This window comes from Mobula hypostoma, chromosome 2 (genome assembly GCF_963921235.1).
Source record: "Mobula hypostoma chromosome 2, sMobHyp1.1, whole genome shotgun sequence".
Taxonomy (NCBI): Eukaryota; Metazoa; Chordata; class Chondrichthyes; order Myliobatiformes; family Myliobatidae; genus Mobula; species Mobula hypostoma.
Genome location: NC_086098.1, coordinates 178267144 through 178411322, shown reverse-complemented (window position 1 = coordinate 178411322; position 144179 = coordinate 178267144). Strand labels below are relative to the sequence as shown.

At 42.6% G+C, this 144179-nt stretch overlaps 3 long non-coding RNA genes across 4 annotated transcripts in view; 1 reads left to right on the top strand and 2 right to left on the bottom strand.

Moving 5' to 3' along the window:
* The window catches only part of LOC134342714 (uncharacterized), a 61456-nt gene extending 47731 nt beyond the window's left edge, over positions 1–13725 (bottom strand). Inside the window, exon 1 of the long non-coding RNA XR_010017079.1 lies at positions 13587–13725. This is a non-coding gene — a long non-coding RNA (uncharacterized LOC134342714). The remainder of the gene's footprint in view (positions 1–13586) is intronic.
* LOC134342713 (uncharacterized) overlaps positions 1–15904 on the bottom strand; it is an 82631-nt gene extending 66727 nt beyond the window's left edge. Inside the window, exon 1 of the long non-coding RNA XR_010017078.1 lies at positions 15760–15904. This is a non-coding gene — a long non-coding RNA (uncharacterized LOC134342713). The remainder of the gene's footprint in view (positions 1–15759) is intronic.
* An 18349-nt stretch (positions 15905–34253) lies between these two features.
* LOC134342715 (uncharacterized) lies at positions 34254–124248 on the top strand. 2 transcript variants are annotated; one of them, XR_010017080.1, is made up of 5 exons: positions 34254–34350; positions 34819–34916; positions 66565–66839; positions 115610–115722; positions 123158–124248. It is a non-coding gene; the product is annotated as an uncharacterized LOC134342715 (long non-coding RNA). The 2 variants fall into 2 exon arrangements; XR_010017081.1 differs by lacking the exon at positions 123158–124248 and adding an exon at positions 117452–118291.
* The last annotated feature ends 19931 nt before the right edge of the window (positions 124249–144179 follow it).

Sequence of the window (144179 nt, the reverse complement as noted above, 5' to 3'; positions counted from 1 at the left end):
TCTAATCTCATAACTATGTGGCTAGGCATAACTCAGACTCCATCTATAAATTCGCCAATTGTTGGCAGAATCACAGATGGCAATGAGTAGGCACACAGGAGCGAAATAGATCGGTTGCTCAAGTTGGGTCACAACAACAACCTTGGACTCAATGTCAGCAAAACCAAGGAAATTATTGTGAACTTCTGGAAGGGGAAGTTGGAAGAACACATAAATATCATCACTGAGGGGTCAGCAATGGAAAAGGTGAGCCGTTTCAAGTTCCTGGGCTTCATTATCTCAGATAGACTATTCTGGGCTCAGTATAATCACTATGAAGGCATACTAGCAATTATACTTCATTAGGAGTTTAAGATTTGGTTAAGTCACCAAATCTTCCATATTTCTACAGATGTACCATAGAGAGAATTCTTTCTTTCTTTTTCAGTCTTTTATTAATTTCAACATGATACACATTACAAAAAAATAAGTACAGAGCGATTGGGATTGTATTAATTAATAATAATTATGTTATACAAGTATACAGTCAAGTAACACATAGTTAGTAAACCTCCCAAAATCTCACAATTTAGCAATAGAATATATAAAAAGTATACCTAAAAATACAAAAATATCATTAAAAAAACAGAAAAAGAAAAAAAATATATATCCCATTAAAAAAGAACTAATCTACCCAAACTAAAAGAAAACTAAGGAAAGGAAAAAGAAAAAGAAAGGGCTATTATGATACCTCAGATAGAACCAATAGTGTCGCCACTCCCTCTCCTCTCCCCATATATTGAAATCACAAAATAGATTTGGAAAGGGTCAAATTACATCATGTGGAAATATTGAATAAATGGTCCCCAAGTCTCATCAAGTTTAATAGATGGGTCATAAATGACACTTCTAATTTTTTCTAGATTTAAACAAGACATAGTTTGAGAACATAGAGAGCATTCTGACTGGTTGCATCATCGTCTGGTATGGTGGTGCCAATGCCTAGGAATCTAAGAGGTTTCAGAAGGTTGTCGACTCATCTCCATCACAGGCACAGCCTTCCCACCGCTGAGGAGGTCTTCATAAGATGTTGCCTCAAGAAGGAGGTATCTATCATTCAGGACCTTCAGTACCTGGGGGACATGTCCTTTTCTCATTACTACCATCAAGGAGGAGGGACAGGATCTGAAGACTCACAGTATTTTTAAGGAATGGCTTCTTCTTACCCTCTGCCATCAGATTTCTGAACAGTCTATCAACACTAACTTATTATTCCCTCTTTTGCACTATTTATTTATTTATGACCTGGCTGGTAGCGTAGTGGCATCAGCACTTGACTTTGGGTTGAAAGGTCCCGGGTTCGAATCCAGTCAGCCAGCTCCCCTGCACGCTTTCCATCTGTGCTGGGTTACGAGCTGGTGATCTCTTTGGAAACTCACCCGGTAGAAGGCAATGGCAAACCACTGCTGTAACTTGCCTCGTACGCGGTACCCACTATGTCAGAGAGGCGTAGAGGGAAATCGTCCGCTAACCGGAGAAACTTCAGATGCGATGTACCTTTCCTTTTTTAAATTTATATTGAAAATTATAATAATTTGTTATGTTTGCACTGTACTGCCACTGCAAAGTCAGTGCAGGCAGACCATAAGGTGCGAGGCTATAATGAGGTTGAGGTCCATTTTATCATACGAGAGGACCATTCAATAGTCCTATAAAAGCTGACCTTGGTCCAATAGCATGTTCTTTCAGGCTTTTGTATCTTCTGTGCAATAGGAAAGGAGAGAAGAGAGAATGTTTGGAGTGGGTAGGGTCTTTGATTATGCTTTAACAGGGCAGCAAGCAGCATTGACAGTATCCATGAAGAGGAGGCTGTTTCCTGTGATGTCTGAGCTGTGTGAGGTGCTAGTGCCAGCATTTATTTTACTCCAGTGAATATCTTATGAGCACTGTGGTCAAACACCTAGGCTTTAAATTTAATTCCATTATCTCCCGAGTCAATGGGAAGCCTGAATATCCATTCCAATATGCATAAATAGGGAAACAGTAAATGAAATTAAGATACAGAACATAAACAGTTCATTCTGATGCACCCACCCAATCACAGGCAAATACAATGACAAAATCCAGAAGATATTTGAGTAAGTACATGGGATAGGATGGGTTTAGAATAGTGGCTCCCAACTGTTTTTATGCCGTGGACCAATACCATTAAGCAAGGGGTTCATGCACCCCAGGTTGGGAACTCCTGGTTTAGAGGGATATGGGACAAATACAGACTAGTAGGACTAGCTTGATGGGCATGTATGAGTTTCCATGCTTTATTACTCTATGACTATTATAAGGTGAGAGAGTCATAGAACAATACAGAATAACTGGATCTTTGGCCCATCTAGTCTGTGCCAAACCATTAATCTGCCTAGCTCCATTGATATGCATGCAGGTCATAACCCTCCATACCCCTCTCATATATGTTCTTATCCAAATTTCTCTCAAGTGTTGAAATCAACCCCCCAAAGAGGATGCTGTCCAAGTTGCATGCCATCTTGGACAATGTCTCCCATCCACTACATAATGTATTGGTTGGGCACAGGAGTACATTCAGCCAGAGACTCATTCCACCGAGATGCAACACTGAGCGTCATAGGAAGTCATTCCTGCCTGTGGCTATGAAACTTTACAACTCCTCCCTTGGAGGGTCAGACACCCTGAGCCAATAGGCTGGTCCTGGACTTATTTCCTGGCGTAATTTACATATTATTATTTAATTATTTATGGTTTTATATTGCTATATTTATACTCTGTTCTTGGTTGGTGCAACTGTAATGAAACCAAACTTCCCTCGGGATCAATAAAGTATGACTATGACTATTTACCATTTCCACTGGCAACTTGTTCCACATTCTCACCCTCCTCTGAGTGAAGAAGTTGCCCCTCATGTTCCCCTTACCTTTCACCCTTAACCCATGACCTCTAGTTGTAGTGACTCATTCTAAAAACCTGCTTGCATTTAACTTATCTATACCCCTCATAATTTTGTATATCTCTATCAAATTTCCCCCTAATCTTCTACATTCTATGAAATAAAGTCTTAATCTATCCAACCATCCCCTATAACTCTGGTCCTCAAGTCTCGGCAACATTCTTGTTAATTTTCTCTGCCCTCTTTCAACTTTATTTACTCTTTCAGTCTTATTTGCATCTTACATCCTTTAAGTAGGTGATCAAAAGGTGATCAGTGTAAGTCCTGCCATGGTTGGTCCTCCCAAAGTGCTACACTTCACACATTAAATTGTCTATATTGAATTCCATCTGCCATTTTTCTGCCCATTTTTATAGCTGGTCCAAGTACCACTGCAAGCTTTGAACTTTGATAGTCTTCCTCGCTGTCCACTACATCATAAATCTTGGTGTCATCCGCAAACTTTCTGATCCAGTTTACCACATTAACATCCATATTGTTGACAAGGGTGACAATCAACAGACCCAGCTTCGATCCCTGTGGCACACCACTAATCACAGGCCTCCAGTCAGAGAAGCCACCATCTACAACCACTCTCTGGCTTCCTCCATGAAGCTAATGTCTAATCCAGTTTACTACCTCATCTTGTATGCCAAGTGACTGAATCTTCTTGACCAATCTCCCATATAGTACCTTGTCAAAGGCCTTACTAAAGTCCATGTAGACAATCCACTGCCTTGTCTTCATCAACTTTCCTAGTAACTTCCTCAAAAAGGGTTGGTTAGACATGAATTACAATATACAAAGCCATGTTGACTATCCCTAAAGAACCCCTGTCTATCCAAATATCTATTTATCCAGTCTCTTAGAATACCTTCCAATAACTTTCCCTCGACTGATGTCAAGTTCAGCAGCCTATAACTTCTTGGTTTATTCTTAGAGCCTTTCTTAACCAATGGAACATGATCAGCTATCCTCCAATCCTCTGTCACCTCACCAGTGGCTAAGCATGTTTTAAACATCTCTGCTTGGCCCCCTGTAATTTTTGCACCAGTCTCCAACAGGGTCTGAGGAAACACCTTGTCAGGCCCTGAGGATTTATCCACCCTAATTTGCCTCAATCCAGCAAACACCTCCTCCTCCGTAATCTGCATAGGGTCCCCTACCTCACTGCTGCATTTCCTCACATCTATAGATTGTGTGTATATCTCCCAAGTAAGTATAGATGCAAAAAATCCATTTAAGTTCTCTCTCATCTCTTTAAGTTTCACGTATAGATTATACTGGACTAAATCTTGCTTCCTCAGGAATGGTATGTGATTATAATAGACTACTAAAGCTAAATACAAATAAAAATTCAGACTGCTTATATCACGTATGGATTTGGAGAAACAAGAAATTAAATTTTATCAAAAATAATGCGTTTAATTGCATCATGGTGGTGATGCTTTGCAATAGTTCAACTAAGCTAAAAATGGATTGTTGATGATTTTTGTCTGTGCTTAGTGTCTGAGGCTTCTCGCTTCATTCATAGGCATCCGTTTGTCTCGTGAGACCATGGATTTGCACCTTGGAAGGTTTCCAGGGCGCAGGCCTGGGCAAGGTTGTATGGAAGACCGGCAGTTGCCTATGCTGCAAGTCTCCCCTCTCCACACCACCGATATTGTCCAAGGGAAGGGCACTAGGGCCGATACAGCTTGGAACCGGTGTTGTCGCAGGGCAATGTGTGGTTAAGTGCCTTGCTCGAGGACACAACACGCTGCCTCAGCCAAGGCTTGAACTAGCATCCTTCAGGTCACTAGACTGACACCTTAACCACTTGGCCATGCGCCAACACATCTTGCTTCTCGCTTAAGTGTCCAACAATAAATGGGGGAAGAGTATGGTGCAGTGGTTACCACAATGTTTTACAATAATGGCGACCAGAGTTCAATTCCCGCTGCAACCTGTAAGGAATTTGTACATTCTGCCCATGGCTGCGTGTGTTTCCTCTGGGTGCTCCAGTTTCCTCTCAGAGTCCAAGATGTACCAATTGGGAGGCTAATTGGTGATTGTAAATTGTCCCATGATTAGGTTCAGATTAAATCGGGGGATTGCTGGGCAGTGTGGATCAAAGGGCCTATGTTGTGCTGTAAATCAATAAATAAATAATCAGCCAGCATTGATGGATTCCAGTCGCCCTGATACAGTTTCTCCATGATTGCAATGTCTGAGTGAAACCTTTCACCGTGCTCATCACTGACAGCGCCAAGATCTGCAGGGAAGAAGTCCAAATGGGAATGCAGAAAGTGAATCTTCAGCGACGTGTTCCACTTCATGGTTTTGTATGCTGCAAGCATGTTGTCAACCAGCTGCACGTAGCTCTGTGCTTGCCAAGAAAAAAATGAAACAACAGTACTTGGTGTATCCGAGCTGCATTTCTGGTAACAGTACGACGACTTTCAGATCACCACAGATGTTCCTGTCGTAGTTGCTCTACTGTATGCGTTTCAACAAGACTTCCAAATTTCAGTAGTTTTCCTTCATGAGTATTACCCAGCCGATTGGTATTGAAGGGTGGACATTGCTGTTGTGTTGCAGCAGAGCCTTCCGGCTTAACACTGAAGAATCATTGAAAAGGTGCCATTGTTGTGGGTCACGTTGGCAACACAAATCATGCTCAGGCATGCCTGGACAAGATAGATAGTTTTCCAGCTTACATTGTGGGCAATATTTTAATTGACTTGAATTATGAATTGAAGTAACAAATACAGACGATTCAAAAAAATAAAGTCGGCCCCCCTTATCCGTAGGGGATTGGTTCCAGGACCCCCCGCAGATACCAAAATCCGCGGATGCTCAAGTCCCTTATATAAAATGGCACAGTGTTTGCATATAGCCTACGCATATCCTGCTGTATACTTTAAATCATCTCTAGATTACGTATAATACTTAATACAATGTAAATGCTAAGTAAATAGTTGTTATACTGTATTGTTTAGGGAATAATGACAAGAAAAAGAAGTTTGTACACAAGACGCGAGGCGAACAATGCTCAAACAACGAGTGCTGGAGAGAGAACTTCCAGGTTTTCCCGATCCGTGGTTGGTTGAATCCACGCATGTGGAACCAGTGGATAAGGAGGGCCAAATGTAGTGCACGATAATCAATTTTCATGGATATTTTCATTATCATGATTATTTCATAATTGAATAATTATTGCAAAAAGACAGCATAATTAAAAATAGTGAATTGTTGTACATGGATTCATTGTCTGGAAATCTGATGGCGGAGGGAAGTAGTTGTTCCTAAAGCATTCATATTTTTCATCCTTTTCCCGTTTACCCTTGGCACTTTACAGCAAATTAACTATTTTTGAAGAGTTTTAATACAGGAAACACATCAAAGTCCCACAAACTTAAAAATGAAAAAGATAAGATTTTCTGTTTCATCCACATTGATTGAGAGGCAAATATTAGGCAGGGCAACAGAAATAATAATACCCTTTGACCATGTGCCAAAGATATTTTACCACCACCTGAGGTGTGGACTAATCAAAGCACAGCAAATTTGGTGGACTGACCAGAGTCCAGTGAATATCGGGAACAAATTCATATCTGTATCTATGGGTGTTGGTGGAATTATCATAGATGACCCAGAAGGATATATTATTCATTCTTCCTCATGGAAAAATACCTAGAGAAAATGTGCAAATTGTTCTCCCAATATTAAACTAGCAGTAAATTATACTTCAGTGACAGAACTAATTACTGGCGATTTTCTACATTTGGGGTTAATGATTGTACGTTTTATCTATTGGGGTTAATAGCTGTATGCTCTTCATATAGTTTAGAATTAATGGCTCTGTTTTACATGCGCGAATGTGGGATTAATGGTTGCATATTTTATATATTTGAAATTTGGAGTTAATAGCCATTATATTGTTGCAAGAAGAGTAGGATTCTATATTGTTCCACTTGCATGTTCTATTTAGATATAGATTATATTGCATCACACAGCACAGTAGTGTAGCAGTTAGCACGGCATTATAACAGTTAGGAGTGTCGGAGTTCAGATTTCAATTCCAAATGCCATCTGCAAGATATTTGTACATCCCTCTCCATGACCGTATCGGTTTCCTCTGCATGCTCCGGTTTCCACCCACATTCCTGGTAAGCCCCAAGTGTGAGGCTAAAAATGTAGCAAAGAAGCAGAGCTACTGGAATATGTTGCAACAATGGCTTTCGACTCTTTTTGTTCTTTGGGAGAATCACTAAGCATTTTGCATAAATGTTTATACAAGTATTTATACAAAATGGTGGCATGGTACCTAGCAGTTCACAAATCACATTACAGTGCCAGCAATCATTGATTGAAGTTCAATTCCCACTGATGTGATTTGATGTTCGTCCATCGTCGATGTCAATGAGGACCTTGACACCGTTGTGATGGTATCGAGACCAGCGCGTGGTTTGGATTTAAGGAGGGAGAGTTGCACAGTGTCAGCCTCACTCTCTCTTCCCAATTCCCATCTGGATCCAGTGGCAAGACAGAGTCGAGACGGCTGAAGATGGGACGAGGTGCAGCGATAACCTGGACGTCTTCTGTGTCTTGTCCTGCTCTACACATTCCATGACGCTTGCAGAGACCGCCTTCTTGACTGTTGGACCTTCCATTGGTCTCGTCCGCTCAATCCGCCGGAGTCTATCTTCACATGCTGGGATAGACAACTCCCAATCTCACCAAGGGTTTGAGACCCGTCGGCTACCCTCACCTGGTTTAGCCGGCTTGTCGAAGCCACTGCCCGGGGTGTGGCCGCTGTCACATGCAAACAGCTACGGGCAGCCACAGGTGAGAGCTGAGTGCCAGGTGGGAATGAAAGGTGGACTAACCACCTAGAAAAGGACGCGACATGTTCCCCCACCAGCGGTGCTACCCCTCCCTGACACCCCATACACCCCACTCAATTCCCACTACTGTTTGTAAGGAGAATGTGGGTTTCCTCCAGGTGCTCTGGTTTCCTCACACATTCCAAAGTCTATGGTTAGGGTTAGTGAGTTGTGGGCATGGTATGTTGACAGCAGAAGCTCTCCAGTATAATCCTGACTGATCTGATTTGATGCAAATGACACATTTCACCGTATGTTTCAATGTTGTGATGTACGTGTGACTGATCAAGCGAATCTATAATCTTTATTTCTAGAACTAATCAATACTGATCTAATCTAATACTGATTAATGGAGAAGTAATGTTTATCAATGTTAACATTAACTTTTGTGGGGATTGTTACTTTTGTTAGAGGTATCAGCTTTCATCTGAGAGGTTCAACAGAGGCCCCGTCTGCCCCATTAATGTAAACTTAAATGTTCCTGAAGGACTGAGTGAGGACCAGGAAATGTTTTGGTTAATGTTTAGAAACATTGAAAACCTACAGCACAATACAGGCCCTTTGGTCCACAGAGCTGTGCCGAACATGTCCTTACCTGAGAAATTACCTAGGGTTACCCATAGCCTTCTATTTTTATGAGTTCCATATACCTGGCCAGGAGTCTCCTAAAAGACCCTATCATATCCGCCTCCACCACCGTCATCGGCAGCCCATTCCACGCACTCACCACTCTCTGCGTAAAAAACTTACCCCGATATCTCCTCTCTACCTACTTCCAAGCACCTTAAAACTGCGTCCTCTCGTGTTAGCCATTTCAGCCCTGGGAAAAAGCCGCTGACTATCCACACGATCAATGTCTCCCATCATTTTATACACTTCTCTCAGGTCACCTCTTATCCTCCGTTGCTCCAAGGAAAAAAGGCCAAGTTCACTCAACCTATTCTCATAAGGCATGCTCCCCAATACAGGCAACATCCTTGTAAATCTCCTCTGAACCACCTCACACACATCTGGGTTGAACTCCAACTGCCACTTCTCAGCCCTGTTTTGCATCCTATCAACATCCCACTGTAACCTATGACAGCACTACACACTATCCACAACACCTCCAACCTTTGTGTCATCAGAAAATTTACTAACCCATCCCTCCACTTCCTCATCCAGGTCATTTATAAATATCACGAAGAGTGGGGGTCCCAGAACAGAGCCCTGAGGCACTCCACTGGTCATCGACCTCCATGCAGAATATGACCCATCTACAACCACTCTTTGCCTTCTGTGGGCAAGCCAGCTCTGGATCCACAAAGCAATGTCCCCTTGGATCCCATGCCTCCTTACTTTCTCAATAAGCCTTGCATGGGGTACCTTATCAAATGCCTTGCTGAAATCCATATACACTACATCTACTGTTCTACCTTCATCAATGTGCTTAGTCACATTCCCAAAAAATTCAATCAGGCTCATAAGGCATAACCTGCCTTTGACAAAGCCATGCTGACTACTCCTAATCATATTATGCCTCTCCAAATGTTCATAAATCCTGCCTCTAAGGATCTTCTCCATCAACTTACCAACCACTGAAGTAAGATTCACTGGTCTACAATTTCCTGGGCTATCTCTACTCCCTTTCTTGAATAATGGAACAACATCCGTAACCCTCCAAACCTCCGGAACCTCTTCCATTCATTGATGATGCAAAGATTATCGCCAGAGGCTTAGCAATCTTCTCCCTCGCTTCCCACAGTAGCCTGGGGTACATCTCATCTGGTCCAAGGGACTTATGCAACTTGATGCTTTCCAAAAGCTCCTGCACATCCTCTTTCTTAATACCTACATGCTCAAGCTTTTCAGTCTGCTGTAAATCATCCCTACAATCGCCAAGATCCTTTTTCGAAGTGAATACTGAAGCAAAGTACTCATTAAATACGCAACCACGAGAAAATCTGCAAATGCTGGAAATTCAAGCAACACACACAAAATGCTGGTAGAACACAGCAGGCCAGGAGGCACCTATAGGAAGAGGGACAGTCAATGTTTCGGGTCGAGATCCTTCATCAGGACTAACTGAAAGAAGAAATAGTAAGAGATTTGAAAGGGGGAGGGGGAGGGATGAAGCAAAGAGCTGGGAAGTTGATTGGCTAAGTGGAAACAAAGCTGAAGACACGGGAGAAAGAAAGGGGAAGGGGAGCCCCAGAGGAAGATGGACAGCAGGCAAGGAGTGATTGTGAGAGGGAAAGACAGAGAGAAAAAAAGGGGGGGGAATAACAAATGAATAAATAAATAAAATAGGGGATGGGGTAAGAAGGGGAGGAGGGGCATTAGCAGAAATTAAAGAAATCAATGTCCATGCCATCGGGTTGGAGGCTACCCAGACCGAATATAAGGTGTTGTTCCTAGGGAGCGATCCCTGCGGAAAGCAGAAAGTGGAGGGGGGGGGAAGGAAAGATGTGCTTGGTGGTGGGATCCCGTTGGAGGTGGCGGAAGTTACAGAGAATTATATGTTGGACCTGGAGGCTGGTGGGGTGGTAGGTGAGGATAAGGGGAACCCTATCCCTAGTGAGGTGGTGAGAGGATGGGGTGAGAGCAGAGTACCTCTTTACCACATTAAGTACCTCTGCTATTTCCTCCAGTTCCATACACACTTTTCCACTGTCACACTTGATTGATCTTATTCTCTCAAATCTTATCCTCCTGCTCTTAACATAGTTGTAGAATGCCTTGGGGTTTTCCTTAATCCTGTCCGCCAAGGCCTTCTCATGGCCCCTTCTGACTCCCCTAATTTCTTTCTTAAGCTCCTTCCTGCTAGCCTTATAATCTTCTAGATCTCTGTCATTACCTAGCTTTTTGAACTTTTGCAAGTTCTTCTTTTCTTCTTGACTAGAATTACAATCACCTTTGTACACCACGGTTCCTGTACTCTACCATCCTTTCCTTGTCTCACTGGAACATACCTATGCAGAACTATATGCAAATATCCCCTGAACATTTGCCACATTTCAGCTATACATTTCCCTGATAACATCTGTTTCTAATTCATGTTCCAAGTTCCTGCCTGATAGCCTCATATTTCCCCTTACTCCAGTTAAAGGATTTCCTAACTTGTCCGTTCCTATCTCCTCTCGAATGCTATGGTAAAGGAGATAAAGTTGTTATCACTATCTCCAAAATGCTCTCCCACTGAGAGATCTGACACTCGACCAGGTTCATTTCCCAATGAACTGCTAAATAGCTGCTCTACCTGACTCTGCTTTGGACACTTTTAACTTGCACTGGACATTTATAACTTGATTTTAACTGACATGTGGCTGTTGTGTTTTACTATTTATTGTTATGTTTATTACTTAATGTTGCATTTGTTATGTTATGATTGCACTGCTCCTGAGAAATGCTGTCTCATTCTGCCCTGCAGAGCTGATGTACGGTTAGAATGACAATAAAGTTTTTTGAATCTTTGAATCTAATACCAGATCAAGTACAGCCTCTTCTTTTGTAGGCTTATCTACAAACCTTCTTGAACACACCTAACAAACTCCACCCCATCTAAACCCCTCGGTCTAGGAACATGCCAGTCGATATTTGGGAAATTAAAATCTCCCACCATGACAACCCTGTGATTATTACACCTTTCCAGAATCTGTCTCCCTATCTGTTCCTCAAAATCCCTGTAACTATTGGGTGTCTATAAAAACACCCAGTAGAGTTATTGACCCCTTCCTGTTCCACCCACAGGGATTCTGTAAACAATCTTTGTATGTCTTCCTCCTTTTTTGCAGCCATGACACTATCTCTGATCAACAGTCCCATGCCCCCACCTCTTTTGGCTCCCTTCCTGTCCTTTCTGAAACATCTAAAGCCTGGCACTCAAAGTAACTATTCCTGCCCCTGAGCCATCCAAGTCTCTGTAATGATCACAACATCTTAGCTCCAAGTACTGATCCACGCTCTAAGCTCATCCGCTTTGTTCATAATACTCCTTGCATTAAAATAGACACATCTCAAAACATTGGTCTGAGCGTATCCCTTCTCTATCACCTGCGTATCCTCCCTCTCACACTGACTCCAAGCTTTTTCTATTTGTGAGCCAACCACCTCTTCCTCCCTCTCTTCAGTTTGGTTCCCACCCCCCGGCAATCCTAGTTTAAACTCTCCCCAATAGCCTTAGCAAACCTCCCCGCCTGGACATTGGTCCCCCTGGATTCAAGTGCAACCCGTCCTTTTTGTACAGGTCACACCTGCCCCAAAAGAGGTCCCAATGATCCAGAAATCTGAATCCCTGCCCCCTGCTCCAATCCCTCAGCCACGCATTTATCCTACTTTAGCTCAGCAGTCAGCACAATCACTTTACAGCACCAGAGATCACCAACCGGGGTTCAATTCCTGCCACTATCAGTAAGAAGATTGTACATTCTCCTTGTCACCATGTAGGTTTCCTCCGAATACTCTGGTTTCCTCCCATACTCTAAAGACTTGCAGTTAGGGTAAGTTAGTTATGGGCACACTATGTTGGCATTGGAAGTATAGCGATACTTTATTGATTTATTGAGATACAACTTCTAGCCATTCTAGCTGTGCTGTCCATTAATCCCCGATATAATCCCAGCCTAATTATGGGACAATTTACAATGACCAATTAACCTATTAACTGGTGTGTCTTTGGACTCTAAGAGGAAACCAGAGCACCCAGAGGAAACCCATGTGGTCACGAGAAGAATTTACAAACTTCTTATACGCAGTGACGAGAATTGAACGCGGGTTGCTGGTACTGTAAAGTGTTGTGTTAACCACTACACTACCATGCGATGGGAAATGAACCCGTGTCGCTGGTACTGTAAAACATTGTGCTGGCCACTGCACTACCATGCTGCTTCCCAAACTTGTGGGTTGCCCCCAGCACATTGTAAACAGTGACGCAAATAATGCATTACACGGTACATTTTGATGCTTCAATGCACATGACAAATAAAGCTAATTTTTATCTTCTTTACCACTTTCTCATTTACTTCACTATACCCTATAGAGCCCAGTTACAGACAAATTGTCTATGGAAAGGAATCCAAAACAAATAGCTGGAGGAACTCATTGAGTCAAGCAGCATCTGTGGAGGGCACTGAAAATTTTGGATGTGACCTTCATCTGGACTATAGTTTGGGACGTGACATAATTGGCAAAGCCATTATTTAATACTCAGTCCCACTGAACCATTCTTACGACCTGCTGGGTTCTCCCACAATGCCCTTGTGACTACGAACTGTCAAGTAACAGGTCCTTCTGGCCCAATGAGCCCATGCTGCTCACTTACACCCATGTGACCAATTCAGCTACTAATATGAGTTTAGAAGAATGAAGTGGGGGGGGGGAATCTCATTTAAACCTATTGAATATTGAAAGGCCTAGATGGAGTGGATGTGGAGAGGATGTTTCCTATCGTGGGTGAGTCTTGGGCTAGAGGGTACAGCTTCAGAATAAAGGGACAACCATTTGAGACGTACAGACCATGTTTCAAATGATGAAGTATGAAGAACCCTCAACCAGCACACGAGACACTACAAAGATCTACCGTAGACAGTAAAAAGGAGGAAACGGAGATGGTATGGCCACATAGCAGGATCAAGTGTACTCTCAAAGACCATTCTTCAGGGACGGTGCAGGGGAAAAGAGAAAGGGGCAGTCAGAGGAAGATATGGGCAGACAACGTTGCAGAGTAGACCCGACAGAGCTTTGCTGCAACCCAGCTACTTGCCCATAAGCATGAGAAATGGCGGAACTGCTGCAGCACTTACCTATGACCAAGAGGGTTGCGGGATCCATTACAGAACCGTAACCGTAACCATTGAGAACAGGGCTGAGAAGTAATTTCTTTAGCCAGACGATGTTGAATCTGTGGAATTCATTGCCATGGATGGCTGTAGAGGCCAAGTCATCAATTATATTTAAAGCAGAGGTTGATAGGCTCTTGATTAGTCAGTGTTCAAAGGTCGCAAGGAGAAGACAGGAAATTGGGATTGAGAGGGATAATAAATCACCCATAATGGAATGGCCTAATTCTTCTCTTACGTTTTATGGTCTAATCTATATATTTTTGAGACGTGGGAGGAAACCAGAGCACCCAAGGGAAACATACACAGTCACGAGGAGAACATACAAACTCCATAAAGACTGCAGTGCAGTGGGAAATGAACCCGGACCGCTGACGCTGTAATGGTATTACACTACCGTACCACTATAAATTTAAATTCCTCAACTGTTATGATCAGACTTGAACTCAAGTCTCTTGATCAGTGTTCCAGAAATCTGACTGCCAATCCAGCATTTTAGCCACTACACTATCGCTCCGGATTTGCGTAGCCTGCAGAAGATTTCCAGCTGCAGGATGACTGCATACTTATTATCCTTCCACTTTTTAGGGGTAAGAGATCACGACTTTAGGAAGTGCCATTCAGATTTGCCAACTTGCTGTAGCATATGTTACCTATATACAATACTGCCGTGCTGCAGGAAATGAATGCTTAAGATGGTAGTTCAGGTCAGATGCTTTACTGCCATGGTGCCTAGGATGCACACGTGATCTAGGCCACACTTCAGTCTGCTGCTAAAGGAGAGGTGTTGGACTGAACCAAACTGCAATCTCCAACAAAGAACAATGATATTCTGGCCAATAGGAGCTTTCTGGAGCCAGTATTACAATGACAGATTATCTGTTCACTTATTTCTGCTTGTGCGGGCTGGCACAGTACAAATTGCCCATCAGGTTTCCTTTCATCAGTTGGCATGCGATGTACTGTGGAACAATGCAAAAGGCACTGGTCAATTCTCACCAGTCTATTATTGTAAGAAAGCAGGTTGCACAAAAATTTTCCCCTCCCGACCTTCCTCAGTCCCGCTTAATAATCAGCAAAGAAATTAAAGTTGATATTTAAATAGTATCTGGCTCTCCAATGCTCAGCTGATCAGACTGAAGTTTTGAAATTGGGCAATCTGTGGTTTCCTGTGAAGACTGCACACCCACAAGCTGCATTTAAACTCACAGGCCACGGGAATGCTCCTAACATCATACATACCCAAGTCCAATTATTCCTTGACAGACTATTGATCATTAACTAAATAGAAAGCTTTGGTCAGCAGCTCTTTAACAAGGACTAATAAGTAACTACAGAATTAACTCTTAAAGAGGGTTCTAATTGGGTATGAGTGAATGAAAGATGTGAGAAAGCCCTGTGTGTTAACAATCATATACCTGATGAAATATTTCAGAAGAACTGTCATTGTGGTATTGAGGGTAATCGAGCAGCCAGTTCCCACACAGCAAACTCTCACAAACAAACTAAGGACCAGATACGAGGAATTCTGCAGATGCTGGAAATTCAAGCAACACACATCAAAGTTGCTGGTGAACGCAGCAGGCCAGGCAGCATCTCTAGGAAGAGGTACAGTCGACGTTTCGGGCCGAGACCCTTCGTCAGGACTAACTGAAAGAAGAGCTAATAAGAGATTTGAGAGGGGGAGGGGGAGATCCAAAATGATAGGAGAAGACAGGAGGGGGAGGGATGGAGCCAAGAGCTGGACAGGTGATAGGCAAAGGGGATATGAGAGGATTATGGGACAGGAGGCCGAGGGAGGAAGAAAAGGGGGAGGGGGGGAACCCAGAGGATGGGCAAGGGGTATAGTGAGAGGGACAGAGGGAGAAAAACCAGATAACCCATTTTAGTTTGTTTAGTGGGGATAAATACTGGTCAGGACACTGAGGATGATTTTTTCTTCAAAAGAGTGCTATGGAATATTCTAATGATTTCAAAGAGCGAATATGTAACATACATTTAATGGCTCATGTAATCAACCACCTCTAGCACGATCATACTGGAACCTGCCTGAATTTTCAGATTCCGCTAACTTATCTATGTCAGCTAATCAGATTGAAGCTAATCATCTTTACTGGTGATTGATATCACTGCTTACCCTTCCCTCCGTATCTAGCGACCACCAGTCTTTGACGAAACATCTGTAGTGCAGAAGTTGTGGTGGAGAGGAGAAATCAATTTTTATTGGGAAGGTAGTCACCGTGACCTCTGGTTAGACGGAGCTAGTTGGTGGTGATGATACATCCGTAACTGTGTGTGCCAGCCCTCTATCCTCCTGCAGCAATGTTTTTCTAGTAATGACAAAACACACCATGGGAGGCAGCCAGAAAGCACCCATAGATGTTCTCTCCCCTCTCCGTGCCCTGTGGAACACCAGGCGGTATCCTTGCTGTTTCTTCAGCATCTGCCTGCTTTTTACCAGGCTGAGCTGCTAGCATGATGCTCAACTCAGCATGGATGGAAAGCGTGCAAGGAGCCGGCCAGATGCAAACCCAGGACTTCTCGCCTCAAACTCCAGTGTGGATGCCACTGCACCACTGGCTGGCACCATTACCCCTGGTTAAATTTAATTCCGAAGAATGGGGGGGGGATGATGTCATTGAAACCTACTGAATATTGAAAGGCCTAGGTAGAGTGGGCATGGAGAGGATGTTTCCAATAGTTGGCGGGGGGTGTCTCGCACCAGAGGGTACAGCCTCAGAATAGAAGGGCATCCCTTTAGAACACACATGAGGGGTAATTTCTTGAGCCAGAGGATAGTGAATCTGTGGAATTCATTGCTACAGACAGCTTTGGAGGCCAAGTCATTGGGTATATATAAAGCAGAGGTTGATAAGTCCTTGATTAGTTCGGGCATCAAAGATTGCAGGGAGAAGGCAGGAGAAAGGGGTTGATAGAGATAATAAATCAGCCATGATAGAATGGCAGAGCAGACTCGATGGGGCGAATGGCCTAATTTTGCACCAAAGCCTTATGGTCTTAATGTCAGGGGTGTGCTGATTTAATAGCCTAAAAATTTTCAGCAATTAATATGACCATTTAGAGACCAATATCAGCATTCTAATGGTAGGGATATTGATAACATCCCCAACAAACACATACAAAATGCTGAAGGAACTCAGCAGACCAGGCGGCATCTGTAGAAAAGAGTATAGTCGATATTTCTCCAGCATTTTGTGTGTGTTGTTTGGATTTCCAGCATCGGCAGATTTCCTCTTGTTGATAACATCCCTCCTCCTCCATTGATATACATATCATAGGGTAGTCTCTACCAAAGGAGGTGTAAGTCACTCCTTCCCTCCACTATCCTGCAGGCCACCCTTGGGCAAGGTGTAGCACCTACTTAGCCCCCCAATCAGGATCAGGATGTGAGCAGGTGGTGGATGGTCATATGAGCAGCTGGTGCATATCACAAGTCCTGGTTATGCGACCACTGACGTCAGGCAGACAATTGCTGAAGTGTATTGACAATGGCTGGGTCACCCGTCTTGTAAAGACACTGCCCAGAAGAAGGCAATGGCAAACCACTTCTGTAGAAAAAATTGCCAGGAACAATCATACAATACGGCACATAACAAATGGATGTCTTATGGTGTTCATGCCTGGGGTGTATTGATTTAATAGCCGAATATTTTTCAGCAATTAATATGACCAAAATCAGCATTCTAATGGTAGTGGTATTGATAACATGGTGTCAGGAAACTGGAGTACATCATATTAATGTTTCTGGGTGTTTTTACTACAATCAGGGGTAGCTTTTTGTGAAACAGCTCCAGGAAGCATTTTGATACCATCACGAATGTTATTGCATTTTATTCCTGTGTAAGGAAATAATCATGTTATGACAAAGCAGTAAAGTTTTTCTTATCTTTATTAATGCTTAATCCCTGGTTCAAAGCACAGATTTAAAACTGCATGAACTCCCTATGTGCACATTCTTGTTTATCTGACCCCTGTAACCTCCTTCCACTAATAAAAGGCAATGTTCAACTACAGTTACCTTATTGAAAAACAGCATAACAAGAGATAAGTAATGGAGTTTGAGATTTAAACTAGCTTCATAACAATTAACTTTAATTATAACTATTAGAGTTATAGTGGTTAGAGGACTGTGTATGTGGGTGTATGTTCCAAGGTTGTCAAGCCGAGGAGTGGTAGTGGGGACAAGCTCCCACTACCTAAAAGTGCTCCTCACAGCATGCGCCTCAAATAGCCTCTGACAACCAAGTCCAAGTCCTGGCCTTCTCATGTGGCTTAGCCTCTAAGCCCAGCGGAACTGTTTCTACTGACAGGAGAAGGGGCAAAGGCGGGTCCTGGTGCCTTAAAACCAGTGCTTCGGGTAGATGGAGCTCATCAGCCTGGGAAGGCAGTCCATCTAAGAGAGGGAAAACTCTGACTTCAAACCTCTGCTGCCTTGCGGCCATACCCACTCATGGGAAAGGTTTTGGGAGTAAACCCTGAGGACAAATCCAGAGCTGGAGTCCCTAAGGCAGTCCGACGTTGCCTTCAACCTCGTTCTGACAACTCCTGCGACGACACTGGTGCCAAGCTGTATCGGCCCTTGCCCTTCCCTTGGACGACATCAGTGTCGTGGAGAGGGGAGGCTTGTTGCATGGGCAACTGCCAGTCTTCCATACAATCTTGCCCAGGCCTGCACCCTAGAACTGTCCAGGTGCAGATCCATGGTCTCACAAGACTAACGGATGCCACCACCATGTGGGTGGGTGGGGGGAAACAGGGCTTGTTTTGAATGGTTGTGCTGCTTGTTGTGTTCTGTTTTCACAAACATGAAGAAATCTGCAGATGCTGGAAACCCAAAGCAACACACACAAAATGCTAGAGGAACTCAGCAGGCCAGGCAGCATCTGTGGAAAAGAGTAAACAGTCATTGTTTTGGGCTGAGACCCTTCATTAGGACTGAAAGGAAGTGGAGAAGTCAGAAAAAGAAGGAGGGGGAGAGGAGAAAGAAGTACAAGGTGGCAGGTGATAGGTGAAACTGGGAGAGAGGGAGGTGCTGAAGTAAAGAGCTGGGAAGTTGATTAATGGAAGAGGTAAAGGGCTGGAGAAGGGGGAATATGATAGGACAGGACAGAGAGCATGGAAGAAAGGCAAGGGGGAGGAGCACGAGGGGAAGGTGATAGGAAGGTAAAAAGAGAAGGAGTGAGATGAAGAAAGGAATGGGGAATGGTGGGGGGGGGGAAGGTGGCCAATTACCAGAGGTTTGAGAAGTCGATGTTTATGCCATCAAATTGGAGGCTACTCAGACGGAATGTAAACTGTTGCTCCTACAACCTGATAGTGTCCCCATGGTGGCGGTCGAGGAGGCCATGGACTGACATGTCAGAATGGAAATGGGAAGTAGAATTGAAATGGGTGGCCACCGGGACATCCTGTTCTTTGAGTTCCTCCAGCATTTTGTGTGAGTTGCCTTGTGTTCTGTGTTGTCCTGCTGAACACAGTGCTATGTCGGTGCTGGAATGTGCGTCAACACTTTTGCACTGTTCAGCACATTCTCGGGTGCGTTGGTTCTTAATGCAAACAACGCATTTTACCTTATGTTTTGATGTACAAGTGATAAATAACCATCAATCTTGAACTATTTCCCAAATGAAATATTTTTTATGATGAATGGCTGCAGATGTAGCGCAGATTCAGCCATTGTGTGCAAAGTAAGATCCCACAGGGGACAGAGACTTTGTTAATCTGATCCCCACAATGAATCACACTTACAATGCAATACTTCTTTAAGATGAAAGTGCTGTTGGAAAATTAAAAATACAGTTTTCAAATTTACATAAGCAATAAATCTACACATATTTAAACCCAGTTTAAAATATTGAAACCAGTTTACATAAATGATTTTCATCAATTGCTCATTTTTTTGCAGTAGACAATTTCTTCCATTCTTTTCAAGGGAGACTGTTGTGTTTACAGATTAGATTTGACAAGTAGATTAACTTTATTTGTCCCATATACATCAAAACATAAAAACATACAATGTAACACACACAAAATGCTGAAGGAACTCTTCAGGTCAGGCCGCATCTATAGAAAAGAATAAATAGTCTCCGTTTTGGGGTGAGTCCCTTCTTAGGACTGGTAAAGAAGAGGGAAGATGCCAGAATAAAAAGTCGGGGAGAGGGGAAGGAGGATATCTTGTAGGAGGTGAGTGAAGCCAGGTGGATAGGAAAGAATAAGGACTAGAGAGAAAGAGACGCTACAGGAGAGGAAAGTGGACCACAGGAGAAAGGGAAGGAGGAGGGGACCCTGGGCAAACCAGGAGGATGATGTGTTGGATGCAGAGGCTCATGGGCTGGGAGGTATGGACAAGAGGAACTTTATCACTGTTAAGGAGACAGGAAGATGGGGTGAGTGTGGATGTTCAGGAAATGGAGGAGATGCAGGTGAGGACAGCACCAATAGTGGAGGAAGGGAAACTCTGTCCTTTGAAGATGGCGGATATCACTGAAAGGAAAGCCATACCCTGGGAACAGAGAAAAGGCAATATCATTTTTACAGGTGATAGGGTGGGAAGAGGTACAGTCAAGATAACTGTAGGAGTGGGTAGGTTTATAAAAGGGTTGACAGTTTGTCTCCAGAGATAGGGGTAGAGAGATTGAGAAAGAGGAGGGAGGTACCAGAGATGGCCCAAGTGAATTTAAGGGCAGGGTAGAAGTTAGGGGCAAAGTTTATGAAAATTATGAGCTCAGCATGGGTGTGTGAAGCAGCACCATTGTAGTCGTCAATGTAGTGGAGGAAGAGTTGGGCAGCATTATCAGGGAAGGCTTCGAACATGCCAATTACGTAGCCAATGAAGAGGCAGGCATAGTTGGGACCTGTGCGGATTTCCATGCATACCCCTCAAGTCTAGAGAAAGTGGGAGGAGCTGAGGGAAAAATTGTTGAGAATGAAGAGCAGTTCTGCCAGATGGAGGAGGGTGTTGGTGGAGGGGAACTGGTTGTTTCTTTTATACAGTGTAAGGCATCGTTTACGTCAATGCCAACACAGTCTGGGATGTGCTGGGAGTAGACCGTAAATGTTGCCATGCTTCTGGCACCAACAGCATCCCTTAACGTACAAAACCTAACCCATAACTCTTTTTGGACTGTGGGAGGAAACCCGAACACCCAGAGGAAACCTACATGGTCATAGATAGATGTACAAACTCCTTCCAGAAAGCAGCATGAATTAAACTCTGAACTTACAGCTGGTGCTACCATGCCACACTACAATTCATTTATCCTAACACAGTAATACCTAGATCGCTGAAGGCCATGTACAGTTTTGGTTGCCTGATTTAAGAAAGGATATATTGAGATTGAAGCCAGCACAGTAGTAATCACTGAGCTAACCTCTGGATTGAGAGGCCTGACCTATCTTTAATGGCTATACAAATTGGATCAGTTTGGAAAAATGAGGTATAATCTCATTAATCTCATTTAGGTTTGTCATCTAATACACTCGAAAACTTCTACAGATGTGTCAAGGAGAGCATTCTGACAGGCTGCCTCACTGTCTGGTACGGGAGTGGTGGGGCAACTGCACAGGATCAAAGGAAGCTACAGAAAGTTGTAAAGTTAGTCAGTTCCATCTTCAAGTCAAATCAAGTGAAGTTTACTTTCATTTAACTACATACATGTATATAACGTATATAACCATATAATGTATATAGAAACGAGGTAACATCTCTTCGAACCAGGGTGTAAAGCACATGCATATAACATGTGATAACTTATGAAGGTAAGGATAAAATCTACAGATGAACCACACATAAATAACAAACTAAACTGCATTACTATTAAATACTTAAGGAACGGAACAGATTGATCAGTGACATTTGGAATACGATGTGGCCGGGAGTTCAGAAGCTTAATGGCCTCGGGGAAGAAATTGTTTCTCAACCTGATCATTCTTGTTTTTATGCACCCTGATGGTAGAAAGTCAAAGAGGATTGGTGGGATCGTTAACGATACTAAGGGCCCTGCGTGCGCAGTTCTCCCGATAAAAGTCCCCAACGGATGGTAGGGAGACCCCCATGATCCTCTCCACTGTTCTCACAGTCCTTTGTAGGGACTTCTGGTCCAATGCTCGAGTGCTCCCATAGCAGGTGAAGATGCAACTTGTCAAGACGCTCTCATTGGTGCTCCTGTAAAGATGGGAGTGTGAAACTTTGCTTGCGTCAATCTTCTTAGGAAGTGGAGGCTCTACTGTGCCTCCTTGTTCAGCGAGGTGATTTTAAGGGACCATGTGAGGTCATCTATGACGTGAACTCCCAGGAGCTTGGTGCACTTAACTTTCTCTATGGAGGAGCCATGTATTCACAGAGGGGGATGGTTTGTCTACAACTTCCTGAAATCCACAATGATTTCCTTTGTCTTCTCCATGTTCAGGCTTTAGGTTGTTCTTCTCTCACCAATCCACTAGCCACTCCACTTCCTCTCCATACTCCATTTCTTGATAAGGCCAATCACTGTTGTGTTGTCTGCAAACTTGATGTCACAGTTTGAGCTGAATCCTGCGACACCATCATGCATCAGCAGTGTGAATAGTAGTGGGCTGAGTACACAGTCTTGGGCAGCACCAGTGCTCAGTGTAGTGGGACGAGAGATGCTGCAGCCCACACGGACTGACTGCGACCGTGCTGTTAAAAAGTTCAGTATCCAATTGCAGGGGGAAATGCTGAGACCCAGCAAGGATAATTTCTGCACAGTTTCTGGGGTATGATGGTGTTGAACACCAAACTGAAGTCTGTAAACAGCAGTCTGGCGTATGAGACCCCATTTTTCAGGTGGGACAGAACAGAGTGGCCTACTACTATGTCGACTCAGGCCTAGGGGGCCAGCGTTGGGCATAATGACAGACTCTCCACTTCTCCCTCTCCCTCATCAGTGTGTTCAGTTCATCTACATTAGCCGTGCCGCTGTTTTCTAGGAGTGTGTTGACCATAGTCTTGGGAGGGTGCCCAGGGTTCATCCTCCCGTACTTGGGCTCCCATATGATGACTAGGCTGACAGGTAGCTCGGGGTGGCGTAGACAGTGCCCCGCTAGTTGCAGTATTCTTGCCTCGATTTTAGTGGACAGCATCAATAGGTTGTTATAGAGCTCGATGTTCATCATGTGCTGTTGCTAACTCACATCACGAGCTATCCGGAGCATTCATGTATAGCAACCACCTGGAGACTTTTGCATCATCTTGGTGAGTGTCCACGTCTTGCATCCATACATGAGAATGGACTCTATGACTACTATGAAAATCCTCTTTTTAAGCCCTCTGGTCAAGTTTGACTTCCAGATTTCCTTCATGTCATTCATAGCCCTCCATGCCAGTGCCTTCCGTATCTTTATGTCCATCTCCGAACTCATCATTCTTGACCCGAGGTACTTGTAGTCAAAGACTTTCTTAATGGTATCATTCTCTACGGTCTTGAGAGTGGAGGTCAGAGGCTATTGCATCATCACTGGATTGATTTGAACGATAGGTGAATGGAAAGGCTCCAATGTAGCTGGGAGAAAGGCTTTAATGTGCTCCATCAACAGCCGCTCAGACCATTTCATAATAGTGGATGTTAATGCCACTGGACGACAGTCATTTAGGGAGGTCACTGTTGCCTTCTTTGGTACAGAAATGATGGTTGCCACCTTGAAAACTGAGGGGACAGTGGATTGTTCCAGAGAGATGTTAAGTATATCCATCAGCTGGGCTGCACAGTCTTTCAGAACCCTAGCTGGTGTATTAACAGGCCCTGCAGCTTTGGGTGGGTTGACTCTGGCCAGGGTCTTCCTCACCTCAGCTTCAGCCAGACGGAGTGTCAGCTCCCCCGGGGGGGGGCAGGAGTGCCTTCTTTGCTAGCAGTTTGTTCTGCACATCAAACCAGGCATAGAAGACATTCAGCCCCTCAGAGTGTGAAGCATCCTGGTCACTGACACGCAGGGTAGACTCGTAGTCTGTAATCCTCTGCAATCCCTGCCACATGCACCCGTGTCTCTGGTATCGCAAAAGTGACTGTAAATTCTCTAAGAATGCTCCTATTTCGCCTTTCTGATGGAGTGGGAAAGCACAGTTCTTGCTTCCCTAAGAGCTGTCGCATCTCCCAATTTAAATGCAGCATCATGATCCCTCAGCCTAGCACGGACCTCTGCAGTAAGCCATAGTTTCTGACTTGCCCTCACCCAGATGCGTTTCATAATGGTAACATCCTCAGTACATTTCTTTATGTAGCTGGTCACAGAATCCACATATTCCTCAGTGTTAACATGGTTACTAGCCATGTTACTTGGCCTCCATTGTATCCAAGAAGCAGTGCCTTAGAAAGTCGACGTCCATTATTAAGGATCCCCATCACCCAGAATGTGCCTTCTTCTCATTGCTACCATCAGGTAGGAGGTACAGAAGCCTGAAGGCACACACTCAGTGATTCAGGAACAGCTTCTTCCCCTCTGCCATACGATTCCTAAATGGACATTGAACCGACGAAAACTACCTCCCTTTTATTATATCTGTTTTTGCACTATTTTTATTTTTGCTATTTAATGTACATGTACAAATGTATATATGGATATCTCTCTCTCTCTCTCTCTCTCTCTCTCTCTCTATATATATATATATATACTGTAATTGATTTCCTTTTTTCCCTATATTATCATGAATTGCATTGTACTGCTGCCAATAAGTTAACAAATTTCATGACATATGCCAGTGATATTAAACATGATTCTGAATCTGATCTTATAAGCAGAGACATATAGTGTATGTCGAAGTCAGAGGCAAGTTTATTGTCAAATGCACAAGCTCATGTATGCCCAGGTATATAGCATCCTGTTACACAACATCCACAGGTAAAGCATAACTTGTACATTCATCTTACAAAAATTAAACAAGTCTGTCCAGTAACTTTGTTACAACAGAAATGTATCCACCAGTCAAAGAATGTCAAATGAGGAGGCAAGATTATTAGAGATATGTATTTCAAGAAGAGGTAGATATATTTTTGACAGATCAGGGAATTAAGGTCTATATGGAACTGAAGTAGAAGAGCAGTGGAGCCCTGGGTTAGTTCAGCCACGTTCATTTTGAATGGTTCGGCAAACCTGTGAGGTCAGCTGGCCTACTCCTGCCTGTTTTCTTCTGTTATTATGATTCATAAGTGAATCAATAAATACACAAAAACTTGTTTTTAAATTGCACCTAGTTGTTATTCTCTGACACCTTGCTGTTCTGTTCTCTTTGCACAACATAACCAGTGCTCAAAGTTTTTAATGTTACTCACACACTCCCAAGCAATTTGTGGGGATGAACAGAAACAAGGATTTGCTGACACACGCAGTACATTTGAATTGGCTATAATAAACTGCCAAGGTATTTTCATTTGGTAAAAAGGAATGGGTCTATCACATTAGGTTCACAAAATGACAAGAGAGCGGTGAAAGCAGGAGAAATGATGACGCTGCTGGAGAGATTTCTCACAGCGTGCTCTCTATTAATAAAGGGAAATGACAACAAGTGTTTTATTCTCATTCAAAGTGAAACATGCATGCATGAAGTACTCATTGAGCAGGGAACGAACGGAAAGGCAACCAGAATACTGGTTTGTTGCTGATCCAAGTGGCATCTTCTGACAAGCCAGCACTTAGTAAATGTACTACAGCATCTATAGCAAATGAGTGAGGCTGGAACTCAAATCAACGACGTTGGCTGCACATGGAGACACAAGGGACTGCAGATAATAGAATCGGGAGCAACAATCTGCTGGGCAAACTCACTGGGCCAAGGAGCATCTGCAGGGGGGTGGGGTGGGTAGGGGGCGGTTGGAGAGGAAGTGTTGACATGTTGGGTTAACAGAAACACCGATTCTATTCAGGTCTACAAAAGTCTTCTCCCTCGACGCTGTCAGAGGATGGTGCCAACGTTCTGAGTCTGTAGTTTGTAGATTGGACTCTGTATTTCATGTTATGATGTGTTTCTGATTTCTTTTCGCTCCTTTTTCCGTTGCTATTTTAGTCTACTTTGAATCAGGACGGCTTGCCGATATGAACAATTAGCTGCACTGAATTATCCCTGGACTCTTTTGATTTTGTGTTTTATATAGTGTATTTTGCTCATTTTTTTGTTGCCATTTGCGTTTTTTTAAATTAATTTATTTTCTTCTATTTCAGCCAAAAATCCGAGAAGTGATCAACCACTTGTGTTTTTTATTTTGCGCGTGGAGGGGGGGGGGTGATGTTTTTTTTGAACTGGTTCCATGGAAGACGGATCTCAGGGTTGTATACTGCATGCATGCCTGCAAGAAAATTAATCTCATGGTAGTATATGGTGACATATATATATATATATATACACACACACATATATATATAGTACTTTGATAATAAATTTACCTTGACTTTGAAATTTACTTTGACTTTAAGCAGTTCAAAAAATGCCAACAATTCCCCTCCTCCCCCGTACGTGCTGGGCAACCCACTGAGTTCCTCCAGCAGTCTGATTTTTGCATGTTGTTGGCTATATCTGGAAAATAGCAGCCAGCATTTGCATAGCCCCTTTCACACAGCGATACATGACAAGATGTAAAAGCGATGGTCTCCAGGCAGGAGATAATTTGTTCTCAGTTGTCCACTTTGCTTATCCTACTTGATTCCAGCCTAGACTGAAAGCTGAGAGTGTAGGCTACTCACCTACTGCCCGTTGCACCTCTGGTATTTAGGGCAGCAATAAAGGTCCTCCATCTCTGGCGGTGTTCAGGGCTTCCTTCATTATGGCAGTTCCTCTCGGTTTTCACAACTGTCGGTCATCCAAGTCCCAGGCAGAGACTCAGGAATACCGTCACACTCCGATGTAGAAGGATTCTTCATTGCTGTTTCTGTAAAAATTGTGTTTTACCAGTCAGTGTTGTTAACCCCGAGCTAAACCCCCGAACCTGGAGGACTGGTGGACCTCTCTTAGTCTGTCCTTTATCCTTTGACCTTTTGGTATGGGTGAGCCCACCAGGAGCCAAAGCACAAAGCCCTGACTCCAGCCAGTAAAGCTCTCTGGGTCATTATGGCGAGCAGGTCTCCAAACCCTACGGCAGGGTTGTGGTCCTCTTGGAGGAGTGTTGACTACACATGCTCAAAATCTGCTGCATCAACAGGCTTCCATTCCCAGGGGTCTAATTTCCATAAGTATACTTTGGATAGAAATGAACACTGATCTATTGTAAAGGAAGGATAATTGCATGGAAACAATGGGCTGAAGAGTTACCTTGTGCATCCTAATCTTCTATTATTCTGTTGTGGAATTTAATATTGAGTTAATGGTGTTACGTACCCCGTAACTGGGTTGACAAACCAGCAGAAATGGACCACTAGTTGGAGTCTGGTTTACTAGAAACTAATAAAGTTTTATTAAAGAAATAAGTGACACAGTACTCTAATCGTAAGGATATAAATGCAACAGGTTAGCAATGATAAAACATACATGTACACAGAACTAGGGTAATAGGAATCAACCAAGCTCTATCGCAGTCTAGGGGTAAAATGATCAGTCTTAAGTGACGCAGAGTTCAGTTCAGCTTAGTGCAGTTCGCAGTAAATGCTGTTGTGCCGTTGGAGAGAGAGAGAGAGATGCAAATTTGATTCAAGCAGACCTTTGATGTTCTTTGCAGTTGGCTTTCAGGCAGACCCTTTTATGTCTTCTATCCACTTTCGGCCGGACCCGTTTATGTCTTCTATCCCGCTGTGGTCACCGACTGTGACCCCTCCGTTCTGGATACGACCGTTCTTCCGCGGTGAACCCAGCACCCAGGCAAGGGTGGACTCACACACCAGGTTCCCACTGATTGTACCTTTTCACCCTGTGAGTCTATGGTCAGTTCCCGCGAACCGGACCTCCAAACTCCCACCAACTTGTGGGGGCACACCGCTCTTCCAGGGCCTCGTTATCTCGTGATCTCGTGGTGTGTCGTGCCTTAGCGAACCTGTTCTTTTTATCCCCCTGATAGGGTATCGCCTGTCCATCAAACTTCAAACAGTTCAGGTTCAAAGCAATCGGTCTGTCAATATTCTGAATTGTGTTTCTTTTCCGTTATCTCTCTCTCCTCTCTCATTAATATTTTGAACCTTTCTCCATTGTCTCCCTTATCTCTCTCATTATCATCAATCGTCTGATAACTTGGTTTGTCGTCACAATGGAAACCAATCCAAATATTGCAAATAAACGTTAAGAACAAAGACAAACAAGTTTCTCTAAAGTTTTTCTTTACACATATAAAGTTGGATCGGTCAACAGTAGATGAATTGACAGAGGTTTTCAAAAGCATCGACTGCCTTGATGGAGTTTTCTATCTTCTCTCTGAGAAGTTAAACCATCTTGCCTAATTTTGACTTTAGTCCGGGTTGATCACACCACGTGTCATTTCTGGGTGAGGATGGAGAAAGGTGAAATTGAGCCATGATAATTCATACCAGTTCATTGGAAGTTTTCCTGGCATCAAGGGAACGCTAAATGATATTGTTGTACACAGAATGTTCATTTTCTCCTTGCAGCCAGAGAAACCAACACCTCACGCTCCACATTAGGACCACCAAGGAAAAGGTTGATTGAAACTTGGATCATGTCATGATCATTAGTTGCTGTTTTTGAAAGGGCATTCTGATAGAGAGACCTGCTGCTCAAACACCTTCCAATGTCAGTGGAATGTACCACAATTAACAAGAGCTTTTTCCAGCATTTAACTGCTGAGATACCAGTTTAAAATGCACTGAGGTGGTTGATAATGCACCAATATTAACAGATCGAAAGTAGAAATACGGGTGGTAGGGTCGAGATATGTTTCTACCAAAGGAGGTGTAAGGCACTTCTTCCATCTGCAAGCCTGCAGGTTACCCTTGGGCAAGGTGTAGCACCTCCTTAACCAACCTCCCTCCCAACGAGAGCCATGGGAGTAAGTGGTGGATGGTCATATGAGCAGCTGGTACATATCACAAGATCTGGTTATGTGATCACTGATGCCAGGCAGACAATCTCTAATAATGAAAACCCATCTTGTAAAGACACTGCCTAGAAGAAGGGAATGGCAAGCTACTTTTGTAAAAAAATTTATCAACAGCAATAATGGTCATGGAAAGACCATGATCACCCACATCATACAACATAGCACATAATGAATGAATGAATAGAAATAGCTTATCACTTGGAGTGTATCAAAGATTCAGGGGCAGGAAGATGACACATGCCCATCTCTGAAGGCTCTCATTCCATTGATAAATTTCAGACATATCAAACAGATTCATATTCATTTATTTATCAAATGTACTTCAAAACAGGCAGTGAAATGCACCATTGAATTATGTGGGGAAAAGAAGTAAATAAATTACAATTTATTTTCAACTTTCCTTTCTTGATGGAGGAACAGATGACACAGCTTCATATTGTGGAAGATACAGATTCATATTTACTTACCACATGTATGTCAAAACGTATAGTGAAATGCGTTGTTTGTGTTAACAACCAATACAACCTACAGAAGTGCTGGGGGGCGGTAAGTAAGTGTTGCCATACGTTCCGGCGCCAACATAGCATGCCCACAATGCTTGGCACAACAACACAGAACACAACAAGCAACAAACCAACAACAGCAAAAAATAGCCCCCGCCTCCCTCCCACCCACCAATACCTCACAGATAGTCCTCCAATCCCAGGACGGGCCTCTGTGCTATTAGTCTTCAGCCTCTTACTACAGTCATTGGGCTTCAACAACTGGACTTCTTCTCAACCTTGAACTTCGATCTTTGTATCAACCCCTTGACTAGCCATTGATAGGACTCCATACGCCAGGCTCACTAATTCACCAGCCCTGGTGCCTCCAGCTCCAGGACTTCACTGGCAAGCTGCATGCTCACTGGTAGAGCTATTCTGCGGCTCCCCCGCGGACATATGTCACTTTCTGCAGGAAGTCCTTCAGTCAAGTTCTCATGCTTGGACTGTTTCTTCTCTGTAGGCCAGTGTCACATGGACTCCTAACTTCCTTGAAGTAGAATCATTCCAAAGAGCTATGCTGGTTCTCTCTCCAGGACTACTCACTCTGTATCACTGAGGTCATACAGGCGCTGAACACGCATGATCCCATCTATTCTGAATTCAGGCAAGGGATCTTTCAGAATTCTTGGCTTTGTGCAAGTGCAGACAGCCATTAACTCCAACTACAAGATCTGCTATTGACAACTGAGAGTTTTGACTGCCTTAATATCCAGCTCATTATGATCTGAATAAATAATTTGTAAGCCAATCTTTCCACTGTATTTTGGTACTTGAGATGATAATAAGCTTGGCTTTATAAGGCAGACAGCACTTGGTGTAATGTAAGCAATTTTGGGCCCCTTATCTAAGAAAAGATGTGCTAACATTGGAGAGGGTCCAGAGGAGGTTCATAAGAATGATCCTGTGAATGAAAGGGATAATGTATGAGGAACAATTGATGGCTCTGGGCCTGAACTTCCTGATGTTTAAAAAAATGAGGGGGGGGATCTCATTGAAACCTATGGACTATTAAATTGACTAGATAGAGTGGACATGGAGAGGATGTTCCTTTTAGTGAAACATTCTAGGACCAAAGGCCACAGCCTCAGAATACAAGAACGTTCCTTTAGATTAGAGATGAGGAGGAATTTCTTTAGCTCGAGGGTTGTGAATCTGTGGAATTCAGTGCCACAGATGGCTGTGGAGGCTGTTAATTGGTATAGTTAAAGCAGAGGCTCTTGATTAGTCGGGCCGTCAAAATTTATGGGGAAAAATCAGAAGAATAGGATTGAAGGGATAATAAATCAGCTATGATGGAATGGCAGATAAACTCGACAGGCTGAATAGTCTAATTCTGTTCCTGTGTCTTATGGTCTTATCGTTTAAGCCGATAATAATACCAACACCAATACCAGATTAATTTGGGCCAGATAAGACCGTGAGATATAGGAGCAGAATTAAGACAGTGGGCCCAAAAATTCTGCTCTGCCATTTCACCATGGATGATACATTTCCCATTCAGCCCCAGTCCCCTTCTTCTACCTGTATTCCTTCATGCCCTGACAAATCAAAAATATATCAACCTCTGCCTTAAATATACCATTGACGTGGCATCCACAGCCACCTGTGGCAATGAATTCCACAGATTCACCACTCTCTAGTTCAAGAAATTCCTCCTCATCTCCTTTCTAAATGGAAAACCTTCTATTCTGAAGCTGTGCCTTCTGGTCTTTGACTCTCCCACCACAGGAGACATCCTCTCCACAATCACTCCATCGAGGCCTTTCAACATTCGATAGGTTTCAGTAAGACCCCCCCCTCCCCCCAAGTCTTCAAAATTCCAGTGAGTACAGGCCCAGAGCCATCAAACATGCCCCACATGAGAAGCCCTTCAATCCTGGAATCACTTTTGTGAATCTCCTTCGAAACCTCTCCAATGTCAGCACATCCTTTCTTAGATAAGGGGCCCAAAACTGCTCACAATACTCCAAGTGAGGCCACATTAGTGCCTTATAAAGCCTGAACATTACATTCTTGCTTTTCTATTCTGCAAGATATCTGCATCAACATGATACCTAATAATTTAAAAGAAGATATAAAAAGTTTTTTTTCCCAGATATATAAAGAGTAAAGGAGACGAGAATAGATATCGGACTGCTGGAGAGGTAGTAATGAGGGATAATGAAATGACAGATGAATTTAATAAGTATTTTGCGTCAGTCCTCATTGTGGAAGACTCTAGCAGAATGCCAGAAATGTGGGTGTCAGGGTGCAGAAGTGAGTGTCTTCGCTATTAATAAGGTGAAGGTGCATGGGAAGCTGAAAAGTCTGAGGGCAGGTAAGTCATCTGGACCTGAGGGAGCATACCCCAGGGTTTCTGAAAGAGGTGGCTGAAGAGAATGTGGAGGGATTAGTAATGATCTTTCTAGAATCACTATAATCTGGACTGGTTCTGGTGGATGGAAAAATTGCCAAGTGTTACTGCATTCTTCAAGAAGATAAGGAGGCAGAAAAAAGGAAATTATAGGCCAGTAAGCCTGATTTCAGAAGTTGGAAAAATGTTGGAATCTATTGTTAAGGATAAGGTTACTGGGTATTTGGATGCACATGATAAAATAGCCAAAGTCAGCATGGTTTTCTAAAAGGCAACTCTGTTGCAGTTCTTTGAGGATAAGAATCCTTGGTATTACAGGAAAGATACTAGCATGGATAGAAAATTGGCTGATTGGCAAGCGTCAAAGAGTGGGAATAAGGTGGCTTTTCTGGTTGGCTGCCTGTGACAAATGGTGTCCTGCAAGGGTTGGTGTTGGGACCACTTCACTTCTTTTCACATTATATATCAGTGATTTGAATGAAGTAATTAATGGCTTTGTGGCCAAGTTTGCAGATGATAAGAAAGTAAGTAGAAGGGCAGGTAGTATTGAGGAAGCAGGGTGTCTGCAGAAGGACTCAGACTGGGAAATGGAAAAAGTGGCAGATGGAATATAGTGTAGGGAAATGTATGGTCATGCACTTTGGTAGAAATAATAAAGATGTGGACTATTTTCTTTTCTTAAAAAAAAAATTTAAATTCAATTTTCATATTTAATTACATAGAATAATATCTACCTTCCCACCTCCCCTTAACCCTTCCCCCCGTAACATACCCCTACCTAAAAAGAAGAAAAAAAAACAGAAAAAGAAGGTCTCCACATGCTCCATGGGATTTGAAATAAATTTAATTTATGTATTTGTTTCTTTCCCCAAAGGACCAACATCTTTATCATCGGAGCATCTATATATATAATCCTATCTTTTGCAAATAGATGTGGACTATTTCTAACGGGAGAAAATTCAAAAATCAGAGGTGCAAAGGGACTTGGGAGTCCTCCTGCAGGATTCCCTAAAGGTTCACTTGCAGGCTGAGCTGGTCGTAAGGAAGGCAAGTGCAATGTTAGCATTTATTTTAAGAAGACTAGAATACAAGAACAAGAATGTAATGCTGAAGCTCTTATAAGACATTGGTCAGACCCTACCTAGAGTATTAGGTACAGTTTTTGGCCCCTTATCAAAGAAAGGTTGTGCTGGCATTGGAGAGGGTCCAGAGGAGATTCACAAGAATGATCCCAGGAATGAAATGTTAACATATGAGAAGCGTTTGATGGCTCTGGGCCTGTATTCACTGGAGTCTAGAAGAATGGGGAGGGGGTGCTCTCATTGAAACCTATCAATTACTGAAAGGCCTGGATAGAGTGGATGTGTAGAGAATGTTTCCTATTTACTGGGGTAGTCTAGGACCAGGGGGCACAGCATCAAAATGGAGGGACATCCTTTTAGAACAGATATGAGGGAAAAATGAATGTGCAGGCCAAGTCATCGGGTATATTGTCATGGTCTGGTCCGTGAAGTCCGCATTCCGGTTCACAGTCTGGTCCATCGACTCTTGCTCCAGGTTTTCCGGTCTACCCTGTTTCTGCTCCTCTTGAGCACTAATTGAGGCAGCTGATTCTCGTTGGGGCTGGCTGCATAAATATCTCCAGAGACCAGGACGTGAGTGCTGGATTGTTCTTGTCTTTACTCCTTGTATCCCTTCCCCTGCCTTCTGTTTCCTCGCCTGAAGCCCTGCCTTGTCTTGCCGGTAACTCTCACCTCGCCTGTAGTCTTGTCTTGGAGCCATCCTGTACCTAGCCCCCTTCCTGTCCCTTGCCTCCACCGGGTAAGTCAGGCCATCTTGCTGTTACCCTGCGGTTGGTTCTGTCCCTTTCTGTCCCTTGCCTCTGTTGGGTAAGCCAGGCCGTATTGCCATTACCCTGCGGTTGGTTCTGTCCCTTCCTGTCCTTTTCCTCTGTCAGGTGGAGTACAGTGCCCTGCCCAGGAGGAGCTTCAAGACCCCAAGCCTCAAGTCTCTGGCCTCCAGCCTTGTCCTGCCTGCCAGCCTAATCACATCCTTGCCTAGTTCTGGGGTCCAAGGCAGAGGCAAGACCCAGATTCAGGGTCCTTGTCCAGTCTCTGGCTTGGAGTCCAAGTCCGGGCTCCTAGCTCTCTTGCCCAGGCCTGTTCCGGGTTCCCAGTTTTCGTGTCTATGTCCTGGCCCTCAGCCTGTATCCTAGTCCTGTCTCTAGTACTTCAGTGTCTGTGTCTTGCACTTGGGTTCACCCCCAGCCACGCCCTTGCGACATATATTTATTGCAGAAGTTGATAGGTTATTGATTAATCAGGACATCAAATGTTACGGAGAGAAGATGGGAGAGAAGATGGGAGAAAAGGGTTGAGAGGGATAATAAATCAGCCATGATGGAATGATGGACCAGACTCAATTGGCCAAATGGCCTAACTCTGCTCCCATTTCTTATTGTCTATGGTCTTCTGGACATCAACTTGTTTGTTTCCATCATGGCTACATCTGAACCTACTTCAGATTATCACCCTCTGAACCACCATTGATACTCTGTAACCTAAAATCTTGCAGCAGAACCTGGACTTCTGCACTGGGCCAATAGCTGTGGGTCAGATTGGGTCAGGTTCTGCCGAAATACTTGGCATCGGATAAGGTCAGGTCAGGCAGCATACGCCAACCGGGCATTATTTACTGTAGGTCAGAATGATTTGCTTAGTGGTGTTGTCAGTGTGTTCTGTCTGTAATCAATAGCAGCATCGTTGCCCCACATGTCAGCTTTTCTGTTTTTCTGCAGGTATCTCCAGATCCATCTGGGTCAGGTATGGAAAATATTACTTGATTTTGGCTGAGACCTGATTTCAGAATGATCAGAGTTGTTTTAAGTTTCTATTTAATATCTGAGGAAATCTCTACAGGTTTATGAAATCTGGTTGGTTTTCCTATTCAGAAAACAGATGCGACAGACACAACCAAAGCGATGTTGATGCAGATATTTATGTCTCAAACTAATATTGGTATTGGTAGACTGCAAGCCAAATCTCCGCTTTATCAGGCACCCCTCTGCGTTCACTGGCTTCCAGTGAAGCAATGCCCCAATTTTAAGATTCATAATCATATTTCTAATTCCCTCCATGAATTGTGAGCATATAATGTTTGTGCCATAATATGTGGCATCAGTTGTGGGCTGCCCCTAGCACCTCTTTGGGTTGTGTTAGTTATTAATGCAAATGACATTTGTTATCGAAGTGCGTATACATTATGTAACCCTGAGATTCGTCTCCTTACAGTCATCCACGTAACAAAGAAACGCAAAAGAACCCATAAAAAAGAATACCATCGGACACCCAATGTGCAGAGAGAGAAAAAAAATGTACAAACAATAAAAGTAAGCAAATAGTATTCAGAACAAAAGTGAATGCATAGATATGAAGCCCGGAGCAGCCAAAGTAAGCCATAGCCTCAGAGCAGTTCACTGTTTGTTTCAATGTACATACTGTACAGTAAATAAATGAAGCTGAATTGGAATCTGATCCTGACCTCACCCCTCTTTATTCCAGTAATCCATTCCTACAATTCCCCAAGATACCTGCCCATCACCTACCTCTGGTGCCCCTCCCCCTTCCCTTTCTTCCATGGTTTTCTGTCCTCTCCTATCAGATTCCCCCTTCTCCAACACTTCATCTCTTTCACCAATCAAGTTTTCAGCTCTTCACTTCACCCCCTCCCCATCCTGGTTTCACTTCTCACCTGCCACCTCGGACCTCTTCCTCCTCTCCCCCACCTTCTTGTTCTGACTCCTTCCCCCTTCCTTTCCGGTCCTGATGAAGGGCTCTTGGCCTGAAACATCGACTGTTTATTCCCTCCCATTGATGCTGCCTGGCCTGCAGAACTCCTCCAGCACATCGTGCTTATTGCTCCAAGGTACCTGCCTGGTTCTAATTCAAGTATCTAGGTGATTCTAAAACTTAATTGCTCCTGAATTAATAATTTAGCCTTTGGCTGTCAAGGCTCTGAGGGCCTGGAGCTCTTATCATAGTAAACCTATTAACCAGCACTTGCCATAGGTTTCTTGCCTCAGCCATCCAAATCTTCAAGATATTTCTTAAATGTTGTGAGAGTACCTGCCTTCAGCAAGCACCCAGGCAGTGCATCCCAAATTCTAACTAGCTCATGGATGGAAAAGTTCTTCCTCAAATCCTCTCTAAACCTCCTACCCTCTTACCCTAAACCTATACCCTCAACTTTTAGGTACATCTGCTATGGGAAAGGTATACCTAATATCAGAGTATTTTAAGGTGCTTGGAAGTAAGTGTAGAGGAGATGTCAGGGGTAAGTTTTTTACGCAGAGAGTGGTGAGTGCATGGAATAGGCTGGTAGCAATAGTGGTGGAGGCAGATACGATAGGGTCTTTTAAGAGACTCCTGGATAGGTACATGAAGCTTAGAAAAATAGAGGGCTATGGGTAACTTTGGGTAATTTCTAAGTAAGTACATGTTCGGCACAGCATTGTGGGCCTGTATTGTGTTGTAGGTTTTCTATGTTTCTAAGATGTTGGTAGTTGATAGTTTCTCCTCTGATGACAACCTACCCATTTGAAATGTCACTACTTTACTCACACTTACCTATCCTCTCCCTCACCTGGTTTCCCCTATCATCTTGCAGCCTGCCCACCTTCTTATTCTGGCCTCTTCCTCCTTCCTTTCCACTCCTGATGAAGGGTCTCGGCCAAAGCATCAACTCTGTACTCCTTTCCATAAATGCTGTCTGGCCTGCGGAGTTTCCTCAGCATTTTATGTGTGCTCTCTCTCATCACATCCTGCTTAACTTGCTGAGTGTTGTGAGCATATTTACTGTTTTATTTCAAAATGTTTCTAGATGGAAAAGTAGAATGCCAATCTCTGGACGAGAGACTAGAATACCACCCAGTGTTTTTAAACCTTTAAGTTCTTTTTCTTTGACCAAAATTTAAAGCAGTATATTTCATAGGATTTTTACTTGATGGCATGGTACAAATTCCCTTGAAAAGATTCTTCATAAATTCAGTCTGTTATTTTAAATAAAAAGATTACCCTATCAGCCAAGAAGACTTGCAAATCAAGCAGGATCAGCACCCCCTCTCCCCCCCCCCCACCACCACCTCTGACCCTAAAACTGATGGAACCTTTGTATGAGTTTGAGATAGGTAAAGGAAGCTCTTTGTAAGTTATTTGTCAATGTTATCTTATTTCATCCACACTTTTCGAATAACAACCATGGGTAATTTAAGTTAATAGAAAATGGATGACAGTGAGACTGCAAATATAAAATCTTTATTGCCCAATTTTATCTTCATTCCATAATATTTGTAAATATGCAGTTCAATCTCTTGCACAGCAATCTTTAGGAAGGTCTCATATTCCAAAGTCATTTGTTCATAAATCACCCTTGCATATTTAGACAGATAATTCATCCACATCACTGGTCCTGACTGTTTCCCTGGGAGGCAGAATGGATTTGGCTGAAGAGGACAAAAGCAAGAAATAAAATAGCGAGGGGCGGTGGTACAGTAGCACAGGTAGAAGAGCTGCCGTCTCACAGCTCCAGAGCTCAAATTCAATCCTGATCCATGGTGTTGTCCATGTGGAGTCTGCACGTTCTCAGTGTTACCGCATGGTTTCCTCCTGCAACCCAGAGACAGGTAGGTTGGAGCAAAGCATATAATGATGGAGGTGAAGGCCAGGCTCCCTTCTTGCTGCTGCCATCAGGAAGGAGGTACAGGAGTTGCAAGTCACACGCCACCAGGTTCAGGAACAGTTATGATCCCTCAACCATCCAGCTCTTGAACCAGAGGGGATAACTTCATTCATTCCAACACTGAACTGATTTCACGCTTATGGACTCACTTTTAAGGACTCTACGATTCATGTTCTCAATATTTATTGCTTATTTATTTATTATTACTGTTTTCCTCTTTTTGTATTTACAAAGCTTGTTGTCCTATGCCCCTTGATTGTTTATCCATATTTGTTGTGTGCATTTTCTCTGTTTCTGTGTGTTTCTTTGTATTTACTGTGAATGCTTGCAAGAAAATGAACCTCAAGGTAGTATTTGGAGATCTATGTGTACATTTACTTTAAACTCTGAATTTTTGAACTTTGAATTTTCCTTTCACATCAGATCCCATCTTCTGCATCCCTTTATTGCCTCCATAGATCACCTCCCAGCTTCTGTTGTGATTTCCATTCTTCCTTCCTCCATCTGTCTATCGCCCATCCCTCACATAGATTCACCCATCACTTGCCAGATCTATCTCCACACCTTCCCTTCACCTCTTCATCTCAATTCTCCTGAACACAGGAGATTCTGTAGATGCTGCAAATCCACAGAAACACACCAAAAAATGCTGGAGGAACTCAGCAGGATCAGGCAGCATCTATGGAAAGGAATAAGCAGTCAACTTTTCAGGTTGATATCCTTCATCAGAAATGGAAAAGAAGGGGGAAGAAGCCAGAATCAGAAAGTGAGGGGAGGTTACGGAGTACAAGCTGGCAGGTGCTAGGTGAAACTAAGTGACGGGCAATGTGGTGTGTGTGGGGAAGGGGGGATGTAGTGACAGCTGTGAGGTGTGTATACAAGCTAATTCTCCTCGAGCTTTAAGCACAGATGGAGGGTCCCAACCCAGAATTTTGACTGCCCATTCCCTCCGAACAGATTTTGCTGATTCAATAAGTTCCTCCAGAATTTTGTTTGTTGAGCCAGATACCAGGATCTGCAATTTCATGTGCCTACACTTTTATATGCCTAAACAAAGTGTATGTTTCCACAGGATGTCCTTAAATTCCCTCAGAGTACATGGACGTCCGTTTAGAACAGAAAGGAATTCCTTTAGCCAGAGGGTGGTGAATCTGTGGAATTCTTTGTCAGAGACAGCTGTGCAGGCCAAGTCACTGGGTATATTAACAGTGTGGTTGATAGTTTCTTGATTAGTAAGGGTGTCAAATCATACGGGGAAAGGCAGGAGAATGGGATTGAGAGGCATAATAAATCAGACATGTTGGAAAGGCAGAGTGGACTTGATGGGCCTTATTATACTCCTGTGTCTTATGGTCTTATATCATGTATTTTGAGGTCCTCCGTTGGTTGAGGCCGACCATGGATATTGCATTCTAGCTGTCTACATGAGACACAAGCTAGTATGCACAGCAGGGCAGTATGATACGGACAGCAAGTTATTACCTTGCGGCAGGCTTCCGCTCCTCATGCAGCTGATTAATCCAAAGGAACCGCAGAGACCGATACAGTTTGGCTCCAGTGGTGTTGCAGGAGTTACCAGATAGCACTGAATTGAATGTACGACTGCCTTAGGGATTTATCCTTGGGGTTAGTGAGTTGTGGGCACACTATTTTGGCACCGGAAATGAGTCAACACTTGCAGGCCGCCCCCAGCACAAACCTCAGTCTATGCTTGTCATTGGCACAAACGACACATTTCACCATGTTCCGATGTAGTGTGACAAATAAAGTTAACCTTTTCTTTACCCTTTCAGCCTCGAAGTTCAGATTTTTTATTAACCCCGTGACTCCTAACAACCCAGTGACTACCACAAATGAAATCAAAATAACAGTATTTAACATTTGAAGGCACAGCATTATTATTTATTTGATTTTTTTCATTTTGAAGATGAACACAAAGCGAGCATATTTGTAATTGTTTCCATGGAGGCAACAATCTATAAACCTTGCTGGCATTCCCACTCAGTCAACTCATGCATTACCCCAGAATGATCCCACGCCCTCAAATCTCTGCAGTCTTCTAGTAGCAAACCTTACTCTCCTAATCTCTTATTTACTCATTCGCATAGAGCTGGGGGTTCCCAACCTATTTTGTGCCATAGACCCCTACCATTCACTGAGGGGTCTGTGGACTCCAGGTTGGGAACCCCTGATATAGAGGGTGGATACAACAGGTCATCTATCAATGTAAATCACTGTTTGTGGTGGCAAGGTAGCTTAGTGATTAGCACAACACTTTACAGTACAAGCAACCTGGGTTCAATTCCAGCCACTGACTGTAAGGTCTGTCTATTCACTGTGTGACTGTGTGAATTTCCTCTAGGTGCTCTGGTTACTTTCCAAAGCTGTCCCAGCTGGTAGGTTAATTAGTCATTATAAATTGTCCCGTGATTAGGCAAGGATCAAGGATTGCTGGGCAACACAGCTCGAAGTGCTGCAAAGGCCTGTTCCACACTGTACCTCAATAATAAATAAATACAGAAAGAATCAGGAAGTGCCCAGAAGATTGTTTGAAAGACCTACATTTATATGACAGCTCTCACAATGCTAGCCTGCCTCGACGCATTTTGCAGCAATTAAGTAATTTATGGAGTTGTCACTGTTGTGTTAAAGGAAGCACAGAGCCTTACTTTCAGAGGTGCAAGTTCAACCTGAATTGGTCAAAACTGTCCAACACATCACCTGCACCACCTGAGCCACCATCAAGGACATGTATACAGAAACATGCTGGAAAAAGGCCAGTAAATTATGAAGGATTCCACCCACCCTGCTCGTAGACTGTTTGTCCCATTTCCACCAGGGAGAAGGCTACCTAGGTAGCAGCAAGGGCAGGACCGCTAGACTCAAAAACAATTACTTTCCCCAAACAGTAAAACTGATCAACATCTCCACCCACTAACCCACAAACCCACCGTCATTTCCCGTCAGAGTCACCTTATGTACAGAAACTCCTGTGCCTAGCATCACTTTATGGACATTCATTCAATCAGTATATAAGCTATCTTATGTATTTATATTGAATGTGTTTTCATTATTGTGTTCATTATCATATTGTGTTTTCTCTCGTGCTGCATCAGATCTGAAATAAGAATCATTTTGTTCTCCTTCACACTTGTGTACTGGAAATGACATTAAACAATCTTGAATCCTGAATCTTAATTCAGAGATGTGAATCTTTTTCTTCCAAGAGATTTCAAAACATTTAGAATTCTCCAGAGAGCAGGGGCATTTAGTTTATTCAAGGGATGTGCAGATTGATGTGAAAACAAAAGGAAAGTCAAAGATTAAAGGAAGCCAAGATCAGATCTCATGGTGAACTGGCATAAACCTGCGATCTTTTTTAGTTTCATACCATGCACATACCAAAGCGTTAAAATAAGTTTGAGACAGGGAGCAGTTGATTTGTTTCATTGTCACTGGCCATAAGGTAAATTCTGGCTAGAACATCAAAATGATTTTTCCTGTTTTTCTTCAAAAATAAGGCCATGGGATATTTTATTCTGAGAGAGCAGATGTGGCCTCAGTTCAAAATTCCTCACGGAAGTTGGCACCTCCAACATTTCAAACGTTATAACACTCAAAATTCAGTTTATAAGTTATACCTTTGCTCAAAAAAAATGTGACCCACCCACAAAATGTCGAGAGAACTCAGCAGGTCAGGAAGTGTTTAAGGAGGGAAATAAACAGTCAACACTTCATGCTGAGACGTTCCATCAGGACACAAAAAGTGCTGGGGGATTTCAACTGGTCAGGCAACATCTAGGGAAAGGATTAAACAGTCGATATTTTGGGCTAGGACCCTTCATCAGGACACAAAATGCTGGTGGTACTCAGCAGGTGAGGCAGTATCTAAGGAGGGGAATAAACAGTCTATGTTTCAGCCTGAGAACTTTCATCAGGAAATAAGTGATTTAATTGCTTTAAGCTTTTTTTTTCACTTGCTGACTGACTTCTTCTATATTTCCAGCACTGAACTTTGACATTTTTTAATTTCTGGAACTTGTTTATTGTGCAATGTAGGAAAAATATTTGTAATACTGTCTTCACCCAATGTTGCCTTGTTGAGATAACAATATTATTATTGAATGCAAGTGACTGATTAAAAGAAAAAAACTTATTTTGCAATGCTAAAGCTTCTTTCTGATTGTATTGGATAGGTATTTAAATAAAATAGCTCAATAAACCATGGCAGTTCTATCCATAGAGAACGGAGGCCCGGAGGCATCCTGTCCTGGAGTTAGAGGACTGTCTCTATATATGGGTGTGAGGGGAGGTGGATGGGAGGGAGGAAAGGGAGTTTGTTTTGCTCTTGCTCTTTTGTTGCTGTTGTTTTGTTGTTTTTGCTTGTGTTGATCTGCTGAGCATTCTGGACATGTTCTGTTGGTACCACAATGTGTGGCAATACTTGCAGGCTGCCCTCAGATTATCCTCTGATTGTGCTGGTTGCTGATGCAAATTGCACACTTCACGATGTTTTCATGAACATGATTCTGAATCTGAATCTATACATCAGATTTGGGCCGCCACAGTAGCCTAGTAGTTTGCACAATGCTTTACAGTACAGGTGAACCAAGTTCAATACCCGCCACTGCATGTTCTCCCCGTGACTGCATGGGATTCCTCCAGGTGCTCCAGTTTCTTCCCAGAGTCCCAAGATGTACCAGTTGGTAGGTTAATTGGTGCTGATAAATTGTCTCTAAGTTAATTGGTGCTGATAAATTGTCTCATGATATTGGCCAGGGTTAAATCAAGGGATTGCTGGGTGGCATGGTTCAAAAAGCTGGAAGGGCCTTTTAATTTTTAAAAATTGTGACTGAGCGTTTCTTAAGCGTCTTGGAAATCACAAAAATACATTATTTTGAAGACCCCTGTTTGATGTGCCAAAGCTGTGCAGTTAGTTTCTATAATTAGAACAGAATAGGATTACTAAAAATATGCAGCAGGTCAAGCAACATCTGAAGAAGAGAAAATGGAGTTAATGCCTCAGTTGGATGGCCTTTCATCAGACATCTATAAAATTCTTAATGAGATTGACATCAATCATTACAGGCCCTCACCATCCAGGCCTTGTCCTTTCCTATCAGGCAGGAGGTACAGAAAACTGAAGATCTACACCTCCATGTTAAGCAATAGCTTCATCCCTATTGCCAACAGGTTGTGAACCAACCTGAAAAGACCTAATTCTACCTTAGATTACATTTACCTCAACTAGCAACATGTGGTTATGTTTATATTTGCTTATTTTTATCAAAAGGCCATAAGATATAGGAGCATCAAGTCTGTTCTGCCATTCCATTGTGGCTAATTTATTTTCCCTCTCAAACCCATTCCTCTGCCTTCTCTTCATAACTTTTGATGGCCTTACGAATCAAGAACCCTTCAACTGCCACTTTAAATGTAAGACTATAAGATGATAAGGCATAGGAGCAGGTCCACCATGGCTTATTTATTATCCCTCACAACCCCATTCTCCTGCTTTATTGGCAAAATCCATGACACCTTGACTAACCAAGAATCTTTCAACCTCTGTCTTAAATAACCTCATTGTCGGCCTCCATAGCTGTGCATGGCAATGAATTTTACAGATTCACCACCCTCTGGCTAAAGAAATTGCTTCTTAACTCTGTTCTGAATGGATGTCCTGTTCTGAGGCTATACCCTCTGGTCCCAGACACTCCCAGTATTGGAAATATTACTCCATGTCCACTCCAGCTAGGCTTTTCAATATTTTGTGGTTTCAATGAAACCCTCCCTCCCCACCCTCATTCTTCTATACTCCTGTGAGTACATGCCCAGAGCAATTAAAAGCTCCTTTATATTAAAACTTTCATTCCCAGGATCATTCTCGTGAATCTCCTCTGGACCCTCTCCAACTCCAGCACATCCTTCCTTAGACACATGGTCCAAAATTGCTCACAATATTTCAAATGTTGTCTGACCAATGCTTTATTACATCCTCGCTTTTATATTCTGGTCCTCTGGAAATGAATGCTAACATTGCAATTGCCTTCCTTACTGCTGACTCAACCTGCAAGTTAACCTTCAGGGAAACCTGCGCAAGGGCTCCCAAATCCCTTTGCAACTTTGATTTTGAAAATTTGCTCCTAGTTTAGAAAATAGTCTATTCCTTTTGCCAAAGTGTGTGACTATACACTTCCCCACATTATATTCCATCTTACAGTTGTTGGGCCATTCTACTAATCTGTCCAAGGCCTGATTCCTCAGCACACAATGACCCCTCCACCAATTTTTGTATCATCCATAAACTTGGCCATAATGCCATCAATTGTGTCATCCGGATTATTAATATATAACAAGAAAAGTAACAGAACCAACATAATTTTTGTTGTGTAAGTTATGTATAATTTATGTTAATTTAAGTTCATGTAATTTATATTTGTCATGTTTGTAATGTACTGTGCTGCTGTTGCGAAAAGTTAATTTTCATGGCATTTATAGCTGGTGTTTGTACGTCCATGACAATAAAGTTGAACTCAAACTTAGAAAACATTGACTTACAATTATTTTGCTTTCTTCTGCTGATTTGGTTAAATATATTATCAATTGTTTTTTTCAATTGATATTAAATTATCATGTGTTCCTTTAAGTGACTCACTTACAGAAAGGATAAGAGATTTAAAAGGATTATCTATAATGCATGATGACATGAAGTACGAAGCAGACGGGATGTACCACAGCAGGACACACTAAATGCTGGAGGAACTCAGCAGATCAGGCAACATCATGGAGAGGAATAAAGATTCGACATTTCAGCCTAATACCCTTCATCAGAACATAGAACAGTACAGCACAGGAACAGGCCATTTTGCCCACAATTTTGTGCCGAACCAGCTAAAAATCAAATCTAAAACACCCAGACACTATCCCTTACCATGTCCATATCCCTCCATCTTCTTTACATTCACGTGCCTATCCAAGTGTCTCTTGGCCTCTCATGTATTTGCCTCTACCCCCACACCAGGCAGTGCATACCAGGCATCCATGACTCTCTGAGTCAAAAACTTACCCCTCACATCCCCCTTGAACCTACCCCTTCTCACCTTCAATGCATGTTCTCAGGTATTAGGCATTTTAACTCTGGAAAACAGATATCCCCTGCTAACTCTATCTATGCCTTTCACAATCTTGCAAACTTCTGGAATCTTGAGAACTGGAAAGGAAGTGGAAAGAAGCCAGAATAAGGAAGTGGGGGAGGGGAAGGAGTACAAGCTGGCAAATGGTAGGTGAGACCAAGTGAAAGGGAAGGTCTGTGATTGGAGGAGGAGGGGAATGATGTGAGAAACTGAGAGGTGATAGGTAGAAGAGGTAATGGACTGGAGAAGAGGGAATCTGATAGGAAAGGGGAGTAAAGGGAAGAAGGTGGGGAACTAGAGGGAGGTGATAGACTGATTGTAAGGGTGATGGAGAAGATAAGGGGTGAAAAGGCCACCAGAATAGAAAAAAAAACAACATGGGGGAATAAAAGGAGCAGTTACCAAAAGATAGAGAAATTAATGTGCATTTGTGTGTGTTGCTCAGGATTTCCAGCATCTGTAGAATCTCCTGTGCCTCTGAGTACTTGTGAGTATAATACGTCATGTTACTGAAACTGCATCAATTACTCACCGCCCAAAAGGCATCTTGGAACTTTGATACTGGAAATCTAGAATAAAAACAGGTAGGATATGGTAGTGATAGAGAGAGTGAAGAAATTTACCTGTGTTGTTGGAAAAGGCTGCAGATGCTTGAGTCCCTTTGCAGGATCTCAACCCAGAGAGTTGTCTGAGACTTTTGTCTCCACAGATCTTACTTGACCAGCTGATTTTTCTGGCAATCTACCTTTTTTCCCACCGGGAATGAAGTTCTGTAATTAAAAAAGAGAAACATAGGCTGGGCTTTTTATTTCACTGGAACAAAGAAAAGTGAAAATGACCTTGTAGAGTTCAAAAGTTCAAAGTTCAAAGTAAAATTTATTATCAGGGTACATAAATGTCACCACATACGGCCCTGAGAATCTTTTTTTCTGGAGGCATACTCAGCAAATCTATAGAATAGTAACTGTAAACAGGATCAATGAAAGAGCAGGAGCACAGAAGACAACAAACTGTGCAAATGCATATATAAATAAATAGCAATAAATAATGAGAGCATGAAATAACAAGATAAAGTGTCCTTAAAGTGAGACAAGCAACACACACAAAATGCTGGTGGAATGCAGCAGGCCAGGCAGCGTCCATAGGAAGAAGTATAGTTGACATTTCGGGTCGAGACCCTTCATCATTTTTTAGAGGAGGAGGGTTGAAGACGGGAGAAGGGGTCATCGGTAAGGGTAAGTGAGACCACTGATTGTGGGGACATCTCAATAGATGAGTGTAGTTTCAAGAGTCTTTTGTTCAAGAGCCTGATGGTTGAGGGATAGTAACTGTTCTCGAACCTGGTGGTGCAGGTCTTGAGGCCCTTGTACCTTCGTCCTGATGGTAGCAGCGAGAAAAGAACATAGCCTGGGTGGTGAGGATCTTGGATGCTTTCCTACAACAGCATTTCATGTAGATATGCTCAATGGTTGGGAGGGCTTTACCCATGATATACTGGGCCGAATCCACTACCTTTTATAGAATTTTCTGCTCAAAGGCATTGGTGTTCCCATACCAGGCCATAATGCAGCCAGTCAATATATTCTCCACCACACATCTATGGAAGTTTGTCAAGGTTTTTGATGGCATGCCAAATCTCCACAGATTCCAAATGTACTGGAGCAGCTGTTATGCTTTCTTTGAAATTACATTTATATGATGTGTCTGGGACATGTCCTCTGCAATAGTACACCCAGGAATTTAAAGTTACTAATCCTCTCCACTGCTGATCCTCTGATGAGTATTGGCTCATGGACCTCTGGTTTCTCTCTTCTGAAGTCTACAATCAGTTCCTTGGTCTTGCTGACATTGAGCTAAATTTTCACCTCCCTCCTGTATACTGATTCATCACTACCTTTGATATGGCCCATAACAGTGGTGTCATCAGTACACTTGCATATGGTGTTGGAGCTGTACTCAGCCACACAGTCATAACTGTAAAGTGAGTAGAGCAGGGGGCTAAGCACACAGGCCTGAGGTGCGCCTATGCTAATAGTGATTATGGAGGGAATGTTTTTGCCAAGGGTCTGCAAGTGAGGAAATCGAGGATCCAATTGAGGTTTATAAAATAAAAGGGAGTAATTGGATAGACAGTCAGAATCTTTTTGCTGGGGCGGGGGATCCTAAGGGAGTCTAGAACTAGAGGGAATAGGATTAAGATGAGGGAGAACCTATCTGAGGGAGATTTGAGAGATAAGAGTTTCACACAGAGGATGCTGAATATCTCTAATGAGCTTCCAGACATTCTCGTTGAGGCAGTTTACTCAGGTACTTGAATAGGTAAGGCATAGATCGATACAGGCCTTATGCGGGCAAATAAAAACTACATAGATAGGCATCACAGTTTGGATAATCTGGAATGTTTGTGGGATCTCAAAGCCTTGAAATCCTGCAGGGGAACAGCAGCCAGTCCTTCTTCTGGACAATACATGGGGTAACCAGTGGATGTAACATATTTGGAATTTTGGAGGGCAGTTGATAAGGTCATGGAGAGACAGCATGGAAACAGGCCATCCAGCCCATCTAGTCTGTCCTGACAAATCAGCCACCTATTTACAGTAATCCTACATGAATTCCTATTTTTGTTTATATTTTCACATTCTCATCAGCTGCCGTCAGATTCCACCACCCACCTACACACTCGGGGAAATTTAAATAGCCAAGTAACCTACCAACCTGCACACCTTTGGTATGTGGGAGGAAGCCAGAAATTCGCATGATCACGGGCAAAACATGCAAACTCCGTGCAGGATTGAGTTTAGAACTCTGAGTTTAGTTCCGTCACCATGTCATCCTGTACTGGAGGTTGCTCAACAAAGTTTGAGGATGTGGGAATGGGAGCAATTCACTGATATGGATGGAGAACTGGTTATCAGATAGAAAGCCAATATTGAGAAAAAATGGATCATTGTCAGGTTAGCTGAACATGCCTCAAGAGAAATACACAGGAATCAGTCCTGGAATTTCAGATTTTCCTGATTTGGTTAGTGGACAAATGTCATATTTCCAAAATTTCTGCTGATATTAAACTAGGTGGGATTGCGAGTTCAGGGAATGAAGCATAAGAGCATGAATGTGAACATTTCAGGTGGAATATTGTGGAACATTCGTGGGGTCGTTAACTTTGTAAACATAGCAGAAGAGTAGATTATTTGTTAACTGGCGAGTGTTTGGGTAGTACTGATGTTCAAAGGGAACTAAGTGTGCTTGCATACAATCCACCGAAGGCTAACATGCTTGTACAGGAAAGCAAGTAAGAAGACATAAGATCATAAGAAGTGGGAACAAGAGAAGGGCATCTGTCTCTCAAGCTTGCTCCACCGTTCAATTGAATCATTACTGATCCAGCATTAAAGTCACAGTGTCATAGAGAAGTACAGCACAGAAACTGGCCCTTCACCCCACCTAGTCCATGCTGAACCATTTAAACTGCCTACTCCCATCGAGCTGCCCTGGGACCATAACCCTCCATACCCCCTACAATCCATGTACCTATCCATACTTCTCTAAAGTGTTGAAATTGAGCTCAAATGCATCACATACACTACAGTACATTCTTCAAGATCACTTACCTGCCCTAAACCCATAATGCTTGATTACTCTCTTAATGTTAACCTTTGTATGAAATGATGTGAATAAGGAAGCCTTATTGTAGTTATATGAAATCTTGATTAGATTATGTACAGCTGTTGTCTCTTTACCTAAGAAAAATATCTATTTGGCATTGTGGTTCTGATTTATTTATCATACATACATTGAAACATACAGTGAACTGCGTCATTTGATTAACAACCAGCACACCCAAGGATGTTCTAGGGGCAGGCTGCAAGTGTCCGCACATATTCTGGCAGCATCCATGGAGAGGAATAAAGATGTTTCGAGCTGAGATAATTCATCAGGTCTGGAAAGGAAGGGGGAAGAAAGGTGGTGGGGGGGGGGAGTGAAGGCATACAAGCTGGAAGTTGATAGGTAAAACTAGATGAGGGGGAAGGTAAATGGGCAGGGAGGGTTATTCTGGATTCTTTCCCCTTCGTTTCCAGTCCTGATGAAGGGTCTCAGTTTGACAACGTTTTATTTTTCTCCACAAGTACCGGTTGATCTGCTGAGTTCCTCCAGCATTTTGTGTGTGTTACTCCATACAGAAATGTCAACAATTCCTTTCCCTTCCACAGATGCTGCTGGACCATCAGGTTGTTTGCTGTTAAGGATATCGATGTTGCTACACTACAATGAAAAGTTGATGATTTAACTTGATTTGATTTGATATGTTTTAATGTTCTGATGTACTGTACATGTGACAAGTAAAGCTATTCTTTATCGTCTTTATGATTCTTCCTTTCTTTGGAAATCTTGGCGTTGAGTCCCAAATTTAAGTTGAGGAACCCTGCCATTGGATACTGGCAAAAAGGTCGAATGTGAACATCAAGCTGCTGCTCTGGAACTCAGAGTGGGTCAAACAGGATCTATGAGGGAAAATGTGTTGGGTTTTGACTCGAAAAATTGACAATTCTTTTCTGTAAATTATTAGAGAATGCAAATTCAGAGATCTCCATTCGGGTTTTAATGCACCAACCCAAATTTACTTCATATAATTTAGCTGGAAAATTACTTCATATTGAAAGCAGCGTACACAGAACTCAGCAGGTCAGGCAGCACCTGTGGAAATGAATAAGCAGTCGACATTTCAGGCTGAGACCATTCTTCAAGACTGAGAAGGAAGGTGGAAGATGTCTGAATAAAAAGGTGGGGGGAGGGAAAGAGGCCAGCTGGAAGGTAATAGGCGAAGCTGGGTGGGTGGGAATGGTCAAAAGCGAAGAAAGAATCTGATAGGAGAGGAAAGTGGACCATAGGAGAAAGGGAAGGAGGAGGGGATCCAGGGGGAAGTAATAGGTTGGTGAGAAGAAGTGCAAGGAAAGAAGTAAAAAGTCAGAGTGGGGAATAGAGGAAGGGGGGGAGGGGAGGGAATTTGTTCACTGGAAGGAGAAATCGATATTCATGCCATCAGGTTAAAGCAAACCCAGATGGAATATAAGGTGTTGTTCTCCACCCTGAATGTGGCCTCATCTTGGCACATAAGGAGGCTATGGATCGACACGTCAGAACAGGAATGGGAATGGGAATTAAAAAGTCACTACACTACATCGTTTGTGGCGGATGGTGAGGAGGACAGGGCTCACTAATGTAGAGGAGGCCATATTGGGAGCGCCTGACACAATAGACTATCCCAGCAGGTTTGCAGGTGAAGTGTTGTCTCATCTGGAAGGGCTGTTTGGGACCCTGAACGGAGGTGAGAGAGGAGGTGAATAGGCAGGTGTGGCACTTAGGCCTTGGCATTGCTTGCTATTACTCCTGCCCTGGCGCAGCCTTGCTGAAGGTGTGATGAAAATCTCATCAATGCACACACTTGGCTACAACTTGGAGGAAGAACACTGATATAGTGCTGTATCAAAGATACAGAATACTGTACCTTGACCATGAGGATCCTAAAATGTACAACAGCACAGTGTGACAGAATGGGACCCACCATTATTTCTGTTGTTTCTGAGGCAGGCAGTAAGAAGTACATCTATTAGTAAAGGCTTTTGTTTCAATTAATGGTAAATTATCCAGTGTTCCTTTAAGTGATCCACTAACTGTGGGGATAAGAGATTAGAAAGAAATATGTTTTATAGATGATGCCCAGAGGTAGTAAGTAGACTGCTACCCACAGTCAGTATGCACATATCACCGAAACTGCCTGAGTTACATATCTCCCAGCAGACACTTCAGAAGATATGAGGACATTATCCATACTTCGGAAAGCATGAGTGATAGCATATTGTACGCATTTCCACTCCAATGTTCCACTAATGAAGTTGGGGCAGCGGCGGGAATATCATGAGGGAAATGGGACTATTTTCTTGCTACATGCCAGCTATCTGCTTTGCCCTTTGAACAGCCCAGGGGATGGCAAAGGCATTAAAGGGGACACTGCCCTCATTGCTATGGGAGACAGGGGAGCTAGCACTTGACTGCACTACCAAAATTACTGCTGTACCTAGGTTACAGATTCAATTTATCACTTTCATTCTGCAAAAACCCATATGGCTGCGAACTCTTCCGTGGGCTATAGCTAATTGTAGACAGCTCTCCACTGTGAAACGTTTCTACTACACAGGCCCTTGTTAGAGGAGCAGCAATCCTAATGATTAATAATTAATTGAAATGTTAATTGATTCATGGCCCTAATAAATGAACAGATTCTCTCATATGCTCTTTTTCTTTTCTCTCGCAGAGTTTAACCACCAAAAATCTTGCTAATTTTTACGGTCCAAATTGCCAATTGCAATATGGCATGTGTTTTTTTTTGCATGCAGCTGGGGAAATGCACGCTGCTTGCAAACTTAACCCTTTCAGTCTAGGCCGCAAGGATGCTGCGTTCAATCTAAAGCAAATGGATGTAAGTCTCCAATGGCCCTGCAGCAACTTAATTAAATAATACTGGGATTTTCCTTGAGGCTAGGGATCGGGAAGAGATTAAATTATCATGAATTAAACTGGACATAACCAGGATGACTATATAGAGGAGGGGACTAAGTAATTAAGTAGGAGCAGGACCACTTACCTCACTCTGATGAATGGGGAATGGGGCAAGAGGTTATGCTTAAATTAGCAAAGGAAATTGAATGCCAGGACAGAGAACGTGTTTGTCCTCTGTGGTAAATTGTGATTCGGGATCAAATTCATGCTTGAGCTAGATGAAAAATAAAATGAAAGACAGGCCAAGGTGCAAGCTTAATCTCTTCGGCATAGGCAAAAGGCAGGTGCAGCAGACAGAGGCTGCTAAGAAGGAAAGATGCATGACAACCCAAAGAGCATTCTAGTTTTGGAGCGTAGACACTTCATATTTGAGAATAAGACCAAACGACGTAAGAGCAGAGTTAGGCCATTCGGCCCATTGAGTCTACTCTGCCATTCCATCTTGGCCAATTTATTATCCCTCTCAAACTCATTCTCCTGCCTTCTCCCAGTAACCTTTGGTGCCCTTACAGATCAAGAACCTATCAACCTCTGCTTTAAATATGTCCAATGATACGGCCTTAACAGCCATCTGTACAAATGAACCACAGATTCACCACCCTCTGGCTAAAGAAAAATGGAGGTCTATGCGGGAGGGAAGGATTAGATTGATCTTAGAGTAAATTAAAAGATTAGCACAGCATTGTGGGCTGTAGGGCCTGTACTGTGTTGTACTGTTCTATGTTCTATTCTTTTCAGTATGGCACAGTGTAATGGGGTGGCGGGGTGGAGATATGTCCCCTTGCTGGCCTGCAGGTCACCCTTGGGCAACATGTAGCACCTGCTTAGTGTCAGGCTCACATGAAGCCATGGGAGCAGGTGGTGGATGGTCACATAAGCAGTTGGCGTATATCACAAGTCCTGGTTATGCGACCACTAACACCAGGCAGATAATCTCTGAAGAGTATTGATAATGGCTGGGGTCACCCGTCTTGTCAAGACACTTTCCGGAAGAAGGCAATGGCAAACCAATTCTGCAGAAAAATTTGCTAAGAACAATGATGGTCATGGAAAGACCATGACTACCCGCGTCATACAACCCAGCACATAATGAACAAACAAAGTACAGAACCCACATGGAAGTTTGCCTATGCACAGAAATCTATCAGCACATAATGAACGAACTCAGGGTCAGCCTAGATTTCTGGAGTACTACACATGCCCTTACACTTCCTCCTTTACCACCATTCAGGGCCCCAGACAGTCCTTCCAGGTGAGGCAACACTTCACCTGTGAGTCAGTTGGGGTGATATACTGCGTCCGGTGCTCCCAATGTGGCCTTCTATATATTGGCAGACTAGAGATCATTTCGCTGAACACCTACGCCCTGTCCGCCAGAGGAAGCAGGATCTCCCAGTGGCCACACATTTTAATTCCACGTCCCATTCCCATTCTGATATGTCTATCCACGGCCTCCTCTACTGTAAAGATGAAGGCACACTCAGGTTGAAGGAACAACACCTTATATTCCGTCTGGGTAGCCTCCAACCTGATAGCATGAACATTGGCTTCTCAAACTTCCGCTAATGCCTCACCTCCCCCTTCTACCCCATCCATTATTTATTTATATACACACATTCTTTTTCTCTCTCTCCTTTTTCTCCCTCTGTCCCTCTCACTATATCCCTTGCCCATCCTCTGGGTTTTCCCCCCCTCCCGCTTTTCTTTCTCCCTGGGCCTCCTGTCCCATGATCCTCTCATATCCCTTTTGCCAATCAACTGTCCAGCTCTTGGCTCCATCCCTCCCTCTCCTGTCTTCTCCTATCATTTTGGATCTCCCCCTCCCCCTCCCACTTTCAAATCTCTTACTAGTTCTTCTTTCAGTTAGTCCTGACGAAGGGTCTAGGCCCAAAACGTCGACTGTACCTCTTCCTAGAAACATAGAAACATAGAAAATAGGTGCAGGAGTAGGCCATTCGGCCCTTCGAGCCTGCACCGCCATTTATTATGATCATGGCTGATCATCCAACTCAGAACCCCGCCCCAGCCTTCCCTCCATACCCCCTGATCCCCGTAGCCACAAGGGCCATATCTAACTCCCTCTTAAATATAGCCAATGAACTGGCCTCAACTGTTTCCTGTGGCAGAGAATTCCACAGATTCACCACTCTCTGTGTGAAGAAGTTTTTCCTAATCTCGGTCCTAAAAGTCTTTCCCTTTATCCTCAAACTGTGACCCCTTGTTCTGGACTTCCCCAACATCGGGAACAATCTTCCTGCATCTAGCCTGTCCAATCCCTTTAGGATCTTATACGTTTCAATCAGATCCCCCCTCAATCTTCTAAATTCCAACGAGTACAAGTTCAGTTCATCCAGTCTTTCTTCATATGAAAGTCTTGCCAACCCAGGAATCAATCTGGTGAACCTTCTTTGTACTCCCTCTATGGCAAGGATGTCTTTCCTCAGATTAGGGGACCAAAACTGCACACAATACTCCAGGTGTGGTTTCACCAAGGCCTTGTACAACTGCAGTAGTACCTCCCTGCTCCTGTACTCGACTCCTCTCGCTATAAATGCCAGCATACCATTCGCCTTTTTCACCACCTACTGTACCTGCATGCCCACTTTCAATGACTGGTGTATAATGACACCCAGGTCTCATTGCACCTCCCCTTTTCCTAATCGGCCACCATTCAGATAATAATCTGTTTTCCTATTTTTGCCACCAAAGTGGATAACTTCACATTTATCCACATTAAATTGCATCTGCCATGAGTTTGCCCACTCACCCAACCTATCCAAGTCACTCTGCATCCTCTTAGCATCCTCCTCACAGCTAACACTGCCACCCAGCTTCGTATCATCCGCAAACTTGGAGATGCTGCATTTAATTCCCTCATCCAAGTCATTAATATATATTGTAAACAACTGGGGTCCCAGTACTGAGCCTTGCGGTACCCCACTAGTCACCGCCTGCCATTCTGAAAAGGTCCCGTTTATTCCCACTCTTTGCTTCCTGTCTGCTAACCAATTCTCCATCCACATCAATACCCTACCCCCAATACCGTGTGCTTTAAGTTTGCACACTAATCTCCTGTGTGGGACCTTGTCAAAAGCCTTTTGAAAATCCAAATATACCACATCCACTGCTTCTCCCCTATCCACTCTACTAGTTACATCCTCAAAAAATTCTATGAGATTCGTCAGACATGATTTTCCTTTCACAAATCCATGCTGACTTTGTCCGATGATTTCACTGCTTTCCAAATGTGCTGTTATCACATCTTTGATAACTGACTCCAGCAGTTTCCCCACCACCGACGTTAGGCTAACCGGTCTATAATTCCCCGGTTTTTCTCTCCCTCCTTTTTTAAAAAGTGGGGTTACATTAGCCACCCTCCAATCCTTAGGAACTAGTCCAGAATCTAACGAGTTTTGAAAAATTATCACTAATGCATCCACCATTTCTTGGGCTACTTCCTTAAGCACTCTAGGATGCAGACCATCTGGCCCTAGGGATTTATCTGCCTTCAATCCCTTCAATTTACCTAACACCACTTCCCTACTAACATGTATTTCGCTCAGTTCCTCCATCTCACTGGACCCTCTGTCCCCTACTATTTCTGGAAGATTATTTATGTCCTCCTTAGTGAAGACAGAACCAAAGTAATTATTCAATTGGTCTGCCATGTCCTTGCTCCCCATAATCAATTCACCTGTTTCTGTTTGTAGGGGACCTACATTTGTCTTTACCAGTCTTTTCCTTTTTACATATCTATAAAAGCTTTTACAGTCTGTTTTTATGTTCCCTGCCAGTTTTCTCTCATAATCTTTTTTCCCCTTCCTAATTAAGCCCTTTGTCCTCCTCTGCTGAACTCTGAATTTCTCCCAGTCCTCAGGTGAGCCACTTTCTCTGGCTAATTTGTATGCTTCTTCTTTGAAATTGATACTATCCCTAATTTCTCTTGTCAGCCACGGGTGCACTACCTTCCTTGATTTATTCTTTTGCCAAACTGGGATGAACAATTGTTGTAGTTCATCCATGCAACCACTTAAAGTGTCAAGTAGAGATGCTGCCTGGCCTGCTGCGTTCACCAGCAACTTTGATGTGTGTTGCCCAGATTTCTGGACTTCAGTCTCTGCAATATTGGAACAATATTACACAGCTAATGTGATTAAAGATGTTTTAAATTGTTTATATAGAACACAGAACTGTACAGCCTTTGTCCAGAACCATCAGCCCATACTCTCTCTGCTGGCCATGACACCAATACAAATACCCCATCCCAGAGTAAGGGCGCTTTTCTTCTGCCATGTCAATACAATGGTCCAGAATTGAGACTGTAATGACGACAAAAATCTCCAAAATGGTGTTCTTATTCCGTGAAGCTGACAAAGCTCATCATGTCCAGATAAAGAAAGCATTTCACAAGTAGCTGTCAGTTTTGCAGTCACATAGTGTTGGAAAGTCACTTCCCTTCTCCAGTCCACACGGCGACCCTTTAGTTGCTGTGCGCCTGATAGTCAAAAAGTTCATCCCGCTAATACTTGAGCTGTAACAGACAGAAAAGGTACCTCTGAGAAATCAATCTCACAGAAGTATTCAATCTCAATATAGAAAGGATGTGGAAGCTTTAGAGAGGGTGCAGAGGATTCAAAGGATTTAATGTACATTTATTATCAAAGTATGTATATAAAATAGCACTTTGGGATTCATTCTCCCACAGGATGAATTACTAGACTGCTTGCCTGGATTAGAATGCATGTCTTATGAAGATCCTAATGAAGTGTCTCAGCCCAAAACCTTGACTCTTTATTCATTTCCATAGATGCTGCCTGACCTGCTGAGTTCCTCCAGCACTTTGTACAGTCTGTGTTGCTCTTATGAGGATAGGTTGAGAGGGCTAAGGTTTTTCTCTTTGGAAAGAAGGGGGAGAAGAGGTGACTCGATAGAGGTGTACAAGGCGATAAGAGGCATAAATAAAGTGGATAGCCAGGGACTTGTTCCCAGGGCAGAAATGGTTAACGCAGGGGGCATAACGTTAATGTGATTGGAGGAAAGAGTAAGGGGATACACAGAGAGTGGTGGGAACATGGAACGTCCTGCCAAGTGTGCTGGAAGAGGCAGCTACATTAGGGGCATTTCAGAGACTCTCAGATAGACACATGGGTGAAAGAAACATGGAGGGCTATGTGGCAGGGAAATGTTAGATTAATCTCAGAGTAGGTTAAGAGATCGGCACAACATTTTGGGCCAAAAGGCCTATACTGTGCTGTGCTCTTCTATGTTCTATGTTCTGTAAGAAACCTGTCCCTTGGCAGTTCGAATGTTTGAGGCTTTGTTTGTTCTCAGGCATTTGTCAGGATCCCAGAAGCAAGATTTCCTGCCAATATCCTGCCTAATATTTATCGCCCAAGTTACACCATACTATCTTCTTCTTGGGCCCCTAGCTGCCAGTAGAGTATAGGCCCTTGATGACCTCTTGTCTCCATCGTCCTCTGAGGTCAATGGTATGGTTGGAGTTCATCAATATTTCTGTAATCCATTGTATCCATTCTACAGGAATTAGCCTATACAGCTTCACCAGAGCCCTGTTGCCCAACCTTACCTGATTCCACCTCTCATAACAGGGACGTACGATCGGGCTTTGAGAGGCAACATCATCCTAAGGCAGGTCATAATTTACCAGGGTCTTGCCTGGGATGGATTGAATCAGGAATGAGGAGAGGCCGGATAGATCATTTATCTTTCTGGCCCAAGGTCATAAAGACTGGATGTGTGCAGCTTTGAGGGAAGTTGGGATATAATTTGAAATTTTAACCTCCGTCCTGTTTGGGATTTCAAATGATTACATCACTGGGAATGCTTAGCTCTCCTCAGCACTTCTGAGCTGGCTATGAAGTCACTCTGGTGCTATCACTATCAGTGTCGTCACGTGGCAGTCCAATGGACAAGTTTCATCCAACACGTTCTCGAAACCGTCCACCAGCAATATCCCAAACCTGCTACAGAGGTAAATTATTTTCTTCTTTCACCCCATCCATCTGTCTCACTGAGCACAATTATTTTCCCTCTTCAGTCATTTACTTGCATCACGCATCCAAAATATATTAGTTGATGCTTAAGCATTATTGCCTTGAGGGAGCAAGTTAGCTTTGTTTAGAAAGAAGCATTATCAAACCAGCAGCGAGTTTCAGAGCTTCCTCCAATTGCAATGTTGTGGAACTTAAGGCAGAGATATTTCAGTTGTGTGAGAGCATTTTTAGGCTTAGGAGGCATAGCAAATGACTTCAACAAGTAACTTCAGCCACCAATCTTCAGATCTGAATATGGACTGTAGATAAAATTTAAAATGCAACTCTGGGCAATGGGTTCCTAAAAGTTGTGATACACAGTTAGTTGGAAGACCTGACAATGCTGATTTAAAATTCATTTGTGTCTGTTGTGTGGGTGTGAAGAAGGAGGTGTGAAAGTTACATGTAATTCAAAGGGAAACATTATAGATGCTTATGAACATAGAATTGTCCTTTGATCTTTAGCATATAAAATGTCATGTAGTGATGGGTTGAGTAGACCTCTTCTTCTCAATATGACGCCTGCTGTGTCTCATTTTGTTAAATAAAAAGACTACTTCATTTCTACCTACTATTTCTCACCAGTAACTTTGTTATGTGACAACAGGTCCATAAGATCTTCCTCAGTTTTTTTTACTAAGTGCAATCGTGAACAATAGCCAGATCAGAAATGCTGATCAAGTCAACTAGTTCCCAGTGAGAACTCTGATAGGCCAATCAGATGGTTCACTGCTGCTCAGCGATAGAACACAAAAAAATCATATGTACAATTAAGAAACATTAAAAAATAGTAGAAATACTGGAGTCATGATGATCATGATGAAGTCTGCTGGAGAGAGACATTTATACACATGCTGTCCTCCATAATTCAAAAAGATTGAAGGTTGCAGGGTGACAAAATGTGGCAGGAGCACTTGGAACTAAAAACTAATCCCTACTGGGAGAAAACAGCACCTGTTCTTTCCGTACTGTTCTCCAGCAGTTTAAGGACTAAGTCCAGCTGGAACATAATTCACAAGTGCTCTTGAAAGTCAGGTATTAACCCTACCTACCAACAACCAGGCACTGCCATCCTGGTCCCCTTCATGATAGCTTATGGAGAAGCATGTGACTTCCCTCCCAGAGATGATAGGTGTTTGTGCACTCGACTCTTGAAGGCTTGGACCCCATCGTCACTGATGTTTCCAACCACAGCATCTGGAAGGCTGTTCCAAATTCTGATAGCACAGTGAAGGAAGCTTCTATCCAGTGTGTAGGTTCTCGCATCAGGCACAGAAACAGCATGAGCAGGCATAGATAAACTTGATCGTGTGGTGCGCCGTCTCTCATAAGATGAAGGCAGCATGGCGTGAAGGTTTGCAGGGCTGTGGCTGGTGTGCATTTTGTATAGGACAGTAGCTGCAGCAACCTGTCGTCTGTGGTGTAAGCTACTGATGGCTAGCTTCTCACGAGCTGTGGCTTCATCTACACCTATAATCCTGAGAGTCTTTCTTTGAATGGAATCAAGCTGGCTGAGGACACGCGGTGAGATATTCATCCATGATAAGCAGGCATACTCCATGATATTTCGTACCTGGGCTTTGTAAACCGTGGCTCTGCCCTCTTTGTCTCGTTAGGATGCTACTTTCCGCAGAGCTCCAAACCCTTGTCCGGCCTTGTTTGAAATAGTGGAAAGGTGTTTATCCAACACCAACTTGTCAAGTAGTTAAATAGGCTGACAGCACTTTGACAAGTACCCTCCAAGTCTGAGCTGATAGAGCTCCAAACCCTGAGCAAGAAAAGAGAGGATATAATTCTCACTTCAGGAATATGAGAACAATAATCTGAGATGCACTTTAGCACAGTGCTAAAGCAACTTGAATTGTTGAGAGATCTTAGGCTGGATGAAGGGATCCCAGGGAGTGTGCATATTTAACTTATATTTTGCAATTAAAATTGTCCAAATATGTTTACAGCACTTTGTTTTCCAAGCCTAGGACTGCTTTACAATGCCATCGAAACACATTATTCTTAGAGTGCTGTCTCGCCTTTTAAGGTGAAGGACAGGAGGACTGAAGAACTGGGCCGAAGGATCAGTGGTTTCCATAGAGATGGGTGAGACTCGTATAAAGCACCTGCTCAAAGGAAATGCAGAATATCTTGTGTATTTTGTCCCCCTTTTCATTCAAGCTAATAACTACACAACCATTCCAACTTTTTGTATCGGCCCCCAGCTGTCTAGCCTACTCCAGAAAGTTCAGATTACATAAAGTTTTTGTTGGACAGTATTTTTTGATAGACTCTTGGTCTCTGTGGCTTTGCTATTGCTTGCATAGTGGGTGGTGGGGGTTTTTGATGCCTCTACTAGAGTAATTGGAGAGGGGGGGAGGGGGAGAGTTGATGCTTTGCTGCTGGTTGTGCATGGGAATGGAAGGACAGTTTTAGGGTTCTAATATTTTCTGTCATTCATTTTTTGGATTTTTTTTCTCTCTGTTTAATGGATGTCCGTGAAGAGTAAGAATTTTGGGCTGTATGTTGTATACATTCTCTGATATTAAATTGAACTATTGAGCCATTAAACCATTAAAGTGTAGGAAGAAATATCAACATGCTGTATTTGGAAGTGTGTGGGATGGGGCTTGAAACTCTTCTAATCATTCTCTGAACTCAAAAGAGCTTTAATTTTCCACAAGGATCACTTCACCACGTGAGACTAACTTTGCTTTGATAATTCTTTCCATTACAGATGAAATTCAAGGGAAATAATTGGAAATTCTTACCCCTGCTAGCCTTTTTACTATTCAGGTCATCTGTGTGAACATTAAACTCAAATAATGAAAGAGGATTTAATTTATTTGTATCTAAACAAGTTCTTTTATCATGAAGCAATAAATTTGTCTTGTGCTAGCAATTTGTTGCTGGTGACAAAGCCCAATAAATTGATTAATCACTGAAATACGTGGTGAAATGAGAAAAGCAAGGAATTATTATAAATAGCATCCATCGGATACAGTGGAGATTCATTATTCACAGTGTTCACCAATGGTTAGTGTTTTGCTTGATGCAGGTTACATTCATTTGGAACCTCCTACATCACACTTACATAAATCAACAAAGACGCATTTATTAAGAGAGGCATGAAAGCTCTTAGGTGAAAAATAGCTTTCTTTCAAAGTGGCCCGCTGTCTGAAGCCTTTGGTTTTCCTTGAAAAGTAATTAAGTACTAAGTAAGATCCCGTGTTTAAGTGAATACAAGGAAAACCTAAGGCATCACCATCTGTCTCCAAACTACTCTTTTTAATCATCATTTCCTCGTCTGAAATTTGTGCCTTTGAAAGTGAGGAACATTATACCTTAATTTTAAAATACATTCTCATTTTTCGAGACTCTCCTTATCACTATGGTCTCCTGTGGTTCCACATTCCCTCGAGATCTTTTGCACTTCTCCAACTCTAGTTCCACTGATGATGATCAGCCTTCTGCATCTGGAAGGTTCAAGGCTCTGGAATTCTTTCCCTGAACACTCCTTCATTGACGTTCTCCCTTCAGATCTTCCTAGCTTTCAGAATGGTGGAGTCCATCATTTAGGACCCCCCACCACCCAGCGCATGCCCACTTCTCATTCCTACCATCAATGAGGAAGTATGGGAGCCTGAAAACACACACTCAACATTTTAGGAACAGCTTCTTCCCTTCCAGCATCAGATTTATCAATATATTTCTTAATGTAATTTACTGTGTATTTTATGGATTGCACTGTGCTGCTGCCATAAAACAATACATTTCAGGAGATCTGTCAGTGATAATAAAGCTGATTTTGATTCTGATTCTGAAACCCAAATTCTTTGAAGAAGCTGGTGGCTAACCCCCTAAATATCTCCCCTTGTCAGGGTCAGATTCGATTGATTGAGACCACAAGATATAGAAGCAAAATTAGGCCACTCACCCCATTGAATCTGCTCTGCCTTTCAATCATGGCTGATTTTTTTTAAACTAACCACAATCTCCTACCATCTCGACATAACCCTTAAGCCCTTTACCAATCAAGAATCTATCAACCTCTTAAGACCACGCAATGACTTGGCCTCCAAAGCCCTCTGTGACAACAATCTCCACAGGTTCACCACCCTCTGACTGAAGAAATTCCTTTTCAGTTTTACAGGGACTGAGGTGTGCCCTTTGATCCTCGGCTCAGTGCACTCACTCAGGCCATTGCGCTACACCTGAATCATGACTCTTTTCCACTTAACCATTTGAATAAGTAGCAAAGCGAGCATTTATTTTGGGATACAGCACAGTAATAGGCCCTTGGGACTCAATGAGCTTGCACTACCCAGTTACATCCATGTGACCAATTGACATACTAGCCCTTACATCTTTGGAATGTGGAGGGAAAGCAATACAGTCACGAGGAGAACGTACAGTACAAACTCCTTATAGACAGTGACGGGAATTGAACCTAGGTGACTGCCACTGTTACAACATTATGCTACCATGCCACCTTTTTGCTCCCCATCCCAAGTTTCCTGAGTGTCTTACTGGCTCATTTTAAAACGCAGTTAAGAATCAGCTTCACTGAAGGGATTGAAGCCACATACAAGCCAAGACATTGAAGGGTGCAGGGCCAACAGTACAAAACTAACTCCACCAATGGCATAGATAGCAACAAAGTGCACAGTCTTTTTCTCAGAGTTGGCAAATCAAACTCCAGAGGGCATAAGTTTAAGAGAGAGATTTAATACGAACCTGTAGGGCAATCTTTCCACCCAGAGAATGATCCATTAATAGAATAAACTGCTAGAGCAAGGAGTTGAGGCAGGAGCATTAACAACATTGATAGGTGAATGCACAGTTTTTTTTCCCAGGGCATAGGTTTAAGGTGAGAGGGAAATTTTAGAAGGCACCTGAGTAGTGGCATCTTTGTCCAGAGGGTGGTGGCTATAAAGATTGAGCTGCTAGAGGAGGACTTTGAGGCCGACACATTATTGTGTACGTACATCTACTGATGCTTCTGGACACATCTTCAGTGATGTTCCTGGAATCATCGGGTGTTTCGGGTCTTTCAACATCATACAACCTCCTCCAGGTGACCCAGCTGGGGCTGATCAGACCCCAGCTTGTGTCCAGATGGCTAGCTACTTATGACTCCATGGCTCCCCTCTTTTGAGCCACAGCCATCTTGAGGCCCTCTCTGCCGCATCAGTGGTACTGCGGATGGCTCTCCTCTTCCTCTCTCCCTCGATGCCCAGAATGCTGAAGGCTCTAACTAAGGAACGGGCTGCAAATCCCCTACAACCAACCTCCGCTGGGAGACACCTCGCTCTCCATCCAGCCTGCTGACCGGTCCTGCTAACCGTTCAGCTGCGATACTGACAATAATTGTTGTCATGGCTTGCAGCTTCCTAACAACCCCTCCCTTCGCCATTGCCTCCAGAATTTGGTTAACATCTTCATCAAACTGCTTCCACAGTGAAATCCTGTTAACTGCAGGCCAATTGATCCACCACCTGTTAGACTTGATGTTAGAGGGATTAGCTTGCAACACTTGGAGGTTCCGGGCACTATGGGGTGACTCCGGGCCTGGCCCCTCCTTCGTCTCACCAGGTTGGACACCTGCGCGTTGTGCTGCTCCTGCTCCTGCCAGACACTTCATCCTCGCTTGGTGGATCTTCAAGCCGCGATCGTTCTTGCAGATTTTGCCACATGCGCACTGCTTCCTCATCGTCGTTTGTTCATTGCCTGGATCTAATGCCATTATGTCCATCCGACTGGGGTGCTCTTCCTCCCCCCCTCTTTTGGGCACCCCTGGGGGTATCTTTCCCTTAGATTCATAATACTTAAGTCATTTGGACAGATGCATGGAAGTTTGAAGACTTGGAAGGATATGGGTCAAATGTTGACAAATGAGATCAACAGCAAAGGGAATCTTTGTTGGCATGGACTAGATGGGCTGAAGTGCCCAATTCTGTGCTGTATGACAGTATGACTCAAAACTAAACTGAACTAAATCTCTTCTGCCTGCATTTGATCCATCACCAGAACATTAAAAATGCCTAATACTTTGTTTTTTTTTTCAGAATCAGAATCAGAATCAGACTCATGTTTAATATCACTGGCATATATTGTGAAATGTGTTATTATGTGGCAGCAGTACATTTCAATACATAATAAAATGGTAAATTACTGTAAGAAATATATATATATATTTTTTAAGTTAAATTATATAAGTGGTACAAAAAGAGGTCATGTTCAGGATTCAACGTCCATTCAAAAATCTGATGGCAGAGGAGAAGCTGTTCCTGAATCAGTGAATGTGTGCCTTCGGGATTCTGTATTTCCTCCCTCATGGTAGCAACAAGAAGAGGGCATGTTCTTAATGATGGATGCCACCTTTTTGAGGTACCGCTTCTTGAAGATGTCCTGGATGCTGGGCAAGCTAGTGCCTGTGATGAAGCTTCTGAGTTTACGACTTTCTGCAGCTTATTTCATTCCTGTGCAGTGGCCCTCCCATACCAGACGGTGATGTAGCCAGTTAGAATGCTGTCCACAATACATCTGTCGAAATTTGCGAGTGTATTTGGTGACATATCAAATCTCCTCAAACTCCTAATGAAATATTGCCACTCTTGTGCTTTCTTTGTCGCTGCAGTGATATGTTGGACCAGGATAGATCCTCAGAGACGCTGACACCCAGGAACTTAAAATTGCTCACCCTTTCCACTTCTGATCCCTCCATGTGTGTTCCCTCATCTTACCCTTTCCGAAGTCCATGATCAATTCTTTGGTCTTACTGACATTGAGTGCAAGGTTGTTGCTGCGACAACGCTCAGTAACTATTTCAGGCACTTCTACCGTACTTTGGAAAAGTCTGACTGGAGGAAAAGTACACTTGGAGGAAACTTGCAAATATTCCGAGAAGGACCTCAAACAAGTGTTGACTCGGTACGAATGTGTACAAAGTGGCCTCACTCCTGTGCTATGAGTCTACCAGACGCAACTGTAATATGAGCTTAGATTTACTATATCAGGAAGCCAGAGGCAAAGAGCCAGAAGAGTTTAAGATATTTGGAGTGTCACCAAAAGCTCATGCAAATCTCATTAGATGTGCGGTGGAAATATTCTGACTGGTTGCATCACTATCTAGTATGGAGGCTCCGATGTGCATGACTAGGAGAGACTGCAGAGGGTTGCAAGCTCTGCCTCCTCTATCATGGGCACAACCCTTCCCACCATCAAAGATACCATCAGGAAGGCAGCATCCATTATTAGGGACCCTGACCACCCAAGTCCGCTTCTCATTACCATAATCAGGGAGGAGCTACAGGAGCCTGAAGACCCACACTCAGTGATTTAGAAACAGCTTCTTCCCCTCTGCCATTAGATTTCTGAATGGTCTATGAACCAATGAACATAACCTCACTATTCTTTTACTTTGACATGATTTATTTATGTTGTACCTTGTAGTAATTTTATGATTTTGCGCTGTACAACTTCCAGAAAATGAAAACAAATTTTACATCATGTAACACAGGGATAATGATTCTGATTCTGAATCCATTGGGCCTCACGCCTCCCAGTGTTTGTACAGAAGGCTTGATTTCTGTCCCTTGTGGGGGAACTCTCCCCCACCCCTGGGTAGGTAATACTAAACAGACAATAAATTCATGTCTCCATGTCACGCTTCACTTCTGAAATTTGAAATGTTGAACATAATACTTTGCCACTATTGTGTTGCACAGGTAAAATGCTAGTGATCTAGGAACAAATTTCCATGTTCCAAAACTAAGAGTTGGCTCTACAGAACCTGTTCTGCCTCTAGAGGTGCTTTTCATTTTGTATGCACTTTTGTACCACTTCCTACTTATAAGCTGATTTTTAAACCACTTCCTGCTTAGGCTAATTCAGATTTCGACTTGATAAGTATACATGCTAAGAAGACATCCAATTCCATGCACTCTTTATTTGCCCTTGAAACAGCAATGTCTGTGATTCTTCAGTTTTCTCAATATTGGCAAACATTTAGAAGATGTACTTTGAAGGGAGTATTATGTTTATCGTTTGTCACTATTAAGCCATCATTGTGACACAAGTTCATTCCAGTCCACGGCAGAGCTATAGAAAGTCACATTTATGTATTACCTTGTTTAATGCTGATCATGAGAATAATCAACAATATTGGTATGTTTAGGCGTGTGACAATTCTGTATTGAATTTTAATACATGTTTTATTTAACTTTCAGCAGTTTCACAAAGTTTTCTCATTAAAGACCTAGCAGATTTTTGAGAAGCTGTTTAACTCCCTGCCTAGCATTGTACACAACACACTGCAAGGACAGTAGAGAACCAGAAGAACAGCTTTCAATTCTTTACAACAGCCACTCCATAGACAGTTCATATTTATTTTCCTCATACAAGAATTGATGGTATTACAGATTTAATCTCTATTCCTTTCTGCCCTCAAGAAGATATGAGGGTCCACCTGATGGCATGAACATTGACTTCTCAAACTTCCGCTAATGCCCCACCTCCCCCTCGTACCCCATCGGTTATTTATTTATAGACACATATTCTTTTTCTCTCTCTCCCTTTTCCCCCTCTGTCCCCCTCACTATACCCATCCTCTGGTTTCCCCCCCTCCCCCTTTCTTTCTCCCTAGGCCTCCTGTCCCATGATCCTCTCATATCCCTTTTGCCAATCACCTGCCCAGCTCTTGGCTCCATCCCTCCCCCTCCTGTCTTCTCCTATCATTTCAGATCTCCCCCTCCCCCTCCCACTTTCAAATCTCTTATTAGCTCTTCTTTCAGTTAGTCGTGACGAAGGGTCTCGGCCTGAAACGTCGACTGTACCTGTCGAGATGCTGCCTGGCCTGCTGCGTTCACCAGCAACTTTTATGTGTGTTGCTTGAAATTTCAGCATCTGCAGATTTCCTTGTGTTTCCATCTGAAAGTTATTACTTCCTTGCACATTAAACTTCACCTTGGTTGTTCTTAAAATCTATAGACAAAATATTGGGCATTATATGAAATGCTTTTATTTACTTATTTATTTGTTTTAAATTTATTTAGAGATACAGCGCTGAACAGTCCGTTCTGGCCCAATGAGGCACACCATGCAGTGACCCACCTATTTAACTCTAACAATTTACAATGATCAATTAATCTACTAATCGTTACATCTTTTGGAATGTAGGATGAAATTGGAGCACATGGAGTTTACGGGGATGGCATATAACTCCTTACAGACAGCTTCAGAATTGAATTCTGAATTCTGACACCCCAAGCTGTAACAGTGTTGCATTAACCGCTACACTACCATGACACCCTATTATTCTGATTGCAAGAGGCTAGAGAAGGTTATAGACTCTGCCAGCCTCAGCAGAAAATGAGGAGAAGTCTCCACTCCATCAAGGGCCTCAAGAAAGCAGTATCCATCACTGGGGACCTTCACCATGAGGGACAAGCCTACTTCTCAATGGCGCCATCTACAGGGTACAGGAGTCTGAGGGTGATTTCCCCCAGCCTATTAGTGGAACAATTTAAATTATTTTTCTTCTAATGTCTCTATTTCCCTTTTCAAGGTGTCTGGGGTCCTGTCAGAGTTCGTGATCTACAGATACACTCAAATTGCGGTCCTGCACAGCAGCATGTTTCAGTTCCTGGAGCTCGCCATTCGGCTGCATTTTTGAAGTCCCCAGGAGCCACCTGGAAGACAAGCACCTTTGCGGTGTGGCCTAGTGCGGCCCCATGAGCCCTATATCTTGCCAGTGTCATGAACTGAAGTGTTGCGGGGAACCACAACATCGAGACAGTGAGTGCTGCTGTTGGAGGGCTCCGCACTCTGTCTCTCTCGATGGTGAGTGAGAGTTTGTCATCTATTGTCAAGTTGGGGGAGCTCAAAATAAAAGCGACACTACAGACTGTAACATCAAAACAGTTACTATTTGTTTCCCCCCTTCGCTGTGGAAGGAGTGATACCTCTCTCTCATAGAAACATAGAAACATAGAAAATAGGTGTAGGAGTAAGCCATTCGGCCCTTTGAGCTTGCACTCTCATTCGGTACGATCATGGCTGATCATCCAGCTCAGAACCCTGTACTTGCCTTCCCTCCATACCCCCTGATCCCTTTAGCCACAAGGGCCATATCTAACTCTCTCTTCAATATAGCCAATGAACTGGCCTCAACTGTTTCCTGTGGCAGAGAATTCCACAGATTCACCACTCTGCGTGAAGAAGTTTTTCCTTATCTCGGTCCTAAAATGGCTTCCCCTTTATCCTTAAACTGTGACCTCTTGTTTTGGACTTCCCCAACATCGGGAACAATCTTCCTGCGTCTAGCCTGTCCAATCCCTTTAGAATTTTATACATTTCAATAAGATCCCCGCTCAATCTTCTAAACTCCAGTGAGTATAAGCCTAGTCGATCCAGTCTTTCACCATATGAAGGTCTTGCCATCCCAGGGATCAATCTGGTGAACCTTCTTTGTACTCCCTTCCTTTGTTAAAGACAGAGAAAGAGAGAGAGAGTGAGCCTGAGGGATGTCAAACTGTTGGGATGAACTGTAGTTTTCAATGGGGTGTATACCATGGTCTCTCTCTGGGGCTTTGCTATTGCTTGCATGGTGCGTGGAGGGAATGCTGATGCCTTATGCTAGAATAAATGGGGGTAGGGGGAGGGGGAGGAGGGGGTTGATGCCTCTTGGGCATTGGATGGGGGCAGGGACTTTAGGGTTCTCATATTCTTTCTGTCATTCATTCTTTGGGATTTTGAGGGTATCTTTGGAGAGTAAGAATTTTGGGTTGTATATTGTCTATATTCTCTGATACTAAGTAGAACCACTGAACCATTCAACCATCGAAAACACACACTCAACCACTTAGAAACTCCCACTTCCCCTCCACCATCTGATTTCCGGATGGTCCATGAACTCAGGTACACTACTTCATTATTTCTTTTATTTGTACACTACTTATTTATTTTGTAATTTGTAGTGATTTTATGTCTTCGTACTGTACTGCAGTAACAAAAGTACAAGTTTTAAAGTTCAAAGTTCAAAGTAAATATATGTAACCATATACAGCTCTGAGATTCATCTTCCTGCAGACAGCCACAGCAGAGACAAGAAACACAATAGAATGAATGAAAGTCTGCACCCAACAGGACAGACTTTCACTGATTAATTGACAGACTTTGTGCAAAATTTCATATCATAAAATTCGGTGATAATAAATCTGCTGCTGATTCTGATTATGTTATATCTGAGAATTAAGGCTGACACAACCCAATTCATTTCACTTTGGAAACACAGGAGGTTACCATCTATATTTTACATGTATCTCCACAAGTAAACTATTGTTGTGAACAGGCGTGGTGATCTGCAATTCTCTACACATTCACAGCTTGTTGTGTTTGGTTGGTGTATTTTCCCTCTGAGACCGTTTCTGTATGCAGAGATGTGAATAATGTGAATGAGATTTACTGTGAGGAACCTAATTATGGATAAAGGCATGGGCGAGATTTAAAAATCAGGCAGTTCAACTAGGAATTGCTTCTGAATGTATTATATTGTTTGAGGTAAAATCCTCAAGGGCAATTGGGGATGAGCAATAAATGCTGGTATTGCAAGCAATGCTCACAATCCAAAACATGAGCAGGCAAAGAAAATATGCAGTGTTTGCTTCCATCGCAGAAACTTCTCAACACATTTTAAAACCTACCAAATCTAGCTGTCGATTTGACTGGAGCTCCATCCTTTGTGTTAGTACATTAATGGTAGCAAACAATAGCTATGTTGAGTGATACAGACCGGACAGTCTCTTCTAGGGTTGAACCCATTGAAAGCATTTCCTTGGCACCTGTAATGCAGCCTATAGATTTCAATACAAGAGTGGCAGCGAAGTAACCACAATATTGTGAACCTAGAACATAGAACAACACAGCACAATGCTGCTCCGAAGCAGCTAAAACACAAATCAAGAACACTCAAACACTAATCCCTCTTACCTACACCACATCCATATCCCTCCATCTTCCTTACAATCATGTGCCTATCCAAATGCCTCTTAAAAGCTGATGTATTTGCCTCTATCACCATACTAGGCAGCACATTCCAGGCATCTACGACTCTGAGTGAAAAACTTACCCCCCAACATTCCCCTTGAACCTACTACCCCTTCTCAACTTCAATGCATGCCCTCTGCCATTTCAAACCCGGGAAACAGATACTCTCTGTCCACTCGACCTATGATAATCTTGCAAACCTTTTTCAGATCTCCCCTCAGCCTCTGGAGAAAGCAGCCCAAGTTTATCCAGCCTCTCATGATTGCACACACCCTCTAAACCAGGCAGTATCATGGTAAACATCTCCTGCAGCCTCTCCAAAGCCTCAACGTCCTTCCGATAGTGGGCGACCAGAACTGTGTGTAATTAGTGCTCCTCTATCTCCCTAATTATACTACACCAAAGAACAATATTGGCCTTATTTTTACATGCCTGCCTTGCAAGGAACATCATTGGTTTTCAAGGACAATCAGCAACAGTGATATTTGAGGTAATCAGTTAAGTATCAATAGGTACATTTAATGTCAGAGAAATATATACAATATACATCCTGAAATTCTTTTCCTTCACTAACATCCTAAAATGTCCTGAAACATTGCCTAGGAGTATTACACCGGAAAACAAAGATTTTGCTTCCTGAATACTTTTGGGTCTAGCTTATGGATTTTGGACTGCTGTTCATGAATATCACTATGAAATTTCCCTATCATGCACCAATTTTTAAAAAATTGGCTATATTTGATATTTCAATTCATAATTCAATTCAGAATAATGAATGCTAAGATTAAGGAAGGCATTTTTGTGCTCTATAAACAACAACAGAAAAATTTGAAGAACTTTTGGGACCAGAGAAAATTGCATGGAAGGCATTCAAGGATATTTTTGAAAACTTTCTTGGCAACGACAGACAAACAAACACCTGCAGCTGGTTGACAACATGCTTCAAGCATACAAAACCATGAAGTGCAACATGTCACTAAAGATTTGCATACCCATTTGGACTTCGCTGCAAAACTTGGCACTGTCATTGACACTGAATAAACAAAAACTATCAACAAAACATCCTTAGGTTAGTTGAACTATTGCAAAGCATTAACACCGATATGCAACTAAACACATTATATTCAATAAAAGTTAAATTATTGTTTCTCCAAATTCATGTGATACAAGTAGTCTGAAATTATGAGTGTGCTCAGCTTCAAGCAGTCTATCATAGGAAGCAACACATTTGAAAAAAAATTGTCCAGTATCATCACCTAAAGCAGGGGCTCCTAACCCAAGGTCTACCGACACCTTGCTTGATGGTATTGGTCCATGGCATAAAAAAGGTTGGAAATCCCTGTGCAAAAATAGGGCATAAAACTGAACAAGAGCTGTGGTATAGAAATTTGTACTTGGTTGCCTGAACAATGTTTGATGAAGTAATGTATTCCCTTCACATTTAGTTCCATTTTGTTCTCTTTTCTTTCTTTCTTTCCTGCTTTATTTTAACTATTTATTCGTTTTCATAATTTTTAGACTTTGATGTCTTTGCATGATATTACATGCCACAAAACACCAAATTTTACATCATATGTCAGTGATGATAAATGTGATTCTGATTCAAAATTGCAGTTCCTTTGACTTGACTCGCAAAATATGTCACTGGGCTACCTACAATTTGTGGGACTATACTGTGTGCATGTTGTCAGCTGTATTACCCCACTAGGCAGATAATATTTCTGAAGTGTTTCATTGTCAATACAACTCTTTAGGATGACCTGAAATCCAGGAAAGTGTAACGTGATCAAAATCACCAGATAGACATTGAAGCTAGTGGATACAGAAGTGTTTTAGGCAATAAAAATGAGCAGCAGATACTCCATGAGGAAGAGGCCTCCCAACCCAATATTGCAGGATAATTTTATATATTGAAGATCAACGGTAACAGCAGGAAGACTCTATTGTTACAATGTATCTACAATGCTTCCTTTGAATTACATATAGATTTCACACACCTCCTTTGCAGCCACATTCCAGACACCCAAAATAAATGTTAATCAGCATTGTCTGGTTCACGATCAACTCCAGTACACAGCTGCAGGAAAACTATTGTTCACGACTGCATTTTAAATTCATTCTACAATCCAACATCGTGTGAAATGTGCTGGAACAGCTTTTGGACATCTTCAAACAAGGGTCTTTCATGATCCTGACATCCGAACAGACACCAAAATGTTAGTGTACAAAGCAGTGTTAATCCTAACGCTCCTGTAGGCATCATAAACCTGGACAACATACCGACAACATCTGAAGGCACTTGAAAAGTTCCTTCAACGCTATCTTGAAACATCCTACATATCAGTTGGGAAGATAGAAGAACCAATGTCAGCATGCTAAATGAAGCGAAAACAACAAGCATTGAAGCCTATGTCATCAAGAACCAACTAAGATGGAGCGGTCATGTTGTTCAGATAAAAGACGAACATTTGCCGAAACAAATCTTCTACTCCCAGCTTAAAGAAGGCAAACGTAAAAGAGGCGGACAACAGCAGAGATTTGAAGACGTCTTAAAAGCCAACATGAAGAAATGTAGCATTGACATCAACAATTGGGAAACTAATGCCAAGGACAAGAAACTCTGGCAAGCCATCATCCGAGAAGGAACAGCAACTTTCAGTGACCGATGTGCAGAATTAGAAGAAAAGAGAAGAAAATGGAAAGAGAGGCAGCAACAACCAAAGCCCGATCTGCCATCTGGAACTACCTGTCCTGAATGCAGAAGGACTTTCAAAGCCAAGATTGGACTCATAAGCCACTTGAGAGCCCATAAATAGATCAACAAAATGAAGACCACCATCCTTGACCTCGAGGGATAGCCACAACGATGACAACAATCCACATTCATGTCTGATGATTGGTTGTTAGTGAAGTTAATATTTGCCATATACCTTAACTCCAAAATACACCCTGACAAAAGAAAATGCACAGTTTTACTGTCTCAGCATACATTTCTTTGTAGTTCTGATTGTTGTGATTCTATTTTACAGAGAATATATTAACCTACAAACCTAACATGAAAATTGGGAACTCCAGATGAGCTCCTTGAATAAGTCAATGGTCAGAAAATATCATTTCTCTTTCTGGATAAATGTTCATTAATTTCCTTAGATTGCCCCAGTTAGCGTATTGCATGCAAACTGATGTAAGTAAGTAAAAACAAGGGATTCTACAGATGCTAGAAATCCAGAGTAACACACTCTCAAAATGCTGGAGGAAAACAGCAGGTCAAGCAGCACCTATGGAGGAGAATAAACTGTCGAGGTTTCAAACCAAGATCCTTCATCAAGACTGGAAAGGAAGGGGGAAGAAACCAGAATAAGAACATGTGGATAGGGGAAGGAGGACAAGTTGTAAGGTGATAAGTGACGCCAGATGAGGAGGAAGGCAGGTGGGTGGGGAAGAAGAATGACGTAAGAAGCTGAGAGCTGATAGATAGGAAAGGTGAAGGGAGGAAGAAGAAGGAATCTGATGGGAGTGGAGAGTCGACCAGGGAAGAAAGGGAAGGAGGAGGGGTACCAGAGGGAGGTGTTATGCAGGTAAAGAGAGAGAGAAGGTGTGAAAGGAGAGCCAGAATGGGGAATGGAAAAAGAAAGATGGGAGGAAAAAGTTACCATAAGTCAGAAAAGGCGATGATCATGCTGTCATGTTGGAGGCTAGCCAGACAGAATATGACATGTTGAGCCTCCAATCTGAGAGTGGCCTCATCATGACAGTAGAGGACGACATGGACCAACATGTTGGAATCGGAAAAGTTAATGTGTGGCTTGAGTGGAAACCACATCAAAGGCACAGATGTGACCTCACCAGGATGTGTCAACTGGGTGGATGTGAAATGAGGGATAATGGGTGGAACTGAGAAATAAGAAAAGTATGACTACATTAATGCAGTCATATTACAGACCACTCAATAGTCCTAGGGATTTAGAGGAACAAATTTGTAGAGATCGCAGACTGTTACAAGAAACATAAGGTTGTTATAGTAGGTGATTTTAGCTTTCCACATATTGACTGGGAATCCCATACTGTAAAAGAACTAGATGGGATAGAATTTGACAAATGTGTTCAGGAAAATTTCCTTACAAATATGTAGAAGTCCCAGCAAGCTAGTGTGCGATATTGGATTTACTATAAGGGAATGAGACAGGATAGGTGACAGATGTTTATTCAGTGGAACACTTTGCATCCACTGACTACAATACCATTAGTTTCAAAGTAAATATGCAAAGATATAGGTCTAGTACATGGGCTGGGATTCTAAATTGAAAAAAGACCAATTTTGATGGTGTCAGAAATGATCTGACAAGTGGGCAGTGGGACAGGCTGTTTTCCAGCAAAGGTGTATTTGGAAAGTTTGAGGCCTTCAAAAATGAAATTTTGAGAGTACAAAGCTTATATGTGCCTGTCATAATAAAAGATAATGATAACAAACATGGGGAACTTTGGTCTTCAAGAGATATTGAGGCCCTGATTAAGAGGGGACAAAAGGAAGTACAAAGCAGGTAGTAGCAAGCAGGAACAAATGAGGTGCTTATAGAGTACAAGAAATGCAACAGAACACTTCAGAAAGAAATCAGGAAGGCTAAAAGAAGGCATGAAGTTGCTCCAGCAGATGAGGTGAAGTAGATTCTACGTGTTAAGAGCAAAAGGATTGCAAGGGACAAAATTGGTGCTTTGGAAGACCATTATGGTAATCCATGTGTGAGCTAAAACAGATGGGGAAGATCTTAAAAGCATTCTTTGCATCTGTATTTACTCAGGAGATGGATACAGAGTCTATAGAAGTGAGACAAAGTGCCATCAACTTGATGGACTCTGTACAAATTACAGAGAAGGAGGTGTTAGCAACCCTGAGGCAAATCAGGGTGGATAAATCCCCAGGGCCTGACAAGGTGTTCCCTCGGATCCTACGAGAGGTAAGTGCAGAATTTGCTGGGGCCCTAGCAGAGATATTTAAAGCATCCTTGGCAACAGGAGAGATACCAGAGGATTGGAAGATAGCCAATGTTGCTCAGTTGTTTACAAAAGGCTTTAAATAGAATCAAGGAAATTATAGACCAGTGAGTCTGATGTCAGTTGTGGGAAAGTTATTGGAAGGTATTCTAAGGGACCAGATATATGAGTATTTGGATAGATATGTACTGATTAAGGATAGTCAGCATAGCTTTGTGTATAGTTGATCACGTCTAGCCAATCTAGTTTTTTGAGTTTTTTGAGGAAGTTATCAGGAAGGTAGATGAAGGCAAGGCAGTGGATGTTGCTTACATGGACTTTAGTAAGGCACTTGATAAGGTCCGCATGGGAGGTTGGCCAAGAAGGTTCAGTCGCTTGGTATTTAGGATGAGGTAGTAAATTGGATTAGAAATTGGCTTTGTGGGGAAGCCAGAGAGTGGTAGAAGAGGTTTCCCTCTCTGACTGGAACACTGTGACTAGTGGTGTGCTGTAGGGATTGATGTTGGGTCCTTTATTGTTTGCCATCTATATCAATGATCTGGATGATAATGCGGTTAACTGGATCAGCAAATTTGCACATGACACCAAGGCTGGGGGTGTAGTGGACAGTAAGGAAGCCTATCATGGTGTAAAGAGGAATCAGCATCAGCTGGAAAAATGGCAGATGGAATTTAGTGCAGATAAGTGCGAAGTTTTGCAATTCAGTAGGACCAACCAGGGTAGGTCTTACACAGTGAACTGTAGGGCACTGAGGAATGTGGTAGAGCAAAGGGACCTAGGAACAGAGGTACATAATTCTTTGAAAATGCCATCACAAGTAGATATAGTTGTAAAGAAAGCTTTGGGTACATTGGCCTTCATAAATCAATGTATTGAGTACAGAAGGTGGGATGTTATGTTGAAGTTTTATAAGACATTAGTGAGGCCTAATTTGGAGTATTGTGTGCAGCTTTGGTCACCAACCTACAGGAAAGATGTAAACAAGGTTGAAATAGTGCAGAGAAAATTTACAAGGATGATACAGGATCTAGAGGGCCTGAGTTACAAGGAAAAATTGAATAAGTTAGGACTGTATTCCTTAGCATGTAGAAGGTTGAGAGGAGATTTGATGGAGGTATACAAAATTATGAGGGTTATAGATAAGGTAAATGCAAGCAGGCTTTTTCCACTGAGGTTGGGTGGTACTACAATCAGAGGTCATGGGTTAAGAGTGAAAGGTGAAAAGTCTGAGGGGAACACGAGGGGAAACTTCTTCACTCGGAGGATCTTGAGAGTGTGGAATGAGCTGCCCACCTAAGTGGTCCATGTGAGCTTGATTTCAACATGTAAGAGAAGTTTGGATGGGTACATGGATAGTCGGGATAAGGAGGGCTATGGTCCTCGTGCAGGTCAATTGGAATAGACAGTTTAAATGGTTTGGCATGGACTAAAGGGAGCAAAGTATAGTATCTGTGCTATACTTCTCTATGACTCTACGACCCTATGACGTGAAAATGGACAATTCGGTGTTTCACTCCATGGAAAAAACAGACTTTAAAAAAAAATTGAAGGTTTGGAAATCTGAAGTAAGCAAAGAGAAATTTCTGAAAACTCTCAGTAGATCAGGCAGTGTCCATGGAAAGAGAAAGAGTTGAAATTTCAGGTCAAAATCCCTTCACCAGAACTGTGCTGCTAACCCTGCCGATTACACTGCTACAGTCTGCAGATGCTAATCAGGTCCTCCAAAAGCTCACTACTGCTGGAGTCGAGTGCAAATATTAAACTGTCCCTAAGACCGTAAGATATAGCCTCATAAGATGAGGTCTCATAAGATATACTCCTGTATCTTATGGAGGTATACAGTATAGGAGCAGAATTAGACCATCCAGCCCATTAAGTCTGTTGTACCATTCAGTCATGGTTGATTTGTTTTTCTCTCTCAGCCTCATTCTCCTGCCTTCCCCAATAGTCCCGATGTCCTTACTAGTCAAGAACCTACCAACCTCTGCTTTAAATATTCCCAATGACTTCCCTCCATAGCCATCTGTGGCAAAGAATTCCACAGATTCACCACCCTCTGATAAATAAATTTCTCTGCATCCCTGTTCTAAAGGGATGTCCTTCTATTCTGTGCCTGTGACCTCTGGTCCTAGACTCTCCCACTATTGGAAAAATCCTCTCCATCTCCACTCTATCTTTCAACCCCTGCCTCCTCTGGAGTAGTCTTCTGCATGATCCCAGGACCTGCTCAATCTGTCCAACTGAAATAATGTCTAAACAATCATGCTTCAAATAATTGGTTCTCTTGGAACTGCCCTCAAATGTTATAAATGTTCACTACAGTCATTATTTGTAGATTGGGAGTGTGACTGAATGCTTTTGTGATGTCAGGCAGCCTTTCAAATAGCTATCCTTTATAAAGTCTGCTTCACATGATGTCTGGTGCAGTCTCAGAACAGTCTGTCACTAAATGGGTGCAGTCCGCTATAATGTGGCTGCAGTCTGTTGCAGTCAGTCAGTAAAGTCTATCACAGTTCAGGTGCAGTGTGAACACCATGAGTTGAAACTGGGCTGCATTGAATTCCATGGTTAGCTCTCATGGATTTTGTAGATTGCTAACTGATATTGCTTGGTATGCCAGCCAATTTGCCCATGACCACAAACAACTGCAGAGAGTTGTAGACACAGCTCAGTACAACACAGAAACCAGCCTACCCCCATGGAGTCTGCCTATTCTTTTTGCTGCCTCAGTGAAACAGTGAGCAGAATCCAACTCACACATCCTCTCTTCGCCCCTCTCCCATTGGGTAGAAGATATAAAAGCCTGAAAGCACATACAACAGGCTGAAGGACAGCTTCTGTCCCACTGTTAGAAGACAATTGAATGGTACCCTTGTTCAATATGATTGACTTTTGATCTCACAATCTACCTTGTTATGAACTTGCACCTTATTGACTCCCTGCACCATACCTTATCTGTAATTGCAACACTTTATTCTGCATTCTGTTATTGTTTTACTTTTTACTACCCCAGTGCATCGTATGATGAGTTGATCTGTATGAACAGGTACGTAAGAACAGTTTTCCGCGGTGTTATGAACTGTAACGTTTTAGAAACAAACCAGCAGCAAGAGATTTTACACTGAATCTGGTTTTGATGTTAAAACCACTATCTTTATTAGTAACTACTTATAATATAGTAACTTAACCAAGATAAACAAAAGTTAACAGTTTTATCTGTATATATCTGTGTAAATATAACTCCCAAACCATTGAGCTTGGGGGAACAAGGTTTTGAGTCTTGAGATGGTACAGTAGGAAAGTTCAGTAATCCACGAGATAAATGATGGGAGAGAGACATTTATAATCCAAGGTGAAACGTAGAGAAAAAGTAAGAACGAAGTATTCCACAGATTCCACGATGGTAAATGAGATAACAGTTGCCGTAGATCTTGTCCATCATGCCATTCCAAATCTACATTCAAATTATCACCGAATGTGACCTGTCATGGGAATATCATCTTCCAGTGGCTACCACACAACATTCCCAGGCAAGGGCTACATAAGTGGTCCCACAAGATACCTCAAAAATTCACTCCTATGGATTGTATGAAGTGACAGTCACACATTCGTTATCCACTTCGTGCCAATGTTTAACCCACCCTTGTGGGCATAAAAGAGTTCCAAGCACCAGCTGTGACAAGCTGAAGCTATCAGCTTCCCCAGTCTCTCTCTCTCTCTCTCTGTGTCTCTCTCTCTCGACTGAAGGTCACTCTCTGTATATGTGTTTAAGGTCGCAGCAGCCTGTGACTGATGTCATAGTCCCCCCTCACTCAGGTGCTCTTAAAGTGACAGTCCACAGTAAGCGGAACCAGTGGGTTCCTAACAGTGGTACCTCGGGACATCTGACAATAATCAACTAATTCCAATTCCAATTTGTCATTTGTCTTCCTTGAGCCGAAAGCATTTTTGAAAATCTGAATAACTTTAAGACCATAAAACATAGGACCAGGATTAGGCCATTTGCCCCATTGAGTCTGCTCTGCCAATCAATTACAGGTAATTTATTATCTCGGTCCAACCTGTTCTCCTGCCTTCTCCCCAATACCATTTACATCTTTACTAATCAAGAACCTATCAACCTCCACTTTAAATATACCCAGATGACGTGGCCTCAACAGCCATCTGTGGAAATGAATTCCACAGATTCTCCACCCTCTGGCTAAAGAAATTCCTCCTCATCTCTGTTCTAAAAGAATGTCCCTCCATTCTGAAGCTATGCCCTCTGGTGCTAGGCTCTCCCACTATAGGAAACATCCTCTCTATGTTCACTCTATCTAGGCCTTCCAATATTCAATAGGTTTCAATGACATCCTTCCTCGTTCCTCTGAATTCCAGCAAAAACAGGCCCAGAGCCATCAAACACTCCTCATACATTAACCCTGGAATCATTCTTGTGAAACTCCTCTGGACTCTCTCCAACGTCAGCACATCTTTTCTTAGAGAAGGAGACCAAAACTGCTCTCAGTTCTCCAAATATGGTCTGACCAATGCTTTATAAAAGCCTCAGCATTACGTCTTTGCTTTTATATTCTAGTCCTTTTGAAATGAAAGAATAGAATAATCCTTTTAGCTTTGTTTTGCCTGCAAGTATAATATTGTTACTTGAGAAGTGTTCTCATTGACAAAAACATTGTAGAATGAAATATATTTGTGAAAGTTGCTGAAAACAAATTTTCTTTTTGAACTTCCTCTTGCTCTAAATCAGGAGGGAATTATTCATAAAATATAGGAATTTTAATAACCCTTGATACAATCTGTTAGTTTTTGTCTGATGGAGGTGTTGGGGGGTTTGGGGTTTGCAAGTTTTTGCTTCTTTTTCTTTTTTGTGGTGTGTGTGTGTTGGGGGGGGAGTTGATATCTTTTTCTTTCAACAAATTCCATATTTTTTCTATATTTCATGGCTATCTGGAGAAGACAAATCTCAGAGTTGTATTCTGCATACATACATTCTTTGATAATAAAATACACCTTTGAACCTCTTGAAAGTGAGATGAAAAGATCTTGACCTTGACTGAGATTGGAGCCATCACGATCTTTTGCTGAAAAAGGCTTTGTGTCTGACAAAGGCTTAAACTTAACCAACTCACAGAAAATGCTGGAAGAACTCAGCAGGTGAGGAAGCATCTATGGAATACGACTGAAATACTCTGAAGCCAAGCAGAACAAATACCAGTTACTTCATACAGCTGACGTAAATGTAGAACAGCAAATATCCTTCTGCATTTAGCTCAATAATTACATCAGGAATAGTACAGTGAATTGTCATCCCTCTCTGACTTCTTTGATTTACTTATGATGTACATCCAACATCTGTTACACATCCAAATTGCCCTACAGACTTACTTACTTACTATCCATTACACCACTGGCATTTAGGGCACCAATGCAGGTCCTCTATCTCTGTCTGTCCATACTATCGCACACAGATACAAAAGGATTTTTTTGTTGCTGGTTCCATACTATTCTTCCTTTGACCAGACAGGGTTGTTAGCCCTGAGCTGAACCCACAAACCTGGAGGACCGGTGCACCACTCTTAGTCTGGCCTTTGCCCTTCGACCTGTTTGGCATGGGTGACCCTACCAAGGGCCAAAGCACAAGGCCCTGACTCTCGCCAACATAGCTCTCTGGGTCATTGAGGCACACAAGCCCCCAAACCCTATGACAAGGTTGTGGTCCTCTTGGAGGAAACGTCTTAGAGAAGGAGATAGGAATCAGGGATTGCTCTGATCCTCTTCCCAGCTCTGAAAGTGGCAACTTAATGTTTACATTCTCTGCCAGAGGAAGTAGTTGAGACTGATCCAATAATGACATTTAAAATACATTCGGATACGTTTTAGAGCAGAGGTCCCTAACCTGGGGTCCATAGACCCCTCAGTTAGTGGTAGGGGTCCATGGCATAAAAAAGGTTGGGAACCCCTGGTTTAGAGGGACAGGAACCAAATACCGACAAATGGAGCAAGTTGGTTCTCAAAATTATCACTATAGATTTAAAGAAATTCAACAGAATCTTTAATAAAGACATTAATGGCCACTAGCCAAAAGAAACATCATAGCAGCCAAAACACTATTCTTAAGTCCCAAACTTTAATAACTGGAGACAAGTCCATCATTTACATTGCCTAACCACATTTCTAATTTAAAATGAAAAATATACTGTCAATGGACAGCTTCCTTATGTTCAAAATATGTGTCCAAGTATTCAGCCTGTCTCTCACACCACTTATGAATATTAAGCCTTCTATTTTCCGTTCTAATGAAGAAGAAATTTTTATTCTGATTCTGATATTGGAATGGTTGAACTCTTCCACTCCAGCCTCAGTACTTACTCCTGTTCCACTAATGAAGCAACACTGGGCAGTGGAATTGAAACCATGTCCTTGGATCAAAACAGCATGAGAGGAAGACAAGTGACATCTTAAGGTCACGTACAGTGACATTGTAATAGATTTTTGGATCGCAAGGTCTGAGATTGTGAAGCTGTCATCTTACTGTAAAAGGCCTGATTCAGACCGTACACAATTCACAGAATAGTACAAAACCAGAAACGTTAATAAAGACATTAATGGCCACTAGCCATTGTTATTTTTACTTATTGACTGTGTACATACATCTATTGATGCTTCTGGACACATCTTCAGTGATGTTCCTGGAATCATCGGGTGTTTCGGGTCTTTCAACATCATACAGCCTCCTCCAGGTGACCCAGCTGGGGCTGATCAGACCCCAGCTTGTGTCCAGATGGCTAGCTACTTATGACTCCATGGCTCCCCTCTTTTAAGCCACAGCCATCTTGAGGCCCTCTCTGCCGCATCGGTGGTACTGCGGATGGCTCTCCTCTTCCTCTCTCCCTCGATGCCCAAAATGCTGAAGGCTCTAACTAAAGAACGGGCTATGAATCCCCTACAACCAACCTCCGCTGGGTGTCATGGCTTGCAGCTTCCTATCAACCTCTCCCTTCGCCGTTGCCTCCAGAATTTGGTTAACATCATCATCAAACTGCTTCCACAGTGAAGTCATGTTAGCTGCAGGCCATTTGATCCGCCTCCTCTCAGACTTCATGTTTGAGGGATTAGTTTGCAACACTTGGAGGTTCCGGGCACTATGAGGTGATTCCGGGCCTGGCCCCTCCTTCGTCTCACCAGGTTGGACACCATTGAGATACAGCACAGAGTAGGCCCCTCCCGCCATTCTAGGCACACTGCCCAGCAATTCCCCCGATTTAATCCTAGTCTAATCACAGGACAATACATTGGTTCTGAGTAGTTATTAAAGAGGATCTAAAAAGAGGAAAAAAGACTAGCTTTGGTTGTCATGTGTAGATCAAAACATCAAAACATATTGTGAAATGCTTTGTTTGCATCAAATCAAATCAGCAAATATTGTGCTGGGCAGCCTGCAAGTGTCAACGCAGCTTACTGTGCCTTTGGAATGTGGGAGGACGCCAGAGCAATATACAAAATATATCAATTTGCATATTAAGTCAGCTTCAATTAGCATTTTAAACTTTGGTACAACCACTTGTCACATAGTGGTGAAATTGCAGAAAACGCAACTGAACACTCCTCTGAAGGTGTGTTCACAATATGCTCTCTGTATTGGAGAAACCAAACACGGATTGAGCAATCGCTTTTCAGAATGCCAGTGCTCAGATTGCAGGAGTGTTCTGAACTTCCTGTTTCCTGTCTCTTTAACTCATTATCCTATCCCCACTCTGACATCTCTGTTGTCTCCAGCAATGCTACCATGAAGCCTAATGCAATCTGCAGAACAATGCCTCTCATCTTCTGTCTAGGCATGTCGCAGCCTATAGAATGAAGGGATTGAGGTAATTCTCTCTTTTGTTTCTTTCAGAACTGGTGGTTTGTTCTTGTCATCAATTGGGCCCAGTTTTTCTTTTTATCATTCTTTTCTTTTGTTATCCAGAATGTTCCCTGAATTAAAAGATATTAGCTATAAAGAAAGGGCGGAAAAACTTGAAGTGCTTTTCCTGAAGTGCCAGAAACTGAAGTGCGATCTGATCAAAGTTTATAAAAATATGAATCTGTATCAGATCAGGTTTATTATTACGGACGTATGTCATGATATTCGTTGCTGTGTGGCACAAGTACAGCGGTATATTATAGATTACAATAGTGCAAAATGGGAGCAAGGCAGTGAGGTAGTATTCATGGGCTCATGGACCCTTCAGAAAGCTGATGGTAGCGGAGAAGAAGCTGTTCCTGAGAGCCATAGCCAGGCGAAAAAGACATTTTATTCCCAGTGTGGAAATGTTAAATCTGAGAGGGCTTAGTTTTAAAGTGAGAGAGAGAAAATTTAAACGAAATCAACAACTTTTTTTTACACAATGTGGTAAATATCTGGAACATTCTGCCAGAGGATGTAGTAAAAGGTAATGCATTTACAATGTTTAAGAGGAATTTGGACAGGCGCATGAACAGGCAGAGACCGTAGAGATGTTGACTATGTGCAAAGGTTAGTTTAAATTAGAATCATGGTTGACACAGACACGATGGGCCAAAGGTCCTGTTCCTGTCCTGGTCTGATATATGCTCCATGTTTTCATTTTTAGACCATAAGACACAGGAGCCGAATTAAGCCATTTGGCCAATCAAGTCTGCTCCGCCATTCCATCATGGCTGATTTATTATCCCTGCTTTCTCCCTGTAACCTTTGATGCCCTGATTAATCAAGAATCTATCAACCTCTGCTTTAAATATACCTAACGACTTGGTTTCCATGGCCATCCGTGGCAATAAATTCCATAGATTCCCTACCAATTCACCGAAGAAATTCCTCCTCATCTCTGTTCCAAATGGACATCCTTCTATTCTGAGGCTGTGCCATCTGGTCCAAGGCTCTTCCGCTATTGGAAACATCTTCTCCAAACCGACTCTATCTAGTCCTTTCAATATTCAGTACTTTTCAATGAGATCTCCCCCTCATTCTTCGAAACACAGGACAAAAGCCATCAAACGTTCCTCATAAGTTAACCCTTTCATTCCTAGAAGCATTCTTGTGGCGCTCTTCAGGAGCATCTCCAATGCCAGCTCATCTCTTCTTAGATAAGGGGCCCAAAACTACTCACAGTTCTCCAAATGTACTCTGACAAATCCCTTATAAAGCCTCAGAATTACATCTTTGCTTTTATATACTAGTCCTCCTGGAACGAATGCTAACATTGCATTTGCTTTCCTTATTACTGACTCAACCTGCAAGTTAACTTTTATGGAATCCTACGCAAGGACTCCCAAGTCCTTGGCATCTCTGATTTGTGAATTTTCTTCCCATTTGGAAAATAGTCCATACCTTTATTCCTTCTGCCAAAGTTCATGGCCATGCACTTACATGCCACTTCTTTGTCCGTTCCCCCAATCTGTCTAAGCCCTTCTACTTCCTCAGCACTGCTTTTTCCTCGATCTATATTCGCATCTCCCACAAACTTGCCCATGAAACTATCATCCTGTCATCCAAATCACTGGCCTATAATGTGAAAAGAAGCGGTCCCAACACCAACCCCTCTAGAACACCACTAATCACCAGCAGCCAATCAGAAAAGGCCCCCTTTATTCTGCTCTTTGCCTCCTGCCAGTCAGCTGATCTTCTATCCTTGCTACAAGCATGATGCTGAAAATCCAAAGCAACACACACAAAATGCTGCAGGAACTCAGGAAAAGAGTAAACAGTCGACATTTTGGGCCAAGACCCTTCATCAGGACCGGAACGAAAGATGAAAAGTCAGAGCAAGAAGGTGGGAGGAAGGGAGGAAGAAGTACAAGGTGGTAGGTGATAGGTGAAACCAGGCGGATGGGAGGGGTGAAGTAAAAGAGCTGGGAAGTTGATTGATGAAAGAGATTAAAGAGTAGAGCAAGGGGAATCTGATTGGAGAGTGTAGACAACCCTGGAAGAAAGGGAAAGTGGAGGAGACTCAGAGGGAGGTGAGGGCAGGTAAGGGGGTAGGGCAAAAGAGGGAAAAGGGACAGGGGGTTGACTTCCTGTATATCAGTGAGACCCAATGTAGATTGGGAAATCGCTTTGCCAAGCACCTACGCTCCGTCCACCAGAAAAGGCAGGATCTCCATTTCTATTTCCCTTTCCCATTGTGACATGTCAGTCCATGATCTCCTCTACAGCCACGATGAGGCTACATTCATGTTGGAAGAGCAACGCCTTCTATTCCGTCTGGGTAGCCTCCAACCCGATTGATTTCTCAAACTTCCTGTAATTGCCCCCTCCTTCACCATTCCTCATTCCCATATCCCTCTCTCACTTCATCTCCTCACCTTCCCATTACTTCCCTCTGGTGCTCCTTCCTCTTCTCTTTTGCCCAAGTTCTTCTACCTCTTCTGTCAGATCCCCCCTTCTCCTGCCCTTTGTCTCTTTCACCAATTAACTTCCCATCTCTTTACTTCACCCCATCCTACCCCCTTCCAGATTTAACCTATACTTTATCAACTTTCTTTCATCCTCCCCTTTCCCACCTTTTTGTTCTGACTTCTTATTTTTTTTTCCCGTCCTGATGAAGGTTCTCGGCTCGAAACATCAATTGTTTAGTCCTTTCTATCGATGCTGCTTGGCCAGCTGCGTTTCTCCAGTGCTTCTATCCATGTTAGTACATTGCCTGTAATACCACAGGCTCTTAGCTTGTTAAGCAGCCTCATGTCAAAGGCCTTCTGAAAATTCAAGAAAACAACATCCACTGACTCTCCTTTGTCTATTTTGCCTGATATTTCCTCAAACAGTTCCAACAGGCTTGTCAGGCAAGATTTTCTCTTAAGGAAACTATGCTGACTTTGGCCTCCAAGTACCCTGAAACCTCATCCTTAATAATAGATTCCAATATCTTCCCAACCACTGAAGTCAGACTGACTGGCCTGTAATTTTTATTCCACCGCTTCCCTCTGTTCTTGAAGAGTGGAGTGGCATTTGAAATTTTCCATTACTCCATTCTGGAAGATCATTGCTAATGCCTCCACAATCTCTTCAGCTATCTTTTTCAGAACAATGGGGTGTACCTGGTCTAGGTGACTTATCTAACTTCAGACTTTTCAGCTTACCAAACAGCTTGTTCTTAGTAATTAGCAATGACTTTCACTTCTGCCCCCGACACTCTCAAGTTTCTGCCATAATACTAGTGTCTTCCACAGTGAAGACTGGCGCAAAATACTAATTAAGCTCATCTGCTATTTCTTTGTCCCCCATTACTACCTCTTCAGTGTCATTTTCCAATAGTCTGATATCCACTCTTGCTTTTCTTTTCCTCTTCATATAACTGAAAAAAAACCTTTAGTATACTCTTTAATATTATTGGCAAGCTTACCTTCATATTTCATCTTTTCTTACCTTATGACTTTTTAGTTGCCTTCTGTTGGATTTTAAACTCTCTCAATCCTCTAACTTACCATTATTTTTTGTTATATTATATGCTCTCTCTTTTGCTTTGACTTTCCTTGTCAGCCACTTTTGTGTCCTCCTTGCTTAAGAATACTTCTTCTCTGGGATGAATCTATCCTGCACCTTCTGAATTGTTTCCAGAAACTCAAGCCATTGCTGTTCTGCCCTGCTAATGTCTCTTAAACTGTTGGGTGAATGCTATCATATTATGATCACTGCCTCCCATGGGGCTCATTTACCTTAAGCTACCTAATCAAATCTGGTTAACTGCACGCATCCGATCCAGAATCGTCTTTCCCCAAGTAGGCTCCACAACAAGCCACTCTAAAAAGCTGTCTTATATGCATTCAGCAAATTTCCTCTCTTGAGATTCAACACCAACATAATTTTCTCAAATGACCTGCATTTTGAGATTCCCCATGACTATTGTAACATTGTCCTTTTGACATACATTTTCTATATCCCATTGTATTTGTAGCCCACATTGTGTCTACTGTTCGGAGGCCTGTATTTAACTCCCATCAGGGTCTTTCTTATCCTTGTACTTCCTTAATTCAATGCAACACTCACCATCCTGATGGACGGTCTTGCCCTGAAATGTTGACTTTTTACTCTTTTCCATAGGTGTTGCCTGGCCTGCTGAGTTCCTCTAGCATTTTGTGTGTTTAGCCTGGATTTCCAGCATCTGCAGATTTTCTCATGTTTGTGAACTTAACTCTACGCATAAGGATTCTACATCTTCCAATCCTATGACACCTCTTTCTAAGGATTTGTTTTCACTTTTTACAAACAGTTCCATGCCCCCCCACCCCGCCTACCTGCCTGTCCTTTAGATACAATGTGTATCTATGGATGTTAAGCTCCCAACTATGATCTTCTTTCAGACATGACTCAGACCACACCGTCAGACCTGCCAATCTCTAACTGCAAATCAAGATCATCCACATTATTCCATATGCTGTGTGCATACAAATATAACACCTTTTGTCCTGTATTCATCATCCTTTTTGACTTTGCCCCCATCTTACACTTCAACTGATCCCATTTATTGCAGTTTTGCCCTATCATTTGCTTCTCCTTCCTCACAGTCTCGTTACACACTGCACCTGCTTGTAAACCAACTGCCCCATCTTCAGCCCTATCACTATAGTTCCCATTCCCTGCCAATTTAAACCCTCCCCAAAAGTTCTCACAAACTTGCCCTCAAGGATATTAGTCCCTCTTGGTTCAGGTGTACAGGTCGTATCTTCCCCAGAGAGATCCCAATGATCCAGAAATCTGAAATCCTGCTACCTGCAGAAATTCATCAGCTATGCATTCATCTGCCAAATCATCCTATTCTTACCATCAATGGTGCATGGAATAGGCAAAAATTCAGAGACTACTACCCAAGAGGTTCTGCTTTTCAGCTTTCTACCTAACTCCCTATATTCTGCCTTCAGGATGGCTTCCCTTTTGCTACCTACCTCATTGATACCAGTATGTACCATGATTTCTGGGCTGTTCACTCTCCCCTTTGGAACATTGTGGACCCAGTATGAAACATCCCTGACTCTAGCACCTGCGAGGCAACATGCCATCCGGATGTCTCTATCACATCCACAGAATCTTGTGTCTGCTGTTATAACTATGGAATTCCCTGTAACTACTGCAGTCTTCTTCTCCCCCCTTCCCTTCTGAGCCACAGTGCCAGAGACACGATTGCTGCAGCTTCCCCCGGTGAGTTGTTCCCCCCCGCCCCCCAACAGTATCCAAAGCGGTATACTTATTGTTGAGGGGAATGGCCACAGGGATACTCGGCACTGGCTGCCTATTCCCTTTCACTCTCCTGACAGTCACCAAGTCACCTGACTCCTGTAACTTAGTGGTGTCTTCCTGCCTGTAGTTCCCATCTATCATCTCCTTCTTCTCCATGTATGAGCCAAAGATCATCTTGATTCATTTTGTGCAAATGTAGTTCACAGGGAGAATGGAGGCCTCCCAGAGTTCCCAGATCGCATACAAAGAACATACCATTACCCTGGACCCATTCTTACTGCACTAGCTATTTACTAACAGACACAAAAGAGAGGAGGTGAAACTAGAAGCAACACACATCAAAGTTGCTGGTGAACGCAGCAGGCCAAGCAGCATCTGTAGGAAGAGGTGCAGTCGACGTTTCAGGCCGAGACCCTTCGTCAGGACTAACTGAAGGAAGAGTGAGTAAGGGATTTGAAAGTTGGAGGGGGAGGGGGAGATCCAAAATGATAGGAGAAGACAGGAGGGGGTAGAAATAGAGCCAAGAGCTGGACAGGTGATAGGCAAAAGGGGATACGAGAGGATCATGGGACAGGAGGTCCGGGAAGAAAGACGGGCGGGGGGGGGGGACCCAGAGGATGGGCAACTGCACCTCTTCCTACAGATGCTTCTTGGCCTGCTGCGTTCACCAGCAACTTTGATGTGTGTTGCTTGAATTTCCAGCATCTGCAGAATTCCTGTTGTTTGAGGTGAAACTAGAAACTTACTTAGAGCCTCAGCCTGTTCTTGCCCAAGCCTGTTGGGCCAAAGCCTGGCCACTCTAACACTATCCACTCACATAATGGCCACTCTGAGTACACCTTCATAAGTTATAGTGTGTTATGTGGACTACCGTGCATTACACCCTGGTTCAGAGAAATGTTCTCTTGTTATCGCCTTTGTGTATACATTATATGGTCATATAGATGTAAATAGTTAAGTGACAATAGACTTGACTTGACTTGACCTTGCTTCTTTTTATTGGCCTTTACGAAGTGCCTAAGAGATCATTATGATTGCAGTCCACTGAAAATTCCCAAAAGGCCCCAAGCTCTTGCTAAACCTCACACTACCTCAGCCAAGCAACAGGTACTCATGATTATTGAAGATTGCCAAAAAGTTGTGGAAGGCCTCAAGCTCTAACCCAAGCCTTTGAGGCTGGGCACGGCTCAAATGCTATAAATTTGCTGATGACTCAACTATTGTTGGTAGAATTTCGGATGGTGATGAGAAGGCATAAAGGAATGAGATAGATCAGTGAGTTAAATGGTGTCACAGTAACAACCTTGCACTCATCGTCAGTAAGGCCAAAGAATTGATTGTGGACTTCAGTAAGGGAAAACCGAGGGAACACACCCCAATCCTCATTGAGGGATCTGTAGCGGAAAAGGTGAGCAATTTCAAGCTCCTGAGTGTCAGCAACTCTGAGGATCTATCCTGGGCCCAACATATCGATGCAGTTACAAAGAAGGCATGACAGTGGCTATATTTCATTTGGAGTTTGAGAAGATTTGGTATGGGATCAAAGACCCCTGCAAGTTTCTACATATGTGCCGTAGAGAGCATTCTAACTGGCTGCATCACTGTTTAGTATTGGTAGGGGGGTTGGCAGCCTCAGCACAGGATTGAAATAAGTTGTAGAAAGTTGTAAGCTCTGTCATCCCCTTCATGGGCACTAGCCTCTCCAGCATCCAGGACATCTTCAAAGAGGGATGACTCGAAAAGGTGGCATCCATCATTAAAGATCCCCATCACCCAGGACATGCCCGCTTCCCGTTGCTAGCATCAAGAAGGAGGTACAGGAGCTTTAAGGCATGCACTCAGTGACTCAGGAATAGCTTCATCTGCCATCAGATTTCTGTGATATTAAAGCTGATTTTGATTCTTTCTAAACCTCAGACAAACAGTGACTGCTCATGATGATTTCAGCCCGCTGATAAAGTCTTTCAGTAAAGATTGGCCTGCCAGGCATATCCTGCAGACTCACTATCAGCAACAGATTATGCAGATAAAAAAAATTAATCTGACCTTCACTGCCATAGTACTTCATCCAGTCTCACCCTATCAGAGATATTTTCCCTTTGTTCAACCCATTCCTACAGTCTCTTTGCTACCTAAAGCTAAATGAAGGAACATTTCCATTAAACAAAACTTCTCTTAGTGGGATTACCATCGACAATAATTGGCAAAACTTAATTGAGAAGAAAGGGAAAGAAAAATACAATTACACTGTGAGCTGTAGCGATCTTGAGTACAGTCCCGAAAAGGGTAGGAAGCATGGTGAAGTAGATTCAATGGAAGTTTACCAAATAAATTAGATGCATACTAAAGAAAAAAAATGCAATGATACTGAGTAAGGGCATGGCAATAGGATCAATTGGAGATCCCCTTCGAATATCAAGCTTGGACGCCATGGCTTGAATGCTCTCCTTCAAAGTCCTAAGATTAATAACTCAATCAACATTCTCAAAGGGACACACACTGTTCATAGTCAGCTCATATGAAGTGGAAAATAAGATACAAAATAATGGAAATACTCAGCAGGTCAGGAAGCATTGTGGAGAAGGTTAATGTTTAATGCCAATAGAGGGCATGAAGGTATTGCTAGTATAACCCCACTGCAGTGATCTTAATTTCCCTTTGACAAGATCATCCCTAATTTTGACATCAATTGTTTTTTGCTCAAATGAAGCAACACTGAATAAAATAAAGTTAAACAAAGCCAGCTGTTGCCTAGACCTCATTAAGAATGACTGATAGATAAAGTGAATGAGAAACCATATACACAAACCACAGTTATATATTCTGAAATGACATCACTGCAGAAACACAATATTAAGAAGTCCAATGAAGGATCTTCGTCTGAAACATCAACTGTTTATTCTCCTGCATGGAATCTGCCTGACCAGCTGAGTTCCTCCAGTGTTGCATTGGATTTCCAACATTTGCAGAATATTTTGTGTTTAAAGAAAGGGTCCATTTTATATTGGACAATAAAAAATGAAAAAAAAAATTGCATTCACGTGATTTCACATATTGCCAAAGAGCTAATGAGTTGACTGAAATGTTTTTAAAGCGTAGGCACTAGTGCAGCATCATCAATCTAGCAGCCAGTTGCTCACATGTGAAGAGCCAAGGTAGAATCATTTAGATTATTTTGTGGTAGGGATGACTATTGCACAAAGGAAAATTACTGAGTCAGAATCAGCTTAATGTTCCCGGCATATGTTGTGAAATTGGTTGTTATGTGGCAGCAGTACATTGCAAACGTAATAATAAAAACTGGGAATTACAGTCTATATATATAAATAAATTAGTGCAAAAAATGTATTAAGGTAGTGTTCATGGGTTCAATGTCTATTCGAAAATCTGAGGGCAGACAGGAAGAAGCTGGTCCTGATTCATTGAGTGTGTGCCTTCAGACTACTGTAGCTCCTTCCTCACGGTAGCAATGAGAAGAGGGCAAGTCTTGGGTGCTGGGAGTCCTCAATGATGGGCACCGCTCCTTGAAGATGTCCTGGATGACCTGGATACCTAGAGCGGGGGAAAAAATCCCACTGTTCTTCCTTGAAATAATTCTGTGGATTATGGCTGATTCATATTCATATGATAGGGTTAACCTTCAAAATATTGAGGTCGAGTTACAAGCAAGAGAGCCGCATTTGTAGAAAGGTCACAATGATGTTGCATTAATTATGGTCATTATTTTGAGTGATTACTTTCATATTTTGGTTGGCGGGGTGGAGATAAAGGAGGCGTAAGGCACTCCTTCTCTCTGTTAGCCTGCAGATCATCCTTGGGCAAAGTGCTTAGCCCCCTGATCAGGGTCACATGAAGCTATGATTGTGCGGCCATTGACTCCAGGCAGACAAACTCTGAATAGTACTGATAATGGCTGGGGTCACCCATATTGTAAAGACACTGTCCAGAAGAAGGTAATGGCAAACCATTTCTGTAGAAAATATTGCCCAGTACAATTGTAGTCATGGGGCCCTGATCGCCCATCTCATACAATGACACAGCACTTAATGATGACTTCCATATTTGGGAAATAAATTGCAAATACCTTGCTGGGAATAAGACAGTATGAAATTATGTAAGCATTTTGTGCTTTAGTAGTCATTTTCTAACATTTTACTTCCATGTTTTCCTTGGTGTTCATTGTTCCAGTTTCCAGGGTTAATTTCTTGAGGTTTGATGTTGGAACAGGAGTTTGGAGTTAGGTATATAGACCACAAGCCCTGGTCAAGGTTGAAAGGAAGGATATGGATCCCAGCCACAAACAAGAGGGAGGCCAGAAACAACGGGTATGGCCAAGAAAGGTGTGGGAATAGTTTGAGAGCAAGTAAAAGGTAGGCCAGTGATGCCAGGAGCAGTCAAGAGGGAAATCAGAGACCTCATGAGGGAAGTGCTGGTGATCCTCTGAAACAAGGAGTTAGTAGCTTACATGACTTGGCCTGCTAGAGTCTGGGACCTGCCATCTCCACACTATCACAGCATGAATAATACTCAAGCCGTGGGATTGCCTCTGACCATCTGGGAGATTGACATAGCCTTTGGTTCGGTTTCTCACCGGATCTTTGAATAGTGCAACCCCCTTGTCTTAAGTAAAAATAGAATCTAAAAACAAATTACATAACAAAAGAATTTGAATCAGGTTTATTATCGCTCACATATGTTGAGAACTGTGTTGTTTTTTGGCAGCAGTACAGTGCAATAGAAAACAGAATAGTTAAGGCACATTTTGGCCCACAATTTTGTGCCATCCTTTAAACCGATTGCTTAATCAATCTAACCCGTCCTTCTCACTCAGCCCATAACACCGCCATTTTCCCTCTTAGCCTTGTCCACTTCAAGGAGAATAGATTCAGGTTCTCGTGTCTCCTAAATTTTTCTATTCTAGGCAACTTCCCAGTGAGTGGTTTTGGAGTTTGTGAGTTTTATTTCTTCTTCTTTTCATGCTGGGGGTGGGGGAATGTTAACCATATAACCACATAACCATACATGTTGATGTCTTTTCTTTTACCAACTCCCATTTTTTCCCTGTTTTTTCTGTATTTCATGGCTATCTGGAGAAGACGAATATTAGAGTTGCATTGTACATGCATACTTTGACAATAAAACAGACCTTTGAACCTTCCCCACACCCTCCTCGGCACAGCCTCATCCCTCCAGCAGTGTGGTGACCAGAACTGCACATTGTACTTCAGCTGAGGACTGACCAATGTTTATAATGTTGTTGCACAACCCCACTCCTTCATAATATTAGTGCATGATCTCTGTCCTTCATTACAAAAATTTCAAAATGTAAATACATTTTGAAAATCCTATTTGTTAAATGACTGGAGGAACTCATTGTGCCGAGCAGCATGCAGGAGAAATAGAATTGTCAACTTTTCAAGTCGAAGTACTATTGTACAATTTCGACCTGAAATATAGACAATCCCATTTTTCCCTCAGATGCTGCCTGGCCTGTGGCATTCCTCTAGCATTTTGGACATATTGCTTTGGATTTCCAGTATCTGCGGAATCTCTTGTGCTTATGATAGACTGTTTCTTTGCTTCTGTGGGTTCCATCAGCCACAATCCCTTGTGCAGCCAATTAAACATGTCGTACCCATGTCAGGTGAAGAGATTGTGGGCGGATTTTCTTTCAGTGATAGCTGCCTTGACCATAAGCTGTAAACAGAGCTATTAACACCACGGAGACTGGTGTAAAATTACGTCATGCTCCTCAAGCCATTAGATTCCATTCTGCTGAAGGAATCATGAGCCTGAGATCTTCAAATAGAACTTTGACATCAGCCTTCACTTAGAAAACAAACTGGGAGGAGAGATGGAAAGCTGCCTTTGCTGCATTGGGAGCAAAGTCTTCCCAATTGCTTTAAATTATTCTTTAAGTGGTTCCCTGACAGCTCCACTGAGATACTTAATATCTTTGAAAATTGAAACCAAATGCCATATGAACTGCCATTTTAGGCGAATGATTTAAGAGGAGCACTTGCTGCAGTGTGGAAGGGTGTGTACAGGTTACATGCCAATACATTTTATTCCCTCCCACTCCTCCCCTCTGGGCTCTGCACATGTTTCATTTACAAGAAGTAAATCTCTTGCAATCATAAAATAATACAAAAGAATTGACTAATTTTGGCAGGTTTTCAGCAATAATTGTTTTCACTTGATCAGTATTGAATAACTTGTTCCTTTTCTTTAATAAAGTAAGTTTCATAACTGAAGGTCACCCGTATGTTTAACTTTTTTAGTTCATCGAAGCACTCTTTCAAAGTTCAAAGTGAATGTATTATCAGAGTTACTGTGTACAACCCTGAGATTCATTTTCTTGCAGGCATTCAAAGAAATATGATGGAATCAATGAAAAACTATACACCAAAAAGATGGAAAAACAATGAATGTTCAAAAAATGACAAATGTGCAAATACAAAAAGAAAATTAAAATAATATTATCGAAAAAATAAGTAATAAATAATATTGAAAGCATGAGTTGTAGTGTCCTTGACAGTGCGTCCTTAGGTTGTGGAATCAGTTCAGTGCTGGGGTGAGTGAAGTTATCCACGCTGGTTCAGGAGCCTGATGGTTGAAGGGTAATAACTGTGCCTGAACTGATGGTATAGGTCTCACTCTCAGATTCATTTCTGGTGAGCACGCTCAACAAATCTATAGAATGATAACAGAATTAGTGGAAGACTGTCCAACTTAGGGGTTCAACCAGAGTGCAGAAGACAGAAAACTACAAAAATAAATTAATAATAATAATAAATAAATAAGCAATAAATATCAAGAACGTAGATGAAGAATCCTTGAAAGTGAGTCCATTGATTGTGGGAACATTTCAATGATGGGGTAAGTGAAGTTCAGAGATGTTATCCCCTTTAGCTCAAGAGCCTGACGGTTGAGGGGCTGAGGGGGTAGTGAGGGGTAATCTTTTTTTGGTACATCACAGTGAGTCAGTCATAGGTCAAAGCCCATCGATATATTTAGACATGTAAAGATTTTGGGTGCACAGAAATAAATTCAAATGATCAAGAGATTATTCTCCTGCAGGACTGTTTATCCATTTATTCACAGTCCATATCTGGCACTGTCCTTCCCTTTCTTGACGTCCATTTCAGGGAATTGGTTAGCGACCAATGCCAAGAACAAACCCACGAACTGCTACTGTATAATTGCTTTAGGTATAACTTGTCCCACTCTGTTTCCTGTAAGGATTCTATTTCATTCACCCAGTTTACCCATCTCCCTTGTCTCTGTTCTATTGATGGGACTTTCCACACCAGATGTCTTTGAGATGTTTTCATTCCTCCTTAAGTGTGGATTTTTTCTCATGTCATAGTTCACAGGATTCTCAAATGCATCTCCTCTGTTTACCACACTTTTGATCTTAGCCCTTACACTCGTGGTCAGAGAAAGCATAGGGGTCTGCTCGTCCTTACTGTCCACTTGATGAGAATCTATATTCAACAGATGATATTTCTATCACTTTCCATGAGATTCCACCAGCAAATAATTCCTTTACCTCCTCTTTCAACATTCCAAAGGGATTCCTTATGTGACGCCCTTACCAACCAACCATATATTTTCTGGACGCACTTTCCCTGGAGATGCGGCACCTGTCTCATCCGTTCCAACCATCCATGTGCTCAAACAGTCCCTCCCTGTGAAGTAATAATTCATCTATGTTGCTTCCAACCTATTGTATCATATTTGGTGTGGCCTTCGTACATTAGAAAAGCAGGTAGGGAGATCACAGCAAGAAGTGGAAGTAGTTGTTTTACCTTTGCAGCACACTTAGTACATGGCACAGGCATAACAGTCAGATACAAGGCATGGCACTTTTTAAAGTTTATTTTTATTTAGAGATACAGTGCATAATCGGCTTTTCCGGCCCTTCGAGCTGCACCACCCAGAAACCCTGATTTAACCCTAGCCTAATCACTGGACAATTTACAATAACCTTTTAACCCTTTAATCTGTATGTCTTTAGACTGTGGGTGGAAACGAGAGTACCTGGAGAAAACCAAAACATTCCACAGGGAAGATTTACAGTGCTGTGCAAAAGTCATAGACACATACATATAGCTAGGGTGCCTAAGACTTTTGCACAGTACTGTAAGCTGTATTTTTTATCATTTCCTACGTGGGTTAATTTTGATTTGATTTGAAGCACATGGTGGAAAGACATCCATCTCCATCCTGTCTTTATTTGCCCTTGAAACAGCAATATCTATAATCTTAAGTGTTTGCTGATATTGCTAAACATTTAGTAGATACAAAACTGTGCAAAAATCTAGAACTAGGCACCCCAGTTATATATATTTGCCTAAGACTTTTGCATAGTACTGTACAAACTCATTACAGAGGATGCCGGGATTGAACTACAAACTCTGGCAGCCTGAGCTGCTAACCCCTATGCTCCTATGGTGCCCATTACTTTGGAGATACTGCATGGAGCCAGGCATTATATTGCAGCACCATCTATTCTGCACTTAGAAGCTAGTAGAAACTATTCTGCATGATTATTTGCCAAAGTTCATTCATGAATAGTCCAAAGAGCAACTGGTATGTTAATAATGAACAGTTTGTGCATTTCTCTGTGCTTTGATTTAATTGATGTATTAATCAGGAGGTAAGTTAATTCTCTAGCTAAAATGGCAAGTAGTTGTACAGGAATATTAATTTTTTTAATTTTTAAAATTTATTTAGAGATACAATGAGCCACGCTGCTCATAAAACCACCTATTTAACACTGGTCTAATCACAGGACAATTTACAATGACCAATTAACCTACTAACATGTATGTTTGGACTGTGGGAGGAAACTGGAGCACCGGGAGAAAACCCAGGCAGTTCATGGGGACAATGTACAGACTGCTTACAGATGGCGCTGGGAATAAACTCTGAATTCCGGAAATCCCTGAGCTGTAATAGTGTCATGCCAACCGTCACGCTACTGTTTATATTGGATTGGAATGAAATATCAAGAAATGTCCACCAGCCAACAGTTTTAAATCGATGAATTTTTAACTGACGAGTCATGATACCCTGTAACGACCAAAGGGATTAACATCAAACATAACTCAGTGGAATTACTTTCACTGCTAAGTTAGATCAGTCATGGGTTCAAACACTGGAGATTCAAGCACATAATCAATACTGACACATCTTTCAGAGATGATGTTGAACCAAGGCACATATATATTACTCATAGAAAAATACAGCACTAAAACAGGCCTTTCAGCCCACCTAGTCAATACCAAAATCATTTAAGCTGCCTACTCCCATCGACCGCACCGGGACCATAGCCCTCCATATCTCTACCATCCATGTACCTATCCAAACTTCGCTTAAATGTTGAAATCGAACATGCATGGACCACTCGTGCTGGCAGCTCTCACAACCCTCTAAGTGAAGAAGGTTCCTCTCATGTTCCCCTTAAACTTTCACCTTTCACCCTTAACCCATGACTGCAGATTGTATTCCACCCCTAACCTCAGTGGAAAAAGCTTGCTTGCATTTACCCTATCTATACCCCTCATAATTTTGTATACTTCTAACAAATCTTCTCTCAAACTTTTGCATTCTAAGGAAAAAAATTCCAAACCTATTCAACCTTTCCTTATAACTGAGGTCCTTCCTCCAGACCTGGCAACATATACATATGTAAAGGACAACAAAGTTTTTTCTTGACTTTGGACTAATATTTATCCATCAAATAATACTGTATATATGAAAAAAAACCTTCCTCGTTAGTGACTCACTAAGTACTAGATAGTGCAGGTTAAAAGTATATACATGCTGAATGCAACTGAGGACACATTTCTAAACTTCTTGCCTAGTGATTAACCTCATTACTATTTGTGAGATCTGTTGTGTGGAAATTAACTGCCACAGTCAGATTTACATTCAGATTTATTTATCACGTGTACGTTGAATTTTACAGTGAAATGCATCATTCGTGTTAAATACTAACAAAACCTAACAATGTGATGGGGGCCGCCAGAAAGTGTGACCAAGCATGCCAGCACTAACATAGCATGTCCTCGATGCTCAACAGAACACAACAAGAATTGAAGGAACAGACCAATTACAGGCCAGTTAGACTGAGTTCAGAGGCTGGAAAGATGTTGGAGCCCGTTATTAAGGATGAGGCTTCAGGGTACTCGGAGGTATATGATAAAGAAGACCAAAGTCAACATGCTTTTCTTCAGGGGAAATCTTGCATAACAATCTGTTTGAATTCTTTAAGGAATAGCAGCAGGATAGACAAAGGAGAGTCAGTGTATGCTGTTTATTTTGATTTTCAGAAGACCTTTGACAAGGTACCACATATGAAACTGCTTAACAAGGTAAGAGCCTGTGGTATTAGAGGAGAGATAGAAGAATGGCTGACTGGCAGGAGACAAAGACTTAGAAAAGGCAATAATTATACCAGTGCCTAAGAAGAATAATGTAAGCTGCCTTAATGACTATCGCCCAGTAGCACTCACATCCACAGTAATGAAATACTTTGAGAGGTTGGTCATGACTAGACTGAATGTGCCTCAGCAAGGACCTGCATCCATTGCAATTTACCTGTTGCCACAATAGATCAATGGCAGATGCAATCTCAATGGCTCTTCACACGACTTTAGATCACCTGGACAACACAAACAGGATGCAGTTCATCAACTATAGCTCAGCATCTAATACCGTCATTCCCACAATCCTGATTGACAAGTTGCAGAACCTGGGCTTCTGTATCTCCCTCTGCAATTGGATCCTTGACTTCCTAACTGGAAGACCACAACCTGTGCGGATTGGTGATAATATCTCCTCCTCACAGATGATCAACACTGGTGCACCTCAGGGGTGTGTGCTTAGCCCACTGCTCTACTCTCTCTATACTCATGACTGTGTGGCTAGGCATAGCTCAAATACCATCTATAAATTTGCTCATGATACAACCATGGTTGGTAGAATCTCAGATGGTGATGAGAGGGCATACAGGAGTAAGATATGCCAACTAGTGGAATGATGTCACAGCAACAACCTGGCACTCAGCATCAGTAAGACAAAAGAGCTGATTGTGGACTTCGGGAAGGGTAATATGAAGGAACACATACCAATCCTCATACAGGGATCAGAAGTGGAGAGAGTGAGCAGTTTCAAGTTCCTGGGTGTCAAGATCTCTGAGGATCTAACCTGGTCCCATCAAAACCTAACAATGTGACGGGGGCCGCCAGCAAGTGTGGCCAAACATGCCAGCACTAACATAGCATGTCCTCGATGCAGATATAGAGAAGGCAAGACAGCAACTATACTTCATTTGTTGCTTTTGAAGAGTTTGAAGAGATTTGGTATGTCAACAAGTACACTCAAAAATTCTATAGTTGTATAGTGGATAGCATTCTGACAGGCTGCATCACTGTCTGGTATGGGGGGAGGGTGTGGGCTACTGCACAGGACCGAAAGAAGCTGCTGAGGGTTGTAAATTTAGTCAGATCCATCTTGGGTACTAGCCTTCAAATTACCTAGGACATCTTTAGGGAGCGGTGTCTCAGAAAGGCAGCGTCCATTATTAAGGGCCTCCAGCACCCAGAGCATGCCCTTTTCTCACTGTTATCATCAGGTAGGAGATACAGAAGCCTGAAGGCACACACTCAGCAATTCAGGAACAGCTTCTTCCCCTCTGCCATCTGATTCCAAAATAGACATTAAACCCTTGAACACTAACTCATTTTTTAAACATATATTATTTCTGTTTTTGCATGATTTTTAATCTATTCAATATATGTATACTATAACTGATTTACTTATTTGTTCATTATTATTATTATTTTCTTCTATATTATGTATTGCATTGAACTGCTGCTGCTAAGTTAACACATTTCATGACACATGCTGGTGATATTAAACCTGATTCTGATTCTGATTCAGAATAAATGGGGCCTAGTCTGGTTGGTTGCCGGTGACGTGGCGATTCACAGGGGTCGGTATTGGGACAACTTCTTTTCACATTATATGTCAATGATTTGAATGGCCAAACTGATGGCTTTGTCGCAAAGTTTGCAGACTATACAAAGATAGGTAGAAGGGCAGGTAGTGTTGAGGAAGCAGGTAGTTTGCCAGAGGACTTGGACAGATTGGGAGAATGGGCAAAAAAAGTGGCAGATGAAACATATTATAGGGAAGTGTATGGTCATGCACTTTGGTAAAAGGAATAAAGGTATATGCTATTTTTTAAACAGGGAGAAAATTCAAAAATCAGAGATGCGAAGGGACTTGAGAGTACTTGTGCAGGATTTCCTAAAGATTAACTTGCAGGTTGAGTCGGTGTGCAGTTTGACTACCACTTTCAGGTTCAGATTTAGATATATTTATCACATGTACATCGAAACATACAGTGAAATGAATCGTTTATGTTAACAACCAACAAAACCTAATGATGTGATGGGGGCAGCCAGCAAGTGCTGCTAAACATGCTGGCGCCAACATAGCATGCCCACAAATGCAGAACAAATGTAGCATTCATTTTGAGAGGATTAGAATATAAGAGCAAGGATGTGAGTCTTTACCAGGCATTGGTCACACCACACTTGGAATATTGTTAGCAACTTTGGAAAAGATGTGCTGGCATTGCAGATGGTCTAGAGGAAGTTCATTGGAATGGTTTTGGAAATTAAAGTTTTAACTTATCAGGAGCGATTGATGATTATGAGCCTTAGTTGCTGGAGTTTAGAAGAATGAGGGAGATCTCATTGAAACCTATCAAATGTTGAAAGACCAGGGTAGAGTAGATGTGCAGAGGAAATTTCCCACAATGGGTGAGTCTAGGACCAAAGGGCACAACCTCAAAATATATCCATTTAAAACAGAGATGAGAAAAAATTTCTTTAGCCAGAGTTTGGTGAATCTGTAAAATTCATTGCCATGAACAGCTGTGGAGACAAAGCCATTGAGTATTTTTAAAGCCGACGTTGATAGGTTCTGGGTTATTCCGTGCATCAAAGGTTATGGGAGAAGGCAAGAGAATGAGGTTGAGAGGTTTAATAAATTAGCCATGGTGGAATGGTGGAGCAGACTTGATGGTCTGAGTGGCCTAATTCTACTCCATGTCTTATGGTCTAATAACAGAATAAAAATCCCTGCTCCTACTTCCCACCCATGCATGGTTCTCCTACCTCTGGACAGGCCAATTTTGGCCTCCAGTGGGCTAGTGGATTCACAAATATTGGGCTTCAACTCCCCAGCAGACTCACAGTGACTCAAAGAACAAGTCTTCTGCTAAGTTCTGACCTTCTGATTGACTTTCTCTGCTGCCCACAGGTTTAATGTACACAAAGTTACCTTCATTAAGCTCAGGAACAGATCTCCGCTCTACTAATATGAATAAAGGATAATTTGTTTGATACAAACTCATAGATGTTTTGTTCTGTGAATGTCTTGCTGAACTGAAAGGAGCAAAAGACAAAATAAAATAAATGCAGTGAAAATCCTATCCGTATGTTCAGAACTTCCATTAGTTTTTGCAAAATTGCTTAAGATTTCAAGCTTGTACTACAGGGGCACTCAATACTTTATCAGGTATACCTGCACATCTGCTCTTTAATGCAAATATCTAATCAGACATTCACGTAGCCGCAACTCAATGTATAAAAGCATGCAGACATGGTCAAAGGTTCAGTTGTTGTTCAGAAAAAAAGTCAGACTGGGGAAGAAATGTGATCAATGTGAATTTGATTGTGGTATGAGGGTTGGTGCCAGATGGGGTGGTTTGAGTATCTCACAAACTACTGATCTTCTGGGATTTTCATGCACAACAGTCTCTGGATTTTACAGAGATTGTTATGAAAAACAAAAACATCCAGTGAGCAGCAGTTCTGAAGGCAAAAATGACTTTTTAATGAGAGTGGTCAGAGGAGAATGGCCAGACTGGTTCAAGTTGTCAGGAAGGTGACAGTAACTCAAATAACAACACATTACAACAGTGGTATGCAGACGTGCATCTCTGAATGCACAACATGTTGAACCTTGAAGTGAATGGGCTACAGCAGCAGAAGACCACAAACATAGGAGGTATAGGAGGTACCTAATAAAGTGGCCACCTAGTGTAGAAATTTTTTTCAAGTGATCATCTTTGTGTTTTATTGCCTTATAAAAGCAACGGAAGCTGAGATTTATGTCACACCTCTAATGTTAACAAAGCACCTGTGGACTCTTCTCAGGGGCGTCATCAATGAAAACTTGCAACAGCCAGTTAAGCAAATCAATGAGGTGAAGTCATAAACCAAAAGTTAGAGTTAAAACTTAATGACTGTCTTAAAAATGAAGATGTAGAGAAATTGGAAAGGTTTAAGAGGAAATCTTAAAACGATCAGGTGAGAGATACAGTCTATTGAAATTCGATTCAACTTATATGTTCATTTAATTTGAAATTATGTCCCTAGTGTCTCATGTGAGTATTCCTGTATTTGTTTAATTTCAAAGACTGGATAGATAATTGATTCTGAACTCATGGCTAATGGTAATTCAAAGATGCTTTAACAACAATTGGGTCCGGGACCCAGATCTCATCGAGGCCACCGAACCCAATGTTTGGTCGACAATTTAAGTGCCGAGCCGAATTAGAAAGGTTGGGTACAGACTGAATCAAGGTGATGGTGGGATTCAATCTCAAAGCTGGAGCGTACCAAAATGACTGAACCCGAAGTTTGGATGATGATTTAGGTGCTGGGATTGATTGAAAAGATCAGATTGTTGGGGCTCAAGGTGAGGGCAGGTCAGTTCAGCGCACTGCTACACTCTGCTCTGAACTAAGGTTCTGAGGACGGACTCTTTGTGGACTTCAATTCAGAATGCTATTTGCTTGTATTTGTTGTTTGCATGATTTGTTTTTTTCTCTCTCTGCACTTTGGCTGGATGATGGTCTATTTTTAATGCGTTCTTTTGGGTTTCTTGGTTTCATGGCTGAGACGAATCTCAAGGTTGTATAATGTATACATACTTTGAACTTTGAATGATAAGCTTCTATTATAATTGCAACATTGCTTGAACTTATCCAATATATTGTAAAAGTCAAAATGCAATTCTTTGAAGAAGGTTTGTAAGTAACCAGTCATACCAATGGATCACATCAATGATGTAAAGCAAGATCTGATTTTCAATGGATTCATAGGCTGCAGTAGAATTTCAACCATTGCAGATTTATAAATAAATAGCAATTCCTAATCTGTTCAATTTGTTTCCAAACTTGCTTTTACTTAATCTTTAGCAGATTATGAAATGTAATTGTTAAACATCTCAGAACGTGACACAGTTCCCAACTCGTCAACGATAACTATAAAATGAATGCAGATCATAAGACATAGGAGCAAACTTAAGCCATTCAGCCCATCATCTGCTCTGCCATTCTGTCATGGCTGATTTATTATCTCCCTCAACCCCAACCTCCTACCATCTCCCTGTAACCTTTGATACCCTTAATAATCAAGAACCTAGCAATCTCCTCTTTAAATATACCCAATGACTTAGCCTCCACAAGGGTCATTCTACTCTACAAGAGACATCCTTGTATTCTGAAACTGTGCCCTCTGGTCCGAGACTCCCCACTATTGGAAACATCCTCTCCACATCAATTCTATCTAGGCCTTTCAATATTCGATAGGTTTCAATAAGAGAAGGCATAAATACATCAGTACTTTGCCAAAAGGATTTGAATTATACTTGTAACTTAAAAATAGTCTCCCTGGAAAGCACGCAGTCACGTGTATTGGGTTTGCCCCGGTGAGGCATGCACCAACTGACATTACAGTGTGTTAAATTGCTCCATTCATACATCACCCTAATTAATGATCTGGAGGCAGTTTTACAGCATCAACTCACCCGGTAATCATCAGTCAGGAGATTCAGAGGATGGACTGGGGGAAAGAAGTTGTTCTCGTTTCTATTGCAACTTTCAAGAGCAATAACTGTTCCAGAAACTTGTGGTGTGGGATCTGAGACTCCTGTATTCCAGCATAAATCTCATAGGCTAATCATCACTCCAGAGATTCAGGCGATGGACTCGGGGAGAGAAGCAGCCCTCTTTTCTATTGCAAGTTTCTGGAGCCTGATGGCTGTAGGGTAATAGCATTAGGATGCATCACGCTTCCTTACTGCTGATAAAGTAGATCTTTCGAGGGTCTTGACCCAAAATGTCAACTGTCCATTTCCCTGCATGGATGCTGACTGACCATCTGAGTTCTCCAGAGCTTTGTGCATTGCTCCATATTTCAGTAGCTGCAGTTACTTGAGTCTCCATGTTGAGAGGGGATTTGTTTTCAGTTAGGAGGTTAGGTCCACCTTAGGTCCTACACCACCAGGACTGGGTGAAGGTAGGTTCCAAATCATATCTGATTTAGACAGAAAGTGGATTGAGAAGGTGGCTCAAAGACCAAAAGACAGATTTAAAATTTAGCACAAAAGATGCAAAAGGGATGTAAAGAAATTCTTCTGCCAGAGAATTGTTATAATGACCTAAATCACTCCCATCCCATAAATATATTTCTGACCCCATAGCTTTGGAAATTATTCTCTCCCAGTGGCCTTGAGAGCAAATTTGATTGGTACCTGAGAGAGAATAATTTGCAAAGCTATGGGGTAAAAAAAAGCAGGAGAATAGACTCATGGGATTGCTCTACAAGGAAATGGCACAGGTTCAACAGATTAAATGACCTCCTGTGGTATAACAACACCACCATTCCAACATTCCACTAACTAAAATACATCCCGAAAGCTTCTCAATTAATTCCATCACCTTCATCATTTCCCTCATTGGTTACTCAGAGAACAAAAATCTTAGGATTGTGAGTTCATTTTCAATAAAAAAATGTCAGTGTATTTGAGGGATGTGAATGAATTGGGCAGTTAAGGCCAAAGATAACTGATATTATATCATCCACAAGGAATACAGAATTACTCTGCTTCCCAGTGATCGCAGCAGGAATTCACACAGTTTTTTCTACCCAACATTTAAATGCTCCCCAGGGACAGATGGGTAGTTTTGTATTAATGGTGAAGTCTAAGAATAAATCAACAAAAGAGCCTCATCATTAGAAAGGAAGGTTTTCCACTGCTGATATTGCACAAAGATACGGTAGGCTTCCTTTGGGGGTAGATTCTGCCTTTTCACTACCAGCATTGGGCAGAAGGTACAGGAACGGTGGATGGCACATCACCAGGTTCAGGAACAGTAATTGCTATTCAACCATCAGGCTCCTGAAATGGAATGGATAACTTCACTCACCTCAACAATGAACTGATTCTATGATCTACAGACTCATTTTGTTTCTCTTCTTATTTGCACAGTTTGTCCCGCTTTGCTCATTGGTTCTTTGTCAGTCTTCTCCTGCTCATGTATATAATTCCATAAATTATATTGTATTTCATTTTTTTGTCCTATAAATGTCTGTAAGAAAATGAATGTCAAAAAAGTACATTGTTACACATACGTTCTTAATAATAAATGTTCTTTGAACTTTAGATTTACCGTCTGTGCTCTGCACTGCTTGGCAGGAGAGCAGGGAGGAGGTTTGGCAGGGGAGACCTGAACATTCTTTGTAAAATTCTATTTGATTTTCCATTCATTTGCTTAAGTAAGGGGAAAGCTAAGGAGAGTCCTATCACTACTGTCACCCCTCACCATCAAGTTAAAGCCAGGACAAAACTGAGAAAGAAAAATGAATGACGAAAAAAGATTATCTCGAAGCTGCCTGGATTAGAAAGCATGTGCCATGGGCAAAGGCAGGTTGTCTTCCCTGGAGCAGCAAAGCATAATTGAGACCTAATAGAAGTTTACAAGGTTATGAGGGGTGCCAAGAGAGTAGATAGTCAGTGTCTTTATCCCAGGACCAAAGTTTCTAATACTATTGGACATGCATATAACGAGAGAGAGGGTAAATTGAAAGGAGATGTGCAGGCCAGGGTCTTTTACTCACAGAATGTGCTACCAGCAGTGGTGGTGGAGACAAATCAGATAAGAGGTGTTTAAAAGGCTCTTAGATAGGCACATGACTGAGTTGAGTAGAGGGATATGGACGTTCTGTAAGCCAAAGGGATTAGTTTAAATCAGGAGACACAGGTGACTGCAGATGCTGACATCCGCTCCATTCCCCCTCCCTTTATTTCATGGTTCATCTTCCTTTTTAATCATATTCTATCATCTTCAGCCTTTTGTCACTTCCACCTATCACTTCTCAGTTGTTGTCATCATTCCAGCCCTCACCTGCATGTCATCCCTTTATCTGGATCCACCTATCATCTGCTAGTTTCTTGCTCCCCCCGTTCCTCCCACCTTCTTACACTGGCTACTTCCCATTTTATTTCCTATCCAGATAGGAAATAATGTAATCCAGGGAGCAGGAAGCACAGAATCAAATATCGCTGTAATGATTGTATGTTCTAGTTTCAATTGTTTGGTGAAAATAAAGTATAAAGTATAAATGGTCTTGAACCTTCAGTTGAAAGATCTTATCCTGGATTATTACTGATAAACAACATTTCAGCATCCCCTGTCTTCAATTCCTCCTCCACCAATCCACCAAAAACACCTACAACAGGAATTCTGCAGATGCTGGAAATTCAAGCAACATACATCAAAGTTGCTGGTGAACGCAGTAGGCCAGGCAGCATCTATAGGAAGAGGTGCAGTCGACGTTTCAGGCCGAGACCCTTCGTCAGGACTAACTGAAGGAAGAGTGAGTAAGGGATTTGAAAGTTGGAGGGGGAGGGGGAGATCCAAAATGATAGGAGAAGACAGGAGGGGGAGGGATAGAGCCGAGAGCTGGACAGGTGATAGGCAAAAGGGGATACGAGAGGATCATGGGACAGGAGGTCCGGGAAGAAAGACAAGGGGGGGGGTGACCCAGAGGATGGGCAAGAGGTATATTCAGAGGGACAGAGGGAGAAAAAGGAGAGTGAGAGAAAGAACGTGTGCATAAAAATGAGTAACAGATGGGGTACGAGGGGGAGGTGGGGCCTTAGCGGAAGTTAGAGAAGTCGATGTTCATGCCATCAGGTTCCCACACCCCGCACTTCCCGTTTCTACCGCCTACCCAAGATCCACAAACCTGCCTGTCCTGGCCGACCTATTGTCTCAGCTTGCTCCTGCCCCACCGAACTCATTTCTGCATACCTCGACACTGTTTTATCATCCCTTGTTCAATCCCTTCCGACCTATGTTCGTGACACTTCTCACGCTCTTAAACTTTTCGATGATTTTAAGTTCCCTGGCCCCCACCGCTTTATTTTCACCATGGATGTCCAGTCCTTATATACTTCCATCCCCCATCAGGAAGGTCTCAAAGCTCCACGCTTCTTTTTGGATTCCAGACCTAATCAGTTCCCCTCTACCACCACTCTGCTCCGTCTAGCGGAATTAGTCCTTACTCTTAATAATTTCTCCTTTGGCTCCTCCCACTTCCTCCAAACTAAAGGTGTAGCTATGGGCACCCGTATGGGTCCTAGCTATGCCTGCCTTTTTGTTGGGTTTGTGGAACAATCTATGTTCCGTGCCTATTCTGGTATCTGTCCCCCACTTTTCCTTCGCTACATCGACGACTGCATTGGCGCTGCTTCCTGCACGCATGCAGAACTCGTTGACTTTATTAACTTTGCCTCCAACTTTCACCCTGCCCTCAAGTTTACCTGGTCCATTTCCGACACCTCCCTCCCCTTTCTAGATCTTTCTGTTTCTGTCTCTGGAGACAGCTTATCCACTGATGTCTACTATAAGCCTACTGACTCTCACAGCTATCTGGACTATTCCTCTTCTCACCCTGTCTCTTGCAAAAACGCCATCCCCTTCTCGCAATTCCTCCGTCTCCGCCGCATCTGCTCTCAGGATGAGGCTTTTCATTCTAGGACAAGGGAGATGTCTTCCTTTTTTAAAGAAAGGGGTTTCCCTTCCTCCACTGTCAACTCTGCTCTTAAACGCATCTCCCCCATTTCACGTACATCTGCTCTCACTCCATCTTCCCACCACCCCACTAGGAATAGGGTTCCCCTGGTCCTCACCTACCACCCCACCAGCCTCCGGGTCCAACATATTATTCTCCGTAACTTCCGCCACCTCCAACGGGATCCCACCACTAAGCACATCTTTCCCTCCCCCCCCTCTGCATTCCGCAGGGATCGCTCCCTACGCAACTCCCTTGTCCATTGGTCCCCCCCATCCCTCCCCACTGATCTCCCTCCTGGCACTTATCCGTGTAAGCGGAACAAGTGCTACACATGCCCTTACACTTCCTCCCTTACCACCATTCAGGGCCCCAAACAGTCCTTCCAGGTGAGGCAACACTTCACCTGTGAGTCGCCTGGGGTGATATACTGCGTCCGGGTCTCCCGATGTGGCCTTTTATATATTGGCGAGACCCAACGCAGACTGGGAGACCGCTTTGCTGAACATCTACGCTCTGTCCGCCAGAGAAAGCAGGATCTCCCAGTGGCCACACATTTTAATTCCACATCCCATTCCCATTCTGACATGTCTATCCACAGCCTCCTCTACTGTAAAGATGAAGCCACACTCAGGTTGGAGGAACAACACCTTATATTCCATCTGGGTAGCCTCCAACCTGATGGCATGAACATCGACTTCTCTAACTTCCGCTAAGGCCCCACCTCCCCATCGTACCCCATCTGTTACTTATTTTTATGCACACATTCTTTCTCTCACTGTCCTTTTTCTCCCTCTGTCCCTCTGAATATACCTCTTGCCCATCCTCTGGGTCACCCCCCCCCCTGTCTTTCTTCCCAGACCTCCTGTCCCATGATCCTCTCGTATCCCCTTTTGCCTATCACCTGTCCAGCTCTCGGCTCTATCCCTCCCCCTCCTGTCTTCTCCTATCATTTTGAATCTCCCCCTCCCCCTCCAACTTTCAAATCCCTTACTCACTCTTCCTTCAGTTAGTCCTGACGAATGGTCTCGGCCTGAAACGTCGACTGCACCTCTTCCTTCAGATGCTGCCTGGCCTGCTGCGTTCACCAGCAACTTTGATGTATGTCACCAAAAACACCTGCTCCTGGCAGTCGAGACTGTGAACTAAATCACTGGAGAAACACTGAAGCTGGTAATATTCATCATGACAAGCAGACATTCTCCTGGAGATCCTCTCAACAGAGAGTATCAAACTCAAAGCATTGGCATTGGTATTGTCCTGATGAAGGGCTTTGGCCCAAAACGTCAACTGCTCATTTCTCTCCAAAGATACTGCCTGACCTGCTGAGTTCCTCCAGGATTCTATGCATGATTCTCAGTATTGATATTAGTTTATTATTGTCACATGTAAAGCAGTGAAACGTTTGTCCTGGTCATACAGATCAAATAATTATATAGTGCATTGTGGTAGAACAAGGTTAAAAAAAGTACCAATGCAGAATAAAGTGTAAAAATTACAGAGAAAATGCAATGCAGGTAAATAATAAAGTTCCATTCCCATTCCAACTGTCAGTCCATGGCCTCGTTTGCTGCTGCAATGAGGCCAAGCTCAGGTTAGAGGAGCAACACCTTATCTTCCATCCTCCAACCTGATGGCATGAACATTGACTTCTCAAACTTCCGGTAATGCACCCTCCTCGCCATTCCCCATTCCCATTTCCATCTCTCACCTTATCTCCTTACATGTCCATCACCTCCTTCTGGTGCACCTCCCACCATTTTCTCCCATGGTCGTTTACCCTCTCCTTTCAGATTTCCCCTTTCTCCAGCCCTTTATCTCTTTCTCTAATCAAAATCCCCAGCTCTTTACTTCACCCCATCCCCCTCTCCCTGTTTCACCTATCACCTACCACTAGTACTTCTTCCTCACCCACAACCCTCATCTTCTCATCTTTTTTTCCAGTCCTGATGAAGGGTCTTGGCCTGAAATATCGACTGTTTACACTTTCCTGGAGATGCTGCTGAGTTAGAACATAGAACATAGAATAGTACAGCAGATTACAGGCCCTTCAGCCCACAATGTTGTGCTGACCCTCAAACCCTGCCTCCCATATAACCCCCCACCTTAAATTCCTCCATATACCTGTCTAGTAGTCTCTTAAACTTCACTAGTGTATCTGCCTCCACCACTGACTCAGGCAGTGCATTCCACACACCAACCACTCTCTGAGTAAAAAACCTTCCTCTAATATCCCACTTGAACTTCCCACCCCTTACCTTAAAGCCATGTCCTCTTGTATTGAGCAGCGGTGCCCTGGGGAAGAGGCGCTAGCTATCCACTCTATCTATTCCTCTTATTATCTTGTACACCTCTACCATGTCTCCTCTCATCCTCCTTCTCTCCAAAGAGTAAAGCCCTAGCTCCCTTAATCTCTGATCATAATCCATACTCTCTAAACCAGGCAGCATCCTGGTAAATCTCCTCTGTACCCTTTCCAATGCTTCCACATCCTTCCTATAGTGAGGCAACCAGAACTGGACACAGTACTCCAAGTGTGGCCTAACCAGAGTTTTATAGAGCATAGTTCCTCCAGCACTTTGCGTGTGCTGCTAATAAAGTGCAAGATCATAACAAGGTCAATAGTGAGATCAAGGGTTCACATTATTGTACAGGAGTCCGATAACAGCTGGATAGAAGCTATCCTAGAGCCCATTTATTTCAGGCTTTTGTGTCTTCTGCCTGATGGGAGAGGAGAAATGTCAGAATGCCTGGGGTGGGTGGGGATTTTGATTATGCTGGCTCCTTTACTGAGGCAGCAAGAAGTATAGGCAGAATTTGTATGTCACATTTATAAGGAGCAGAATTAGACCCCTCAGCTCATCAAGTCTGCTCTGCCATTCCATTAGGGGTTAATTTTTATCCCTCTCATGCCCACTCTCCAGCCTTCTCCTCATAATCTTTGATGCCCTGACTACCCAAGAACATATAAAGCTCTGCTTTAAATATACTCAATGACTTAGCATCTACAGCCATCCATGGCAATGAATTCCACAGATTCACCACCCTCTGGCTAAAGAAATTCCTTCTCATCCCTATTCTAAATGGACATCCCTCTATTCTGAGGCTGTGCCCTAGAATCCCCACCATAGGAAGCATCAGCTCCACATCCCATCATCTCAGCTTTTCAATATTCGATGGGTTTCAATGAGATCTCCCTCATTCTTCTAAACTCCAGTGAATACAGGCCCAGAGTCATCAAAAACTTCTCATACGGGCAGCATCAATAGAAAAGAGTACAGTCGACCTTTTGGGCCAAGATTCTTCAGCAGTACCATTTTTTATTGATGCTATCTGGCCTGCTGAGTTCTTTCAGCATTTTGTTTGTGTTGCTTGGATTTCCATCATCTGCAGATTTTCTCTTGTTTGTGATTGTCATACATTATCCCTTTCATTCCCTGAATCATTCTCGTGAACTTCCTCTGGGCCTTCTTCAACACCAACACATTATACTCTCAAGAATATAGTTAACAAGAGGTAATTCAATATAATTTCACAAGCTATAATGACATTCTTTACTTCAATATTTGGAATCTGACAATGCTTCCATTGACTTACATGTCTACAGTGGGAGAAACCTCTGCATGTTTACGTTTCTTTGCTGGGACAAAGTAATTCACAAGGATGGTCTAAGAGCTTCTGAGAACAGTGAACCCAGACTCTTCATTAATGTTACGAGCGATGACTCTCTGAGTACACTCCTGGTACACAAGTATCCCAACGATCCATAGAGAAAAATTTACTGTGTCCATGTTTTATGTGCTTAAATAACTCATCTGTCCAGCCTAAAAGCTTCTTTGAACTTGAACACAATAGTCCAAAATAACTTATCCATAGGTGCCTGGTATATTTAAAGTGGAGGTTGATAGGTTCTTGATAAGTAAGGGCATCAAAGGTTACAGGGAGGAGGAAGGAAATTGGGGTTGAGAGGGATAATAAATCAGCCATGATGGAATGGTGCAGCAGACTCGATGGGCTGAATGACATAATTCTGCTCCTTATAGTCTTATGATCTAATTACTGATGCCTTGCACTGCCTGCTTCACTTTTAAAGATCTCACCAATGGCTGATTTTTATTTTTACCTCCAGCCAGCCCACAGCATGTGCATATTTTAGCAAATTCTAATTATTGAATATGAAAATTAATCAGAGAAGTTGCGATGAATTTAATTTTCAGTCACGTACATCACAATTATTAGAATGCCCCTACGATTTACTTCTGAAGTACAGTCACTCATGTCATACAGGGCATCTTCAATGCAAAAACAAGAAGACTCATTTTGTACTGACATAAACACATGCTCTGAAAGTATTGACAGATAGAATTTCACATTACTGTTGCTGGTCTCACATTTGCACAGTCCTGATAGCTTTTCCCCAGGCGCTCTCCCACAGGACTATCATATCCATCCTCAGTTACAAGAAAAACATACAGGGCTCAGTTTTCCAACAGCTGGAAAAGAACATAGAACATACAAGAGTGCTGCACAGTACAGGCCTTTTGGCCCACTATGTTATGCTGATCCATCCGATTCCTGAATGGACTTTGAAGCTTTGGACACGACCTCACTTTTTTTAATATACAGTATTTCTGTTTTTGCACATTTTTAGTAATCTATTCAATATACATAATTGATTTACTTGTTTGTTTATTATTATGTTTTATTTTATTTATTATGATTTTTTTCTCTCTCTCTGCTAGATTATGTATTGCATTGAACTGCTGCTGATAAGTTAACAAATTTCACATCACATGCCGGTGATAATAAACCTGATTCTAATGCTTCCTTGAAGAATTCAATTCAATCAGGTTTGTGTGACCAAGTGCCTTGCCCATTTGTTCCTCCACACTAACCTGCCTCCCGGCACTTCTCACTGAAAGCAGCCTAAGTGCTACACCTACCCACTCACCTCCTCGCTCACCTCCATTCTTGACCCTGAACAATTCTTCCAGGTGAGGCAACACTTCACCTGCAAACATGAGAAAATCTCCAGATGCTGGAAACCCGAAAGGAACACACACAAAATGCTGGAGAAACTCTGCAGGTCAGGCAGCATCTGTGCGGAAGAGTAAACAGCTGCCATTTCAGGCCGAGACCCTTCATCAGGACTGCACCTGCAAATCTGAAGGGGTTGTCTGCCCTGTCCTCCCAATGAGGACTCCACTACATCGGTGAGACCCATCGTAAATTGGGGGACTGCTTCGTGAAGCACCTCCAGCAAAAGTGGAACTTCATGCTGGGCCAAACATTTCAATTCCGATTCCCATTCCCCTTCTGACATGTTAGTCCATGGCCTCCTCTACTGTCGTGATGAAGCCACACTCAGATTGGAGGAGCAAGACCTTATATTCCATCTGGGTAGCCTCCAACCTGATGGCATGAACATTGATTTCAAGAACTTCCAGTAATTGCCACCTCCCCTCAGCATTCCCCAATCCCTTTACCCTCTCTCACCTTATCTGTTTATCTGCCCATCACCTCCCTCTGGTGCTCCTCCTCCTTTTCTTTTTTCCATGGCCTTCTGTCCTCTCCTATCAAATTCCCCCCTCACCAGCCCTGTATCCCTTTCACCAATCAACTTCCCAGCTCTTTATTTCATCCCTCCTCCTTCCCAGTTTCACCTATCACCTTGTGTTTTTCCCTCCCCTCCCCCCATCACCTTACTCTGATTTCTCATCTTATTTTTGCCTGTCCTGCTGAAGGGTCTCGGCTCGAAACATTGACTGTACTCTTTTCCAAGGATGCTGCCTGGCCTGCTGAGTTCTTCCAGCATTTTGTGTGTGTTGCTTGGATTTCCAGCATTTGCAGATTTTCTCTTATTTGTGATTGGACCTTATATTCTATCTGGGTAGCCTTCAGCCCAATGTATGAATACTAATTTCTTCTTCCATTAAAAAAATTGCACTCCTTCTTCCTCTATTCCCCACTCTGACCTTTTACCTCTTTTCACCTGCCTATCATTTCCCCCAGGTCCACTCCTCCTTCTCTTTCTCGTGTGGCCCACTCTCCTGCCCTATCAGATTCTTTCTTCACCAGACCTTGACCTTTCCCACCAATCTGCCTTCACCTATCACCTGCTAGATAGCCTCCTTCCCCTAATCCCACCTTTTTATTCTGGCATCTTCCCTCTTCCTTCTAAGTCCTAGGGAGGTGTCTCGACGTAAAACGTGACTGTTTATTCATTTCCAGAGGATCTGCATGATCTGCTGAGTTCCTCCAGCATTTTGTCTGTGTTGCTAAACGTTTTAATTTCAAAAATAGACTTTATTCATGATAAAAAAATACATGGTACTGTACAAAAGACACATATACATAGATAAGGTGCTGAAGACTTTACACAGTACTGTATTTGTCAATGTAGAGTGGAGAGCAAATTTCCAGGAACAAAGGATGTTGGGAATGGTGAGGCTGGAGCACCATGGGACAGGTGTGGGACAGGTGGCAGAAAAGGAGTGTCAGTGATGTGGGGTAGCGTGGGTGCAGACACACCCAGCCCTGAGACACTGGGCAACGTAATTTGATTCCAAACCATTGGTTTACTGATCATTACTAAATGCCTCTCTGGTGCTTCACACTCCCTTCCCCTTTTCCTAACCGCGATTCACCTCTTTCTGCCCATTTCCCACACTCAGACCACAATAGAGACCCACATCAGAATCAGGTTAATCATCACTCACATACGTCATAATTTTTTTTGTGTGGCAGCAGTTCAGTACAATACGCAAACTTACTACAGTATTATGCAGAAGTTTTAGGGAGCTAGCTACAGTGGTGCTAGAAAGTTTGTGAACCCTGTAGAATTTTCTCTATTTCTGCATAAATATGATCTGAAATGTGATCAGATCTTCACATAAATTAGATAAAGAGAACCCAATTAAATAAATAACACAAAAACATTACACTTGTTCATTCACAGACATGAGGAAGTCTGCAGATGCTGGAAATTCAAGCAACGCACACAGGAAGTGCTGGTGAGGTCAGGCAGCGTCTATAGGAAGAGGTGCAGTCAATGTTTCGGGCCAAGATCTCTTCCTATAGATGCTGCCTGACCTGCTGCGTTCACCAGCACTTTCTGTGTGCGACACTTGTTCATTTATTTACTGAGAAAGATGATCCAATATTATGTATTTGTTGGTAAAAGTCTGTGAACCTTTGCTTTCAGTAACTGGTGTGACCCTCTTGTACAACAATAACTTCAACCAAACGTTTCCAGTAACTGTTGATCAGTCCTACACATCGGCTTGGAAGAATTTTAGGCCATTCCTCCTAACAAAACTGTCTCAACTCTGAGATGTTGGTGGGCTTCCTTGTATGAACTGCTTGCTTCAGGTCCTTCTACAACATTTCTATAGGATTAAGGTCAGGACTTTGACTCGGCCATTCTAAGACATGAATTTTCTTCTTTTTAAACCATTCTGTTGTTGATTTACTCTTGTCTTTCTGATCATTGCCTTGTTGCATTATTCAAACTTCTATTAAGCTTCAGGTGATGGACTGCTAACCTGGCATTTTCCTGTAAAGTGTCTTGATACAATTTTGAATTCATTGTTCCCTCATAATTGCAAACTGTCTAAGCCCTGAGGCAGCAAAGCAGCCCCAAACCATGATGCTCCTTCACCATGCTTCATAGATGGGATGAAGTTCTGATGTTAGTGTACAATGCAAACATAGCAATGAACTTTTGTCTCATCTGTCCATGGAATATTGTCGCAAAAGTGCTGTAGAACATCCAGGTGGTCTTTTACAAACTTGAGACATACAACAATGTATTTTTGGAGAACAGTGGTTTCCTCCGTGGTGTCCTTCCATGAATACCATTCCTGTTCAGTGTTTTTCTTATAGTGAACACATGAACAGAGACTTCAGCAAGTTCTAGAGATGTCTGCAGGTCTTTTGCTGTTATCCTTGGGTTCTTTTTCATCTCTCTCAGCATTTCTTGGTGTGATCTTTGCAGAATGCCCACTCCGAGGGAGAGTAGCAACAGAACTGAGTTTCCTCCATTTGTTGACAATTTCTCTTACTGTGGACTGATGAACACTTAGGTCTTTAGAAATGCTTTTATAGCCATTTACAGCTTCATGCATCTCTACAATTCTTCTAAGGTCCTCTGAAAGTTATTTTGATTGAGGCATGGTGTACATAAACAGTTTTCTTGAGAACAGCAGGCTCTGTCAGTAGCTTGACTTTGTGTGTGTCTTTTATAGGAGAAGGCACCTCTACAACTCACACCTTCAATCTCATTCATTGGAGCACTTGACTCCAAATAACTTTTGTAGAAGGCATTACCCCAGAGGTTCACATACTTTTCCAACAAATACATGTAATATTGGATCATTTTCCCCAATAAATAAATGAACAAGCATAATGTTTTTTGTATGGAAAACACACAGAGGGGGATCACAAAGCCAAGGAAAGAGGACCGGGTTGAGACCACAGAGGCCTTTGGAGAAGAGGAGTTCGGTGGGTAATACCGTTCCGCCTGACCGGAAGTGCACCGACAGCGGTAAGTGGCGTGAAGGAGTGAGGTGTTTACTGATCTGGCTAACAACAGATGGTGCAATCCGGGGTATATTACGATCGAGGAATGTGTTTGCAGACTGGATATTGAACTTTTTACTGTTGGACTTCAGCCACATTCCACCGTGATTCAACACTTGGTGGCACGGGAGGTCGTTCCTGCCTGCGGCCATCGAACATGCAGCTCCTCCCGTGGAAGGTCAGACACCCTGAGCCAATAGACTGGTCCTGGACTTATTTTCCATCTGGCATAGTTTTGCATTTTGTTGTTTGATTGTTGGGGTTTTTTGTATTGCTATATTTACGCTCTATTCTTGGTTGGTGCGGCTGTAACGAAACCAAATTTCCCTCGGGATTAATAAAGTATATCTATCTATCTATCTATCTAATTAGGTTCTCTTTATCTAGGTTCAGGACTTGGGTGAAGATCTGATCACATTTTTGGTCATATTTATGCATAAATTGAGAAAATTCTACTGGGTTCACAAACTTTCTAGCACCACTGTACTTCGGCAGGGGAGAGAAACATTTGGTTTAAAAAAATGCAGAAAATGGATGAAATTCACGGATTCATAATCAGTGAGTACCAGGTTATAATAATAAATAAATAAAAAGCAGAAATAGCTGACTACATCAGAAAGATAGATGTGTTCAATTGCACAACAGAAGACTGGATGATGTATACTGAACAAATTGAGCAGTATCTTGAATCAAAGAAATAGCCAATGAAAAGTGAGTGTCAGTGTGACTAAGTACAATAGGTGGAAAAGCATACAGTTTGCTTTGAAGTTTAACTACCCCAACCAAACCAGTCAAAATTGTTGATATCATGAATGTAATGCAGGAATATTTAGAACCTAAGCCATTGTTGGCGCATGGCCAAGTGGTTAAGGCATCGGTCTAGTGATCTGAAGCTTGTTAGTTCGAGCCTCAGCTGAGGTAGCATGTTGTGTCCTTGAGCAAGGCACTTAACCACACATTGCCCTGCGACTACACCGGTGCCAAGCTGTATCGGCCCTAGTGCCCTTCCCTTGGATAACATCGGTGGCATGGAGAGGGGAGACTTGCAGCATGGGCAACTGCCAGTCTTCCATACAAGCTTGCCCAGGCCTGTGCCCTGGAAACCTTCCAAGGTGCAAATCCATGGTCTCACAAGACTAACGGATGCCTATAAAGCCATTGTTGATTGCAGAATATTTTAGCTATCATAAGCAGAATCAAAAGGAAGGGGAGTCCATTTCAGCTTGTGTGGCTGAATTGAAGAGATTGTCTGAGCATTGTCAATTAAAGAGGACTGTGTGTCCTCATAAGCTAATCTAATCTAAGGATCCTGCTAAAGCTGGCTACTATCCTGCACCCACTTGAGCTCACTACTATAGTTTGGAAAGAAATGCCAATGGACAAACCAGTGTAAGGTGGCTTTCCAAAAGGGAGATGAAGTGGTGACATCAGACACTGTACTCACCCATTATGATCCACATCATCCTGTGAAGCTTGCCTGTGACACCTCACCTCATGTTATCAATGCAATCATGTCACATGCTATGAGCAATGGAGGTAAATGCCCCATAGCCTTTTCGTCATGGTCCCTTAACACCGCAGGGAATAATTATGCACAGATTTACAGAGAGGCCTTGAGTCTGGTGCTGGGTGTGAAGTGTTTCAACCATTTCATTACTAATCATCAACTACTTGCATCCATTTTCAATCCACAGAAGGGAGTTCCACTAACAGCAGCAGCACGAATGTAGAGGTGGGCTCTGCTTTTTTGGAGGACACAATTACAAGATCAAATTCAAAAGGACAACTAATCATGGAAATGCTGATGGATTGTCCCATCTACTCTTGGAAAAGAAAATACCTGAAAAATTTAAAAAAGAGGACACTCCTCTTGACGTATTCTCCCTAATGTAAACTGTATGTCTCCATATTACAGATGATCCAAAGGGAAACCAGAAAAGACTCACACTGTCTTAGGTCTACATGTCCATCCAAAATGGTTGGAATGTGCAGCAAAGATTCCAGTTCCCCATTTTTACCAGTGCTGGGATGAACTTGCCCTTGACAGCGATTGCCTTACTTGGGAATTGTTGTACCATTCATGCTGAGAGCTAAGGTGATGGAGGAGCTACAGTACATGCCAGTCATCTAGGCATGTTCAAAATGAAAGCAATGGCTTAAAGCTCTGTGTGGGGGCCTAGGAGAGATTAGCAGATCGAACAGCTTGCCAGGTACAGTTCTGAATGCCAACATGTTCAGAAGAAAGTGTCCAGAGCTGTCAGATCTCCTCCTGCGGTTCCAGAGTCAACTCTCATAGCTACCACAGAGGAGGCACCAGGACCTGTGGTTGTTTCGCCGCCACAAGTCTCACCTACCAAGAAGAGTAACCCCCTTCCCTTTCAAGAAAGATGTTATTCGACAAGAATATGAAACTCTCCACAACGATAAAATCTTGGCCTAAATGGAGCAAGTTAAAATTTACTATATATTTATATATATATTTGACTTGCAATACATTCTGTATTGAGTTGGAAGTTAAAGCTAAGCAGGGTGGAGTGCAGCATTTAATATTTCAGCAACTGTAAATAAATAGTTTGATTCAGAATTCTTTGTTTGTTGATATAATTCTGGGTTATATGCAAGAAGTACATGAATAGCACGCATCATTAGACCACCCCGTCATATCTGAGTGCCTCACTAAAAGAAAAAACTAAACAGACAAAATAGATCCCGGTCTCTCTGTGTTTTTCTTTCAATTACTTTTCTGTTTTGGAGTGACAAAATATAACGCAAAGGTTTATAACAACTTTTCCAGTGAACCAAGTAAATTAAGAGGAAGAGTGGAAATCAGGGCTCCAATGAATAGAAAGAAGTGCTGCAAATATTACTTGCTAATCTTTTGGGATTTCCAGATAGTAATCAGAGTTTTGCTGATGTATTGTTCACCCCAAGCGCTCTTCTCTTAATTCCTCAATAACTGTACTCCTCCCCTTCCATCACCTTCTTATTCTGGCTTCTGCCCCTTGCTTTCCAGTCCTGGTGAAGGGTCTTAGTCTGAAACATCGACTGTTTATTCCCCTCTGTAGATGCCACCTGACCTGGTGAGTTCCTCCATCAGTTTGTGTGTGAGGCTCATTATAATACAGCAGTGTTACTTTGATTTACCTTATATAATAAAATTACTTTGACATGCTTAAGAAGCCAAGGTTTTTATGAAAGGTTATGTCAAACAACAGGAAACTATTACATTAAAGTAGTTAATATATCGAAACACGATTTCTTAATCATATTAATTACTGTTATTCTTGACCTTCAAGCAGGAAGTTCAGATGACTTCTGATCATAATTCGAAGGGCATCATTAATAGAATCAGCTAGCTCAATCTTAATATCATTAACAGTACTTTGCATTTGACTTTCAGAGATATCTGACCTCCTGACACAAGTGTGCAAAGAATATGAATGGATCAATAACTATAAATCAATCATTTACCAATCACATTACACCAATAGGATCAAAGAACAAAGTGTTTGTTTCAAGTTGACACAATTCAGAAAACTCGTTCAAAGGAACATAAAAGAAATTCAAATCCTATGATTGCACTGGACAGCAAAGATATTGTTTCCTGAATACTTTTGGATGTATCTTAATGATTTTGGACTGCTAATCATGAACAACTCTATGAAATTTCCCTATCACACACCATTTTTGAAAAAATTGCCTATATTTGTTATCTTAATTCATAATTCAAGTCAGAATAACTGATGCCAAGATTATGGAAGGCATTTTTGTGGTCCACAATTCAAACAGATCATCAATGACAGACAATTTGAAAAACTTCTAGCGGGACCAGGGAAAATTGCATGGAAGGCATTCAAGGATGTTGTTGAAAATTTTCTTGGCAACTACGGAGTACCAGACTACATGTAGCTAGTTGACAACATGCTTCAATCATACAAAATCATTAAGTGCAACAGATTCTTGGCACTGTCAGTGATGAACATGGTGAAAGGTTTCAGCAGGACAATGAAACGGTATCACGGCAACTGGAATCTATTAATGCTAGTTCATTATTGTTGGATACTTAATCAGGAACCCTCAGACACTCAGTACAAACAAAAATCATCAACAAAACACTCCTAGCTTAGTTGAACTATTGCAAAGTGCCAGCACTGTTATGCAATTAACTGCATTATAGTGATTAGAAGTTAACTTCTTGTTTTTCCAAATTCCTACATGATACAAGTCATCTGAAATTATATGTGTGCTCAACTCCAAGCCGTTTATGATAACAGAAACAAATTTTGAGGAAGCAACACCTTCACAAAAAAATTGTTGTCCAGTGTAAATTTCATGTTTGAAACTTCATATCAATTTGTACTTTGATGTCATTTAATGTGTTTAAGGTTTTGAGCACTTACTATATTACAGCAGTAAACATGCTTCAAAGGCACAATAAAGTATCATCATCATCATTATTATGACGTGGGCGATCATGGTCTATTCATGACCACGATTACTTTTGGCAAATTTGTCCACAGAAATGGTTTACCATTGCCTTCTTCTGGGCTGCGTCTTTACAAGACAGAGACCCCAGCCATTATCAATACCCTTCAGAGATTGTCTGTCTGGTGTCAATGGTCACATAACCGGGACTCGTGATAAGCACCAGCTGCTTATATGACCATACACCGCCTGCTCCCATGGCTTCATATGACCCTGATCGGGAGGGGACTAAGCAGGTGCTACACCTTGCCCAAGGGTAACCTGTAGGTTAGTGGAGGGAAGGAGTGCCTTATACCTCCTTTAGTAGAGACGTATCGCCACTCTGTCACCCTATAAAGCACCATTGTACTCTTCAACATGGTAAATGACACTGTATAGTTGTTAAGGAGTATTTTATTTGCCAATGATGAACAATAATAGCAAAGCCCGTCTTCTAGTAGAATAAATTTTACCTTTATTTTCCTGCTTGCAGTAAAAATCAATGTTTCTGGCTTAACCTCCATTTTCCAATCTCTCACCTCCAAGAATCAAAGGACTGAGCAAGGGCAGATGTAATTAAACTGGAAGCTGAGGGATCACTGAGAAAGAGAGCAATCTTATTGTAGAATATGTGCTTTTATTTTGCCCTTCGATGCAAAACTACTGAACAATTCTATCTCAAAGCTGGGTGTGTGCTTTAATCTGATATGCAAGATGTATTCTGGGATGTTTTCACTGAATTCAGGTACCTTGCCTGAACCTGTCAGATCCTTAAACTTCTAATGGTGTGACAAAGCTCTGCAGTTGTACAAGGAGCAACCTTCCAGTGCTCCCGATGTGGCCTTTTATATATTGGTGAGACCCGACACAGACTGGGAGGCCGCTTTGCTGAACATCTACGCTCTGTCCGCCAGAGAAAGCAGGATCTCCCAGTGGCCACACATTTTAATTCCACATCCCATTTCCATTCTGACATGTCTATCCACGGCCTCCTCTACTGTAAAGATGAAGCCACACTCAGGTTGGAGGAACAATACCTTATATTCCGTCTGGGTAGCCTCCAACCTGATGGCATGAACATTGACTTCTCTAACTTCCGCTAGGCCCCACCTCCCCCTCGTACCCCATCTGTTACTCATTTTTATGCACACATTCTTTCTCTCGCTCTCCTTTTTCTCCCTCTGTCCCTCTGAATATACCTCTTGCCCATCCTCTGGGTCACCCCCCCCTTGTCTTTCTTCCCGGACCTCCTGTCCCATGATCCTCTGGTATCCCCTTTTGCCTATCACCTGTCCAGCTCTCGGCTCTATCCCTCCCCCTCCTGTCTTCTCCTATCATTTTGAATCTCCCCCTCCCCCTCCAGCTTTCAAATCCCTTACTCACTCTTCCTTCAGTTAGTCCTGACGAAGGGTCTCGGCCTGAAACGTCGACTGCACCTCTTCCTATAGATGCTGCTTGGCCTGCTGCGTTCACCAGCAACTTTGATGTATGTTGCTTGAATTTCCAGCATCTGCAGAATTCCTGTTGTTTGAAGGAGCAACCTTCCCTGTCTAGAGCCAGTTATTTCCTTCAGCACCCCATTCCCATGTGCAAATACACATCATTCTTTCAGTGGCAAATTCACAACGGCTCTACAGTTCATGTTCTCGGTGTTATTTATTTATTTGTTTGTTTGTTTGTTTACTATTTGTTTTTTTTATTGTATTTGCACAGTTAGTCTTCTTTTGCTAATTGGTCAGTCTTGTATGCAGCTCTTCTACTACGAATGCCTGCAAGAAAATTAAGCTCAGGGTAGCATATAGTGACATATATGTACTTTGAACTAATGACTTAATTCTGACACAGTTAAAAACAATGTATCAAATTACTGACACCTGTTTCTACCCACCTTTTGAATCAATAACTAGTTGCTTCAACATCAGTTGTTTGGGTTCTGAATTGGCTGATGAAGCCAGTTTAAGGTCCATAGACTCTGCCCCAGTTTGAGGAGGTGAGTGTGTACTTTGGGAGGTTGTGTACTTTGTCCCATCAAAGTGTCCTGAGGTTCTCAGTGACAAGATATTATGCAGAAGCCCTTGGGAATGCTTGTGCATGAATCACAGAACATTGGTTTGTAGGTGTTAGAGGTTATTGAGAAGTCAAATGGAATGCTAGCCTTCATTGTTAGATGGACTGAGTTCAAGAGCAGAGAGATTATGCTGCAACCATACAGGGAACTGTTGAGGCTGCATGTGGAGTATTGCGTACAGTTCTGCTCTCCTTACTTGAGGAAAGACATACTGACTTTGAAGACAGTCCAGAGAAGGTTCTTGATGTTGATTCCAGAGGTGATGGGATTAACCTATGAGGAGAGATTGAGTTGCCTGGGTCTATACTCACTAGACTTCAGAAGAATGAGAGGGGCTCTTCTAGAAACACGTACATTTATGACAAAATATAGATAACATAGAGGCAGGAAAGTTGTTTCAACTGGCAAGTGAGACTAGAACTAGAGGACATAGCCTCAGGATTCAGAGATAAATTTTGGACAGAGATGAGGGGAAACTGATTTAACATCTGGGGGAAATCTGGAATTCCAGAGAACCTGTAGAGGTTACCTCACCAAATATATTTAAGACAGAGATAGATTTTTGCTTAGCAGGGGAAATGAAAGATTATGGGGAAAAGGCAGGTAGGTGGAGCTAAGTCCACAGTCAGATCAGCCATGATTATATTCTGAATTTGAATCAGAATCGTTGGCATGTATTGTGAAATTTGTTAATTTAGCAGCAGCAGTATAATGCAATACATAATAGAGAAAGAAAAAAATAAATAAGTAAATCAAATACAGTAACTATATATATAAATATTAAATAGCTAGATTAAAAATAGTGCAAAACAGAAATGATATACTAAAAGAAATAAGGTAGTATTCATGGGTTCCATGTCTATTTCAGAATCATACGACAGAGGGCAAGAAGCTGTTCCTGAATCACTGAGTGTGTGCCTTCAGGCTGATGTACCCCCTTCCTGACAGTAACAATGAGAAGATGGCATGTCCTGGGTGATGGGTGATGGGGGTCCATAATGATGCACGCCGCCATTCCGAGGCACTGCTCCTTGAAGATGTGTTGGATGCTACAGAGACTGGTACCCAAGATGAAGCTGACTAACTTTAAAACTTTCTGTAGCTTCTTTCAGTCCTGTGCAGTAACTCCCCCTCCCCACCGCCAACCCCATATACCAGACAGCCCTAGGGCCTCCGGCTGTGAATTTTTCCTTCAGGGTTTACTTCCGAAGCCATCCCCATGAGGGTGTATAGCCACAAGGGAGCAGAGGTCTGAGATGAGTTTTCCCTTTCCTAGATAAGCTGCCAACCACAGCTGATGAGCCCAATCTACCCAAAAAGACTAGCTTTAAGATGTTAGTAACCCTCCTTTGATCCTTCTTCCGTCAGTAGAAATGGTTTCGCCGGGCTTCGTAGCTTAACTAGACATGAAGGTCAGGCTGTTTGAGGCACATGCCATTGGGAGCATTTAATAGGTAATGGGAGCTTTTTCCCACTACCTATTAAATAGATTTATGCAGTCATAGTAAAGTACAGCATAGAAACAGAATTTTTGGCTCATCTAGACCATGCTGAACCATTTAAACTGCTTACTCTTACTGACCTGCACTGGGACCATATCCCTCCATACTCCTCCCATCCATGTACCAATCCAAACTTCTCTTCAATGTTGAAATCGAGCTCACATGCACGACTTGCGCTGGAAGCTCGTTCCACACTCTCACAACTCTCTGAGTGGAGAACTGTCTCCTCATGCTCCCCCTTAAACTTCTTACCTTTTACCCTTAATCCATGACCTCTGGTTGTAGTCCCGACCAACCACAACGGAAAAAGCCTGCTTGCATTTACCCTATCTATACCCTGCATAATCTTGTTCACTCTAAGGTTTTACAATAAATATTGGATAAGTTTGAGATGCTTTAAAGACGATACCCCTCTCTTTGTTGAAGAGCCTTCCTGATTTTACAAGAAGCTTGCAGAACACAATAAAATATGGTTTTTAAACTTGTTTTCAGGGTTTCTTTTAAGATGGAAATCTGTAGAGAATTTCCAAGTAAAAATATGAGGCAAGAACAAAATTCTGACAAATGCACAGTGAAGTAGCTTCTACTGGAAAGGTCAAAATGAAATTCTGATGTGTTTGTTAATGGACAAAGAGACATTTGTTCTTTTGAAAGCTGAAAGGAGTTGGCATTTTTATGGAGTCACAGTGTGCCTGTCACATCGTTCCTGGGCTTTCTGTGCAGGTGAATCTAATTAGGGCAGTACATGCAGGCGCTGATCCATTGCATGTAGTGGCATCGAAACAACAAATGGTATTTAAACTAAACCTACAGATACTTGTTATCTATGATCAAATGAACTGAATTGGTGAAAGAACAAAGAGAATGATTGATGAATTAACAGTTGAATTTATTAGACAGTCTGGATTTATAACACCATAGCTCAAGCATAATTTATTACAGTCATAACAGACACAGTCGGTGTTTTTTAGTCAGATTACATGTTGTCACACTTGCTGAATTGGAATAGTTGACAGTTTTGTTTAAATTGATTGCACCAGCAGAGTGTATATTCCTCTCCTTAACTATGTACCTAATCAGATATATTTCTTTCTCCTTGGCTGACAGTTACCAAGGGCCATTAATCTGGTACTCCACCGGCCACTCCTATGCTCCTTATAAATACGTCTAACTGTAAGCTTGTCTAACGGAGCAGCCGATCAATACCTGGCCAGTGGGGATGTGGCTGCAGCATCACTTAAGAAGTTTGACACTGTCCTGTCGATTTGATTGGCAGCCAATACACTTCTGCTCCTTAACCTCTGGGAAAAACACTACAGCTGCATTGTGAACTATTAATGAGATGCAATAGAGAATCTTGCCAAGGCTAGTTTAAGCACATTTCTCAAGACCATGAATCTTGTCGCCAGGAAAATGTAAGCAGTAAGATGAGATGAAGAGTGATCATCATCATCATTATGTGCCGTGTCTTATGACGTGAGTGATCATGGTCTTTTGCCATGAATGTTCTTGGAAAATTTTTCTATAGAAGTAGTTTGCCATTGCCTTCATCTGGGCAGCATCTTCTGGTGGGAGGATGGAGGTGCATCTCTACCAGAGGAAGAGTAAGGTGCAGCTTCCCTCCGGTAGCCTGCAGGTCACCCTTAGGCAAGGTGTAGCTCCTGCTGAGACCCCCTGATCAGGGTCACGTGAAGCCATAGGTGCAGGAGGTGGATGATCCTGGTTATACGGCCACTGATGGCAGGCAGGCGATCTCTAAAGAGTATTGGTAATGGCTGGGGTCACCAGTCTTGTAAAGGCACTGCCCAGAGAAATGGTACCATCTCCAAATTGGTAATTGGGAGGCACAAGGTTCTCTTGGTAGGTAATTGTAGTGCACTTTATAGATGGTTGATACTGAAACAACAGTTCACCATCGCTGAGGATGATGATAATGTTCAGCATTCCCAAGCTAGGGAATAGAAACGTATCCTACCTATATTCCCACTCTGGTCTGGAAGTTATGCAGTGATCTTGGTGTCTGACCTCAGAGGTTTAAGATTCAAGATTCAAGTTTATTTATCACGAGCATACTGAAACAGACAGTGAAATATGTCATTTGCATTGACAACCAACGCACTCGAAGATGTGCTGGGGACAGCCCACAAGTGTCATCGCACTTTGTGGTGCCAAAATTGCATGTCCACAATGCTCTGCAGAAAACACAAAATACGATAAGCAACAAAACAACAACAGCAAAACAAGCCTCATTTCCCCTCTTCCAATCACGCACATACACAGTCCACTAACCCCCAGGACAGGCCATCTTCATCAGCATCCAGCAGACTCGAATTTGGACTTGGCCAGGCAGACATTGGTCATTTGACTACCCCAGCAGACTCACAGCAATTTGCAGATCAAGGACTCTGGCCAACAGGCCTTGACTTCTCGACTTCTGATTTGACCCTTGGTATCAGCCTCAGGACCCATAGATTCAGAGTAATACAGAACAGAAGCAGGCCCTTCGGCCCACCAAGTCCATGATTCCGATTCGACCCTCAGGCCTCGATTCTCGGCATCGACCCCAGGATCATAGAATATAGATCACAGTACACAAAACATGGAGAATAAAACATAGAACATGGAACAAAAAGCATAGAGCATAGAACATACAACATAGAGTATAGAACATAGAGCATGGAACATAGGACATAGAACGGTACAGTAGTGGTTCTTCATCCACAATGTTGCACCAACTTTTACTCCAAAATCAATCTAACCCTTGTCTCTCAGATAGCTCTCCATTTTTCTTTCGACCATGTGTCTATCTAGGGAGGGGAGGAGGGGAGGGGGGAGGAGGGGTAGGGATCGTCAACTCAGGCCTGACAGGCCAGCGTTGGGCATTTTCATGCCTTACAAGGTGCGGAATGAAAGATTGTGTGGCGCTACTCCTCACACAGACATAGAGCAATGTGTGGTTAAGTGCCTTGCTCAAGGACACAACATGCTGCCTCAGCTAAGGCTCGAACTGGCGACCTTCAGATCACTAGACGAATGCCTTAACCACTTGGCCATGTGCTCACACTCTATCTAAGAGTCTCTTAAATGTTTGTAATGTATCTGCCTCTACCACTACCTCGGGTACTTACACTCTCTCTGACATATCCCCCGTGTCTCCATGCTTCGGGCACCAATATAACATGCGCACAGTTTCCTAACCCATACTTCTTTGGAATGTGGGGAGAAACCAGGGCAGCCAAAGGAAACTCACGTGGTCACAGGGAGAAGGTGCAAACCTCATACAGACAGTGGTGGGAATTGAACCCCAATTGCTGGCGCTGTAAAGCGACACTCTAACTGCTACGTTACCGCACCACCCAGGCAGAGTAACTATTAGGTTGATGAGTGAGAGAGTGGAGACTGCCAATGCACGCTCCACAGTAATCCGTCAGGAGCTGGAGCCCTGAGACACTCACGTCATGATGGTGACACTGGAAACCGGGACAGGCACACAGGGAGTTGACCATTTTTTGTGCATCCTACTTATTTCAAGGCAGTTCAATTCCAGCTAAGGGCAAACTCCTCACATGGACCCACGTGAACTCACCTGGGCAGTACCGTAGGTAGCGGCTGGTGCAACACTATCCCAGTGCCAGCAGCCCAGCTTCAGTTCCATCACTGTCTGTATAGGGTTTGTATGTGCTCCTTGTGATTGTGTGGGTTTCCTCCGAATGTTCCAGTTTCTACCTATGGGTCAGGGAGTTAAATGGTCACATGTGTATAATTGAGTGGCATGTGCTCATTGGGCTGGAAGGGTCTGTAAGTAACTAACTAGCAAAAGTTACCCTGATGCAATTGGAAAAAAGCTTCAGATTTTCTCCTTGTTTTCTACTTGACTTTTGTCCGTTCTTATTAAAAAAGATTATCAGGATGTTACCACTTTGCCGCTGGTGGGAGCTTGCTCAGTGCACATAAACGGCAGGAACTCAAAGATTAGAGTTTTTGCAAAGATTTTGAATTCTGTCCAGTTAAATTGTTCAACTCTCTATAATTTATCCTACTTAAGTGGCTGTATAAATGCTTGAAAAGGACTTAACTAATCAATATTATGGGCTAGCCGTGGTTGCAATAAGAGCTTTGGAAACAGAGTTAAATGGTTGTTCACCAGACCTGCCATTTTGTTAGGGGAAGGGTAACATCATAACATTTCTGAAGAAAATGTATTAGATTTTTAAAGTTAGTATCCTATATGAAGATCTCTTACAGTGCTGCATTCCCAGATAACATATGCAGGCGCCACGATAGCGTAGTGGTTAGCATGATGCCCCTCCAGCTTGAGCATCAGAGTTTGGAGTTCAATCCCAGCGTACTGTGTAAGGAGTCTCTGTACGTCCTCCCCGGGTTTTCTCCAGATGCTCCAGTATCCTCTCAGTGTCCAGAGTCATACCGAATAGGTTAATCGGTCATTATAAATTGTCCCACAATGAGGTTAGGGTTAAGTTGGGGTTGCTGGGTGGTACAACTCAAAGGGCCAGAAGGGTTATTCTGCACTGTACCTCAAAATAAATTTTTTAAATAAATACGTAAAGTAGTTACAGGGTGAGGGGAGAAAACTTAATATTCATTGGCAATTGAAAGAAAACTGGCTACATTGATCTAACAATCTATATCCCAAAACACTCCCAGCTCTGATGCCCATGATGGTTCAAGAGGATCTTTGGCATCTCTCGGTGGGGATATCATCAAGCTAGCTGAGCGGCCAATCACATTGAAAAATTCCATCAGACAACAACCCAAATGCAAAAGGGCAAAGTAACTGGCAGTTGATAGGTGAAGCCAGGTGAAGGAGACGGTAGGTGTGTGGGGTAGGGAGAATTATGTGAGAAGCTGGGAGGTGATAGATGGAAAAGGTAAAGGGCTGAAGAAGAAAGAATCTTACAGGAGCAGAGAGTGAACCCTGGGAGAAAGTGAAGGAAGGTAATAAAAAGGAGCAAATATTCTGCTCCTTTTGTGATGATAGCTTGGTCATTCTTTGAATTGTAGATTCAGCATCTCTTACACTCACCTGAGAAAGCAGACAGGATTTTGGCTTAATGCTTGATCTCCAGTGGTACAACACTTGCCCCCACCACTGCACCCAAACTTCACTCTTTAAAATCATCTCACTTTTGAAGTAATATTGTATCTGCAGATTTCACTGTAAATATTTGACTTCAATGGGCATGAAGATTACAGGACATGTTAAATGAATCTTTGATTTACTACCACTCTTCTGCACTATTGCATAAAGTCAAAATTATGCCCCTGGGTTTAGCACAAAGTTTTGCTGACATGCTCCCTCGTTCTCCGAAATGCGCCCTGTTATGAAGTTTATCTTGGAAACCCACCAGGAGCACAAAGAAATCCTAGTGATATATATAGTTAAGGATATCCAGTCAACAAGACCCAGTGAACACGCTGCATAGATCACTCAGCATCTAATGCTGAAAATGGGCCAATACCCTCTTAGAGATACAAACAAAAGAAATGGATGGCAAAAGCCAACAGTATTGTATGTGGACACGAATAATCTACCTCACAACATACTCAAATATGATCCTATTTTCATTCGAAAATCATGCCAGTTTGTTCAGAAGTGGGATAGTAAATCATTTCCTTAGATTAAATGACCATTTATAAATAACCATTCACAATTTGAACAAGTTGTTACAGATATAGGGTGGTGAGGTGGAGATACTTCTACCCCACTACCCTACCAAAGGAGGTGGAAGGCGCTCCTTCCCTCCACTAGCCTGCAGGCCACCCTTGAGCAAAGTGTAGCACCTGCTTAGCCCCCAAATCAGGGTCATGTTAAGCCATAGGAGCAAGTATTGGATATTCGTATGAGCAGCTGGTGCATATCACAAGTCCTGGTTATGCAACCACTGACACCAGGTAGACAGTCACTGTAGAGTATTGATAATGGCTGGGGTCACCCATCTTGTAAAGGCACTGGCCGGAAGAAGGAAATAGCAAACTACTTCTGTAGCAAACTTTGTAAGAACAATCATGGTCATGAGATCATGATCACCCACATCATAAGACACTAATATATATATTCTCTAATTGTTATTTGTTATCCTCTACCAACACAGGCTCAAAGAAAAAAGTATGAATTTCAAATTTAGTTTTAAAGCAGAATTTTATTGTATTTAATCTTCTTGCTTGATTCTTTCATATCGAATTTCTAATGACACGAAGAAAATCATTTGACACTGTAGGTACATTTAGAAAACAAGATACACAAAAGCTATGACATGTTAATAGAGAAGGGAGAGAAATGCTCTGACAGTGACAGGGGTACCAAATAAGGGAATTGTTTTCTCCTAGTTAACTGCAGATATCCAGGAGAGCAACGCACACGAAGTGCTGGAGGAACTCAGCAATTCAGGACCCTGTTCTCGGCCTGAAACGTTGACTGTTTATTCCTCCGAGTAGATGCTGCCTGATTTGCTGACATTTTCCAGAACTTTGTGTGGGTGTGTTGCTCAAGATTTCCAGTATCTGCAGAATCTCTTGTGTTTCTGTATTCATTTGATCTCCTGACTTGTGCATTGTAGATGATAAAAAGGCTTTGGGAGGGTGGAAAAACTTGATAAGATATTTTATTACATCTTCTCAGAAATCCCATTATGATAGTAACCCCCCTGTTTGCTGGAGAAATTGTGGAAGTCAAAATACAAACCATTATCATATTTTCTGGGAATGCCCCGTTATCAAAGACTATTGGAGTGGGATACATAATGCCCTACAAGACATCTTTAAATGTGAAATACCCTTAGAGAGTAAGACCATATATTTTGGGTATATACCTCAAGAATGGTTGAAAAGAGATCAATATTTAATGAATGTACTGCTGGTGGCAGGTAAAAAGACCCTCACCAGGAAATGGTTATCACAGGAGAGCCCAACTTTGAATGTATGGATGGAAATTACAATGGACATTTACAAAATGGAGAAGATAACAGCATCTGTTAATCATAAGTTGGAACAATTTTATTCATACTGGAAAAAATGGTTTAACTACATAACACCTCATAGGCCTGATTTTATTCTCACAAGTCAATGAATATGTTGTAAAAAAAAGATCACTCCCTACTCTGTACATAGTTTTCTTCTTTCGATTGTTCTTTCTTTCCTCTCCTTTCTATAAGTGTATACCTCAGATAAATATTATGTGGAGGTTTGTGACAAATATGATTATATGATATACATGTACAGTATCTGAAATACATCTTATGGAAATGTTTGTTTGATGATGAAATTCAATAAAAAATAAATTACATAAAAAAGGCTTTGGGAGATGAAGGGATGAATCACTGACCAGAATACTCCAAGCTTTTGACCTGCTCTTATAGCTGTGGTATTCGTCAGGTTGGTGCAGTTTAATTTCTGGTCCGTGGTGACATCCCTTAAAGTACTGATGCAGTGATAACAACAAGGTGGTATTGTGATATCTTGGTTAGACGTGTAACAAGTTCTAGGGCAAAGTTTTCCCAACTTCACCTTTGCGCTCAGCCACTTCTTGAGATTACTTGGAGTAAACTTGACTTATCTGAGTGATGCAGCAGATAACGGTGCTCATGCATCTCCAGTGACCTGGCTTTGACCTCCAGTGCTGCCTGTGTGGAGTTTACATGATCTCCCCATGATTACATGGGTTTCCCTAAGATGCTCCAATTTCCTCTGACATCTGAAAGACCTGCTTCTAGGTTAATTAGCTATTGTAAAAATGACTGTTTGGTTTATAGAAGTGACAAAGGTATTGTGTGCAGTTCTGGTCCACCTGCTTACAGGAAAGATGTCAATTAGATTGAAATAGTGGAGAGAAAATTTACAGAGATATTGTGGGAACTTGGAAAATGGTTAAATAGGTCAAGACTTTATTCACTGGAACATAGGAGAATGAGCTGAGATTTGATGAAGATATACAAAATTATGAGGGATATAGATTGGGTAAATGAAAGCAGGCTTTTTCCAGCGGATAGGTGAGACTAGAACTAGAGGTCATATAGGTTAGGTGAGCAAGGTGAAATATTTAAGGGGAATCTCTTCACTCAGAGGGTGGTGAGAGTGTGGAATGAGCTACCAGTGGAAGTGGTGGATGTTTGATTTCAGCATTTATGTGAAATTTGGGTAAGTACGTGCATGGGAGGGGTATGTAGACTATGCTCCAGATGCGGGTTGATGGGACTAGGCAAAATAACAGTTCGACATGGACTAAATAGGCTGAAGCATCTGCTTCTTTGCAGGAATGGGACTCGCTCTCAGGGTTTCACGAATGGCCATTACTCGGCACGCTAGGGGCTCAGCCTAGGAGCTTCGCTCGCCTTTGGAGGACCGAGATTTCATGGCTGTGGAGATGGGGCGGGGGGGGAGTAGGGGGATCGGAGGTTGGTGTCCGGGCAGAAGACTGGTGTATCGTGGGCGATGGAAAATCTAAGACTGTGTGCCCAGAGACCCGAGATCTTTGGGCACAGAGCTCGGAAAGAGCGACGCAATGGACTTCTTAACATCGCGAATCAGCGAGTTGTTAGTTATGTCTTCCCTCTCGCTGTGAAATAGAGACATCTCTTTCTCCCCTATTACGGAGAGAGAGAGCCTGTGGTATGTCGAATACCACGTGAACCAGTAGTTTTTGGGTTACTGCAAGTCTGTGTCTTTGCTGTTGCTTTGCTCATGTTTGAGTGCTCAGTGGCAGGTGCTGATGCCTTTTTCTGCCGGTGGGGGCGGGGGGATTGTTGCTTGCTGCCACTTACGTGCAGGAGGGAGGGGAGCTGGGGGGCACTCTGGGGTTCTAACATTTAACTGTTGTTCATTCTTTGGGGGCACTCCTCTGTTTTTGTGGATGGTTGCGAAGAAAAAACATTTCAGGATGTATATTGTATAGTCCATTTCTCTGACATTAAATGTACCTTTGAAACCTTTGAAACTTTTGAAGTTGACATGGACCTGAAGGCCCAAATGGACTCTTCCTGTGACAATGATATTGATATCTGAGATAATGAGAAAAGAAAATGATTTACCTATTGAAGACTTTTAACTGAAGTTGGTTACAAACATTTCAGCCTCATGCTTTGCATCTGGAAGCTGAATCCCACATGGAGAATTTGAGTATTTATGGATGGATGCTTATGAGTTACATACAGATTATATTGCAGCGTGAATCATTGCTTTAGGAGAACCAATGAAGTAGTCATTTGGTCTTTATATATAAAAATGTACTGTAGGTAGACCATTCCATTCTATAGAATGGACAGCAAAAGGAATGAGATATTGGAATTCCACAGAATTTCAAAGAAATAGAATAGTAACAGGACAGAATAAAAAAATGCTACTTCAGGTCAACCTTCACTAACCCGACTACCTGTAATCCGATTCCTTCGATAATCTGGCACAGATTATGCTTAATATAATCCTTCTGTAATTCAGCATTTTCACTAATCCGGCACTCCTCAGGTCCCAATGGTGCTGGATTAGTGAAGGTCGACCTGTACTCTTATATCCTTCGTCATTCTGTGGAATTCCAATGCCCATCCATGAGAATGTCCACAGGACACTCAAAGCTGCTGCGCAGGTTGACTCTGTGGTTAAGAAGGCATACGGTGCATTGGCCTTCATCAATCGTGGGATTGAGTTTAAGAGCTGAGAGGTAATATTGCAGCTATATAGACCCCATTTGGAGTACTGTGCTCAGTTCTGGTCACCTCACTACAGGAAGGATGTGGAAGCCATAGAAAGGTGCAGAGGAGATTTACAAGGATGTTGCCTGGATTGGGGAGCATGCCTTATGAGAATAGGTTGAGTGAACTTGGCCTTTTCTCCTTGGAGTGACGGAGGATGAGAGGTGACCTGATAGAGGTGCTTGGAAGCAGGTACAGAGGAGATGACAGGGGTAAGTGTTTTACGCAGAGAGTGGTGAGTGCGTGGAATGGGCTGACGGTGGCAGTGGTGGAAGCGGATATGATAGGATCTTTTAAGAGACTCCTGGATAGGTACATGGAGCTTAGAAAAATAGAGGGCTATGGGTAACCCTAGGCAATTTCTAAGATAAGCACATGTTCGGCACAGCTTTGTGGGCCGAAGGACCTGTATTGTGCTGTAGGTTTTTTATGTTTCTATCCCTTGTTCTGTCCATTCAATAGATTCCCATCAGAGCCAACCTATTCCTTCATACATCTGGCTCCATCCAGAGGCACAATCAGCAAGTAAGTATATCTTCCATCAGTCCAGGCTCAATAGAATCAGGGGCATAAACATTTAATTTTAATAGTAGAGCAGTACAATTTCAAAGTTAATCTGTGCAGGTACAGTAGGACATTTCATACAGTCAATACAAAGAGGTTTTGCAATGTAATCTTGAATAAAGTATAATTTCTACAAAAATATCAGGGTAATGACATAGTTATACACAGTTCAACATTTGTACAACTGTGTCATTACCCTGATCTTTCCGTAGTGTAGAAAGAAATGTTACCGGTCGAGAGAAAACTATAAACAAAAGTCGAGTAGAGGGACAAAGTATTTCAAAATTGGCAGTAAAATTACTTCTTATCTGATGGACACTTCACCAGAAAAAGATGTTTGTGAAAGAAGGTCAGAAGTTTTATTGCAAAAGCAATGTAGTTATTGCAGTGGTGTCTGGGTCTTGGCACTATTACAAGGCATGAATACAGTGCGTATTGTGGCTGGCTGTAATCACTAAGCACTGTGACTTCAGTTGCCTGTATTGCCTATGGACGCTCTGAACATGGAGCCATTGTGCAGACAATAGCTATTTAGTAGTTTACAACCCTTTGAGATATCTTCCTGGTATTACGTAATGTCTGGTACAAGATCGCTTACTCACTTCTAAAACCCCATTAAAATACTAATCCATTTTGACTTCAGAAAGACATGCCTCAGTTTTTTGGCCAGAGTTTGTGATTTTCATTATCAGCCCTGGACGTCCCTTTCTTATGAAAACATAAAGGAAAAGCAAATAAAGTGTTGGATTTCTGTTTGGCCTTTCAAGGCCTTAAGATATTCTAAAGTGTTTCACAGCTGATGGAGTATTTATGTAGTGTGTTCATAGTATCATTGTAGAAAATACTACAACCAATAAGAAGGGAGACAGCTCTAAGGTAAGGGCATGATAATCTGTTCTCTGATGTTGAGGGGTAAGTATTACAGATACACTTCCCTGTGTTGAATTAGGGCCATTGAAGGTTTTATGTTGATCAGAAAGGTAGATGAGAATCTCACCGCAAGGCTGCACCTCCAGTGTTGGAGCATTCTTGTAATTCTGCATTGTACTAACAGCTTTGATTTAGTTCTTACATTAGACCATAAGACTATAAGATATTAGGCCAATTGGCCCGTCGAGTCTGCTCCATCATTTCATCATGGCTGATCCATTTTTCCTCTCAGCCCCAATCCCCTGCCTCCCCTGCCCCCATATCCCTTCATGCTCCGATCAATCAAGAATCTATCAACCTCTGCCTTAAATGTGTATAAAGACTTGCTCTCCATGGATGCCTGTGGCAAAGAACTCCACAGATTTACCACTCTATGGCTAAAGTAATTCCTTCTCATCTCCGTTGTAAAAGGATGTTCCTCTATTCTGAGGCTGTGTCCTCTGGTCTTAGACTCTCCCACCAAAGGAAACATCCTCTCCACATCCACTCTATCAAGGTCTTTCACCATTTGATAGGTTTCAATAAGGTCACCCCTCATTCTTCTGAATTCTAGTGAATACATGCCAAGAGCCATCAAATGCTCTTGAAATGACAAGCCATTTAATCCTGGAATCATTTTTGTGAACCTTCTTTGAACCCTCTCCAGATTCAGCACACCCTTTCTAACATAAGGGGCCTAAAACTGCTCACAATACTCCAAATGAAGTCTCACCATTGCTTTATAAAACCTCAACATTACATCCTTGCTTTCATATTCTAGTCCACAGGAGGGAGAAGATGACGGCGCGACGCAGCACGCGCAGCCATTCTGAATGATATCGTATGTGTTAACTAGGGGGCTGTGCATAATCCTGATTTGATGGAGACAGCCGTGAGAAGCACGGAGGAACACCTGGAGAAACTTCTGAAATGCCCGCTTCGCTGCCGCTGTTACTGTGCGATCGAGAATCTCCAGAGAGGAAGGCCCCAAATCCTCGGCTTTGCATATTGCCTGTTGCCGGGGCTGGGGTCGAAGCGCTCAGCAGAGATGGTGCTCGGTGCTCGGTGTCGGAGAGTTGGTAAGAAGCTTGGTGTTTTCGGACGGACTCAGAGTCAGACTGTGGTCGGATGCTTCCAGGATGCTGCATCGGCAAGGTTGCGGTGCTGGAGGTTCACTGTCTGCATGAGATGATGGGACTTTTGAGAGACTTTGAGACTTTTTACCATGCCCATGGTCTGTTCTTTATCAAATTACGGTATTGCTTTGCACTGTTGTAACTATATGTTATAATTATGTGGCTTTTGTCAGTTTTTCAGTCGGTTTGTCTTGTGTTTCTGTGATATCATTCTGGAGAAACATTGTATCATTTCTTAATGCATGCATTATTAAATGAGAATAAAAGAGAACTGTGTGTCCTCATAATCTAATCTTGAAATGAATGTTAACATCACTCTTGCCTTCTTCACCACAACTCCACCTGCAAATTAACCATTAGGGAAACCTGCAAAAGGACTCCCAACTCCTTTTGAACCACAGTTTTTTGTAGTCAATCCTTTCATTTCTTCTGCCAAAAGCATGACCATATACCTCCCGACCCTGTATTCCATCTGCCTCTTCTTTATCCATTCTCCTAATCTATGTCCTTCTGTAGCCTCCCTATTTCCTCAAAACTACCTGCCCCTCCACTTGTCTTCATTATCGTCTGGAAACCTTGAAGCAAAGCCACTGGTGCTACATGTGCAAGGTGAGTTCGCAGATTTCTGAGTACAATTAAAGACCTCCCCACCATTGAGCACATCTACAAGGAGCTTGACCACATGAAAGCAGCATCCATCATCCAGTATCTCCACTATCCCGGCCACGCTCTCAACTTGCTGCTACCATTGGGCAGGAGGTACAGGAGCCTTAGGTCCCACGCCATGAGGTTCAGGAATAGTTGCTACCCTGCAGCAATCAGGTCCATGAACCACCATAGGTAACTGTACCCACCTGAACTTTGAACTGATTTCACAACCTATGGACCCATTTACAAGGAATTTACAACTCATGCTCTCAATATTAATTATTTATTTGTCTGTTTGTTTATTCCTTCATTCAAGAATTTATCTATTTATTTATTTATTTGCCATTTGTCTTCTTTTGGACATTGGTTGTTTTAGTCTTTGTGTGTAGTTTTTATTATATTACTCTGTTTTGTGGTGAATGCCTACAAGAAACTGAATCTCAAAATGGTATATGGTGACATACACTTACTTTAATAATAAATTTACTTTGAATTTTGAGTAAAAGGCAGGAACTTGACTTCCTGAAGGCATGCTTTTTGGTATGAGTACAACTACATACAAAGATTATCCACACCTATATTTGATAGGCAGGGTACAGACAGGCTACAATGATAACCTTCCACCATGAACTTCAGAGGCAAAGCCTGAATGTGGGGGTGGAGGAATCTCAAGCTAAATTCTCAACTAGCCCCACTCTCCAAAACTCCCTTGAATACTTTGAAAGCTGGTAGATCCTTGCCTCCAGCTTCTCTCACTTGTGAGGGTGAAGTAGATCTCAAAAACGTGGGTGAGTCTGAATACCCATGGAAGAGTCATGGTGTCATACAGCATGGAAACAAGCCCTGCAGTCAACCACACCCACAGCAACCATCAAACACCTCTCTACGCTGTAAATATTCATCCCATATCATCGCTAACCGATCCTCTCACCACTAGCTTATTCTTCTGCCACGTATCTACACTAGGGATATCTTCCAGCAGCCAGTTAACCTAACAACTCACAATTCTTAGAGTGTGAGAGGAAACCAGTGCACCAGGTGAGATTCCGCATGGCTGTGGGAAGTCCGTGCAAATTCCATGCATACAGCACGGAGACCGGAATTGAATGAGTCTCCAGAGTTGTAGAACAACAGCCCTAATCACCACTGAACTGTCTATACAAGCTGGTTTCCCACACACCAGGTTCAAAAACAGCTACTTCCCTTCAACCGTTCAATCCCTGAACTAACCTGCACAACTCTAATCAATATAGCAGACATATGACCTTTCTGACCACTTTATGTCACAATGGACTTCGTTTTATTTTATCCCAATTGTCTTCTTCCTCATATGATTTTGCTGTTCTGTTTTCTTCCTTGAGTTGAACTGAACTGAACCAAACTGAAAATTCCTAAATTGTTTCAAGGACACTGTGGATTGATGTTTAATATTCCATGAGTTATTCGTTCTTTTTTTGCCATGTGCGTGATTTATTCTTTTGTTTTGCACATTGGGTTTTTGATGTTTTCTTTGAATGAGAAGAAGCTGTAAGTATCCACGGTTTTTGCAATCAATAGACAATAGACAATAGGTGCAGGAGTAGGCCATTCAGCCCTTCGAGCCAGCACCGCCATTCACTGTGATTATGGCTGATCATCCACAATCAGTACCCTTTTCCTGCCTTCTCCCCATATCCCTTGACTCTGCTATCTTTAAGAGGTCTATCTAACTCTTTCTTGAAAGAATCCAGAGAATTGGCCTCCACTGCCTTCTGAGGCAGAGCATTCCACAGAACCTCAACCCTCTGTGTGAAAAAGTTTTTCCTCAACTCCGTTCTAAATGGTCTAACCCTTATTCTTAAACTGTGGCCTCTGGTTCTGGACTCCCCCAACATCGGGAACATGTTTCCTGCCTCTAGAGTGTCCAATCCCTTAACAATCTTATACGTTTCAATCAGATCCCCTCTCATCCTTCTAAATTCCAATGTATACAAGTCCAGTCACTCCAATCTTTCAACATTTGACAGTCCCGCCATCCCAGGAATTAAACTCGTGAACATATGTTGCACTCTCTCAATAGCTAGAATGACCTTCCTCAAATTTGGAGACCAAAACTGTACACAATACTCCAGGTGTGGTCTCACCAGGGCCCTGTACAACTGCAGAAGGACCTCTTTGCTCCTATACTCAACTCCCCTTGTTATGAAGGCCAACATGCCATGAGCTTTCTTCACTACCTGCATGCTTACTTTCAGTGACTGATGAACAATGACACCTAGATCTCGTTGTACTTCCCCTTTTCCTAACTTGACACCATTCAGCTAGTAATCTGCCTTCCTGTTCTTGCCAGCAAAGTGGATAACCTCACATTTATCCACATTAAACTGCATCTGCCATGCATCTGCCCACTCACCCAATCTGTCCAAGTCACCCTGTATTCTCATAACATCCTCCTCACATTTCACACTGCCACCCAGCTTTTTGTCATCTACAACTTTGCTAATGTTACTTTTAATCCCTTCATCTAAATCATTAATGTATATTGTAAATAGCTGCAGTCCCAGCACCGAGCCTTGTGGTACCCCACTAGTCACTGCCTGCCATTCTGAAAAGGACCCGTTAATCCCTACTCTTTGTTTCCTGTCTGCCAACCAATTTTCTATCCATGTCAGTACCCTACCCCAATACCATTTGCTCTAATTTTGCCCACTAACCTCCTATGTGGGACCTTATCAAAGGCTTTCTGAAAGTCCAGGTACACTGCATCCACTGGCTTTCCCATGTCCGTTTTCATAGTTACATTCTCAAAAAATTCCAGAAGATTAGTCAAGCATGATTTCCCCTTCTTAAATCCATGCTGACTCAGACCTATCCTGCAACTGCTATCCAAATATGCCGCTATTTCATCTTTTATAATTGATTCCAGCATCATCCCCACCATTGATGTCAGACTAACTGGTCTATCACAGCTATCTGGACTATTCCTCTTCTCACCCTGTGTCTTGCAAAAATGCCATCCCCTTCTCGCAATTCCTCCGTCTCCGCCGCATCTGCTCTCAGGATAAGGCTTTTCATTCTAGGACGAGGGAGGTGTCTTCATTTTTTAAAGAAAGGGGCTTCCCTTCCTCCACTATCAACTCTGCTCTTAAACGCATCTCCTCCATTTCACGTACATCTGCTCTCACTCCATCCTCCCACCACCCCACTAGGAATAGGGTTCCCCTGGTCCTCACCTACCACCCCACCAGCCTCCGGGTCCAACATATTATTCTCCATAACTTCTGCCACCTCCAACGGGATCCCACCACTAAGCACATCTTTCCCTCCCCCCCTCTCTCTGCATTCTGCAGGGATCGCTCCCTACGCAACTCCCTTGTCCATTCGTCCCCCCCCATCCCTCCCCACTGATCTCCCTCCTGGCACTTATCCGTGTAAGCGGAACAAGTGCTACACATGCCCTTACATTTCCTCCCTTACCACCATTCAGGGCCCCAAACAGTCCTTCCAGGTGAGGCATCACTTCACCTGTGAGTCAACTGGGGTGATATACTGTGTCCGGTGCTCCCGATGTGGCCTTTTATATATTGGTGAGACCCGACGCAGACTGGGAGACCGCTTTGCTGAACGTCTACGCTCTGTCCGCCAGAGAAAGCAGGATCTCCCAGTGGCCACACATTTTAATTCCACATCCCATTTCCATTCTGACATGTCTATCCACGGCCTCCTCTACTGTAAAGATGAAGCCACACTCAGGTTGGAGGAACAACACCTTATATTCCGTCTGGGTAGCCTCCAACCTGACGGCATGAACATCGACTTCTCTAACTTCTGCTAAGGCCCCACCTCCCCCTCGTACCCCATCTGTTACTCATTTTTATGCATACATTCTTTCTCTCACTCTCCTTTTTCTCCCTCTGTCTCTCTGAATATACCTCTTGCCCATCCTCTGGGTCACCCCCACCCCCCTTGTCTTTCTTCCTGGACCTCCTGTCCCATGATCCTCTCGTATCCCCTTTTGCCTATCACCTGTCCAGATCTCGGCTCTATCCCTCCCCCTCCTGTCTTCTCCTATCATTTTGCATCTCCCCCTCCCCCTCCAGCTTTCAAATCCCTTACTCACTCTTCCTTCAGTTAGTCCTGATGAAGGGTCTCGGCCTGAAACGTCGACTGCACCTCTTCCTATAGATGCTGCTTGGCCTGCTGCGTTCACCAGCAACTTTGATGTATGTTGCTTGAATTTCCAGCATCTGCAGAATTCCTGTTGTTTGGTCTATAATTGCCTGTTTTCTCTCTCCCTCCTTTCTTAAAAAGTGGGATAACATTAGCTACCCTCCAATCCGCAGGGACTGATCCTGAATCTATAGAACATTGGAAAATGATTACCAATGCGTCCACGATTTCTAGAGCCACCTCCTTCAGTACCCTGGGATGCAGACCATCAGGCCCTGGGGATTTATCAACCTTCAGTCCCATCAGTTTATGCAACACCATTTTCTGCCTGATGCGAATTTCCTTCAGTTCCTCTGTTACCCTAGGTCCTCTGGCCACTATTATATCTGGGAGATTGTTTGTGTCTTCCCTAGTGAAGACAGACTGTTTCCTCTTCACATACCTAAAGAAGCTTTTACTATCCTCCTTTTATATTCTTGGCTAGCTTACCTACGTACCTCATCTTTTCCCCCCGTATTGCCTTTTTAGTTATCTTCTGTTGTTCCTTAAAAGTCTCCCAATCCTCTGGCTTCCCGCTCATCCTTGCTATGTTATACTTCCTCTCTTTTATTGATCTATCAATCAATTTTCATTGCTATGTAGTCCCGAATGATCGTTCCTTATTTATAAGTTTGGAATGAACACTTCGATTAGCTAACTTTTGGAACTGGACAGATGATTCGCTGATATTTATGCTTCTTGTTTAGTTCAAAGTTCAAAGTAAATTTTATTATCTAAGTACATATATGCCACCATATACAACCCTGAGATTAATTTTCCTGCGGGCATACTCAGTAATTCTATAGAATAGTAACTCTGGCAGGATCAATGAAAGATCAACCGGAGTGCAGAAGAAACAAACTATGCAAAATGTAAATATAAATAAATAGCATTAAATAATGAGAACATGAGATCAAGAATCCTTAAAGTGTGATCACTGGTTGTGGGAACATCTCAATGCAAGTGAGTGTAGTTGTCCCATTTGTTCAAGAGCCTGATGGTTGTGGGGTAGTAACAGTTCTTGAACCTGGTGTTGTGAGTCTTGGCTAGCTTACCTTCGAAGGCTTTTGTGCCTTCTACCCGATGGCAGCAGAGGGAAAAGATCATGGCCTCGGTGGTGGGGATCTCCGATGATGGAAGTACAGAAGTGTTGAGGCTAGGCAATGGGGATTTCTTTGTTTCATGGTTGTCTGCAGGAAGACGAATCTCTGTGTCATATACTTACTTCAAACTTCGAATTTATGTAATTAACATTTTCTTGTCTATCTTGTCTATCTGGTGCTACGTGACTGCTTTGCTGCTGCATGCTTGATTTTCATGGCACTTGTGCACACATGTTCTTGCACAAATGTCAAGAAGCTCAACCTTGACTTTTACCTCCCTCACCGCTGCCTGTTCGCAACACCTCTGAACCAAAAAAGAAGCATAAAACTCAGTGAATCATCTGCCCAGTTCCAAAAGCTAGTCAATCGAAGTGTTCATTCCAGACTTATTAATAAGGAATGATCATTCAGGGTTCCATAGCAATGGAAATTCACAGAAACTAATCACTGAACCATTTGATAGATTGCAGTTACTGTGGATACTTCCAGCTTCTTCACAACTAGGATACCCAAGAATATGTCAATAGACTGAAATTTGTTACTATATTCTTCAGCTGTCTGTAAATGGGATAGATTAATGGTTTTCCTTATTTATCACTGAGTAATCAGCAAGCAAACCAATATTATTGACTCTTTTAAAAAGAACCATTATCCCATTTTTAGAGAGGGGCAGGTGGGGGAGGGAAAGGGAAGGACAGTGCACTAGAAACTAAACTTCCACTTCTAGTATCCAGGGTTTACACTCAAAGACCACTTTATTAGGTGCAACTGTAAACATGTCCGTTAATGCAAATATCTAATCAACCAAAAGTTCCTTAAGGTTTTTAAAGCCCGGGTTGGTAGTGGGGATAAGCTCCCTCTCCTTACTAAATGCTTCCAATGGCATGCATCTCTAACAGCCTCTGACAACTAAATCCAGTTCCTGTGTGGAGTAGCTGCTAAGCCCAGCGGAACTGTTTCTACTGACAGGAGAAGGGGCAAAGGCAGGTTACTGGTGCCTTAAAAACAGTCACCTCGGGCAGATGGGGCTCATCAGCTGTGGTTAGCAGCTCATCTAGGAGAAGGAAAACTCTTATCTCAAACCTTCACTGCCTTGTGGCTATACCCACTCACGGGGAAGGCTTCGGAAGTAAATCCCAAGGGAAAATCTGGTGCTGGAGTCCCTAAGGCTGACCGGCAACTCTTGCGACACCGCTGGTACCAAACTATATCGGTCTCTGCTGCACGGAGAGGGGGGAGCCTGCTACATGATCCATATCATACTGCCCTGGTTAGCTTATCATGTAGACAGCTGGGATGTAACATCCATGATTGACCCTGGCCGACAGAGAGCCTCAAAATCAATTAATCATGTGGCAGCAACTCAATGCATTAAAGCACACAGGCATGGTTAAGAGATTCAGACCAAACATCAGAATGGGGAATAAATGTAATTTAGGTGACTGACTGTGGACTGATTGTTAGTGTCAGATGAGGTGGTTTGAGTATCTCAGAAGCTGCTGATATCCTGGGATTTTCACACACAGTAGTCTCTGGAGTTTACAGTGAATGGAGTAAGACAAAACAAAAAAAACCCAGTGAGCACCCAGTGAAAATGCTTTGTTAATGAGAGAGGGCAGAGGAGAATAGCAAGATTGGTTCAAGCTGATGAGAAGGTAATGATAACTCAAATAACCATGTATTACAACAGTGGTGTGCAGAAGAGAATCTCTGAGTGCACCACACATCGAACCTTGAAGTAGATGGGCCACAGCTGCGGAAGCCCACACCGGGATCGAGTCCTCTACCTAACCAAGTGGGCTCAGAGTGTATATTTTATGTGTCTTGATAAAGAAATACAAGATGATAAAGGGTACAGATTGAGTAGATAGCCAGAGACCTTTTCCCAGCAACACACACAAAATGCTGGAGGAACTCAGCAAGCCGGGCAGCATCTATGGAAAAGAGTAAACAGTCGACGTTTCGAGCCGAGACCATTCACCAGAACAGATATTCCCCCCCCCACCTCATTATTCTAAACTTTAGAAAATGGAGGGATGGGGAGTATTTAATTGAATCCTGTCAAATATTGAAAGACCTAGATGGAGAGGATGTTTCTTATAGTGGGGGAGTCTAGGACCAGTGGGCACAGCTGCAGAA